The 144,179-nt window shown below is 39.7% G+C and overlaps 3 protein-coding genes across 3 annotated transcripts; 2 read left to right on the top strand and 1 right to left on the bottom strand.

Moving 5' to 3' along the window:
- Positions 1 to 26,907: 26,907 nt before the first annotated feature.
- On the top strand, positions 26,908 to 62,411 carry LRRC31 (leucine rich repeat containing 31; the record flags this gene model as incomplete). Its single annotated transcript, XM_084232630.1, has 9 exons — positions 26,908 to 27,055; positions 33,506 to 33,650; positions 35,270 to 35,437; positions 40,339 to 40,506; positions 40,739 to 40,906; positions 41,645 to 41,812; positions 43,271 to 43,438; positions 47,634 to 47,801; positions 62,095 to 62,411. The coding sequence occupies exons 1-9, from the start codon at positions 26,930 to 26,932 to the stop codon at positions 62,409 to 62,411; spliced, it is 1,596 nt and encodes a 531-aa protein (XP_084088756.1). The 5' UTR covers positions 26,908 to 26,929.
- A 2,686-nt stretch (positions 62,412 to 65,097) lies between these two features.
- LRRIQ4 (leucine rich repeats and IQ motif containing 4) lies at positions 65,098 to 95,921 on the bottom strand (the record flags this gene model as incomplete). The annotated part of the gene is made up of 5 exons (XM_084232629.1): positions 65,098 to 65,244; positions 76,678 to 76,874; positions 78,818 to 78,956; positions 81,472 to 81,645; positions 94,902 to 95,921. 5 exons carry the CDS (start codon positions 95,919 to 95,921, stop codon positions 65,098 to 65,100), a joined length of 1,677 nt encoding a protein of 558 aa, XP_084088755.1.
- A 15,973-nt stretch (positions 95,922 to 111,894) lies between these two features.
- On the top strand, positions 111,895 to 143,068 carry LRRC34 (leucine rich repeat containing 34; the record flags this gene model as incomplete). The annotated part of the gene is made up of 13 exons (XM_084232628.1): positions 111,895 to 112,176; positions 112,231 to 112,326; positions 113,032 to 113,110; positions 118,593 to 118,716; positions 119,215 to 119,330; positions 119,433 to 119,497; positions 121,291 to 121,374; positions 123,438 to 123,566; positions 128,290 to 128,385; positions 139,351 to 139,505; positions 139,855 to 140,010; positions 140,584 to 140,710; positions 142,815 to 143,068. 13 exons carry the CDS (start codon positions 111,895 to 111,897, stop codon positions 143,019 to 143,021), a joined length of 1,716 nt encoding a protein of 571 aa, XP_084088754.1. The 3' UTR covers positions 143,022 to 143,068.
- Positions 143,069 to 144,179: the final 1,111 nt, after the last annotated feature.

The following is a 144,179-nucleotide window of genomic DNA, read 5'->3' as shown; positions in this document are numbered from 1 at the left end:
CAGCTTCACAGTGCGGCACTCCACCACCTGCGCCACCAAGGAGGCCCTTATCGTAACCATTTTTAAGTATAAGGCTCAATAGCAAGTTCATTCACATGGTTGTGCAACCAATGTTAGAACTCCGCATTCACTAAACAACTCCTCCTTCCTCTTCCCTCCACCCCCAGCTCCTGGCAACTACTATTCTACTTCCTATTTCAGTGACTTTGACTTCATACAATGAAATCTTAAAGTATTTGTTCTTTTGTGACTGGCTTACTTTACTTGGCATAATGTCCTCAAGGTTCTCCCATGTTGTAACATGTGTCAGATTTTCTTCCTTTTTAAGGCTGAATAAAATTCCATTCCATGCAAGCACCACATTTTGTTTACTCCTTCATCCACTGATGGCCATTTGGGTTGCTTCTATCCCTTGTCTATTGTGAACAATGCTGCTGTGAAAATGGGTGTGCAAATATTCTTCAAGACCTTACTTTCAATTAGTTTGGGTCTATACCCAGAAATGGAATTTCTGAATGATATGATATTTCCACTTTTAATTTTTTTGAAAAATTGCCACAGCAACTGCACCACTTTAGATTTCCATAAGCTATGTATAAGCCTTCCAGCTTTTCATATTCTTGTCAACACTTCCTATTTTTTCTTTTCTAGCAAATCTTATTCAGTGTGATATAGTATCTCACTGTGGTTTTGATTTGCATTGCTGTAATGATTAGTCATTTTGAACATCTTTTTAGGTACTTGCTGCCATTTGTTTATTGTCTTTAGACAAATGTCTATTCAAATAATTTGCCCATTTAAAAAATCAGGTATCTTCCCTTTTTGTCATTATGTTGTAGGGGTTCTTTATATATTCTGATTATTAATCCCATATTAGATAGTTTGCAAACATTTTTTCCTATACTGCATTGCATCACTGATATGTGGAATCTAAAAAAAAAGGCAACTCACAGAAACAGAGAGTAGAAAAGTATGAGAGGCCAGAGGGGTGGGGAAGAGGGAGAGTTTGGTAAAAAGGTATTAACTTTCAGATATACGATGAGTAAGAGCTGATTGTCTAATACATAACATAATGGCTATAGTTATAAAACACTGAGTAGTATAATCAAAATTTGCCAAGAAAGTAGACTTAAATGTTCTCACAATCATACACAATACATAAATATGTGAGATCATGGATAGAGTAATTAACTTGATGGGGGCAGTACTTCTACCTACATCAAATTATCATATTGTATAATTTAAATACCTTGTAATTTTGTCAGTTATACTTCAGTGAGTCTGAGAAAACTTATATAAATATATTAGAAGAACATTTCCTTAATTTTTATGCTATTCTTTAAGTAATGGTTTAGAGACAGAACACACTTTTACTGACATTTTTTCCATTACTTTAAGTCTGTAGTCAACAATATGCCAAGCTCCAATTTGTAACATTTTCTGATTTCCACAGCATCCATGGTTGATTTCAAGCTATCGCATGTCTAAAGACAAACACAGCTGCTACCATTTTTGCATAATTTTTGTCATTTTTGTAAGTAGATGTAAGTAACCTTAAAAACAGAAAACAGTAATACACGGTAAAATAATTGGGACATGATGTGTTTGAGTATGCACTACCTTTATTTTCCTATATATTGGAAAATATATATTCAGTTGTCTTTGTAACTTGATTTTTAATGATTGTGTTTAACAACCAACTTGCAAATTTTCTAAAAATTTCACTATCAGCTCTTGTGAGTTGGTACAAGTTGGCTCCGGCTCACTTACTGTTGAGACCAATTCTTTTGACCTCAGCCACCCATACTCTTTCTATCTCCAACAATGTAAGCATTTTGTTTGATTTTCTAAAATAACGTGATCTTTCCTTAAAATCTTTCCAATATATCTCAACTAACTAGTATTCAATACCCTCCTAAATCTAGCCCCTATGCACCTTATCACACTGCTTCCACACTTCCTTAATGTGACCTTTGCGGCACTTTCTAGCCCTGCCAACTGCCTCATTGCCCTGCTCTTCACATAGATCTTGCACATTCTTGACTCTGGGCCTGCTTCTGCTCAGGTTCTCTGGAAAGTCTTTCCCTTTTCTGATCCAGAGTCAACCCTTCCTTCAGGGTCTAGTTCCAGTTCCATTGACTTTGCAAAACCTTCTCTGGATACCTCAGTAATTTCTCCTTTGCTTTATTGCCTTTTCAGCTTCTACCATATAATAAACCTCTGATGAAATATTATTTTGCACTAATCCTGTTATTGCCTTATGTTGTTGTCAATTAGAATGTAAGGGAACGCATCATATGTTATACTGCTTGAGTATCCTTCCTATGGCTATTCATATATTTGAAAATATTTATTGAGTACCTACTATGTGTCAGGAGCTGTGGTTCAGCACTAAGGATACATTTGTAAAAGTCTTTTTATTTATTTATTTTTAAAGATTTATTTATTTATGCATACAAGAGCTGGGGTACAGGCCAGAGATGTCGGGGGGAGGGGTGAGAGGATTCACCAGAGAGAGCGGGGAACAGAACAGGCAGACTGACTGAAACATACTGCTGAGGGGAGCAGTGGGCTAGTCAGGAGAGGTCTGCTGCACCATGTGGGTTGCTCCCAGGCCAGCCAGGGATCGAACTCATGCTGCAGAGGCTGCGGACTGCTTCATAGTGCAGTGCCTAACCCCTTGTGCTACCAGGGAGGCCCTGTGAACGCCTTTTTAAAGAAACAAGGTACAAGTTTATCTTTGCCTTTGTCAATGACAAGGTACTCTGGGCATTAAAAACAATTAGGCTTAAGAAGAAGTTTTCGAAATAGAACCATCAGATTTCAGAATTAGCCGGAATCTCACAGGACCTTTTTGAAACCCCGTGGAGGATTTCTGTTTAGTTGTTTACAGAATGTTATGGGATTTATACATGATTGTAGGGTTGGAGGACATCCTGTATTGTGTGGAGAGTCCTGTTCAACTAAGAATTATATTGCCTCACACACAATTTTAATGTCTTACTGGGAATTCATGTAGATGAATTATAATTAGCAGGGCTTAGATGAACTCCACTTTAAATGAAGAACACAGCTCTCTCGTGTGGTTTTGGCATACACTAAATTTTCCAGGTATTCAATTACAGTATAAGTTGAGGGAAAATTTCTGTTCCAAAGTTTATCAAGAATTCGTCAGGAGTCCAGCAAACTGGCAACAGAGTGACTTCCTTCATATAGTTACCACTAGATTGCAGCAGAACAAAGTAAAAACATGAAAAACTACAGCACAAACTAAGAGCAACAGTTTGGTGGAAAGGGGTAGGAAAAGCTTTAAGTGGACCATATTTATAGTTATACCAGAGTGGTATAACCCATGAGAAGAAGGGGAAACTGCTATGTGGAACCTCCCATAGTTGCTAACTCAGGGCACACACCAACATTGGGAGCTCTTGAAACCTGGCACTGCATTGGTTAAGGGCGCACACAGTCAGTACCTAAAACAGAGGCTGTACTGATGGAGAATACAGGAGCAGGGATGCAGAGCAAGGGGGACTGACTCAAGCTTGAGGCTCTCATTATAGACAGCAGGAGCCTGAACCTGTGGGAGAAATAGGATCATCTGTTTCTCCTCATAAATGAGATTACTACTCGAAGCTAGTCTGGGATAGCTCCCCTCACACCTCACTCCTTGCCAAGACAAGAAATGAACAATTGTATAAGCCAGAGTTTAAGGACCTATTGGCAACAGGAACAAACACCCCAGGAAAAGGCCTTGAGCTAGAAAAGAAAGAGAACAACTCCCAGCTTCTGACCCCACATCCAGTGCTGCATCTGGTGTTCAAAAATAAGCTAGAGGGGGAAGTTGACACACATTTATATGAAATACTTAGACCAAGTTGCTGGCTTAGAGACGGGATCACTGCGGATCTCCTCCATACAACCGTGGTCCCCACAGCACAGTAGGAAATTTGAATCTCTGAAGTTCACTGGAGGTGATCCTTCGGTGCCCCACTGCCCCATTACTTCATGGGTACAAGTTCTCCAATTACATCAACAGGTGGAAATGCAACAGTCTGTAAGTCTATCCCTATTACAACCCATAAAAACTGAAAATGAAATGCTGGAGCAAAAAAAATTCCTGAGTCACAGTCTAGCAGAACTGCAGAATATGACTGAAGGGTTCAACATAAGTTATAGCAATGTTTATGCATCTAAAAACAACAAAACAAAAACAATGGTGCTATGAAAAGGAACAAGCTATAGGTAAGAAAATATGATGCAGTTACAATTAGAAGTAATATACAAAGGAATACTATAACTGAATTAAAAATATACGTGAGGGTCTCAAAAGCAGACACATACAAGCAATAGAGAGAATTAATGTATTTGAAAGCACAATGTCAGACAATACACAAATAGATCAAAATACATACACACCAAATAGTGGAGAACTGAGGTACATAAAGCAATTAATAACAGAACTAGTGAGATATATTGACAATAACACAATAATACTGGGAGATTTTAGTATCCCCCTCAAAGCTATGGACAGATAAACAAGAGAAAGAATAAATAAGGGAATAAATAACTTAAATGAGGAGATAGACCAAATAGGTTTAACAGACATCCTCCCCAAAAACACAGTACGCACATTTTTTTCAACTGCACATGCAATATTTTTAAGAATAGATCTTAGTACTTACTGGATAAAATAAATTAAAATGGAAATCAAAAAGTACTTTGGAATGAGCAAAAAAAACGAGGATATAAGTTACCAAAATCTTTGTAATGCAGTAAAAGTGGTCTTAAGAAGGAAGATAATTGCAATACAGTGCCACTTTAAGAAGCAAAAAAAAATTCCAAACGAATCTAATATTACACTTAAAACAACTTGAAAAAGAAGAACAAACAATATGCCAAATTAGTAGAAGGAAGGAAATAGTAATAAATAAGAGCAGAAATAAATGAAATAAAGAACAAAAGACTATACAAATTAATGAAACTAAGATTTGTTTCTTTGAGGATATAAACCAAATAGACAAATATCTAGATAGGCTAGGGATAAATAAAAGAGAAAACAGTACTAAACATTATCACAAGTGAAAAAGGAGAAATTGCCACATGTAGCACAGAAATGCAAAGGATCATAAGAGAATACTACAAACAAGTACATGCCAATAATTTGATGGCCTTGAAAATGGACACATTTCTACATCATTGCATGGATGGTTTCATATTCTTTGCAAGGATGCGCAACAGTAGGATCACTGAGTCCTACAATATCTCTATATTTAACTCTTAAAGGTAAATCTAGAGTGCTTTTCATAACAGCATAATAGGGTTTCTCTTTCTCCATGATCTCTCCAGCACATGTTGCTAGCGGTCTTCTGGATATGGATTGTTCTCTAATTCCACACATAACTGAAAAAAAACAACAACCCTTCAAATAGATCAAAGATATAGATATAAGATTTTTTTTAAGATTTATTTATTTTTATACAAGAATTGGGGTACAGGCCAGAGATATGGGGGGGTGAGAGGATTCACTAGAGACAGACAGGGAATAGAACAGGCAGACAGACCAAAGTACACTGCTGAGGGGAGCAGCGGGCGAGACAGGAGAGGTCTGTCCCATCATGTGGGTTTCTCCCTGGCCTGCTGGGAATTGAACTCATGCTGCAGTGGCTGCAGATTGCTTCATAGGTTGCGTCTTAACCCCTGTGCCACCAGGGAGGCCCTAGACATAAGATCTTACAATATCAAAATATGTAGCAGAAAACATTGGCAATACATTTCATGTTTTCAATGAGAAACTTGTCTTTAGAGATTCCACCCCTATGGCAAGTGAAATAAAACCAAAAATGAGCAATTAGAATTACCTCCAGAGAGGAGCGAGAGGGCAGGGTTAGAACAAAGTGGGGAGAGAGCACAATGGACTGTGGCCGTGGACTATGGATACTTTGGTAGTAGGTATTCTACAGCAACTACACCTAAAGGGGGAGAGCCTATACTTCCAAAATGCTAACAATTATGTAAATATATGGTAGGTACTTCAATTAAAAAAATCAAGTTAAAAAAAAAGAAAATCAATAAAACAAGAAAATAAAAAACAACTCCAAAGCCAAAATACGTCATGAACAGCATTGCCATTCATGTTATTTGAGTCACCAAACCAACAGATGGTATCATACTGCATCTTAGTCATTATATATATATCTATTTATCATTATATATTTGTTTTATTTTAAAGATTTATTTTATTTTTACAAGAGCTGGGGTACAGGCCAGATGTGTAGAAGGGTGAGAGGATTCATCAGAGACAGAGCGGGGAACAGAACAGGAAGACTGACGAAATACACTGCTGAGGGGAGCAGCGGGCGAGACAGGAGAGGTCTGCCACAACATGTGGGTATCTCCCTGGACAGCAGGAATTGAACCCCTGCTGCAGAGGCTGCAGACAGCTTCACAGCACTGTGCTCAACCCTCTGTGCCACCGGGGATGCCCATCATTATATATTTGTATCTATTTATTTAACTATATAAAATCTCATGATATGTATGATATACTAATTTAGTTCTGATTTCAAAATGTCAAATATTTTAAAAGTAAAAACTATTTCATGAATATAAATAAAAATACACTATATTAAATAAAATATAAATGTCTGGATATAAAATAAATGAAAATATTTGTGAGCAGAGCTCAGTGGCTAGGCAGGTTCGGTGGGAGGGAGGTTGTAATGGAGCTTACTGGACCACCTCTCAGGCAGAGCAGGCAAGCCCCTCCTACCCCCTCCCCTGTGTTACTGTTTGAAAGCCCTTGAGGCTGTGTGCCCCAGGAGTTCTAATAGGGGAGCAAAGAATAAATAAAAAGTAAAATACTACTCTTTTAATATAAATACACATAAATATTACTCATTTATGTGTATTTATACTACACATCAAGACTACCTTCCCTATGGCAGAAACAAGCGTCTCGGAATCTTTGGAGTTAAGAATCAACAAAGAGTAGCCTCAATAAAAATGGGTACAAACAGGTGACTTTTCATGTGTTCTTTAGTAAGACTGTGCTGGAATATTTGCACATTAAAATACAGATGACTTTTTTTATTCCTGTCTTTGTATTTCTCCTTTCTGTCGTGGTCAGAGCATTTGCAATGATTTTTTTGGAAATGTGTAGGCAGGCCATTGTAGCTATGCATTCCACTTCAAGAGGTATTGTGTACTGTCTTGCTGTGATTTCAAATTTATTCTTTGAAATCTTGTTTGGTACAAGTTTTTTGTAGTTGGAATTTGTTTATAGCTAGTTTTGATGGCATTGTTTTGAAGTCAGATATTAGAACTTTCCTATCAAAGTGGAGTGGACCATTATGACATTGATGCCATAGTAAGGGCAGTGGTGTCCATCACATGATGGACTTTTAAACTTGAAAATCCAAGAGGTCTGACCATCAACCTAAGTGGTCTGGGCAAGGCTACTCTTTGTTGATTCTTAACTCCAAAGATTCCGAGACGCTTGTTTCTGCCATAGGGAAGGTAGTCTTGGTGGGTAGTGGTGTTATATGGTGCAGCAGTCTTGGGAAGAGAAGGACATCTGTTCCTACCTTGGTGAGGCCATGCCACATAGGCAATGATGCGAGCCATATAAGGATCCTTGGAATAATAATCTTTGGAGAAGCCCACCCTATCTGCCAATACCTATGCTATTGCCCACTAGCTACATGCCCTGAGCTGGCAGCTGCTGCCTAGTTTTTAGTTGGACTCTACAGAGAGCCAGCTCATAGAGAAGTATGTGTCAATTAAACTTGAACTTTATGTCTTTCATCTGCCCATTGCCTGAAACAACAGTGCAATTAATCATCATTAGTTTGGAGTATATTAATTCTTTATTGACTTAAGAGACATCATGTTGTATGTGACTAGTTTGTGTTATTATTATAAATTATAATTCCTGGAGTGACCTGCAAATAAATTATTGGAAAAGACAATCTCAGTCTCTGAGTATAATTTACCAGAAATAGCACAGGACATTAAGAAAGTATTGCAAAATATTTGTTAGGACAAGTAGGTTTGGCACTGATGACAGTGAGAACTACAACTGCAGGACCAAAGCTACCTGAAATCACAAATGGTTTCTTTTTTAAATCTCTGTTGCAATCCTTGCTTCATTGCTGTAGGTTTTTGCTTACCTGTATCCCCTCCTGGAGAGTGTTCAAGGATCTGTGTTCTCTTGAATCTCAAGTTGAAGTCAGGTTGTACTGTGATGCTGAAATAATGGTGATTCAAAGGACAGTAAGAAAGAGTTGGCAAATGAGTCACTACAATGTAATATTAAAGATACTGATAAGGATGCTATCTGGAAAGCACAATAATGCCAAAAGGAAATCATGTCTTTGATGTTGTGTGTAGTTCTAAGAATTGGAGTGCAGTCCCCAGGGGAATCAAGATAAATTTTAGTGCTTCTTGTCCTTTCCCTGTTATGGCAGAATTATATTTCATACAATGGAATGGAGTTTTGAAAACTCTTCACCTAAAGGAAGATTCTAAATATCTTGTAGTTTTGAGTCATGGTTAAGAAAACAATCAGACATGAACTGTTTTGAAAATATTTCTAGTAAATGTTGAAGGGAAAAACTGCCTAGCACATATTCAGCAAACACACAGGCCACCACAGCCTCCCATGTCCCCTACATGTTAGGCATCATTTTGTAGTGTTTTATTTTCATTTCTTTGGCATGTCCCCAATGTAGGTGTCTGGTAAAATATGCAGTACACATTCACAAAAGAAGAATAATAAGATGTCTCCAATTTTTAGCTAAACAGTATCTCCCTTGACCAGCCAGGGGTAAACCTTGATCAAAGATCTGTGCTTCACACCAAGCCACACACCCAGGTTCTCTGGACTGGAATAAGAAACAGGCTTCAGAGGGAAAACAAGTTGCAGCTGGTCACCATGCTGATTAACCAAGGAGGTGATTTCCTTCAGCTTGCCCACAGGGGGAGGGCCAGGGGAGACTCTGAGGCCTCCAGGGACCTGTAACGTGAGCCAAAACCAGTCAGTCAAGAAGAAAAGTCAGTTGCAAATACAAGCAACTGCCGGTATGTCAGATGATTCTCTGGGATGAATCCTGAATTCCTCAGGTATACGAGAAAAACAATTTTTCTTCCTTGTCCCTAGGTTTACTGCAGCTATTTTTCTTATTACTAGTTTTTCCTACTTTCTATTTACTTTCTATTGCCCTTCTAAAAACACATTGAGAGAAACAAGAGCGAGAACTTTTCTCTATCCATTAGTGCAAAAATGGTGTTTCTGCCAAGCTCCTCCTGCCTCAAGACCATAGCAACAGCCTTTTGACCTGGGCAGCTACAGCTGGAGTGTCACCCTCCTCACTGATGAGGAAAAGGCCATCTGCGGGCTGCACTCAATTAGAGAAAGTGCCTTTGGATTCCAGTCCTTCTCCTCAGGTCTTTTGGGACACAATTACAATTTTGTAGATGTTTTGTTTTATTTGTGAGATTGACAAGCTAGCCCTACTCAACTGAATTGTTGAAGGTCAGGAGGGAAGGTAATTAGGAAATGGGCATTGGAAAATGCTCCTCCATCTTAGAAAAACACCAAGGAAATTCAGCATTTCTGCCCTGGCCTTTGAGAGAAACATACTAGAAAGTTTTTCATAGGATAACACTGGCTGGAAGGTGCTAATTTGCATTGAGAGACACACTTTGTCTGTAACTGCAGGTGGCAAGGCCAAAGGAGTTATCTTTGTGCTTCAGCAGATGGAGCCTTGGGATGCGAGGGTACCTCAGACTTAGAACGACAATTCTGGTGGTAGCTGCATGTACCGAGAGCTTGCTCTGTATCAAGCCCTCTGCTATGGGCTTCTCATGTATTCATCACAACAGACCTGGTGGGATGGTAGTTTTATGCTTTCATCTTATAGATGAGGATGTTCAAGCAGAGGTATGGTTAGGCTCACTTGCTAGTAAGAGACAGACTTGGATTTGAAACTGAGTGAGCTCACAAGCTTCTCATCCTCATACACAGTCTTAGTTGGGAATTGAATGGACTGGATCAGAACTCGCCCCCTTAGCACCCAGACCTGTGCCATTGAAATTTATGGGCCTTTGCTTGGTTCTCTAGATCCTGGTCCTATCTCCCAGGTTACTCGCTTTTTCTTGCAATTGAGATTTGAGCATGTAACTACTATTGTTTGCTGAATAACTGTCTACTCTTAGCAAACAAAGGTGAGTGTAAGTTTCTTCAAGTTCTATGTTTGTGATGCTTGACACTCTTTAGCTAAGAGAACATGAACCCATAGCTGTTGTCTTTCTAGCCTTAATTTTGAAAGCACTGTGCTTAAGAATGCGGCCAGTCCAGCTGGGAGCCCCCTTTACATGTCCTTTTTACATTTCTTTGGTTTGCTTGCTCTGGGCACAGCTCCAAACAGCAGAGAGGATGATTATGTGCAGATTTTCTGATACGGTGAGAGCTGGATGGACACCTGGTTTGCATACTTTCATGGTAAATTACTATTTGCTGGGAGTCCCTCAGTGTCTTGGGAAAATAGGGTGGTGGATTGTGGGACTTTCCAAACTCCTAGAGCATCAAGATGAAGATTCTCAACAATGTGATAAAGCCTATGCTCAATATAGGGGCAGTGAGATACCCTCAAAAGAACATACCATGTCTTGAAAGAGGGGAAGGAAATCAATCTCTGGAGAAGAATTCAAGGGCAACAAAGGAGAAACACCCTATTACCTGCCCATGTTTCTCTAGAACTAGGCAACATCCCAAGTTCCTCAAAGGAGCAAACTATCTTCTGAAGGGGACTCAAAGAATCTGTAGCTAGTATGCAGTCAGGTCGCTGGAAGTTTGACCCAAAACACTATAGTTGCTAGCAGAGGATTAACTCTTCTTTACCTTTAAGGATTATTTCAGTGGGGCCTCCCTAGTGGTGCAAGGTGTTAAGCATAAGAACTAAGAAGCTATCCACAGTGGCAGAGTTCCATCCCAGGCCAGGGAGGTGACCCACATGGCACAGCAGACCTCTCCTGCCTTGCCTTCAGCTCTCCTCAGCAGTGTTTTTCAGTAGATCTGCCTGTTTTGTCCCCCCATTCTGTCTCTGGTGAGTCCTCTCACCCCCAGCACCTCTGGCCTACACCCCAGCTTTTGTATGCATGAATACAGATTTTTTAAAAAGGATTATTTCAGTGAAAGAAAAGAGAGCTGAGAATCATGCTCAGTAATATGGAGAAAACCACACAACAAGTTCACCAAGAGCCTGAATAGCCAACAATATCCATAGCTGTATAGAATCTTCTGGAACAGGACCAGGAGGGTTGTTTTGGAGAGCTTGGGGCTTGTGACTTCTTTGGAACACTCAGAGTGCCAAGTAGTATATTTGCTCCCAGGGGCAGGACACCCAGAGAAATATGGATTCTGCAGTGTTGTGCATTATATTGTGTTCCTCCCAAATTTGTATGTCGAAGTATCAACCCTGGCACCTCAGAATGTGACTTTATTTGGAGATGGTGTTGAAAGAGGTAATAAAGTTAAAATAGGCCATTAAGATCATCCCCAATCCAATAACTGGTGTTCTTATAAAAAGGAGATTGTGGATATGGACATGCACACAGGGAGACTGCCAAATGAATGTGAAGGCAAAAATTGGAGTGATGCTCCTACAAGCCAAACTGTGATAAAGATTTCCAGTGAACCCCACCAATTGGAGGAGAAGCATGGAACTCATTCTTCCTCTCAGTCCTCAGAAGAAACCGACCTTGCCAGCACCTAGATCTTATACTTTCAGCCTTCAGAACTGTGAGGTGACCAATTTCTATTGTTTAAATCACTCCACTTATAATACTTTGTCACAGTAGCCCTGTGAACTAATCACCCAGAAAAGCCCTCAGAACACTAGGTATTGGAACCCTAGTTATAAAGTCAGGGAACCAAAGGGCTGTCACTCCCAGCATCACAGTGACGTTATGCCCCAAAATTGTTTTCTCGGTTCAGGCAGTGTTCTGGTGAGTAACTGGAAAGTTCTGGTCCCTGATGTACAAGTATAAATCCTATAAAACACTGTATACCCAAATATTTGCTCAATGAATGTTTACCACTACTAGTTGCCCAATGACTTTTAAGATTTGAAAAATTAACTAAACTAGGTCATCCCCCTTTCAAAATATCTTATTCAACAGAGTCATTGAGGCCCATCTCCAGCACTGCTGCCCTGACAGCTCTGCAGTGGTAAGAAGGGAGTACAGAGAGCAATCCTAGCAGTTCTGGGCATTTAACAAGGTGTCATTTCTTCCAACAACATTTTGTTGTTCCTGTGTGGAATATTTGAGAGTTCCAAATGCTATAGTATTTCTCATTCTAGAGAGGAAATCCTATATAAAACAATGACTAAGATAATCCTGGTCTCTTACTTTTTTCTTGGCTTTTCCTTAGTTGTGTGATTGAAGCAGTGATTCATTGGTCCATTTTAATCTAGTTTTGTTCGTTTCCACCAGAGCCTTGGATATTCTTTTTAGTGAGGAATATTTTCTTTGTATGTGGTTTCAGAATAAAAGGAGAATGGTGGGATAAATAAGTCTTTTCAAAAAACTATTACGGGTAATTTTATGCAAACATAAAAGAAAACAAAGTAAAGCAATAAACCGGAATGTACCAATTATGTAGCCTCAAAAAAATTACAAACTCATGCCTACTCTTGTTTCTTTTTGCCTTCTGCTTCTCCTGTCCTCTCTGGATTATATTGAAGCAAATACCAGCTATGATATCAGCCCATTCACAGGTCTTCACTTTCTCTTCGAAAGAGAAATACTTTTGAAAAAGTACTATGAAACCATGACCACACCTAAAACATTAATGATTATGCATATCATGTACTGTCTAGTCAGTGTTCAAATTCCCCTGATTGTGTCATAATTTTTCAAAAGTTGCTTTGTTTGGATGAGAATCCCAGAAAGGTCCACAGGTTGCATTTGCTTTATGTACCTTGAGTGTATTTGAAGCCATAAATTCTCCCTCTTCTTTTTCCTTGAAATCTGTTTTGAGAAACCAGATTATTTTTCCTATCATGTCTCTCATAGCCTACTTGTGCTTATTGCTCATTGCCACGGTATTGTTAACATGTGCCACAAGCCACCATAGTTCCCAAAACCCACTTCTGAGACTTTGATTGTGATCTAACTCAGGTTTGATATTTGGCAGGATTGCTTTATGTAAAGGTGGTGCTGGATCTTCCATCAGGAGGCATATCATGTTCAGTTTTCTCTCTTGTGATCTCAGTGGCTATTGCTAGTCATGGCATAAGTGTTATTTCATTTGAAATTTGCCAGTATTCTAATTGTATTATTCCTTGAGTGAGTATGTGTATGTGTGTTACAACATTTTGTAGGGGTGTGTGTGGTGTGGGGTGTGTGTGTGTGTGTGTGTGTGAAAGAAAGAGAGAGAGAGAGAGAGAGAAGAGAGAGAGAGAGAGAGAGAGAGAGAGAGAGAGATTTCCTTCATCAAGTATTTGGAGCCCAAGGTACAGCTCACACAGGAAAAGCAGGTTTCATTCTTGATTTTTTAAAATATCATTAAAAAATCATGACTGTTTTATTTAGTATGCTAAATACACTGTTTGAATAGATGTTCATCTTATCCCATTATTGGTACTTTGGAGCAATTTCAAGTTGGTATTGAGTGTTGGGTTAAAGTTTTCCACTGCTTTTAGGAAAAGGGCGCAGACTACCTTCCTAGGACTTTCATCCCTAGTGCTGTGGTGTCCAAACTTTTTTGGTTATGAATTCCCATTTGAATATATTTTTAAGTCTGGATCCCCTCTGCATGTTTATTTATAAATTATACACATGTGCTATTACTTGACATTCCTTGTACATAATAAAATATTCTCAAATAAAAATCTTAAATGATGGGATGAGGTTGAAAAAAGCAACATTTTTTAAATGATTTCTATTAGGAGTCGCTGGTTATACTCTCTTAGCCAACACAGCAGAACTGGGGAAGAATCTTGGCATTGACAGAGAGCTTCACTTTTGCTTGATGAGAACCAAGAGTCATGAAAGAGACCAAGTTGCTGGCCTCCAGCACTAGGCCTGGAGAGCTCAGCCTCTTTTCCTGCCAAGATTTCAGCTCTGAGCACAGCCAAGATTCCTAAAGTGTCCTGGCTTCACACTCTTTCGGCATCCAGCAATCTGGTGGGCAGGCTTGAGTTGGGTAAATGTTCGGGAGAGGAGACACACAGGCTGGCTTGACAGATGTGCAAACAGAATCATATCCGTCCTCTCTGAGAAGGAAAATTCTGAAGTTATGAAAGTGTGACTTCCTTTATGAAGGGAATCAGCTTTAATTAAAAAGAATTTGTAAAGCAAATTACTGTAAAAATACTTTTTCATCATCTTTCTATACTGATAAATGAAACCAAAGGATAACTATTTTTTGTTGTTGCTACATTCTCTTTTTAATGATATATCAATTTATATTTTTAACAATGTAGACTTTCTCCTATTTTAATACAGATTACTTCTTGCTCTTATATCTAACTTCGCCATGGTATTTCATTGTATAGAATAGCTTCTTGTCCTAATATCTAACTTTTCCATGTTTTTTCATTGTAAATCCATTGTATGGACTTAGCACACTGTTACTGCCTTTTGATTAACATCCAGTTACATTATTTCCATGATTTTTTTATTTCTATTTTATTTTTATTTATTTATTTTATATATTTCAAGGTTTTAATTTTTTTTTAATATAGCACTTTTTTCCACATCATTGTAAATTTTTAGACAATCTATGATTTCTCCCCCCAGGTGTGGTCACCATAATTCTCCTACCGCCAAAGCATTCATAGTTCATCACCATATTCCCCTGCCCTTCCCACTCCTTACCCCCACGCTCCCACACACATCCCTTCTGGATGCCTCACGCCTATTGTCAGTTTCAAGATTTGTCTTTGACCCTTTGTTTGGTATTTCTATATTCCACATATAAGTGAAACCATATAATATTTATCTTTTCCCTTCTGACTTAGTTTGCTTTGCATCAAACTTCATACTGAGGCTTGAAAACTTGCCACAAGTCAAAGGCACCCTTTGCAAAGAATCCTAAGAAAGGGTTAATCAGGTCCCAGAGTGCTGGGACAGAAGGAGACACTCAAAATTCAAAATGTACTAGAGGGCCTTCCCGGTAGAGCAGTGGGTTGAGTGCCACGCTGTAAAGCCGTCCACACGCAGCCTCTGCAACACGGGTTTGATTCCCAGCCAGTCAGGGAGATACCCACATGGCGCAGCAGACCTCTCCTGCCTCGCCCGCTGCTCCCCTCAACAGTGTCTTTGGTCCATTTTCTTGTATATATAAATAAATCTTTAAAAAAAAGGTACTACATAATCCACCCTACAGTGAAGATAATGTCTGCCATTGTCTCTGCCAAGTCCCAGCAGCAGCCTCCCTAGGTATCTCTTACCCACATGTCTCTTCCAAATATCTCTTCTGAGTGTTTCTACATGTGTCTCCTCCTTGTGTCTCCACCCTTCCCCCTTCTTTCCACCTCCACTCTACCTTGTTCCTGGCCTCCTGCCCTTCTCCCATTCAGGAAGTCGGGCTCACAACATACTGGAAGTTGTAATCCAAGGCAGCTATACCTAAGGGGAAAATGGTGCCCATTCGCTGAACTGAGGTGCTTCTCCCCCTCTCACGATGCTGCTTCCCCTTTAAGAGAGATGCATCTGTAATAGTGCTCAGAGTCTTAAGGAATGTATCTAATACTGGACTTAAAACACCTTTCTTAGGGTCACACTACTCTGAAAATTGACCCACTCCATAAAACACCTGGAATTGCTTGAGTAACAAAGGGAAAATTCCCTTGACTACATTTTTCTTGAATGGCAACAGAGTTTCCTAAACAACAACAGTTAGTCATTAAGGGGCTTTTTTTTGTTTGTTTGTTTTTAGGGCAGAACATTGTTTTTTTGTCATGTCCAAACCAGTGTATTTAATGTAACTTCATAGCAGAAGCCCAACATTGCATGCAAATGATACTGCTGCTAGAACAGAATCTGGGAATTGGTGATGGTTATGTCTCCAAAAATGGTCTGACTTCACTTAATAGATCAATTATAGAAAGCCTATATAGGGAACAAAAGCATAAGTAGATTTTGATTGTGTGTAGTTTCTTGAGGTTAACTACCTACTTTGTCAGTCGGAAAAATTAAAATACATGAAAAATGTTGATGGCAAAATCCCTCCTTTCCCACACTCCAGGAGTTCTTTCAGATCGTTTCTACTTCCATTCAATTAAGATTAATTTCATTCTATTAGGATAGTGCAGAAGATAAATGATTAGTAGGTATAAGTAGCCGTACAGTGCTGGAACAAAAGTGTGGGGTTAAAGGGAGGGTTTTTTTGTTTTTGTTTTTTTTTTTGCCCCAGTTAGAACAAAGCAACTTAATATTAGTGGGGATCAAATAAATAAACATAAACGAAAGGAACTTACAAAATAAATTGTTCCATCATCAACAAATGTTTATGGAACCCCTACTATATGCTGTGCTGGGTAGTGGGCAGAATATACCAAAGTATGAGGTGCCCTCCTACTCTGGAGTTATAGACTCATGTTACAGAGACAGGCACACAGAGCAATATTAGGTCAGAACAGAGGGATGACAGAATAGAAGGATGACAGAGCATCCAAAAGGCTGAGAGGTCCTGTCTGCTGTATATTGACCACCCCCCCCCATTCATATTGTGACATCTAATCTTCAATGTGATGGTTTTTGGAGGTGGGGAGTCTTTGGGAGGTGACTAAGTCATGAAGGTGCATCCCTTGTTGAATGGGATTAGTGAACTTTGAGAGAGACCCCAGAAAGCTCCCTTACCCGTCCATCATGTGAAGACAGAGTAAGCAGACTGCTGTCTATAAACCAGGAGGTAGGAAACTGCCAGACACTGAATTTGCTAGTGCCATGATCTTGAACTTATAAGCCTCCAGGAATGTAGAGATTTTTTTTCTGTGTTTATAAATGGGGAATCTGTTTTGAATTAAACATCCCATCAATATCTAACTGCCATGTTGAGACCTCTTGGTGAAAATTAAACAGGCTGACTGAGTAATTTGGTGACTACAAAAAATCAAGACATAATCTGCTGATTGTGACAACAGTCTGCCCACCAATCATGGACAGATTTTTGGATTAAGAACAAATCCAAAAAATTTCACAGCAAGTGACTTCAACTCAGACTACTTCCTTGTCTGACTCTATAAAACTCTCCTGAACCCTGATCCTGATGGTATACTTGGGAATGCCCCTTGATTGTGGATCCAGATAATGATTCCTGTTTTTGAACAAATGCCCTTTTGATTAAATTGCCTCCAATTATTTCTCTCAGGTTGACATATGCCACCCATTCCATGGTGTTCTATCAGAGCAGCCCAAAATGACTAAGACAACGTGTATCCATGATTGCCGCAGAAAACTTTGCGGCTCTGGTGTTATTTGAGTACTCAGAGTCTGGAAGAATATGGCCCATGTGGTATTAACACTGGAATTATTATTAATGATTTCCTGGACTGAAACTAGGTTTCTGGTTATGTTAAATGTTTTAAATAACTTGTATAAACTTATTGACTCCTCCACCACTGCCTGCCTGCAGATTTCAAAAGGAGAAAACCAAAAGTGTTAGGGGGAAGTGATGTCCTGAGTTAATCCCATACAGGCTTTGTGGACTCCACCCCCACTCCAGACTAAAGCCATCAAGACATTGGGAAAGACAAATCCCATCACCACCAAAGGGAGGGTGGCTGGGACCTGAGGGTGGAGTTGGGAAGCCAGGTTGGATATAAAAACCAAACACGTGGGCCTTGAGCTCTCTCTCTGGCTCGCGATCGCTGGCCTCCTGGCTTCACCGCTCCTGGCTGGCGGCCAACTCTGAGAGCGCCATTTTGGGATTCCTGATCGGCAGATTGGGTAGGACTCATTTAAAACTTTGTCTCCCACTTTTCTCCCAGAGCTGTACATTTCCTCATTTCCCCTTCCCTTGTAAATAAACCTTTTATTAACCTTTCACGTGTGCCTGCAGTAGAGCATTGATAAGTCCTTTTAAGCGCGCGGGTGAGGACCCACAGTCAGGCACCCCGTTTTGTATCTGGGTTGCTCTACAACAAAAGGAGAAAACCAGTGTCCTTGGTGAAAAAATTTAATGAGTTAAATATAAATGATTCAGACACATAAGGCTTTTATTTCCCTTAAAGTTAACAGAGATTCCAGAACAAGGGGGGGTGAATGCGTTCTGATGAAGCTTGCTGTTTACCACAGGAGGCATGTTTAGGCAAAGAATGAGCTTGAGAAGAATCAATCTGTTATAGGACAGGGAGAGGAGCAGCCCAAACCCCGCAAACCTGCCTATTCTAAGTGGGTTCTGCCATCCGTTGCATCAACACAAAACATATGAGACTTTAATGGGAAGGAACTTTAATACAACTAGGAAACAATACAGGAAAGGCAAATAATCTAGTTTCTAAATCAAGCACCCAAAGTTACCCGTGGGTAAAAGTCCATCCAAATGAGATCGGCCCAGAGCAAGGCCCCAAGGCCTGCCACAAGTCTAAAGCATCTTCCAGTGGGGACCCACAGCAAAGGGTCAGAAACAAGCAGACAAGCCCGGAAGGAAAAGAGCAAAATCAACATTAAGATAAAAGCTGCCATGGTCACCTCCCCACGGGTCTCACCCACATCTGTGTCACCCAGTCCACGACCAAAAGACAAGCGCAGTTTCTTCACATGTCTCTAGGCTCCATGCGCCTCCTCCAGGGCTCCTTCTGGCTCCATCCTGCTTCCTTCCTCAGTCTCTTCTGCTGCTTCTCCTCTTCCTGCTCAGCTCCCCCCTCCCTTGGGTGGGGCAGGGAACCTGGAACTTCCCCCTTTCCTGGGGACCACCCTGTTACAATTTGACCAAGATCCTGGCAAATGTTGAGCCAATTCCTATCACAGACACTTTGCTATTGAAAAAATTGACAATTTTGTTTCCATTTTGTTTGATTAAATAACTTTCTCAGGAAAGAAATTGGACATTATTAATTAGATGCCTCCTTTTGAAAAATCTAATGGAACTGTCTGTATTTTGGTATTGTGTAGTAAAGAATCTAATCTATACCACAAAAACAAACAAACAAACAAACAAAAAAAGAGTTAGAGGGCCTCCCCGGTGGCGCAGCGGTTGAGCGCTGGGTTGCGAGGCTGCCCACAGCCTCTGCGGCACCATGTTCCATCCCCGGCTGCTCCCCGGTCACCGGAGGAGGGTCCCACGTGGCGCGCAGACCTCTCCTGCCGCCCGCTGCTCCCCTCAGCAGTGTACTTCGGTCCTTCTGCCTGCTCTGCTCCCCGCTCTGGCTCTGGTGAATTCTCTCACCCTCCCTCGCTTCTGACTGTACCCAGTGCTTGTATAAATAAATAAATAAATCTTAAAAAAAAAAAAAAAGAATATTAGAAAAAATTGACTGGAAGCCTTTAAAAAAAAAAAAAAAAAGTTAGATCTTTGCCCTCAGATTCCTGATAAGGGTATCTCTGCCTGGAGGTCTTAAACCAGTTAGTCAACAATGAAGAGTAGGGTGGAGGCTTTGCATTGTGTGTTATCAGTTGGTCTCCTGAGGTGTATAATCAGATCAGCAGTGCATGGGGCCCTTGGATATCTAGACCCAGGTAAGCTTCCTTGTTGGTGATGTTCAATGCATAATGTTATACCTCAATGTCAAGAAACTGACAGTCATGACTCAGGGAGACAGTAGAAGCTCAACATTGGATACTTCTTCCCTTGCTTGATTCTAATTCGTAGAATTCGTAGAATTCGAATTCCCCTGCTTGATTCTATCCTTTAGCTGCATTAAAGCATAACTACAACATGACAGTTTTCAGTGAGTTTTGTGAGTTCTCAAGTAAATTATCAAACTTTTGTGTGATCTTAGAACCCCAGAACTTGCAACTGGTATCAAAAGTGAGGGTGGTCTCTGTGTGGACTATTTTTCTAATTTCTCAGTTGGCTAAACACTCACAGGTACAAACACCTGTCTGTATGTCCTGCAAAAATCCCCCAATTCAGTTTTACTACTAAAATTCTACCAAAGCTGTTCTGCTCTAATAAAATGCAGGCTAGGATATTTCTTCCCACATTTTGGTTGGGAGAATTAGGATAAAAATAAAGTAAGGGCAGTCTGAATGGAAAAAGAGGACACAAACACACAAAACGATGTTCATTTGTTGTATTTAACATGAGAGTAAGTAAGGAACTGATTATGTACATTATGATATTCCACAGAGGGCTTATTATTTATAAATCAAGTAGACATGTATGTGCCAATATGAAAAGACCATCATAAGAGCTTGGAACAAATAATTAGCCTTTTCTTCTCAATAATTAACCCTAGGGCAAAGATTTAAGTGCTTTAATGAAGAAATAAATGAAGTTCAAACTTTTTTCTTTCGGGGAACATATCCTGACTAATGGGCATGAGGGTTGGCTTACTTGAAGATGGGAAGAGTGAAGCAGGGGTGGGGGACAGCCAGTCTAGAGGGTATTAGAAAGGGTTACTCCTCTGGACAAGGATGGTTCATTCCCTCTGGGGACCCCTTGAGACTATGTGTAAAGTGCCCTTACAATTGTCAGCCCATGGGACAGAATTGGGGAGCACATATCTGCTGCATGTCCCCAAAGACACCCCCTGGACTGTGATTTGTCCCGGGAGGTACAACAATAATTCCCTGTTACTTCCAGGCTTGGATCCACAGTAGACAGTCTGGGTACCTCCCACTGTAACAGGGTGGTCCCCAGGGAAAGGGGAGGTTCCAGGTTCCCTATCCCACCAAAAAAGGGTGAAGCTGAGCAGGGAGGAGAAGAAGCTGGAGAGGAGACTGGGGAAGGAACAGGAAGAAAGGAGATGTGGAGGAGGCACATGGAGCAGAGAAACATGGGACGAAGCTGCACTTTCTTCTCAGCCTTGGACTTGTTCCAGGGACTTGGGGAACGTGGAAGGTGACACTTGAAACAAAGATGAGTGTGAGAGATCCTTGGGAGGTTAACAATGGCAGCCTTTATCTTGACTTTGATTTTGCTCTTTTCCTTTCAGACTTGCCTGGTCCCTTCTGCCCCTTTCTTATGGGTCCCCACCAGGAGGTGCCTTAGACTTGTGGCAGGCTTTTGGGTCTCAGATGCCCTGCTTTGAATCAACCCTGTTTGTCTGGGCATTTACCCACAAGGGAGGGGTAACTTTGGGTGTGTCATGTGAAAACTATTTTATCTATTCTTTCCTTTCTTTTGTCTTTATTGCACACTAATTGTATTAATGTTCCTTGCCATTAAAGGTCTTATGCACTAGAGTATGTTTTGTCTTGATATGGCAGATGGCAGAACCTATTCAGAGTGGGCAGGTTTGTGGGTTCCTGGCATGCCCTCACCCTGCCCTGTAACACCACCAATACCCCTGAAGTGGTGGCAGAGGCAAGCTCCTGGAGTCAGAAGGGCAGTGCTGTCAGGTTGGGGCTGCACACAGCTCCTTATTGCAGCAATGGCCAGAGCCAGCTATGAGCTGGGAGGATGTGCAACAAGATATGTCTGATATGGATATTCTGATATTAACACAGATGCTGGAATTCCCAGGCACAGTTATGACCTGGGGAAGACGTGAAATCAAAACGGAGATGACCAGACCAAGTGGAGCGCATGACTAACCTAGTGCCTTATTTTCATCTCTTCTCCACGCCTCAGCAGTGTCCTGCTTATAGCTGTGCATGATAGGTGCTCCCTCCCCTCTACTGCTGTGCTGATCTGGTTTCCCTGCTATCCTCTCTCATACTTGCTCCCAAGAAGCCCAGGCTGAAGAGGGAGCCCCATACTCTACTCCCTAAGTACCTCCTACCACCAAATCCAACACATCTTCTACATTCCTCATAGACCCTGACTTCATGACCACTTAGGTGGAACTTTCTTGCTTCTGAGATATTTTTTGTTGCCTGACCAGGTATTCTGTATTCAAACATATATGGCCATGAATTTAGGGAATATTTGAGATCTATATCTTGACTCCTCACATTGATGTTTAGTCCTTGAGGATGAGCCATGAATTGTATTTCTTTGCACCTATCAATACCTGGTAAAGGAATGATAATAACATGTTCATCAAGTGGGTGATTGACTCTTGGTGCAAGCCCATTCTGCAAAGTTCCAAGAGCAGATAATTTCATGGCCAATGAATGAGAGGAACAGCATACCCAGGGCTATTATGTAACAAACGGACTTAGTCTGTTCACCCTCAGTAAACAGTAAATAGAGCTGTGGGTAAGCAAATCTTGCTATTGACCTATAGTTCATTTTCATAGATCCATTATTGATAAAGTGCTGAGTGTTAGAATACCGAAAGAAAAAATGCATATTAGCTAGTAAAGAACATGGCAATAAAAGTGAAATGAGAAGAATATGCCTTGAACCAAAGAATACAATATGCTTGCTTTAGGAAGTAAAACTCAAGTAACTATTGGGTTGTTGGAAAAGTCATGACTTATTTTTTTCTATATTTTTCAAGCAAAAATGTATCATGACTTTTCTGACAACTCCAATAGTTGTAAAATCAGCAGTACTTCTCTCATCCCAACAGATCTCCAGATCTTTTCATCCTGTGAAACTAAAACTGTATCTCCATCAAACAACAGCACTCACTTCCTCCTCCCCCAGCTCCTGACACCCTATTCCACTTTCTGTTTCTATGAGTCTGACTACATTAAACACCTCATGTGAGTGGAATTATTGCTAGTTCCAAGAGGTCTTTTTCTGGCTTTTATCAAATAACTCCCCAACGAATTTTGAAATAACCAGTAAGTTTCAAGAGAGAAGCATTTATGGTGGATTATACTAGAGGAGAGGGGAGACAAGTGCCGTGCGCCACACTTTAGCTGGTGAAGGATCTGGTTTATGGGGTTGGTTACCAGGGCAGAACACTGGGGAGCAGCGTCCTTGTGCAGTTTAGTCTGGGTTGCGCGGGGTGGGGGTGGGGATAGGGGTGGGGGGCGCGCACAGACAGGTTACAGTCTTCATACTTGGCAGATCCTCATTAGCATCCTAAGTCCCCACCCAGGGGTGTGCTAAGTTTTAGCTAATGAGTCCCTGTCACTTCTAGGTCGTGTCTTCTGCTGTCTCCATCTGTGTGGCCAGCAGGGCTGAGCCATTGCTCAAAAGCTGGATGTCTCCTCAGAGTACAGGGTCTGTTTCTCACTGGTGACTGCCCAGCTCGGGGTTGTGATGAATTCCTATTATGCCAGGGGCTCACAAACAGGAAGGTTAGGCAAACAACGCCTAGGTGAAAGGATTCTGTAACAGCACCATTCAGTATTTGCCTTTTGGTGACAGTTTACTTCACTTAGTGTAATGTCCTCAAGTTTTACTTGTGTTGCAGCAGGTGACAGGGCTTCTTTTATGGAGAAAGAAAATGCATCTCCCTTTAATAAGCAACATTGAAAATATGACTTACTCTGACACTGTTTCAAAAAGTTTAGGCATTCCTCAAACATTTTAAATAGGTTAAGCCTGAACCTAAGTGTTCCTCATTGTTGTAAGAATAAATAATTAAATATCACTTAAGCACAAGGGAAACAGCACATCTAATGGAAATAGCGTGTCTAATATGTATTATCCTTGGGGTTTCATGGCATATAATTTTTCTGCTGATAATATAGTAAATTCCAGAATGTTACCATTCAATTAATGTTAATTTGAATTGAAACGCCAGCCGTTAGATACTTTGAAGTGAATGCCTCTGATCTCAGGAAAAGAGAAAAAACCTCAGTTTTTATCTGCTATGGGCTGACTGTTATGTTGTGTTCTACAAATTTCCCCAAATTCAGTTTCCAGGATTTGTCTTCACAGAGTAAAATCCAGTCCAGAGATAAGAGGAACTGGAAGGTTTATGCAAGCCAGTCTTAAAGACTGAGCTGCTGTGAGCAGCCTAGGTGCTTATTAAAGTTGGTATATAAAGTGTAATACCACAAATTTTGAATTTTTTTTTCTACTTCCCTGTTATTCCCTCAATTGTTTCTCTACCTTTCTTTTGTTTCCTCAAGTCCCTGCTGTTTCTAACCTCCCTGCCTCCCCGCCCTTCCTATCTGCTGCATAGTATGCTTACCCAAGCAAGGAGCCAGCAGGGCCTCACATGGTGGGTGGGGTTCACTTGGATAAATTACCACATCCTGGAGCACCATCCAACAGTGTTTTCTTAGACTTGGGAGTTGATTTAAGAAAAAAAAATAGTTTGAAACCATTGACTGGGATCATCCTCCAGAGAATGGCTCTCCATAAATCTTCAAAAGATGAAAATGAGTGAAAATGACCATGGAGGTAAGTCTCGGGTGGGGGCTAGAGAACCAGCAAAAGGAAGAGGGCCCGTGAGGTAAAGGTGAGCTGGACAGGGCAACCAGGGCTGTGTCAAGACTCAAGAGATTAAAGGTCTGTCTTTCCCATCTCACCGGCTGAGTCTCTCTGGTCAGCGGTGAGTCGATGGCCTGAGAAACTGATTCACTGCTATTTCCTGGTAAGCCCATTCTAGGTCTTGCTTTAATTTGAAAAGAAAATTTAAAAAAGAAAGGCATGCCCAAATTGTGACTCTCAAAACAGTACTTTAGGTATATGGAACATTCCATCCCCCAAGTGCAGAGGCAGGTTCTTCAAGGTCATTTTTAGGACGTCCTGTGCAAAATGCAAAATGTTTCCTAAAGCAAATGAACATGTATTACAGAAGGAGCTATTTGATAGAGAGGAAACCATAAGAACATTGTAATTTCAAGAATACCTATTAGACTTTACCTCAAGAAAAGGATCTAAATTCTATTTACAAAATCAGAAATTCCATTTACAGTTTTATCCCTTTAGTTTAAATCTTTAACCTTCCCTTAAAAGGAAAGCAAATCCCAGGAAGGATAACAGATTGCCCCTTCTGAATCTTTAGCCTCAAATCACACCAGACCCATTCCTAACCCCCAACTACCACATCTCTTGTTCTAGTTAACCCCGAATTCACTCCTGGAGGCAATCCTGGGAGACTCTTTTAGGTCTTTATGCCTGGAAGCTCTTGAATCTTTTTTGTCTACCCAGGACACTTTCTCTCTCTTTTCTTTTCAGCTAACTCCCAATTCTTCACAACCTAGGCAATGTCACCCAGTGCATAAAGCCTGTTGTCCAAGGCAAGCTTGACCCAAATGTAGGTTCCCTGGGTATGTGGGTCTCTCTTCCCTAACAACCCTTATCCCAGTGTACTCATGGGGTAAAAATTTCATCTTCTCACCAGGTTAAGATTCTAACAAAGATATGAGCTGTCTGGTTCATCATAAGGTCTCTTATAGCTAGAAGAATAGCTGGCCTGCCCACAGTAGGTTCTGTTCACGGAGTGAAAGAATACTGCTAGTGTGTTTTTGATGGCATGGTGGTACAGGACCGATGTAGAGAAAGAAAAATGTCAAGAGAAAGAAAGCAGTATGCAAAGAGGGGAGCTGGTCACTGACGGCAAACTCCTCTGGGTGACAGCTTTACAGGCATGCTAAAGCCTCTTTAATAGGTCTCTTACAACGTAACTTTAAATTTGCTCTAAGTTTGTATCTACTACCATCTGTTGGTTCCCGGATCATGGGTTATGTCAGTCTTATTTTTATGTTAAACATTACCGGTAATAAAAAACAAAAGGAAAAGGGGAAACAAAAACGTATGTAGTTTTTAGTTCTGATTTCATCCCATCTTGACAGTCTTCTCAGAAGTTCTAGAAAACAAAAAAAAGTGGATGATGTCTTATTGAGGGAGACAATGACCAACAGCCAAACAAGGTGTTACTGGGAGTAAGCCTGGGTTCTGCTGTCTGTCACTACCAAAAAAGCCAATAAGCAGAGGCTGGAATTGAATCTATAAGCATGTTTACTTTTCAGATTGCTGGCCATTGATCTGAGAGAATGGCGGGCATAGCATCCTGAAGAGATGGCTCTCTCTTGGCCATTCATCCAAGAGAACAGAGAGACCATTCTGCCATCTCTTCTCAAGCTGGCCTTTTTTATAATGAGTTAAAATAAAACTGTTAGTCATAAACAAGCAGCCCATCAGAAAAGCCTGTCATAGTGGATGTTCTTGGTATTTGTCATGTTCAGCCCCCGGAGTTTGTTATCAGCTTCTCGGTTAGCTTGACCTTGGTACACCCTGACCTGCTTGGTTACTTTCTCATGGCATCAATTCATTTGGTCCACATTCATTCGGTCATCATAAGGGCAGGACTCTCAGGTCGAGGCAAGAGTTTTAATTTAAAGAAAACAGATCATGAGTCATATAGGGTGTGCGTGCACCTGTGCCAGGTGTGTATGCTCAGGTTACTATACTGGGTGCTGTGCTCTTCCCTTCCTCCCTAGCTCCCTACTAAAGGGAGAGAGTTTCCTCAGATGGAGATGTTACAGGGCAACCCCAATATAAAATGGGTTGCCTGACTGTGCGTCCCCACCTGAGCGCTTAAAGGGGACTTAAACTGCAGGCACACACAAAAGGTTAATCAAGGGCTTATTTACAAGGAAAGGGGAAATGAGGAAATGAATAACTCAGGGAGAAAAAGAGAGAGACAAGTTTGTAAATGTGTCCTACTCATTCTACCGACCTGGAATCCCAAATGAACTGCCCAGACCAAGCACTGCCTGACCAAGACAGCGAGCGAGCCTAGAGAGAGAGACCCCACTCACATGGCTTGTTATATTCACAAACAGAGAAAATGGCTGCTTAACTCCACCCTCAGGTCCTTGCAACCCTCTCTTTGGGGATCATGGGATGTGTAGTGTCTTGATGGAGTGGGGGTGGCATCCACAAAGCCTGTATGGAGTTTGCTCAGGACATCCTCTCCCCCTAACAGAGAGACTAAACCCCGGACCTCATTTGTCAATGAATTCTTCAGGGGCTCAAAACTCAGATACTCCAAAGTTGAAAGCAAAAAAGGAAATTAGTGATCTTGAAACAATTGATTTCCAACTCAGAGATGAAGACACAGAAGACGGCTACCTGACACTAGTGAACTTCTACCGGTTTTTATTTAATTTTTTTAAATAGTTTCCCCATAAAGAGATAACATGGGCTAAATTAAACCTATCAAAAAAAAACCTCAAAAATTTAGAGATAATTGGCATTATCGAAGAATTCCGTCTTGATAATGCAAGGGATTACACAGATGGAGGATATTTGGAAACAGAAGGTGGAACAAGATATTTAGCAAAAGAAAGACTATTTTAGGGAAAGCCATATTCCCTTGGGGGAGGGGAGAAGGGACTGTCTCATCCTGCAGATGATCTCACTGGTGGTGACAAGAAACTAGAAATTGGTTGGTTTAGGATGACACTTTTGTATGAAATCGAAACTGCAAGGAGGGGAACAGAGAACGAAAAGCTTCATTTGGGTTGTGTTTCTTCTATTTTTAAGTCTCTGTTCTAAATGTCTGTGTTTCTTAGACACTTTAGTTTGCTAATTTTGCTTTGAAATAATCAAAAGTAATATAACACTGAGGTAAGATTTAGAGAAAATACCTATTTCCTGCATTTGAAATATATTATTATTCTGCTCAATTCTAACATGAATGATTATTTCCTTAAGTTTCTTTTCAGCCTTTTGTTCATATGCATGCACAGATGACCAGTCAGCCCATCAACACACATTGATTGAGCACCTCCTGTTTGCCAGCCACTGTTATGTTAGAAATGCAGACATGAAAAACAAAACCTTACCTACACAAAGACCCAAATCAGAAACAAATTTCTGATTATGTTAATAAGTGATCTGAAGAAAAATAAAGCAGGTAAAGGAGATGCAAAATGATGGGCAGGAAGGGTTACTATTTAAAAGGTGGTGGATGGAAGCACTCTCTGATTTGGTGGCACTTAAGCAGAAAACTAAATAAAGTCAGCTATGTAGAATGGATGAGTCAAGTGAGTCACATAGGTATTTGTGGGAATAGTTTTCCAGGCTGAGGGAACTGTAAGTTCAAAGCCCCCAAATGGGACTGAGCCCAGAGTGTCTGATGTGAGCAGGGAGCTTGGCGGACTAAAAGCAAGATGAGAGATGGGGCAGGAGTAGAGTTTTAGGGCATAAGTCAGAGAGGTATTGTGGTCTAGAAAGGGCATCTTTTGCACACTTAGAATAGCTTACACATGAAATCTTTTTTTTTGAGTCTTTTTTTTTAAGATTTATTTATTTATTTTTAAAAATTTTTATTTATTTATTTAATACAAGAACTGGGGTATAGGTCAGAAGCGCAGGAGGGTGAGAGAATTCACCAGAGCCAGAGCAAGGAGCAGAACAGGCAGACGGAGTGAAGACATTGCTGAGGGGAACAGCAGGCGAGGCAGGAGAGGTCTGCTGTGCCATGTGGGGCTCTCCCTGGCTGGTGGGGAATCGAACCAGCTCTGCAGAGGCTGCGGACAGCTTCACAGCGCGGCGCTCAACCCACTGCACCACTGGGGAGGCCCCAAGATTTATTTATTTATACAAGAACGAGGGTACAGGCCAGATTCGTGGGAGGGTGAGAGGATTCACCAGAGACAGAGTAGGGAATAGAGCAGGCAGACTGATGAAATACACTGCTGAGGGGAGCAGTGGGCCAGACAGGAGAGGTCTGCCGCACCGTGTGGGACCCTTGCCAGCCCAGCTGGGATCAAACTGGCTCTGTTGAGGCTTCGGATATCTTCACAGTGCTTTTTTTTTTTTAAGATTTTATTTATTTGTGCAAGAGCTGGGATACAGGCCAGAGGTGCAAGAGGGTGAGAGGATTCATCAGAGAAAGAGCAGGGAGCAGAAAAGGCAGAGGGACTGAAAGCACTGCTGAGGGGAGCAGCGTGTGAGTTAGGAGAGGTCTGCCTTGCCATGTGGGTATCTCCCTGGCCAGCTGGGAATTGAACCCACGCTGCAGAGGCTGTGGACAGCTTCACAACACTGAGCTCAACCTGCTGAGCCACTGGGGAGCCCCCTCTTGAATCTTTATGGAGCTATGATCCTGCTTTTGGAACATATTACTATATTGCTTAATTCTTACATTTTTACATAATGTTCATGTGCATACTTTTAACATGATATTGAGCATGATATTCCATTACAACCATATGTCATAATTAATTAGTAAATTCCATCACCCCCCCTTAGTAAATATCATCCACTTTCTCTCTTCCGTATTCTCTGCTTTACTGCATTTCAGCAATTTTTTTTTTTTTTTGTATATATTCTCAGAATAGAGATTACAAGTTCAAATGTTATGAACATAAATATTACAAATCTCTCTTCAGGGTTTTGTGCCATATACATGCCATCAATATATTATCTATTAGATTAAAAGCACTTTTTAAATATTCTAAACTTTTTATGCAAACCTATACAAAAGGAGAAATAACAGTGAAATGAGTCTGCATATCACCTCCCTTCTCAACTTTTAACATATGGCCAATCTTGTTTCATTTAAACCTGTCCTCATTTCCATTAGACCGTTTGTGCCAAATACCAAAGATAGTATCATTTTGCCTGTAAGATGAATGTATTCTAAACATATTTTTGTAAGTAAGTTACATATCTACCTTTGAAAGAAGTCAATCTCTTTCAGAAAATTGCTGATTTTTGTTCTAAGGTATGATTTGGAGCTTCAGGAATTTGGTAAATGAAGACGATTTTAATTAAAATCTTGATTAAATTACATGATTGTGTACATGATTAAATTAATGATGTAAGACCAAGCAGCTGGGCTGGGCACCACTGGCCACTCAAGTGGTGCGTGGCTTCTCCATTTCTACTCCTCCCTGAGTCAGAGGCTCCTGTTAATTCTTCCAAATGGCTCTCAGGCCTGGTTCCTTCTCTTCATTGCTGTTCCAACCTACTCTGTCTCTTGCCTGTCCACTGGGATTGCTTTTAACTGGCTTTTCTGTTTCTAGTTTTGCTAGCTTGACAACCTGTCCTCCCCATGACCACTGGGTGCTCTTTCTAAACCACAGATATGACAGTTTCTCTGACCTGCTTAAAATCCTTCACTGAGTCTTTCTTACCTTGAAGAGAAAATCCACACCACTGAGCACAGTCCTCAAGGTGCTCATGGTCAGTCGGGTATCTTGATGACCTCTTCCTGCCCCCAACTGCCACCCTCCTTCCATAGTCTTGTTCTCATCCTTTACCCGTGACATCCTATTTATTTGCAATTTTCTGAACTGACCATGTTCCTCTAAGTGATTCCCTGTTCCTAGAAAGGCCTTCTCTTTTGTTACCACCTCCCTCTGCACCCCTCATGTCCATCCCTCATGTCCACATATGGCTGATTCCTACTCATCTTTTTTGTCATCAATGGAAATAACCTTAATTACATCAAGTAATAAATACCGACAAAGATGCAAACAGTTTTGGTCATTTTTTTTTCCCTAGGTGTTTGGATCCATTTACAGGAAAGCAGAACTGAAATGTACATACAGTCTTACTAGGAAAAATTTCCACGGTCCTTGATAGGTTTGGTAAGTTGCACTTTCTTTTATATTTATAATTTGTTCATTTTAAAAACTAATTTCAATGCATGAATAGATGTAGAGGTGCTTAAGCAAAAAAAGTTATATTAGGCAGAGTCTATACTGAATGGCAAACCAATGGCAAACATGACAAGCTGTCAGTTTCCCACTCATCCTGTAAGATCCCCTTCATGTGCCACTCTGTTGGAAGCTTGCTACGACCCTCCCCTTGGATCTGGGGGGCTCACTGTCCCTACCATGTGCCTCCGTGCACATCTGCACTGCTTCTCATCTGTCTTGTGATGAGACTTTCTTGTCTTTCTCCTCCATTAGACAAGTAAGTCTTGTAACAGCTTGTTATCTTGGTTCCCTATGCAGCGCCTACTCTGCTTCAAACATGTAATCATGTTTATGGGATGCTTGTTTGAAAACAACAGAAACCAGTACTGTCAGAAATTAGCGAGAAGATACTGCTAGTTCATAGAATCACCTGGAGAAGCAAGAGATAGGTTCAGACATAAAGCAGTAGGAAAAGGCCCTGCATCACCTCACAGAACTGGTGCTGTGTGATCATTTTGCATCTCCAGTGAATGCCAGCCCTCCGCCTCAGTCAGTCTGGGGCAGCTCTGACTCATCTGTTTTATAAGTTGAGCTGTGACATAAGATTTCCCGAGCTGTGATATAAGATATCCTTTGAAGAAAGGGATTCATAGATTAAAAAGAAAGAAGAACTGTAAGGATATATCCAGGGGTTTCATGAGTAGTACTCATATTTATACTTGGGTGTTTTCATAAAGATTTATCCTGTTGATTTGTTTTGGTAATTGAGGAGCTGTAAAGCTAATGTTCCTTCATCCATTCACTCATTCATTCAATTATTCATTCATTTAACACATATTTACTAAATACCTTCCATCTCCCAGGGAGATGCTAGTAAACTGAAATCACTATGTTTCTGAGAAATGAACTAGAACGGAAGTATAGCCTCTGCTATAGATGAGTAAACCAAGGCACAGAGAAGTTAAGTGACTTGCTCAACCAACAGCCTCACTATTTGACTGGGTCTTTCAACTGTGCTGCTTTGCAATTTTCAATCCAATTAAGAGTACCCAAGTAGCACATGGACTAAGAAGAGATTTCTGAATTTGTGAATTGGTAGGCCACTGTTGGTGATCTTTGAGAAAAAATTACTTGGATAGGTGCGAGTGGCAACCAGAACATAGAGGGTTAATTGGTAAATGATGAAGAAGTGGGACCAGCAAGTATAAACGACTCTTTGCAAACCTCTGGCCGTAAAGGACATGATTACAGAGGAAACAGAGAAGGTTTGATGGGGGCTGAAACTTGAGCAATTATAGGCTGAATCTATGGAGATAAAAAGGTTACAAATGAAAGAGAGAAAGCATGAAGATACACAGAGAAAAAACTGCAGAAACATACATACACATAAAGAGCTTTTCTGGGTTCAAATTCTACTACTTACTAACGGTCTTTCTGAATCTCAGCTTCCAAATCTATCAAGTAGTGTAATTGTGACTCCTTGTAATAAGTTTACACAAAATGCCCTATACTGACTGACATGTAAGAGGTAGTCCCTCCCCATCACACATCTGCAATTCTACTATGAGCCCCCAAACCTATGGTTGCCAGATGAAACACATGCAATATTTACAAAGTACTTTTACGAAACAACTGGCCCTTATTTACCTGAAGTTTAAATTTAATTGGATCTGCTGTTTTTGTTTTCCCTATTTCTGGCAACCCTATTCAAAAATAAAATACCTCATATCCAAAGAGCCATGATAAATTGAAGGCTAGACGAGAAGATAAAATGGTGGATGCTGCTGCCTCCTACTGGTGGAATGTGGCAACACCAACCATCCCTGTAAAGACCCGCGCCCTACAGGGGGATTTCTAAAAATAGCCAGTCCCAAAAAAAGGTCTCTGTGGATGACAGGTGGCGTATTTATTATTCTGCCGATATTCTAGTCCAGATTTATTCCTAGTATCTTTTAGTTTTCACCAGGACCAACGCATTTATTTTTAGCTATGTGGCTTGATACTTTGGTCAGGGTTAACAATATATCAGAATATATCAATATATCAAATATATATCAATATATCAGAATATTACTGCACGTTCAGAGCTTATGCTTTCTTATTAGATACCAGAATACACTGTGTATGTTTAAGTTGTACATTTTCACTTATAAAATCACCTCAAAGTCAGCCAGTACATGCATGTTCACTTTTCTTTATGGAAGTATGATGTGTTTTACATGTGTCTCAAACATTGGCACAGGCCGTAGGTGAAGCACTGGTATGTAATCAGTGGTCAGTAAAATTACAGGGTTTTTGTTGTTATTTTAGTAATACCATGAAAGTATATTGTTACAGCCGAGGAACTTGGTGGAGGTGCCAGGTAAGTAGCCGGGAACAGCAGAAGAACAAGGGAGACTTTCTCAACGTATACCCTGGCAGGAGTCGAGAAAATACAGACTCTCTCCCAAGCACCGCTCTCTCTGGATTTATCAGCTGAGTGGTCTGGGAAGAGCATCCCTCGCCCTACACAGCCACCTGAAGCTCCTTAGCGGCCATTCAGTGCTTTCCCGATACAGTTGCCCTCCCAAAGCTTACTGCGCATCCTTGAAGCAATGCTGCTCTTAAATGCTGTGCTGACAAACTTAGCTCTTCACCCAGCAGCACAATTCCTTCTGCACACTGAGTAGCCAGGGTCAGGCTTTTAAAGAAATGCCACTGAGTTCCTCAAGCTTCTTTGTGAGAAAAGGTCACTGCAGGTATTAGTGTTGAGCGCCTGGCCCGGGGATAGGGGTTTAGTTTTGTTCGTGGTAAATTATCGATACTTCCATTTTTAAGCAGAGGTTTCACAAGAGACCTGTTCAGAATTGCCGTTATTTTTCTGCTTGTCGTATTGTGCTCATGCAGCTTTCATACTATCTGCCATTAATAGCAAATTCTTCTTTATTCTTATAGTATATCTAAGCCTCTCACTTCAGAAATGGAATCCGGATCCAGGACGGAAAAAATTAATCAGTTCCTGCAGAAGCTGGGCTTAGAGGCTGATAACACCTGTCTGGATCTGAATAACTGCGGGTTAACCACAGCGCATGTGCAGGAAATAGGTCTGTACGCCGCAGACTGGGCGCAGAGGAACCGAGGGCCTCGGGTTAAGATGAGCGGGCGAAATTCCCTTGGTTAACCAAGGTCTGATGGGTGGCCCACGCATCTCAGGAAAGGAGTTGCACTACTATTAAAAAAAAAAAAACAACAAATTAATTGATCCTCCACCTTTGAAGACTTAACTAAGTTTAAGAGGAAGCTTTGTTTTCCTGAGAAATTTCACCTTATCAACCGATTGTTCCCTGAAAAACATCTCTTCTCACCTATGATATAAACCGATGAAACTGATCCATAAAACGGATCTGTGATGGGTATAGTGTGGTTTGGTTTTCTGTAGAATGTAAAGTATAACTACCAGCAATTACAGCTTATTCCTTTTGTGCACCGAAATTTAAATACCATTTGTTACACCTCAACAGGAGGTGTAAATTGAGCCTTACATTGAGCCTTGAATCAAATTGCGTGTGTCTACTAATGCAGAGGAATCAAAACAACTGCATTTTGAGTAATGAGCACTTGGCTGTTTTCATGAAAATCCATGCCATAATATTTGGGACCCACCTCTTAAAAGGGGAACCCGAGTCATGCCCTTGTGTGTCAGCATCACCAGAGGAAATACAGGCACCTGAGTCCAACACAAATCCACTGAATCCAGTGGGTCTAGGAATCTTGATTCCCCCCCCCTTCGTAATGTGCTAAATAGACTTTTATATTTTATAAAGGTGGATCGTCGTGAATAAGAAATGACTAATATGCACTGCATGCTAGTTAAAAAGAAAACCATTTCTTGCTCCTAAACATGGTTTCCAAATTTTGGTCTGGAGTTGTTGTGTCTATAACTACAGATGCTTAGCTCCCTGCTTCTGACCACTGCCTGAATTTTAACATTCAAGACAGTTATAAATACACACACACACACACACACACACACACACACACACACACACACGCTCCATCGATGATGCTTCACTCCCTTCACTTTGGCATTTCCGCTGTTGAGTCTTGATGCTTCTGGAGATAATGGCTCTTGAGAATCATTTTCTCAGAAAGTAACTTCCCTCTTAATGAATAATGGCAGAGAATCAGAGAAGGTTCTAATCAGGGGTTGTACCGATCTACATCTCCACATGTTGGTTTGCTGAACGGTAATGAACACTTTTTAAGGTGGTAACACTCAGGTGATCAAGATAAAAAAGAAAAGGTAACAGGCACCCTCAATCCACCTTGCCAGGGGAGCATTCCCTTGGCCTTCAGCCTGAAGACTGAATAGGATAACTGGTTGACAGACGTCAGAGAGTTTTGCAAAATAAAAATACTGGTATATATTTTACAGTAACAGTGGTAGTAACAGCAGAATTATCACTTCTGCTATAATGAAGGAGGTCTATAAAATATTTTGGCAACAACACTGCATTTTGAGTGAGGTTATTTGGCAGTCCCAAGAAACAGGAAATGTAAATGTCACAATCTCTCCAGTTGCACTGAGAGATGTCTCAGGAAATCAACATACCTAGAGAATACTCCCTTTATTTTCTTCAGTGCAAAGTCTTATTGTCTGCAATGAGCCCTGTTTACTACAAATCACATATGAAAATCTGTATTCTCTTTTGTTCACATCCAGCTGCTTTGCTGCCTTTTCTCCCAGACTTGGAAAAACTGGATATTTCCTGGAATGATTCCGTAGGTGGAAACCTCCATTCAATCACTCAGCAAATGCATCTTGTCAGCAAGTTAAAAATCCTGAGGCTGGGTGGTTGCAGTCTTACCACTGATGATATTCGAGCACTGGGTATGATAAATGCTTCCCTGAGAAATGATAAATCCTTTCAAAAGAAGCAGCTCTGTAACCCAACCCTCAAGGGCAATATATTAGGGTTGCCACCCCATGGGTGCATAAAGTACATAGTAGGTGCTCAATAATTAAGGTGCTCAATAATTAATAGTTCCTTCTTGCTCTAGTCCCTGATCCAAAGTTACCTTTATGTACTTTTTATGATCAATTTAACCCCTTTGGTTAGAAGCTGGGGTTGTGTAGCAGAGTTGCAGATTTAATAACAGTAATCCAGGCCTGAAAATAAAAAGTAGTTTATTTTATATTAATTTTTTTCATGATCCTTGATCCTTAGAAAGCCAGGAAATGGAATATCTTTCTTGGGACTCACTCCAGGTTTATGATTATAGCCATTCCTGCTTTTTTGTCAACTCCATTTACATGGAATTTTTTTTTTTCCATCTGTGCACTTTTGGTTTTTCAGTGTCTTTATACCTGAAGTGAGTCTTTTGTAGGTTGCCTTTTGTTGATTTCTGGTTGTATCTGTTGTTCTCTCTTCCTTTCTTCTTTCCTTTTTTAATTTCTTTTTTTTTAAGATTTTATTTATTTATTTTTGCATAGAAAAACTGGGGTGTAGGCCAGAGGTCCTAGGGGTGAGAGGATTCACTAGAGATAGAATGGGAAGCAGATCAGGCAGATCTACTGAGATATACTGCTGAGGGGAGCAGCAGGCGAGACAGGAGAGGTCTGCTGCGCCATATGTGGGTCAGCCCCTGGCCAGGGATCGAACTCAGGCCATAGTGGTGGTAGCCTGAGACTTAACCCCTAGGCCACTAGGGAGGTCCCTTTTCTTCTTCTTCTTTTTCTTTTCCCTTGGCGTTTGATTTTTTTTTTTTTTTTTAGTGGTGTTTTTAGGTTCCTTTTACATCCTTTGTGTTTTTTACTGTAGGGTTTTTCTTTGTGGTTACCATGAAGTGTAAGATCTTCCGTATGCTTTGATCTGTATTTAGCTGATAGCTACTTATATTTGACACATGCTCAAACCCTGCCTTTTTACTACCCACTATGTTTTATATTTTGATGTCTCATCTTACCTTTTTATGTTATATAATTCTCTTGACTAATTGCTTTAGCTTTAGTTAATTTTACCACTTTTGTCTCCTATCACTCTGCTTTGTTAGGTTGTTGGTCCAAACTTTTACTGTGAATATATCTTTTAAAGTGAGATTGCCATTTTGATGATAAGATGTCTTGGTGTGGATCTCCATGGCTTCCTCTTATTTGGAGTGTTCTTGAACTTAGATATCTGCTCCCTTCCCCAGATTAAGGAAGTTTTTGATAATTATTTAGTCTTTTTTTTTTTTTTCTGGTCCTTTCTCTTTTCTTCTTTTGGGGCCTCTGTAAGGTGAATATTATTCCTCTTGACGTTGTCCCAGAGGCCTCTAGGGTACCTTCATTTTTTAAAAATTCTCTTTTCATTTTATTTCTCTGTGTGGGTGAATTTTATCACATTGTCTTCCTATTCAATTATTTGAGCCTCTGTTTTATCCACTCTGCTCTGGGACCCCTCTATTGTAATTTTTAGTTCTATTATATGCGTCAGTGCTCTGATTTCTTGTCGGATCGTCCTTAAATTTTCTAGTTCATCCATTTTTTTTTTTTCCTGAGCTCAGTAAACATTTTTATAATCATTCTTTAAATTTTTCCTCAGGTAATTTGCTTATTTCCATTTTCTTAGTGTCTTTTTATTCTAGAGTTTTATTTTGCTTTTTCATTTGGGGGCATATTCAAATTTATTCTATGTTTTAGGAGTCACTATTGCCTGTTCCAGTCCTGAGCGTTTGATCTTATGAAGGTGATGTCATGTGTTATCCTAGAGCACCTTCTCCTCCTGGTTTCCCAAGTCAGTAAATCAAGGTTTCACCACATGGCTGCAGTATCGATGCAGCACTATGGATAGGGCTGTCAATGCTGCCAGGAAGTGGCACTTTGTTTGGGTTTGGCCTCAGCTCTGGACTAAGGTGTGCTCAGCAGGTAGTGTTGTGGTTCCAATCTCAGCATACAGCTGCTGGGAGTTGCTGTAGGATGTGTCCTATTGCATCCAGGCTGCCGGCTATGTTGGTGCTCATTGGATTAACAGTGGTACATAGTGTTAGCGGCAGCCTGCAGTGTTATGATGGTGGTTAGCTGCTGGAGACATGGTTCTCTGCTGGCTAGCAAGGCTCCAGGAGGGGGTAGCTGGATGACTGGTAGTGGTAGCTCCAGTATGAGCCAGTGTGGTCCAGCAGCTGGGGTCTTGAAGGCACAGTGGGTCTTATGTGCCCAGTAGTGGGTGGTATCTGACAGTTGTGGGCTGGTGGAAGAGCCCTGCAGGTGGCAGAATCCACTTGCTAGCTGAGTATCCTTTGGAAGGTCTGAGGCTGCTTGTTGACTGTAGGGGCCCAACTTGCTTTCTTGCAGGAAAGAGTTGGTTAGCAGGTGCCAGGGGTGGACACTTTTAACTGGCTCTTAGCTAGTTTGCTATTTCCCAGGGGTGGGTGGAGCTATCATCAGGGATTCACCTGCAGGGTCTGGTAGTACAAGGAATGGGTTCCAAGATAATGTCCACACAATGTGTTCTCAGTAAGATTGTGAGAGGTTGTCAAGATGGCACCGGCCAGGGACTCCAACCCTGTGTTAATTCCTAGTGTTCCTTGCCTTCTAAGCCAGTGCTTTAAGTATGGTCTCTGGCATTTCTTCACTTGTGGGTTGGGTGTTATTCAAACAGGTCTTATTTTTTTGGGCCCCAAAACTAGTGAATCTGCTTATTGACCTATTAAAGGTTGATGCTTAGTCTCTATTTTTTTCTCAAGTTTCTTGCACTCACTTCCATCTGGTCCTCAATGCAGGGTTTCTAGGGGCTCATCCCTGCTATGCTGGACTGTAGGGTTGGGGTGCTGGGCTTCAGGCACCCCTCCCCCCACTCCCCAGGGAAAAGTTCCACACCTTTGAGATGTCTTCCCAATTGCACTTTATTGCCACCTGGTGGGTTGTCTTCCTTGGTGAGTGTCTGTCTGTCCTACTCATCTGGGTGTTGTGTTTTTGTCATTGTGTGGAAGCTTTATTCATCTGAGTTTTAGGTTTGCTTCTGTGTAGATTAGCCCACATTTAGTTTGTATATTGTAATACTCGTGGGATGAGAGAACTACAAGTTCTCCCTTATTTTTTTTTTTTTTTTACAAGTTCTCCCTTATTCAGCCACTTTGGATGCCTTCTAGAAGGTCTTCTGTATCCTCTCCCATCGGGAGGGGTTTTCTATCATTCATACTCTGTCCTTCTAGCTTAGTCTTATGGCATATGGGCTATAGGAAGAATAAATGGTTTACTGATAAGAGATCATATATTAAGTGGCATTTCAGCATTATGCATTACAACTGCTTAATGATGGATGCCAATGTTTGGCACTCCAATACCATGTGCACTGCAAACATAGCTAATCAACCTTGCATGCTTTCTCCCTGATCCCAGGGGACATCAACTGCAGTTGGCTGGCAATGACACTTGTTCATCCCTGGCTTACAATGGCATAGCTCCTGGTTTACCATTGTATACGTAATGGTATAACTCCTAAAGCATTTTAACCTGGTCCTCCAAATTCCTAAAACTTTAATTCATAGAGTTAAAAACTAATGGTAGAATTCAAAGCCCAGTAGCAGACAGTGGAAGAGTGTCTTCTGGATATAGTGGACTTTCCAACACACTTAGTTGTTTGCTGCAACAATTGATCCTGCACAATGAGGAAGTATTAGAGGAAGAGTAAGAAACAAACTCTGAACCTATGAATGATGTCCTGAATGAACTTCACCCTCTGGCATTTTAATGTATCCCCACCCCCATCTCCACACTGAGGAGAGCTGAGGCACTGAGAATTACAATTCCCAGCATGCTGTGAATCTAACTTCCTGAAGGAGGGGGCTGGTGTCACTGGGAACTAGGGGTAGAGTTAAACAGCCATGTTTGGCTTATTACTGAACATGTGGGCTTGGGCGCTCATGTTTTTCTGGCTTCAACTTGTACCCTGTACGGCTTAGGAGATTTGGAGGAGAGCTATATAGAGATACTTGTAGAGGAAACTTGGAAAAAGGAGAAACACCTGGGGAAGCTGCTGATGGTCCTTGGCAGAGACAACCGCAGCCATTATCTTGATCTCATTGTGGATTATGTGGTTTATTTTGCATCCTCCCTCTCTCTTTTTGTCCCAGTTTTCTGGGACCTGCCAAACCCCTTTCTTGTGGTTCTTTGCCACAAGGTACCTTAGACTTTTGGCAAGCTTTCAGGTTGAGTCTGTTTGGGCATTTGCCCATGAGGGAATGGATACTTTTTTTAAGCTTGCTATTATTTGAAGTCCCTTCTTCTCTCTCTCTCTCTCTCTCTCTCTCTCTCTCTCTCTCTCTACCCCTCCCTTTTCTTCTCCCTCTCCCTATCCACACAAATTCTATTAAAAATCTTTCACACTAAGAGTATGCTTTCTTTACCTTTGTGCACATGAATGACCAGATCCCTTTTAGAGTGTGGGATCACGTGCTGACCGAAGCACATTTCCCATGTGTGTGTCTCTCCATTCTGTTCTACCCCCAAGATAGTAAAAATCTCTCTTAAGACTGATCTCCCCATCTCTTCCTCTGTCCTCTCACAGCCTCTACTGCCTCAAATGTTTTCCTGTGTGAAAGGGTTTCAGAAATGTCCGGTTTCACTTCTCTGCATCCTCTTCTACCCACAGAGGCAGGACAGGTGCCATGTATTCCTCTCTGTTCCTCAGATCCTTGTATAGTACCTACCCAGCTTCCATCTCCCATAAGTAATGGTTGTTCTAATTTTCAAATACATTCCCTGCTTTATGGAATTATGATCAACTTGGTCTTCTGGAAATTTTGTAATAGGAGAAGCACTTAAAATGATACCCGAACTTGAAGAGTTAAATTTGTCCTGGAATAGTGAAGTGGGAGGAAACTTGCCTATGATTTTTCAGAAGTTCCAAGAAGGGAGTAAAATACAAAAACTTGAGCTTGTGGATTGTGCCCTCACATTAGAAGATGGAGTGTTTGTGGGTGAGTAGAATTTGGAAGAGTCCTCCCATCCAAAAATGTGAAGACACCTATGACTAGATTGCTTGAAGGTCAATGTGGGGGTAAAAGGTGACTGTGTTTACCCTGAAATGAAAGAGCGGCTCACTTCATCTCCAGCTTACATGAAATTGCACTCCCCCTCCTACCTGCCCCAAATTTCAAGCCCTGAATTTTCACTGAGTTGTTCTTCTTGTCTGAATTCCTTTCCTTCCAGGTCAGTTAATACCTATGCTGCCAGATCTTGAAGTCCTTGATCTTTCCATTAACAGAAACATTGGTGGCATTCTAAACATTATTGCTCAGGGATTGAAAAGTGCCTCAAATCTGAAAGTACTGAATTTACATTCATGTGGATTATCACAAAAGAGTGTCCAAATATTGGGTGAGTTGGCAATGGCTAAAGTTTATAAATATTGTATATATTTATACATAAATTTTGTATTTAATTTTAAGCTATTTGGAAATAATAAAAAATATAAATAGTGGTTATGCTGGGAAATAAGAAATTTTAGGTAATTTAAATTTTCTTTAGGTCTTTTCTTTCTTTAGGTCTGTTAAAATGGCCATATATTTTCATGATTATCTGAATATGAAAAGGTCAGGATATTTTGGTTATAAGTAAAAGCTTCTGTTCCACCAAAGCTCTCCAATTTCTCTTACTTTTACTAATTTTGGCATTATTATGATGGCAGTAGACAGGTATTGGCAGTGATAAAAAGAATGACTTCATTGGCATTTGTAGTTAAGACTTACTCCCTTATAGAGTGTCCACATTAAGGGAGGATAGGAAATAAAATTGTTTTTCTTTCAGCTCACAGAGTCTGCAATATCCTTCCCACTAGCAGTTTAAGGAAGTCTAGAATTCTGTGAAAATGTCAATGCTCACGTAGAATAGGAAATTAGTTGCAGGATACAGTTCAAACCCCTTGGACTGTGTGTTTAAAGCCAATTGTCAGGTTCATTGAGGGCTGATGGTAGGAAGGTTGAAGTTATTCTTCCATCATGGCTTTTTTCAGTGTGTTTTCTCAGTTTCCCTGTGCACACCCGCCCCCTCTCCTGTCCCACTCCTTCCTATCACCTTCCATAATATGTCACAATGGGATTTTGACTTTCTTCACAGACGCTGCTTTTAGATACATGTGTGAGCTGAGGAAACTAGACCTGTCCTCCAATAAAGAGTTGGGTGGAGGTTTTGAAGACTCACCAGCTCAGTTGGCCACATTGGAGCATCTGGAAGTCCTGGATCTTCACCAGTGCTCACTGACGGTGGAAGACGTGGTGTCACTGAGTAAGTATTGCAGGAATGCAGGGCCAGGGAAGAAGTTTCAGGCTTTGGCCTCTGTTTGAAAACTTGGAAAATTTGAGATGTACACTTAAATTTGCTTTTTATGAAGTGACTGGGAAGATCAAATCACAAATGTTCTGTGAATGCTCCCATATAGCATGTGGCATGTATTAGGTGCATCATAAATGTTAGTGAATCTAAATCCCCCCTCTACACATCTGAAATAATAGGTGTGGCACTCAAAGGAGTAAAAATGAACTGTTCTATTGATTTTTGAAAAGATGGAAATGAAAATATATCCCATTTAGATCTTATATCACATAAATTATATCTTATAATCAAATAAATTATCCTTTCCTCTGGCCATTTTTGGATAGCTAAAAAAATGGAATTATAGATTATTTAGCCAGTAACTATTGATTAATCAACTAATTGTGTAGGTGCCATGCTGTGGACTAAGGGAAACTCGCCATCAAGGAACTTCCATCTGGTAGCAATAAGCTGATAAAAATCTAAGTTATGTGGTGACATGCAAAGGGCTGTGGGGTCAGTAGAGGGAGAACTAGATCTATTGGAGCTACACCTGTCTGCTTTGCTTTCCTTCCTTCATCTCCTCTCTTTCTTGTCTCCTCTTTTTACAAACATTTCTGCCTCTAGTATTGCAGGTATTGATGTGCACTGGGGATAAAGCAGCTTCTAAACACAGATCTCACCTTCAGTGAGTGGGGACAGAAAACACACCACAAACAAATGCCACGTAGACTAAGGGTGATGGGGCAGTGACTAAGGGTGCTTAGCTTAGGTGGCCCTGGAGAGTTCCAAGGCGGTGAGCCCAGGACATTGCATTTCCCACTGTGGAAAGAACTAGAGTAAGAGCCTGGAGGCAAGAAAAGTGACAGAAAGATAATGAAGCAGAAGGAACTCCTGGCACAGCAGGTGTCCTTAGAACCCACTCCAGTGCCTCACCAACATGCATCTGTCCTGATATCTTGGTTTCCTTGACTTCCTGGTATTTCTACATTCTGAGAAAAAAAATCATGCTATCAGACATTCATCATGCAGTCAATATGTACCAGGCCCTATAGCAAGCACTTTACATAAACCAAGTCACTTTATCTTCCAACAGTTAATGTTATTATTTTTGAGAAAACTGAGGATTAGAGAAGCTAAGTAACTTGTCAAAACCCACAGTTCTTTAGTAGCATAATCAGAATCAGAACCCCATTCCCTCTGTCCCCAAAATCTTGGCTCTGCACATCTAACCTGGAGAGAGGCCTGGAAGCAGAAAAGCCCAGGCCATAGCCTGGGAAGAGCGGCTGGTTGTGTGTGATATATGAGGGAGGGTCACAGTCTGATGGGGAAAACTGGGATTGCTGATCAAGAAGATTGTGGGCACCAAACACCCAGAAGAATCTTTGTGAGGTGGTGCCAGTAATGTGTCACTTTTTGTTATTTTAACAGCCCAGGTTATCCCTTTACTCTCCAATCTTCAAGAACTAGATTTATCTGCCAACAAAAAGATGGGCAGCTCTTCTGAAAACCTCCTCAGTAGGCTCCGGTTTTTACCAGCATTGAAGATACTACTAATCAACAATTGTGCTTTGGAAAGTGAGGCTTTTAATGCTCTGGGTAAGAGAATTCCCCAAAATGCTGTATAATGACATGATAACATGCCCAGAAACACTTGAGAGGGGAGGTGTGTCTTCTGTTCATTACATGTCAATTCATTCCATAGATCAGCCACAGGCAAAGTTCTGAAGGACTAATTTGTCTTCTTTTCAGGAAATAAACTTTCTTAAAAGTGACCTTTAGAATGTTTCTGGCATTAGCAAATTTAACATTAAAATTCAATGTGTATATAGCCAAATCTGCTGGTTTATGTCCATGGTAACTTGTAATTTCAAGTTACCCTGTAATTTCAAGTTTCCCTCTGCTTCATTATCTTTCTGCCACTTTTCTTGCCTCCAGGCTCTTGCTCTAGTTCTTTCCACTGTGGGGAATGCAATGTCTTGGGCTCACTGCCTTGAATTTATGTGGTGCCAACATAAATTCAGGTTGCTGTGAGCCTGAAGGGACGTAGTTACTGGTGTGTGAGCCTAGCTGATCAGCAGCATCAACTTTCCAACAAGACTTATTTTCCTCTCAGGAATCTGAGCCTGCCCCCAGGTCGTGGGTAGGTCATGGGTACATTCCAGTCCAGATCAAATGATTGAATCTGAAATTTCTGCAAATTCAGGGGCAAAGTGTTGTCAGCCGTAGAGGGAGCTATTTTGAAACAAAGAGACTTTGCAGCATTTTCCAAAACTCACCACCCAGGCAGCCAGCACTTGGGCACATGGTGTCAAGATGGAGTACCCGATGTCACCTCCCAGGTTCAGTGATTGGCTGGGACTCTGTCTCAGTCCATAGGTGTATTCACAATGAGATTTATTACAGTGAAAGGATACAAGGCAAAATGAGCAAAAGGAAAGAGCCATGAAGCAAAGTCTTCTAAGTATCCTTCCAAAGACAAGGACAAGAAGACCAAACTGTCCTCTCTAAGAACAGTGCCCAGAACACACTTCATTCCTCCAGCAAGTTGTTGTGACGTGTGTGAAATATTATCTAGAGGTGGGCTGACCTGAACCTTAAACTTCAGGGTTTTTTTGGGGGTTGGTCACGTAGGCACCTTCTACTTGCACTTACCAAAACTCTTGGTTTCCAGAGGAAACCTGCTTCAGTATAAATTGTATTTTTTGTTCACAGTTTAGGCGGAGTCAGGGAATGGCAGGAAAGCTTCCTGATTCCAGCCTGGTGAGCAGGTCTTTCCAAGGATGGCAGTTCAGGCCTAGGAGGTTGCCTTTTTATCTACACAGGCACAAGCCTGGTGTGGTGGGATCCTGGGACTTCCTTGAGAGCGATGAAAACAGAGGCCTTTCCTCTGGACTTCTCCTAAGTGTCCTGCCAGTTGACATTTTTTTAAAAAATGAGTGTCACTACAGACCAGACAGGGCTATTATTAATAAAATTAATGTCTTTTATTAGTAAAAATAATATGCAGTCATTTATTGCTACCTATTAATAAAATAAATGCATTCCACGTATCCTAAATTCAAGGGACTCTACATTTAGGGTACTCTTACCCTCCTTTTCAGTGCAAATTTGTTGTTCAACCCACATGGACTTGGTCCTTGCCATGAACTGCTTTAGTCTTTCCCCAGATTTGCTCATTTCTGGATGGGATAAGTATTGGGATACGTGCCTTTCAGGACTGGAGTTCTTAATCTAGGGTCCATGCCCCGCCCCCACCCAGACCAGAGGGTCAGTCTATAGTGATACTTAGGGGAATGGGCTGTGAGCTCCCTAAATTTTTTTGTGGGAGAAGTATACAGTATATTTTCCGGTTTCTGGAGTCAGTCTGCCTGAAATCCAATCCTGGCTCTGGTTCTGGCTCCTGTGACCTGAGGTATTTCCCATCTCTGCTTCAGTTTCCTCATCAGCTAATGGTACAAGCATCATACCTCATAGAGTTGTAAGAAGGTGATGGGCTGCTGTCTGTAATGTTCCTGGACAGGTGCCTGACACCCAGCAAATGCTCAATAAATACTACTTGTTGATATTATTATAGGGAGAGTATGTACATTTCAATTGAAAGGTAAATCAGATCATATCACTGCTAAGTTTAAGAAAAGTCAGTGGTTGCCTGTGTTACCTCAGGTGAAAATCTAACTTCCTCCACATGATCTATCAGGCTCAGATGATCTGGTCCCTCTTCCACTTGCTCCCTGAACCTCACCTCAGTTGACTTCCTTCCTTCTTTACACCTTTCTTTCTAGCCTCTTAGTATTTCTGGTCTCTGTGATGCCCCATCCCATTCTTAACCGGGAAGTTCTGACTTCAGGCCTTGGTGTAAACATCTTTTAACAGCAACTTCTCTATTTGCGCTTTTTCCTTATAGCCTTTATTAGGATTTAAAATGACATATATATTTGTGTGCTTTTTTTTAATGTCTGAATTTCCCCCATAGTATAATCTCTTTGAGGGTATGGATTATGTTTATTATTCACTGCATACCCGGTGCATTTTTATACACATTAGTTAAGTAAATAATAAACTTCTTAAAGGGGTCTGTAATCCAAGTGGTTAGATACACACACACACACACACACACACACTCACAAACAATACAGATCAGACTAATATTCACATAGGAAAGTTCCACAAAAATTAAATTTGGGGACAATATGATGCTTCATAAATATACTTTCTAGTTGGAAAATTTTTCTTAGAAAATTTTGTTTTTAGTTTTGGGTCTTCTGCCATCAGAAGATATAGTTCTTTCCAATTATAGCTGTATAATGAATTATAGTCAAGTAGGCATTACACTAAATTACACCACTTGAAAATATATCACTCAATTTGAATTAAGAAGTAAAACAAGGGGCCTCTCTGGTGGTGCAAGGGCTAAAGTCCTAGTGCTATCAAGTTATCACTAGCCACTGCAGTCTGAGTTAGATCCCTGACCAGGGAGCTAACCCACATGGCGCAGCAGACCTCTCCTGTCTTGCCCGCTCCTCCCTTCAACAGTGTATTTCAGTAGATCTGCCTGTTCTGCTCTTCACTCTGCCTCTCTGATGCATTCTCTCACTCCCCCGCACCTCTGACTTACACCCAGTTCTTATATGCCTAAACAAATAAAAATAAATCTTGCCCCAAAAAAGAAGTAAAACAAGTAAATATGTGTTTCTCTACATCACTTTTATTTTCTTTTTTTAAATTTATTTTTTTACATCATTGTTCATTTTGAAACAATATTTGCTTCCCCCTTCCCCTTCCTGGGTACAGTCCCCATAGAATTTCCTTCACCAATGCACCCGTGCACCATCACCACAGTCCCCTGTTCTCCTCCCTCTCTCTCCCTCCTCCTCCTGGGATTAAATCAAACTGAAAAGCTTCTGTACAACAAAGAGACGTTCACCAAAACAAAGAGACACCCCACTTATTGGGAAAAAGTTTTCATACTCCATACAAGTGATAAGGGACTGATCACAAAGATATGCAAAGAACTCACAGGACTCAACAAAAACAAAGTAAATAATCCAGTCAAGAAATGGGTAGAACTTAAAAGATATTTCTCAAAGAGGAAATGTAAATAGCTACATCACTTTTAGAAAAAGACTATGTTCTATTTTTTATTATCTAGTCTCTACCACACAAGGGTAGGGTTTTCTTTTTAGATATTATAAGAGAAAATATATATTTGCTCTTGATAGCAAATTATTCTGTAGAAAGGAAACAGAACAAAATGTAATTAACTACTGTACCTAGGGAATATGTTGTTCTGGTTAACTGTTATGTGAAAGGGAACTGAGAAACAGAAAATCCTTTAATATCCCCACAAAATCTAAATACATGATTTCCCTTGCTTTTCTCTGTAACTGCAGTTAAGAGACACAGAAAATTTTTGTGTCTCAGAGTCCTGGAGAGACTTGGTCTATCTCTGAATTTCAGCAGTGACTATACAGTGGGATATGTGCGGAGCAGGGCACACTCTGGAAATCTCGGCTAGTTGTCCAAACGCCTTGTCTTTCTTCTTCCTAAATGTGAAGTAAAGGAAAGCAATACCAGTTGATAGTGAATTCCATTTAATCCAGTTTTGCTTTTCTAAAGTTTCCAACATTTCTCCCAAATAAAAATAGACAATATAAATTGAGGTCATGAGTTTCAGGCAGGGGAAAATGGTCTCACAACTTTTAATAGGTTACCTAGCCTGGGCTATTCAAATTCAAGGCTATCTTCTCCAAGAAAGACTAAATGAGTACTATTTTCACCCTTACAATTTTAGCTGAAGCCTCCATTCACCTCCATGCTCTGCAAATATTCAACCTTTCTTGGAATAAGTGTGTTGGTGGCAACCTGAAGCTGCTTCTAGAAACACTGAAGCTGTCAACGTCCCTTCAAGTTCTGAGGCTGAGCAGCTGTTCCCTGGTGACAGAAGACATAATTCTTCTGGGTTTGTATCTCCTGATTACAGAGCAGTCCTGCCACCCAGGCCTGATGTGTGGCCCTGGTGGTGAAGGAGCAAGCACTGGGCCTCTCATCCACAGTCTATAGGAAAGATCACATTAAAACACAGTGGAGACAGTGGAGAATGTTTCCTAAAAGGAGATGGAAATATTTGTGGTAGTGGGAGGTTCCCGCCAGGCAACTGGTGTCTGCTCCACACCCCTCATCCATGAGTGTTTGGTGTTTTCTAGCTAGCTCGGTGTGAACCAGCTTCAGTCATCACATCCCCATCACTAGTCATTCATCAGTTGCCAGATCTCTGAAGCAATGAACACCCCTCCAAAAAAAATTTGGGTCCAGAACAGTCCCTCCAGGTAGTTATATTTGTGTTCTTGTGTAAATAGAGTGATCTTGTTATAGCATGATATGTGTGCCCTCAAAGTCATGTGCTATCTAAAAATCACACTATAATTGTCATGGTCCTTATGGTTAGAAGCACAACAATCAAAAACATCATCAATGACACTTTTAAAAGCAAAGGAAACGAATGAAAATGATGTTGAGGCTTATTGATGTTAAAGGTTACAAATAAATAAGCACCGCAGTAAGGATAACCCTTACTCTTGAAAATGAACTAAAGTTAGCTTGCGGGAGTGGCCAGCACAGTCCCACTGGCCCACCCCTGCCTCCCAGGCTCTCCCTTCTTGTTCAAGAGGAAAGGAACAAAGAGAGATGGGAAAAGAGTGAAAGAAAAAGAACAGAATGGAGAGAAACAGCACAACACTGAGAGGAAAGGAGGAACTGAAGATTCAAGGCTGCACAGCCCTGATTGTAGTTTGTCAGCTTTTCTAAGTGTGGAAGGGGGATTATCTGACTTCAAAAAAGTACAAACCCCAGATGTGGAGTGGGAGCCTCTGCTCTGTGCTGTGGTATGTGTGGGTTTTGATTTTGCCTGTACCGTGCTTGGCTCAGCTAGTGGTTTTCTGTGTTGACTTAATGTTTCCTGTGGATGAGTTACATGCAAGCAAATAAGAAATTTGCATTATGCTTAAATTATCCTCTGATATGTCAATCTAGTTGGAACAAATTTGCATCTTCAAAGCAAGCTTTATGGCAAAATCAAGTGTAACTAGAAGAGGAGGACAAAACATTGTGATTTTAATTTGCATTTCCCTAATGACTAATGATGCTGAGGTTATTTTTCTGTGCTTATTTGTCAACTCCTTATCTTCTTTAGTGAAGTGTCTGTTCTTACCTTTGCCTAATTGTAAAAATTGGGTTGTTTTCTTATGTATGATAGTTCTCTAGTTTTCTAGATACAAGAATGTGATTGCAAATATAGTCTCTGTAGCTGCAGCTTGTCTTCTTAGCCTCTCTATTTTTATTAAATTATTTTTATTGTGGTAACATTGGTTTACACCACTGTACATGATTAGCGGTTTAGATTCACACTCTTCAAATGTAAGTTAGCATACCAGGCAGACCCCCAAAGTACCACTTCTTTTAATAGCATCTTTTGAAGAGCAAAACTATGTTTTGATGAGATCTATTTATATATTTGCTAATTAGATGGCTGGAGATTTCTGTGTTGCACCTTAGAATATTTTGCAAAACCCCAGTTCTCAAGGCTTTATTTTCTTTATAAAAGTTTTTTATTTGACTTATCCATTTTGAGTTAATTTGTATAGGGGTGAGGTATGGGTTGAGGTTATGTTTTGCATATGACCGCTAAACTACTCAAGCACTATCAGTTGAAAAAGACTATCCTTTCTCCAGTGAATTGTCTATATTTGTGTCAAAAAGTCATCGGTCATATTTTTGACTGTCTATTTCTATTCTCTCTATTTTGTTCCATTGATCTGTTGTGTTTTGGTTTTTTTTTTTGTTACTGTTGTTGTCTATTTTTTCACCAATACCACATAGTCTTGACTACTGAAGCATTAGAGTAAGCCTTGAAATCAGGTAGTGTGTCTATTCTGACTTTGTTCTTTTTCCAAATCATTTTGCTTATTATAGTTCCTTGGCATATAAATTATAACATCATCTTGCCATTATCTACAAAAACTCCTAGAATTTTGACTGAGATTACATTGAATATATAAAGTCAGGAAGAAATGACAACTATATTGGGAGCGCTATACATAAATACAGGATAACTATTTAGCTTCTCTTTGACTTTTTTCATTGGTGTTTTAACATTAGTTTCATTAGTTTTTATCATACAGATTCTGAAAATATTTTGTTAAATGTATATGTAAACAATTCATTTTTTAAAGATTTCTTTATTTATGCATACTAGAGCTGGAGTACAGATCAGAGGTGTGGGGGGTGAGAGGATTCACCAGAGACAGAGGGGGGAACAGAATAGGCAGACTGACTGAAACACACTGCTGAGGGGAGCAGCAGCGGGCACGACAGGAGAGGTCTGCTGTGCCATGTGGGTTACTCCCTGGCCTGCCCCGGGGGATCTAACTCCTGCTGCAGAGTCTGTGGATTGCTCCATGGTGCTGTGCTTAACCCCTTGTGTCACCAGGGAGGCCCAACAATTAATTTTTTGTTGCTCTTATAAAAGATACTGTTTTTAAATTTTTTATTCCCAGTTGGTCACTGATGGTATCTAGAAATACAACTGACTTTTGGATATTAATATTTTATACTGTGACCTTACTAAACTCATCCATTTGTGGTAGCATATTTTTGGTAGATGTTACAGGATTTTCTACTTACTTGTATCATCTGTAGTTAGAAACAGCTTTATTTCTTATTTTCTAGCCTGTGTATTTTTTTTTTATCTTTTCCTTGGTTATTTAATTGGCATGGACTACCTGTCAATCTTGAATGCATTGAGAACAAATATTCTTGCCTTGTTCCCATTCTCAGAAGGAAAGCAGTCATTTACCAATAAATATAATTTCAGCTATAGGTTTTTTGTAAACATGCCCATTGTTATTATACAAAGGAATCTTAATTTGGAAAGAGTTTTTAAAGGATAAACTCCAGTCACAGGATAAACTCCACTTAGTTGTCATGTATTATTATTTTTTATTTTTTTATATTCCCCATATAATTGCAACCCTAGGTAAATACCTAGGAGTGGAATTGCTGGATCATATGGAAGTTCTATGTTTAGTAGGTTGAGGAATCTCCACACAGCTCTCCATAGTGGTTGGACCAGTTTGCACTCCCACCAACAGTGCAGGAGAGTTCCTTTTTCTCTACATCCTGGCCAACATTTGTTGTAGTTTTTTTAATATGTGCCATTCTCACTGGTGTGAGATGGTATCTCATTGTAGTTTTGATTTGCATTTCCCTGATTACAAGTGATGTTGAACATTTTTTCATATGCCTGTTGGCCATTTGTATTTCCTCTTTGGAGAAGTTTCTTTTTAGCTCTTCTGCCCATTTTTTGACTGGATTATTTTCTTTGTTTTTGTTGAGTCTCATCAGCTCTTTGTAGATTTTTGTGATCAGTCCTTTATCATTAGTGTTGTATGCAAAAATTTTTCTCCCAGTCAGTGGGGGTTCTCTTTGTTTTGTTATCCTCTCTTTTGCTGTGCAGAAGCTCTTTAATTTGATGTAGTCCCAGCTGTTTATCTTTGCCTTCATTATCACTGCTTTGGGTGATGTGTCTGTAAATATGTCTTTGAGGTGCATGTCATGTAGTGTTTCGCCTATATTTCCTTCTATATATTTTATGGTTTTAGGCCTTATGTCTAATTCTTTAATCCATTTTGAGTTGTTTTTTGTGCATGGGGTGAGGCAGTAGTCAAGTTTCATTCTTTTGCATGTAGCGACCCAGTTTTCCCAGCACCATTTATTGAACAAACTTTCTTTGCTCCATTGCATATTCTTTGCTCTTTCATCAAAGATTAGTTGACCATAAATCTATGGGTTTATTTCTGGGTTTTCTATTCAGTTCATTGGTCCATGTGTCTGTTCTTGTTCCAATACCATACAGTTTTGATGATTATGGTTTTGTAGTATAGTTTGAAGTCTGGGAGTGTAATGCCTCCATTCCCTTCTTTTTTTTCAGGAGGGTTTTGGCTATTCGGGGTTTTTGGCGGCTCCATATGAATTTCATCAATATTTGTTCTATTTCTTTGAAGAATATCATTGAAATTTTAATTGGAATAGCATTGAATCTGTAGATTGCTTTTGGTAGGATGGCCATTTTGATAATGTTAATTCTTCTGATCCATGAGCAGGGGATGTCTTTCTATTTCTTTATGTCTACTTTTATTTCTTTTAACAATGTTTTATAGTTTTCTTTGTATAAGTCCTTTACTTCTTTTGTTAGTTTATTCCCAGGTATTTGGTGGGTTTTTTTGTTTCAATAATAAAAAGAATGTTTTTTTTTTATTTCTTCTTCTTCTTCAGATTTATTGTTTGTGTATAGGAAGGCTATTGATTTTTGTGCTTTGATTTTGTATCCTGTTATTTTTTTATATATTGTTGGATACTTGTTTGTGGCTTCATTCATGAGAAATAATCCAATAATTTTCTTGTAATGCACAGATAGGAAATTTTCCTTCCTCTTCTATTTCTTGGAAAGATTGTATAGATTGGTGTTATTTTTTTCCTTATTTGTTTCACAAAATTCACCATTGAGGCCATCCTACACATGGATTTTTATTTGTGAGAAATTTGAAATCACAAATTCAATTTTAAAAATAGATACAGTGCCATTAGGTTATCTCTTCTTTCATGAGTGACTTTTGTTACCTCATATTGTCCTGAAATTGACCTATTTTATCTAGATGTTAACATTTATGGAAATAAATTTTCCAATATTATTCTTTTAATGTCCATTGTTCTCTTTTTATTCATTTAATGTCAGTGGTGATAACGTCTCTCTTATTCCTGACATTTGTTGATTTGTGTTTCTATTTTTTCTTGGCTAGTCTGATTAAAGGTGTGCTAGTTTTCTATTGCTGTGTAACAAATTCATTTATGACATAAAGCATTTATTTGTTCCCAGTTCTGTCAGTCAGATCTGGCACAGCTTATCTGGGTTTTTGCATTCAGGATATTAGAAGGCAGAAATCAAGATATCAGCTTGTCTGAATTCTTATCTAAAGGTCTCAGAATCCACTTTCAAGCTCATTCTTTTTCATTTCTTTCTTTTCAAACTGCCTAGGGAGACATAGGAGAAGATAGGTAACATCAATCACTGTAATTTGGGACATATATCACATGGGCTGTGCTATTTTTTTAATTGAATATCAATATAATTGACATAAAACATATTTTAGTGTCAGATCAACAACATAATGATTTGACATTTATATATACTGCAAAATGGTCATGGCAATAATTCTATTACCATCTTTTCCTTAGCAAATTTCAAATCTGCAATGCCACATTATTAACTATAGTTCCCATGCTGTCCCTCACATGTCCTTGACTTATTTATTTTGTAACTGGAAGTTTGTACCTCTTGATCCCCTTCTTCCCTTTCACTCATCCCTCTCTATCCCTCCACCCCTCTGGTAAATGCCAATCTGTTTTTGTCTTTATAATTTTTATTTTTTTAGAATCTATATATAAATAAAATCCTTGATACATGACCCCCTCATCTTAAAATAGCAATGGGGTGTCAGTACTCTCACACTTTAAATCTCTCTGATTACTTTTCCTGTGACCTCCTTCCTCTTCTGCCACTAGCTGGAGGAAATTCTCTGCTTTTAAAGTGCATGTGCATTAGATTAACCCCATTTGCATAAACTGCCTTTCTTAGTCAACTTCACCATATAACACAACCATCATATTCACAGTTCTGGGGATTAGGGTGGAAATCTTGGGATCATCTTAGAATTTTGACTACCGTATGAGGTTTGCAATGTTATCAATCTTCATAAAAAATCAATACTTCATTACATTCCCCCCTCCAATTGGGCATCATTAAACATGTTTTTATGTTTAACGATGACTTTGTTTCATATAAAGTCTGCAATTAAAATTAGCGTTTTAATTTTTTTTTGTCTGCGTCAAGTTTTATTAATCTTAGATTCAGCAGTTATTTATTTTTCCCTATTTTTTTTACTACCATTATTTTCTCAGGTCAAATTTATATTTACACTTTTTGTCAAATGTGTGCTTTCTCATTCTTTCAATTTCCAGTTAGTAACAAGTATTACCACATGTGGTTTTAACCATCGCCACTTATGTATTGCTTTAATTATTTCTAACAGAAGTATTCTTAAAGAATTTATTAATCACTGGTAGTTCATGTCTTGAGTTTTATAAATAACTATTATTTTTTGATATGGTAAACTACAACAAAAGTATTTTCATGGCCTATGATCTTGTAACCCAGATTTAAAAATGTATAGTGAATATAAAACGGTAAACATACTAAATGCAAAAATATACTAAATAGGTTACTCATAGGATGGGGAAATTAAAACAGTGTAGGAAAGGTAAAATGATGTCTGGGATTTGCTTTAAATGCTGAAAAACAAAATGAAGTAACAGGCCAGGGACTAGATGAGCTAAAATTCATGTAATAAAGACATGAAGCTGAGTAAGAGGGACTTGGGTGGAGCTCACTCTCCTAGTCTCTCTACTTTGAAAAATTCCATGTAAAGAGAAAAAGCATGTACATTGTCTTAAACACTTAGGTCTTGACAGTAGAATGAGTAATTCTGTGAGACAGAAAGACAGAGAGGAGGAGTCGTATTAACACAAGGGACCAAGTGCAGCTGTCGAGTCTATGGACAGCTCCGTTCTCAAATGCACTGTGGAATCAAACTGTCACACATGAAAGTGATGGGCCGGAGCATCCTGCTTGGTTTGGAATCTAAAATGTGTGTGGAATAAACGAAAGACCAGGACACATTTAATCCTGAAGGGGGAAAATTGGAGGAAACTGCCTCTGGTCAACAATGCTGGGCTGGCCCCAAGAATGGAGGTCAACAGCAGGCTGAGCCTGGCAACGGATGAGAGTCAGCGGAGGCAGCTCTGCCCCCATTAGACGCACTTGCCTAAGTGGCTCCATTGAGGTAACCTGAAAATGTGCTGTAGGTGGAATCAGAGCGGTCATCAGTAGGGAACCTGAGAAAGGGATTCCTCTCTCGTCATGTATCTGAGGACTGAATGAGGAGGTCTCAAGGTGCTTTCCAACTCTGAGGTTCTACACTACTCACCTGATTTCTGTCGTCTATTCCTGCTTTTGACTGACAAGGGAAGCATGTGCTGCTTGCTTTAGGTGTCTCTCCCAGTGCCTCCCTCCTATCAACAGAAACCATTATTATTTTCTTAGTTTCATCATTAACTATTGTATATTAAGTGCCATTTCAGGTAGTGCTGTGATGTATGTCAGTCTAAGGAAAAATTGTGGCATGTATTGGAGCTCTCCGGTTGAATTAGAAATTATCCAGGTAGGGCCTCCCCGGTGGCGCAGCGCTTCAGCGCTGCATGGTGAAGCTGCCGGCAGCCTCTGCAGCACCGGTTGGATCCCCGGCTGGCTGGCAGGTGAGGGTCCCACAAGGCGCGCGGACCTCTCGTGCCACCTGCTGCTCCCCTCAGCAGTGTACTTGGTCAGCCTGCCTGTTCTGCTCTCCGCTCTGGCTCTGGTGAATTCTCTCACCCTCCCGCGTTTCTGACTGTACCCAGCGTTTGTATAAATAAATAAACAAACAAACAAACAAATAAATCTTTAAAAAAAAATTACCCAGGTATATTATGCACATGGAATGTGGTCAATTAAATAATTGTTGAATAAAAAATGACAATGAATCAGCAATGAAATATTAAACAATATTAGGGCCTCCCCTGGTGGCGCAGTGGTTGAGCGCTGGGCTGCGAGGCTGCCCGCAGCCTCTGCAGCGCCGGTTCGTTCCCCGGCCACCAGTGAGGGTCCCACAAAAAAAAAAAAAAAAATTAAACAATATTAAACAGAAAACTATTTACAAGTGGTGCTTTGTTAAGCCAGTGAATCATCATTCCTCATTTTTACATTTTATAATTTTTTATTAAGGTAACTTTGGTTTACAACACTGCATATGATTCAGAGCTGTAGGATACCAGCTTTTCAGGTGTGTGTTAGCACACCGCATCCCTAACCAAGGCACTCACAGTCCCTCCCCCACCATAGTCCATTGTGCCTGCCCCCTTTTTTCTTTCTTCTCTATCTTCCCTTTGCACTCTAGTAACTTCAGTTTTACAGTCAGGTTCTAAGGTCAGTTTTTGGTTTGGTGTTGACTGACATTTTGTTTTGAACCTTCATACTGCACATATAAGTTAGACCATTTGATACTTCTCTTTCTCCTCCTGATTTATTTCACTTAGCATAATACATTTGTCAGAAATGTCAAGAGCTTATATATATTTTTATTTCTGAGTAGTGTTCCATCGTGTAAATATACCACATCTTCTTAATCCACTCATCTGTCCTTGGGTACTGAGTTTGTTTCTGTAACTTGGCTATTGTAAAGAGTGCTGCAGTGAACTTACGAATACATATATCCCTTCAAAGTGGTATTTTTGCATTCTTCCAGTGGGTACCTAGGAGTGGAATTTCTAGGTCATATAGTAGATCTATTTTTAATATTTTGAGAAGCTTTCACACTGTTTTCCATAAGGGATATACTAAACTGCATTCCCAATAACAGTATACAAGAGTTTCTTTTTCTCCACATCCTTATAAATGCTTGTTTCTGGTCTTTTTGATAAGGGCCATTTTCATAGGTCTGAGGTGTTATCTCACTGTGATTTTGATTTGCATTTCCCTGATGATAAGTGATGTTGAACATTTTTTCATGGGTCTGTTGGCTAGCTATAAGTCTTCTTTAGAGAGGTGCTTATTAAGCTATTCTATCTATTTTTTGGTTGGGTTATTTGTTTTCTTGTTATCGAGTTGAATGAGTTCTTTACAGATCTTGGATATCAGCCTCTTGTTAGATGTACAATGCAGAAATATTTTCTCCCATTCAGTAGGCTGTCTTTTTGTTTAATCTTAGTTTTTTTCTCTGTGCTGAAACTTTAAGTTTGATGTAGCCCAATTGTTTACATACTCTCTTTTCCCCCCTTATCATTGGAGGCAAATCTACAAAGAAATCACTGAAGTCAATGTTTTAGGGTGTTTTGCCTATGTTGTCTTCAATGTGCTTTGTGGTTTCAGATTTTACATTCAAGTCATTAATCCATTATGAGTTAATTTTTGCTTAAGGTATAAAATAGTGATTGAGTTTCATTCTTTTGTATGTGACTATCCAGTTTCTTAACACTATTTGTTAAAAAGATTTTTTTCTCCAATGATATACATGATTCATTTGTCATAGATTAATTGTCCATACATGTGTGGATTTATTTTTGTTTGTGTGTTGGATTTTATTATAGTACCATACTATTTTGATTACAGTATCTTTGTGTTATAGTTTGAAGTCTGGGAGTGTGACACCACCAAATCTTCTTTTTGGCTATGTGTAGTCTTTTGTGTTTCACATGAATATCATTAATATTTGTTTTATTTCTTTGAAGAATACCATTGAAGCCTTGATACAGATTATATTAAATCTTTATATAGCTTTGGATAAGATGGCCATTTTAACAATGTTAATTCTTCCAATGTATGAGTAGGGAATATCTCCATTTTTGTGTCTTCCATTTCTTTTAAAATGTCTTAAAGTTTTTATTGTGTAACCCCTTACCTCCTTTATTAAGTTTACTCCTAGGTATTTTATTCTTTTCCATATGATTGTAAATGGGATTATTTTCTTGTTTTTTTCCTAGCTTATTATTTGCATATAGGAATGCAACTGATTTTTGTTAACTGATTTTGTAACTTGCCACTTTACTGTGCTGATTTATTGTTTCAATTAATTTTTTTAGTGGAGTCTTTGGGATTTTCTATGCAGATTATAAAGGCATCTGCAAATAGTGATAGTTTACTTTTTCTTTCCCAGTTTGGATTCCTTTCATATCTTTCCCTTGCCTAATTGCTCCAGCTAGGATTTTCAATATCATGTTAAAAAGTGATAGTGATGTTGAAAGTGGATATCCAGTCTTGTATCAGATCTCAAAGGAAAAGTTTTCAGTCTTTCACCACTGAGTATGGTGCTTGCTGAAGGTTTGTCAAAAATAACCTCTATTATATTGAGGTATGTTCCATCTATCCCCAGTTTTTTCAGGCTTTTTATCATAAATGGATGTTGAATCTTATAAAATGCTTTCTCTGCATCTATTGATATGATCATGATTTTTTATCTTTGCTTTAGTTGATGTGGTGAATTGCACTGATCAATTGTCTGATGTTGAACTGCCCTCATGGCCCTGGAATAAATTCCAATTGGCCATGATACATGACCCTTTTATTGCATCATTGAATTCAGGTGTTTAAGATTTTGTTGAGGATCTGTGTTCTTCAGTGGTATTGGTTTGCAATTTCCTTCCTTCCTTCCTTCCTTCCTTCCTTCCTTCCTTCCTTCCTTCCTTCCTTCCTTCCTTCCTTCCTTCCTTCCTTCCTTCCTTCCTTCCTTCCTTCCTTCCTTCCTTCCTTCCTTCCTTCCTTCCTTCCTTCCTTCCTTCCTTCCTTCCTTCTTGTCTGCTTTTGGCATCAGAGTAATATTAGCTTCAAAAAATTTGTTTGTAAACTTTCCTTCTTCCTCAATTTTTGGAAGACTTTGAGAAGGATAGGTATTAATGTTCTTTTTTGAAGGTTGTACAGAATTTACTAGTGAACCCAACTTGTTCTGTTTTTTTATTTTTGGGAGACTTTTCTATTTCAACTTCCTTGCTTGTAATTGGTCTATTCAGGTTTTCTATTTCTTCCTGATTCAGTCTTGGAAGATTGTATATGTCTAATAATTGTCCATTTCTCAAGGTTCATCAATTAATTGGCATACAGATGTTTGACATATGGGTTTTTTTTCCTTCTTTCCCTGTGAGCCTAGCTCTGAGTTTGTCTATTTTGATTATTTTCCTTAAGAACCAGCTTTTGGTTTTACTGATCTTTTGAACTGTCTTTTTGGTTTTTGTTTATTTATGCTCTAATTTTTATTATGTCTTTCCTTCTACTTACTTTTGGTTTTGTTTGTTCTTCCTTTTCTAGTTCCTTAAGGTTTAAAGTTGGATTATTTATTTGAGCTCTTCCTTGTTTCTTTTTTTATTTTATTATTTAAATTGTGTGTGTGTGTGTGTATGTTTGTAGAGGAACTAGGGTGTAGGCCTGAGGTGTTGGGCATGAGAAGATTCACCAGAGACAGAGTGGGGAGCAGAAAAGGTGGATCTACTGAAATACACTGCTGAGGGGAGCAGCAGGCAAAATAGGAGATGTCTGTTGTGTCATGTGGGTTAGATCCTTGGTCAGTGATCAAACTCAGGCTGTAGCAGTAATAGTGCGGACTTAACGCCTAGGCCACCAGGGAGGCCCCCTTTTTCTTATTTCTTTATGTGGGCCCATGTTGTTATATACTGCCTTCTTAGCACTGCTTTTGACAGGTCACATAAATCCTGGTAGTATGTGTATTCATTTTCACCTGTCTCCAGATATTTTTTAAATTTATTTTTATATTTTATTTTAAATTTATTTATGCATACAAGAACTGGGGTGTAGGCCTCAGGTGTTGGGTATGAGAGGATTCACCAGAGACAGAGTGGGGAGCAGAACAGGTTGATCGACTGAAATATACTGCTGAGGGGAGCAGTGGGCAAGACAGAAGAGATCTGCTGTGCCATATGTGGGTTGGCTCCCTGGCCAGGGATCCAACTCATGTTGCAGTGGCTAGTGATAACTTGATAGCGCTAGGACTTTAACCCTTGCACCACCAGGGAGACCCTATTTTCTTAATTTCTTCTTTGATTTCCCCATTAAGTTAGTAATCATTAATAGTGTGTTGGCAGTCTCCACATATTAGAGGGTTTTCTTGCTTTCTTTTTTGGTGGCTGCTTTCCAGTTTGATACCATTGTGATAAGAGAAGAGACTTGACATGATTTCTGTCTTCATGAATTTATTTGACACTTATTTTGTGACCCACTGTGTGATCTATCCTGGAGAATGTTCCATGTGCACTTGAGAAGAATGTGTACTCAGCTTTTTGGGATTATAGTACCCAATTAATGTCCAGTAGGCCATCTGAATTAATTCCTCATTTAAAGCTATTGTTTCCGGGCCTCCCTGGTGGCACAAGGGGTTAAGACACAACCTATTAAGCCGTCCACAACCTCTGCAGCATGAGTTCGATCCCCGACCAGGGAGCAACACACATGGTGCAGCAGACCTCTCCTGACTTGCCCATTGCTCCCCTCAGCAGTGTACTTCGGCCCCTCTGCCTGTTCTGTTCCCCACTCTGTCTCTGATGAACCCTCTTACGCCCCCCCCCACACACACCTCTGGCCTGTACCCCAGCTCTTGTATGCATAAATAAATAAATCTTTTAAAAAATAAAGCTATTGTTTCCTTTTCGATATTTTGTCTGGTTGATTTGTCCATTGAGGAGACAGGGGTGTTGAAGTCTCCATACAACTACTATGTGCCTGCCAATAACTCTTTTGAGGTTTGTTAATAGTTGCCATATATTTTTATATTCCTTCATTTGGGATATGTGGGTGAGTATTGTGTCCTCCTTAGGTGTTATTCCCTTGATCATTATATAATGAATATTTCTATCTCTTCTTCCTTTTTTTTTTTTTTTTCACGTGGTGAATTCGGTTTATTCAGAAATAAAAGTGAAACACCCAGGAATCTTGTTCCCTTTTTTAAGTTGGGAGTCTGTTTTGTCTGATATAGGTGTGGTGGTTCCTGCCTTTTTTGCGGGGGTCGCATTTGCTTGTAGGATTGTTTTCTAACCATTTACTTGGAGCCTATGTTTATCTTTGGAGCACAGATGGGTGTCCTGGAGACAGCAGGCAGTTGGGATTTGTTCTCTAATCCAGCCAGTCACCCTGTGCCTTTTGTTGGTTGAATCCAGTTTGTTTACATTTGGAGTAATTATTGATATATGAGGACTTGTTGCTGCCATTTTGTCTTTACTTTTCTACTTCTATCTATATCCTTATTCATTAGCTTTTCCCAGTTTTAAATGATTTTGGTGTTTGTTCTTTCTGTTCATCTGTAGATCTAGAGACCTGATTTTGTATCTGCTGAGTCACCTAAGGGAGTCAGGGTAGGGGAGGGACAAGAGGGGTCCAGATTCTGGTAGTAGCTTTGGAATGGGGATGGCTCATGCCTGTGTCACTGCCAATATACCCCCTCTGTGGGTTCCAGATTCCATATTGGAGTCTGTGTAGACTGTGCACTCTCTGGTGAACTCAACAAGGTCAGCACCAGTCCTGAGGATGGGGAGGGGGAATGCAGCCCGATGCACTGCTTCTTTCACTGGCCACCCAGCCCACTGGGAGTATCCCAGATCCCCCAAACATGACTCCCTTCAGTCATTAGTGTATGTGTCCACACCGCTGAACTTTCCTGTTCACAGGCCCGCCGGCCAGGCAGCATAGCCATGGCTTGCAAGGTGACCTTCTGCCCAGACCAAAACCTCTTGGCCCTTCTCTCCACCTGTGTCTTACTTAATGAAGCATGAAGTTCTTGAGTGTCCCTTCAGGTGTGGTTCTGTCTGGTCTCCTACGTGCAAGAGTTGTTCCACTTTGTCCCCATCACATAGTCCTCTGGGTGTAGGACCAGTATGGGTTATCTTTCAGACTATTTTCCCTAAAGTAAAGCAACATACCTCCTCTGATGCCGTCTTTTTTTTTTTTTTAAAGATTTACTTATTTATTTATACAAGCACTGGGTACAGTCAGAAGTGCAGGAGGGTGAGAGAATTCACCAGAGCTAGAGCCAGGAACAGAACAGGCAGACTGACGAAATACACTGCTGAGGGGAGCAGCGGGCGGCAGGAGAGGTCTGTTGCGCCATGTGGGACACTCACCGTCGGCCGGGGATCGAACCAGCACTGCAGAGGCTGTGGGCAGCTTCGCAGCCCAGCGCTCAACCACTGTGCCACCAGGGGAAGCTCCTCTGATGCCATCTTTGACCCAACCCCCTCTCCTCACATGTAATTAGAGAAAGTCTGTAGGAAGAACTGGAACTTAATGGAGCAGAGAGAAGGAACTTGTCAGAAAGAAATTTTTTGGATTGGGATTTAGAAAAAGAATCTATTTCAAGTTATACATGGGAGACAGAGCAAAAATGTGTTACAAGAGTAGCTTCAGGAACCCTAAATAAAACTGCTAATAATCAATCAGAACTCATTACAAATCTTTCCATTACTAATCTTAGATAGACAGTGCTACTGGAAGTGGGAAAAAGTCATGGTAGAAAGTATTGTATTTTAGCAGTTAGTGTACTTTTCTTTTTCAGCATCAATAATACAACAAGGTCACCTGGCCAGTCTGCAGAAGTTGGACCTGAGCTATAACGACAGCATCTGTGAAAAAGGATGGGCTGTGTTCTGCCAAAGCGTGTGGCTCCTCAAAGAATTAACGGAACTGGATATTAGTCTTCGACCATCAGCTCTACAGGCTTGTGGAAGATGGTTTAGAGACTTGCTATGCGCTGTGACCAAACTTCCCAAGATCACTGAGATTGGAATGAGAAGATGGATTCTCCCAGTGTCACAGCAGGAGGAACTGAATCACCAAAGAGGCATTCACTTTGACCATGGCGGGTTTCAGTAGGCAGACGTCCTAGGGCTTAGTAAACCACAAAGCCTCTCTAAGGGAGGAAGAGAACCTATATGAATGTCAGGGCAATCAAAGGAGGATCAACTTCTGGGCTGTTTCATGGGATTTATTACAAAAATCATGTAAATATTTGTGTATCTTTATAGTTAAATACTAGCATGTCTTTTATTCTCTATCTTATGAAACAAGGATGACATTTTTTGATGGATTTTCATTTGCTTTGGATATATAATTTTTTCACTTACTGTATAGAAGGCCTGCCCCAAATGATTAGATTCTGGTAATGCATTCCTTTTTTCTTGCCCTGGAGATCCCTGCTGCTCCTTTTCCAAGATGTTAAATATAGGAAATTTCCTATGTGTTCTAAATATGTGGGTGTAGGGTAAATGATTTTCAGGCTTTTCTGCCCTCTGCCATTAGGATTGTATGCCTGATGGGGGCTCCTGCATTTTGTTACATTGTTATTTCCAGTTGTGTTGTTTACTCTTGTGGGCCATGGCTGCGGTATTGATATATTCATCAAGAGAAGCGGAGGTAAGAGAGAGAAAGAAGAGGAGAGAGAAGGCCAGAGAGCCCAGAGTGAAGACTTGCCTGGGGCTTGGAGACCTGGCGGCCTTCTGGCCCTCCCCACACCCCTTCCTGCTGTGTACCTGGTTTCTGCACTACATGTAAAAGCTCAATAAAAGCCTGCAAAAGCCACCAAGGGCTCCAGGACTCCTCCTTTACCCGTCTGCTCTAATCATAGAAAACCAGCTCAGGGCCCTTCTTGGCACAACAATGGGTATATGTCTATGTATGAAATTCTAATGCTGGCCTCCCTGGTGGCAAAGGGGTTAAGCACAGCACTGTGAAGCTATCCACAGCCTCTGCAGCATGAGTTCGATCCCCGGCTGGCCAGAGAGCTATCCACATAACGCAGCAGACCTCTCCTATCACGTCCACTGCTCCCCTCAGCAGTGTATTTTAGTCAGTCTGCCTGTTCAGTTCCCTGCTGAATCCTCTCACTCCCCCCCCCACCTCTGGCCTGTACCCCAGTTCTTATAAGCATAAATAAATCTTAAAAAAAAGAAAAGAAATTCTAATGTGAAAGGCACTAATGGTGTCATAATTTTTTATTATTCTTACCATTATTATATGTATCTTAATGTGGTCCACTCACACTTTTTTTTCAGAAAGTGTTTATTCAGTGTTTTATTATTTTATATTCTGGAGCCCTTTATTTCAGAAATAAACAACTAATAATAGTAGCTGACATATAAAGTTTAGTACAAAGTGGTCAAAAATTCTAAACCCACTATCAAAATACATCTTGTTAAAATACAGTAAAATCTCTTCTTGTTAAAATAAATGAACATGTTACCTCTGGGCATTTCATTGGCAGGGAATTTACAACATAAAAACTAATTCATTGGTTAAACTTATTGTGTTATAAGTGATTTTTGAATTTTTTGGTTTTCTTTTATTGGGGACTGGAGTTCATTGAATGGCAGAGGTATCTCCTCACACATTTCTGTTATGATATGCTCTAATCAAATTATGATTTGCTTTCTTCCTATTGCACTAATAATTAATAATGCAATCTTTTTTTGAAAGATATGTAGAATTTGAATCAATACTACTTCAAAAGAAATAGTCATTGAGGTGAGGAAATTTTGAACGGTATAAAAGGGAATGTTTTGGTTAATATAGAATAATTCATTTGTCTGTGTATCCCCATGAATTCCATGAACATCTATGCTCAACAAAAACCCTATCAACAAATGTTCATTTGTTTTTAATAGCCCCAAACTGGAAATAACACAGTATCCTCCAATGTATAAATGGTTAAACTATGGCACAATGCAACAGTATTCAGCAATAGCTTTCTGTTGTTGAACTATGATTATGTACAATCATTTGAATGATTTTCAAGTGAACTAGGCTGAATAAAAAAGCCAATCCCAAAAGATTACATTCTATGTGATTTTGAATCATTCTTGAAATAACAAATGGTAGAGATCAAGAACAAGTAAGACATTGGGAGAGGGTTAGGTAGTAGGGATGTCTAAAAGTCATAGCCTAAGATTTGTGGTAATGAAACAATTATAAGTCTTGAATATGATGGTGCCTACATAAAGCTACATCTGACAAAATTGCACTGAAACACACACACACACACACACACACACACACACACACACACACACACACACAAATGAATGTATAGCTGCTGAAATCTGAATAAGCTCCGTGGACCATACCAACCAATTTTCTGGTTTTGTTATTGTATTATAGCTATGTAAGATATCAACACTGAAAGAGGATGAAGGATGCATGGATATCCCTGTACATTTCTTTGAAATTTCCTGTCAATCTATCATTATTTCAGAAGAAAAGATTTTAAAAGTAGACCAAATGGTATCAACTTTTCTGAACCTATCAGGGCTTCTACAATTATCAATCTGTGGCTAATCTTGTTTCATTTTCCCATACTTCTCCTTGACATTATTTTCAAGCAATTCTCAGACACATCATTTTATCCATATATATTCCAGTAAAAGAATCTTTATTTTTATATGTAACATAATTCTACAAATTCCACATAATTCTATGAATAAATTTAGTTTAGTAGACATCTAACTCCTAGACATTTTGCCTTTTTAATCTATCAGAGTTCATTACCTCAGTTCATTAACCTATATTATTTTTTCTTCTTTACAGGTGCTGCTTTTCCAGTCTTCTTTCCTTTCTTATCTTTTGGAGAATTCTTTCCTTTCTTTCGTGATTTTAGTTCTTCATATTGTCCAAGCCCTTTCCGTACCATTATTCCACGCCACCATGCCTGAATCTGAAAGCAAGAGAAACCAAAACAGCATCAGCTATAGATGGAAAGATTCTATTTCATTCTTCTGGCATGTGGTCTTAAAGATGTGGAGAATGCTATGGATTGGAAATCCAAACCTTATTTCCTCTCTTTCTCATTTGGCCAGTCATCCAGGCGAATTAAAAAAAAAAAAAGTATTTAGTGCTTTTATGTGCCAGGCACTATTCAAGACATTTGGGAAACAGCAGTTAGATACCAGAGTACTGAGTGGAATTCACGTTCCACTGAGGGGAAGTGCCAATAAGCACATGCATGTATAATTTGACAGATGGTGACAAGTGTCACAGAGATGACAGTACCTAGTTAGGAGAATAGGCAGCATCTGCCTCTGCCTTCCTTCTCTTTTACTGAACTATCTGTGCTCTTAGCCATAGCCTGCCCTCCTTTGTCTTTGAGATTCTATTCCTTCCTATCATAGGAACATCCCTCCTCTAATAGACTATTCAAACCTTCCAATGACTCCCTCTCTGTTTCTCTTAGAGTAAAAGCCAAAGTCCTTACAATGGTCTGCAAGGCCCTGTCTGATCTTCCCTTTCTTACCTTATCGCTCTGACCCATAATTACACTCCCTCTTGCTCACTCCACGTTAGTCACGCAGGCTCCTCAAGGCTCAGTCATACTTCCTCTGGAACACTCTCCCCAATATTCAGATGGTTCATCCATCCCTTTCTTTCTTCAAGTATTTGCTCAACTGTCTTTGCTATAGAATAAACTATGGCCTTCCTCTGCCGCATTCATATGTTGAAGCCCTAACATCCTGTGTGGCATTTGGAGACGGGACTTTGGGAGTTAATTGGGGGGGAGAGGGGGAAGGGATGTTTGCTGTTTCTTTGTCATGGAAGGTCACAGCAAAAAGGTGTCCATCTACAAGCCAGGAAGAGAGCTCTCACCTGCAACCTCCCATGCTGACTCCTTGATCTCAGACTTCCAGACTCCAGAACTGTGTGAAAAGAAATTTCTATTGCTTAAGTAGCTTAGTCTATGGTATGTTGTTATGGTAGCCTGAATTTTGGACTGACTAAAATAGTCATCTTTTCAGTGAAGTGTGACCTGACCATCTCATTTAATTTGAAGTAACTTCCCCTATGTGCGCGTGCACGCTCACAAGAATACACACACACACACACACACACACACACACACACACCACTTCTGGCAACCTCAGTCTTCCTTATTTTCCAATATCAGTTATCACTTTCCAAAACAGTATAAAATTTTTGTTTTATATGTCATGTTTTTGTCCCCTCCCCCTAAACTTTAAGCAATATGAGAACAGAAATATTTCTATGTTTTTTTTCCCTGATGCATTTCTAGTGCCTATGACAATGCCTGGCACATGATAGAAGTTCTATAAATGAATGAATGAATGAATGAGATGAGCAGTGAGGTAGGGTGGAGGGTGCTCTTTTAAATAAGGTGGATAAAGGGTAGACTTTCTGAAAAGAAGATAATTGAATGGAGATGGAACTAAGTGAGGTAAGAGTTTTGTCTCTATCTGGGGGGAAGCATCTCTGGGCAGAAAGAAGAGTTAGTGCCTTAACACTGAGGTAGGGACATGCTTGGTGTTTGGAAAAACACCAAGGATCCCATTTACGGATGAAAATGCTAAAATGGGAAAGATGAGATGGGAGTGAAAGCAACAGCACAGTTAGGGTGATGAGATTCCAGAGGATCAGAATTGCCCTCTAGAGGCATTTTGGAAATTTAAGGGGTTTCCTGTCTCAAGGATTAGCAATCTTCAGTTATGTGACATAGACCCTAGTCCAGAAAGACTTTCCAGTGGTGTACAGGCTTACATAGTTTGAAGGCAAAGCTTCAACTTCCATATGGGTTAAATGTACTGGCATGTGAACTCACCTCCCTCATCCCCCTGCATCAGACAAGAGTGTGCTGCCCTAGACTCTAAAAATCTCTGGGAGAAGTGTAATTTGTATTTACGTCTATAATCTAAATTTAAAGGTCTAAATTTAAGAAAATGGTTATTGGTTTCAAAAATTAAAAAAAGAAAAAGAAGGGCCTCCCCGGTGGGTGGTGCAGCAGTTGAGCGCTGGGTTGCGAAGCTGCCCGCAGCCTCTGCAGCACTGGTTCAATCCCTGGCAGCCGGGTGAGGGTCCCACATGGCGCGCAGACCTCTCCTGCTGCCCGCTGCTCCCCTCAGCAGTGTACTTCGGTCCTTCTGCCTGTTCTGCTCTCCCCTCTGGCTCTGGTGAATTCTCTCACCCTCCCTCGCTTCTGACTGTACCCAGTGCTTGTATAAACAAATAAATAAATCTTTAAAAAAAAAAAGAAAAAGAAAAAGAAAAGGAAACTCTGGGACACCAAAAGAAAAGGGGGAGAGGGTGTAGTTCAAAGTAACAGTATTAATGTTAGCCCTAAGGATCAAGTCACCAATATTTTTGCAAGATAAATGATTTCCAATTAAATCTCACACATTCAGAGATATATGAGGCATTGCCATTCAAAACGAAATACAAAATACACGGGGGACCTCCCTGGCAGCCTAGGGGTTAAGTCTCAGTGCTACCACCGCTACTTGCAAAGTTTGATGCCCCACCAGGGAGCCAACCCAACCCAACCCACAATACTGCAGCAGACCTCTCCAGTCCTGCCTGCTGCTCCCCTCAGCAGTGTTATTTCAGTAGATCCACCTGTTCTACTCCACGCTTTTTCTCCGGTGAATCCTCTTACCCCTTCCCTCTCACCCCTCTACCCTGCGTCTCTGGCCTACACCCCAGTTTTTCTATGCATAAATAAATAAATCAATCTTAAAAAAACAAAAACAAAATATGGGGGGGAGCCATTTTGATTTTTGTCAACTTAACTATATGAACAAGGCTTCTCAGTGCTTCATTTGTAAAATGAAATATAGGAGTAGAACTGATGCTAAACCCATATTTATGCAAGGATATAAAAATGACATGAAAAAAACTCTCATTTGTTATATATTTCCCCCAAATTCTGCATGTTAAGTAATTAGATATCAATTTTATAATAAATTTTATGTTGTTTTGGTCAACTTTATATAACTGGTAATTGTAATATGATTTAATATAGAACATTAAGACCCTATAATGACAAAAAATACTTTAATTTTAAATTTTAATTTATGGAAATGTTTTTGTTGCCTAAATATATGAAAGGATGACCTATAAATGACTTGAAAATTAAGTATATCTAATGTATACACATACACAGTATATATAATATATTCAGAATAAACAACATTAAATCAATTCTGAGAGAAAAGAATTGGAATGGAGATGCATGTTCAAGAAGAAAAGAAAACTATAACATTTCTGTCTGTTAAAAAAAGTTTGTTGGAGGGGCGGAGCAACATGGCGGCGAGGAGACGCTGCGAGTAAGATCTCCCATTAAAAAAAGTTAATAGGGAGGAAAAGCAGCAGGTCCCAGTGAGAACTGGGACACGGAAGATAAACGGACGACTCCAGCAAACTGCCCAAAGAAGAAAGTTGCCATAAAAGAGGACGAGAAGGGAGGGAAGCGCAGAACCCTGCTCCCCTCCCCCGCCCACAGAGGCGGCACTCTCTGACCGGCAGAGACGAGGGAAACAACAAACCAAAACGCCCAACAAGAAAAACGGATGCAGCAAGCGGGACTGTGAGTGGAAAGGAACTATTTCAGCCACCACACCCCGTGAACGGGAGCTGAGGCGAACCCTGCAGGATCCACCGCGGAGGTGAGCTCCAGGCGCCATTAAAGACAGCCCCGCCCACCAGGAGGAGACCAGCACCAGCACACAGCCCCTGCCGCCCGGTAAGCTTGCGCGAAAGCGGCGCTCAGATTGCAGCTGCCCAGGCCCCTGCGCCTGCGACCTAGGCTTGCGGGGAGACGGCGGAGGCCCTCCCTGAGTGAGCAGGAACAAGGCGCCCAGGCAGGGGAGCGGGATTCAAAAGGCGCCATTCCCGCGCCACTGATCTGGGCTACAGCCCGCGTCCTGGAACTGAGGGCTTTGGAACTGAGACCCGGGGCACGAAATTAGGGGCGTGGGTTCCCCACGACGGTGGGGCACAAGGCAGACACAGCACCCCAAAGCCGTTGAGGTGTACCCTACCATCCCCGCTCTGCTCCCTGTCCCACGGGGTGGAAAATCAGCTCCCCAAGGGCTCTAGGAGAGATCTCTGGTGCCACCTAGCGACTTGACCCCAGCACAGGCTACTGAAGGAGCTAGTGGCCAGCTGGGGAGTTATCCCACACCGGGCCCCTTCTGAACAAGTAGTCTGAGCCCACAGGGAGAGCGAGCACCCACAGCCGGGGCAGACCAGGCGCGCAGAAGAGTGTGCCTGAGACCAGAAGCGCAGGGAGTGTGTCCCACATCACCATTTTAGAACAGGGACATTTCTTCAGTAAAGACTACCTGCAGAAGGCTTCCTCAGGAGCCAGAGGTGAGCGGGGGAAGTTCGCCCACGCCAGACCCCCTCTGGCCTGCAGTCCAAGCCCAGAGGGGAGCAGGAACCCACCGCCGGGGCAGACCAGGCGCACAGGGGAGTGTGTCCCCACATCGGCATTTTAGAACAGGGACCTTTCTCCAGTAAAGGCTGCTTGAAACTGACAGATGACTCCTGGAAGAACCAGAGGGGAACAGAGAAGCCCACCCAAGATGCCGGCCAGTCCCAACAACACAGTGTCCCAACGCATACGGCAAATTAGAAAACAGACAGTAGGGAGGAGAAGAACCACACGCAACCTAGCAACTCTCCAGAGAAAAAGCACACCACAAAAAGAAAGCCAGCCCCCAGATTGCAACGACAATAACTTGGAAGAATTTCTGAGCCTTCCAGAAAGAGAATTTAAAATTGCCGTGATTAAAAAACTGACAGAAGTCATAAAGGAAAACAATGATAAGGGAAAAATAATCAACGATCAGAAGAATGCAATTGAGTCCCTAGAGAGGGAAAACAATGGTCAGAAGAAAGAAATTGAGTCCCTAAAGAGGGAAGTAAAAGAAATGCAGGAGATCAAAGAATTAATGGAAGAACTAAAGAATTCTGGGAAAAGCAATGAAAGCAGAATAGATGAAATGGAAGAACGAATAAGTAATCTTGAAGACACAGAAATAAAAAGAACCAAAACAGAAAAGGAAAGAGCAGTACGAAGGAAAAAGAACGAAGAAAGACTTCGGGAACTATCTGACTCCATGAGGAAAGGAAATATAAGAGTTATAGGAATACCAGAAGGAGAGGAGAGAGATGTAGGAACAGAGAAAATATTCAAAGAGATAATTGAAGAGAACTTCCCAAATGTGAAGAAGGAGCTGAAAATTGATATACAAGAAGCAAGAAGAACACCAAACTTCCACGACGAAAGGAAAAATACAGCAAGACACATAATAGTAAAGCTCCCAAGAATCCAGGACAAGGAAAAAATAATGAAGCTGGCAAGAGGGAAGAAACAGATAACATTCAAAGGAAAACCAATCAGGCTGACATCAGACTTCTCCGAAGAAACACTACGGGCAAGGAGAGAGTGGAGGGACATAGTCAACAGACTCCAAGAAAACAGATGCCAACCAAGAATACTCTATCCCGCAAAGCTCTCCTTCCTCTTTGAAGAAAGAATATGGACCTTCCCAGACAAACAGAAACTCCGGAATTTCATTGCAACTAAACCCCCACTCCAAAAAATACTACAAGGAGTCCTAAAGCCAGAACCTCAGAGCGACGAATAACAATGAAAGAAGGCCAAAAAAAAAAAAAAAGTTATTAAAAGAATAAATAAATAAAATCAAAGGAAAGACAAACACAATGGCAAATACAGATGTTAACATATCAATATTAACTCTAAATGTAAATGGACTAAACTCTTCAATAAAAAGACACAGAGTTGCAGCCTGGATTAAGAAACAAAACCCAACCTTTTGCTGTCTCCAGGAAACACATTTAGCTACAAAAGATAAAAATAGGCTCAAAGTTAAAGGATGGAAAACAATCCTACAAGCAAATGGACCAAAAAAGAAAGCAGGAACAGCTATACTTATATCAGATAAAACAGATTTCAAACTCAAAAAGATAAAAAGAGACCCCAATGGTCACTACATTATGATCAAGGGGACAATACTTCAAGAAGAAATAACACTCATTAACATATACTCACCAAACGAAGGAGCACCAAAATATATCAGACAACTGTTGTCCTCTCTGAAAACAGACATCAGAGAAAACACATACGTAGTGGGAGACTTCAACACACCACTATCAACAATGGATAGATCAACAAGACAAAAAATAAGTAAAGAAACCAAAGCTCTAAATAAAGACCTAGAGCAATTGGGCTTAACAGACATCTATAGAACACTAAACCCCAAAAAAACGGAGTACACATTTTTCTCAAGCGCACACGGATCATTCTCCAGGATCGATCACATACTGGGGCACAAGACAAACATCAACAGATACACCAAGATTGAAATCATATCAACCATCTTTTCTGACCATGAAGGCATCAAACTAGAAATAAACCATAAAAAGAAGGCAAGGAACTTTCCTACCTCATGGAGATTAAAAACCACACTACTGGAAGACCATTGGACTAATGAGGAGATCAAAGAAGAAATTAAAAAATTTTTTGAATTGAACGACAAGGAGGACACCAATATCCTAAATGTATGGGATGCAGCAAAAGCAGTAATAAGAGGAAAATATATAGCAATAGAAGCTCACATCAAGAAACAAGAAAGAACGCAAAGAAACAACCTAATCTCGAAGCTCAAAGAGCTAGAAAAAGAACAACAAAAAAACCCCAAAACCAGTAGAAGAAAAGAAATAATAAAAACCAAAGCAGAAATAAATGAAATTGAAACTAAAAAAACAATCCAAAAGATCAATGAAACCAAGAGCTGGTTCTTTGAAAAAATCAATAAAATAGACAAACCCCTAGCCAGGCTCACAAAGGAAAAAAGGGAGAAAGCACAAATAAACAGGATCATCAATGAAAGAGGAGAAATCACAACGGACACAGCAGAAATCAAAAGAATAATCAGTAACTACTATGAACAGTTATATGGAAACAAGTTTAACAATCTAGAGGAGATGGACAAATTCCTACAACTCTACAATCACCCAAAGCTAGATAAAGAAGAAATAGAACACCTAAACAGACCAATTACAATTAGCGAAATTGAAATGGTAATCAAAAACCTCCCCAAAAACAAAAGCCCAGGACCTGATGGATTTACAAATGAATTCTACCAAACATTCAGAGACGAATTAGTGCCTATCCTTCACAAACTCTTCCAAAAAATTGAGAAGGAAGGGACAATACCAAACACGTTCTATGAAGCCAACATTACACTAATACCAAAACCGAACAAGGACAACACAAAAAAGGAAAACTACAGGCCAATCTCCCTAATGAACACTGATGCAAAAATCCTCAATAAAATTTTAGCTATCAGAATCCAACAATGTATCCATAAGATAATTCACCACGACCAAGTTGGATTCATTCCAGGGGCACAAGGATGGTTTAACATCCGAAAATCAATCAACGTTATCCAACACATCAACAAAAAGAAATATAAAAACCATATGATAATATCAATAGATGCTGAGAAAGCTTTCGACAAAGTGCAACACCCATTCATGATAAAAGCCCTTGAAATTCTTGGGATACAAGGAACATACCTCAACATCATAAAGGCCATCTATGACAAGCCAACAGCCAGTATCATTCTCAATGGTGAAAAGCTGAAAGCAATTCCATTAAGATCTGGAACAAGACAAGGATGTCCACTCTCACCATTGCTTTTCAATATAATACTGGAAGTCCTAGCCAGGGCAATAAGACAAGAGAAAGACATCCAAGGAATCCAAATAGGAAAAGAAGAAGTCAAACTATCACTATTTGCAGACGATATGATATTATACATAGAGAACCCCAAAAACTCCACAGAAAAGCTAATTCAACTCATCAATCAGTTCAGTAAAGTGGCAAGATACAAAATCAACACGCAAAAGTCAGTAGCCTTCCTATACACAAACAATAAATCTGAAGAAGAAGAAATCAAAAAGACCATCCCTTTTGTTATTGAAACAAAAAAAATCAAATATTTGGGAATAAATCTAACAAAAGAGGTAAAGGACCTATACAAAGAAAACTATAAAACACTGTTAAAAGAAATAGAAGAAGACACAAAGAAATGGAGAGACATCCCCTGCTCATGGATTGGAAGAATAAACATTATTAAAATGGCCATCCTTCCAAAAGCAATATACAGATTCAATGCTATTCCAATCAAAATTTCAATGTCATTCTTCAAAGAAATAGAACAATTATTGATGAAATTCATATGGAATCACAAAAAACCCCGAATAGTCAAAGCTCTCCTGAAAAAAAAAGAAGGGAATGGAGGCATCAGACTCCCAGACTTCAAACTATACTACAAAGCCATAATCATCAAAACTGCATGGTATTGGAACAAGAACAGACATACAGACCAATGGAATCGAATAGAAAATCCAGAAATAAACCCACAGATTTATGGTCAACTAATCTTTGACAAAGGAGCAAAGACTATGCATTGGAGCAAAGAAAGTTTGTTCAATAAATGGTGCTGGGAAAACTGGGTCGCTACATGCAAAAGAATGAAGCTTGACCACCACCTCACACCATACACAAAAATCAACTCAAAATGGATTAAAGAACTAGACATAAGACCTGAAACCATAAAATATATAGAAGGAAATATAGGCGAAACACTACGTGATTTGCACATCAAAGACATCTTTACAGACACATCACCCAAAGCAGTGATAGTGAAGGCAAAGATAAACAGCTGGGACTATATCAAATTAAAGAGCTTTTGCACAGCAAAAGAGACAATAACAAAAACAAAGAGAAACCCCACCAACTGGGAGAACATTTTTGCACCCAACACTAATGATAAAGGACTGATCACAAAAATCTGCAAAGAGCTGATGAGACTCAACAACAACAAAGAAAATAATCCAGTCAAAAAATGGGCAGAAGAGCTTAAAAGAAACTTCTCTGAAGAGGAAATGCAAATGGCCAACAGGCCTATGAAAAAATGTTCAACATCACTTGTCATCAGGGAAATGCAAATCAAAACTACCATGAGATACCATCTTACACCAGTGAGAATGGCACATATTAAAAAAACTAGCAACAACAAATGTTGGCGAGGGTGTGGAGAAAAAGGAACTCTTCTGCACTGTTGGTGGGAGTGCAAACTGGTCCAACCACTGTGGAAAGCTGTGTGGAGATTTCTGGACCTACTAAACATAGAGCTTCCATATGACCCAGCAATTCCACTCCTAGGTATTTACCCAAAGGACACAGAAACATCAATTCCAAAGAACACCTGCACCCCTATGTTTATAGCAGCACTGTTTACAATAGCTAAGCTTTGGAAACAACCCAAATGCCCAAAAATAGATGACTGGATCAAGAAGATGTGGTACATATATACCATGGAATATTACTCAGCATTCAAAAAAGATAAACACATGCAATTTGCTGCAACATGGATGGCGCTGGAAGGGATCATGCTCAGCGAAATAAGCCAAAAAGAAAAAGAAAAATACCGGATGGTCTCACTCATAGCAGGAATCTAGAAAACTTAAATAAGGGACCAGGAAAATGAATAACTATAAGAAAGTGAAAATCAAAATCAACAAAAAACTATGAACCAGAGACACTTTTAGGGGGACGGGGGCGGGAGGGGAGGGATTGGGGTCAGAATGGGGGGCTGCAATTGTATGGGGAATATAACAATAAAATTTATAAAAAAAAAAAAAAAAAAGTTTGTTGGGGTCTCCCTGGTGGCGCAAGGGGTGGGACACAGCTTGGGAAGCTGTCTGCAGCCTCTGCAGCTCGAGTTTGATCCCCGGCCAACCAAGGAGCTACTCACATGGCGCAGCAGACCTCTCCTGACTCGCCCACTTCTCCCCTCAGCAGTGTATTTCAGTACATCTGCCTGTTCTGCTCCCCACTCTGCCTCTGGTGAATCCTCTCACCCACCCCCGCACCTCTAGCCAGCACCCAGCTCTTGTATGCATAATAAATAAATCTTTAAAAAAAAAGTTTGTTCAAGTATTCTGTAAATTCATATTAACTAATTTATATCAAGTCAGAAAGGCATTTAGGTTCCATAGGATACATTTAACAGTTCTGTTTCAAGATGGCAATATTTTTTAGGAAGCAAATTCTTTGCAATGATTTAAACTTAGTGGCAAAAAATTGAAAATATCAATTTAAAAATGTGCAAGAGAGCACATGGTTTTTCAAAATGCTTTTAAAAACTATGCAAAAAGTTACATTTTTCATTCTTCCAGTGCAGTTGTTCCTGAATATATATATATATATACTGATATTTTAATATAAATTACTTTTTTCCCTTTTATGATGCAGCTCAGGCATTATTTTCATTTATTAAAATTATGGATTTTGGTAAGTTATATTATCTATAAATGTCATTTCAAAAGATTAAAGGAAGTATCACATAATATTTATCACAATAGGGATATTGTTAAATCTGATGTGACTGAGGGCCATTGATAGACAGTAGTGCAGCCCAAAGTCTGACTCTTATTCCAGTACAACAAAAAATCATCAATTTCAGCAGAGAGGTGACAAGATATCATTTAAGTTTTATCAGCATTAGCCTGACTGTAGAGTAGAAGGTACACTGTAAGGGTAGTAGGTGTGGGAATAGGGACACTAGTTATCCTTATCTGTCTGGGATATTCACATCACCATGGACTTGGTGGACAAAGAGAATTACAAAACTTTTATCCTGTTGATCCTAGTCAGTGGCAAAGCAGAACTCTGGTCTCCAGAACTCTGATCCATAAATGTTTTCATTTCTTAATCTTCAGCCTTATCTTATGACTTTGTTAATACAATTGACCAGTGAACAAAGCCAGGCTTAGGGGCACCAACCGCCAGCAAAGGAAAATCCATGTCTCTGCAGTTTCACATCTGAGGATTCAACCCACATGCTGGGTTGGGTGAATCCTTGAATGTGGAACTTGGGGACAGAAAAAAAATCCTCGTATAAGCAGAATCCTGCAGTTCAAACCTGTGTTGTTTCAAGGTCAACTATACAAACTTTTCACTCCAGTGAATAGTTCAAGAACTTTAGATCCTTTTGGGATTTAAAGTTTTGGGGGATTTTGCCCATCAGTTATCTTGTTACCTGATAAAGAGATAAAGAACACAAACGACAAAAATGCTAGGATGATATTCAAATATCTCTTGCTTAGTCCCAGGGATATAAAAGTAAAAACCTACTTTCAAGTAGGACAAGGTATAAGTGTGCAAGGGGCAGCCCCACAGGGTAATCTGTAATGTGTTTGACACTAACCAAAGTGTCTCCAAAGCTACTATGAATGTGTGCTCAAGAGTTTTTGTCACTTTTACCTTTGTTGCCATCTTGTTCTTCTCTCTTTTTTCCCTAAGATATGCCCATATGGCCTCGATGCCTTTGCTGCACACTTCTATTGGGGGTTCTTCCAAGGGATTGTCAATCAGTGTCAGAATTTTCAGATTCACTAGAGAATCCAAATTCTCTGGAAGATCCGTGATCTTGTTGTCATCAAGAAGTAATTCTTTCAAAGCTGAAATGATTTTTTAAAAATATGGACTTAGGGCCTCCCTAGTGGCACAAGGGGTTAAGCACCGCACTATGAAGCAATCCGCAGCCTCTGCAGCATGAGTTCGATCCCGGGCCTGCCAGGGAGAAACCCACATGGTGCAGCAGACCTCTCCTGTCTCTTCCGCTGCTCCTCTCAGCAGTGTATTTCAGTCAGTCTGCCTGTTCTGTTCCCCACTCTGTCTCTGGTGAATCCTCTCACCCCCCATATCTCTGGCCTGTACCCCAGCTCTTGTATGCATAAATAAATAAATCTTTAAAAATATATTGATTTACTGTAAGAACAAACAAAATTAAAATGTGCATTTTTTATATTTTATTTTATATATTTCTTACATCATGTTTTCATTTTTGCACAATGCATGCATTTTCATTTTTTAGTCACACTTTGCAATATTTGTTTCCTGCTGTGCCATGTAACAAAAGACATCAGATTAATGAAGCAAATTAAGCTCTCTTTTTCATATCTTCTTTAGAGAAATTCAGACTTGCTGGAGCCAGTGCAAATATGCATCAGAGACAGGAAAACTTTAAATACTAAAAATATTTTGAGAATGCTACATTCCTCTAGTGACCAAGGATTGGATAGAAATCTAAGGTCAGGAGAACTACTAAGTACTGCATACCTACCCACTGCTTGCGATCACTGAATGTCTTGTGGGTAGGCAACAGCTTTCACTCATATTCCTTCATCCTTCTTTCATTAAAAAAGAATAGTCAAAGTTTAAAAACATATCTATAAACCCAAAGATTGAGCACACTAAGGTAAAAAAATAATTTTTATCTGGACTTCTGGCCTCAGCAAGAGCTCAACAAAAACTTGTTAAGTGGATGGATGGATTGAAATACAAAATGGGTTTAGATTAGTGAAAAATGTTTGGGTATTTAAATATGATATATGATTTTTAATGTCAATCTTGTAGATCCAAGAGCCACCCCCCCACCACCACCAGTCTTTGCTGATTTCACTACTCTGGATAATACTTTTCCTTTTATTCTAGTGACTTAGTGATCTAATACAAAGTTACTACAAGAAATCCTAACTCCAAACTCTAGCATACAGCAGGTAGTCAGTTAATCATTGTCAGTAGTGTAATGACTATATGGATGAATGCTAATTTTCTTAACAGTTACTCTTTTCTTTTCTATTCTCAATATGGATTTACTGAGTTTGTGAGATTCTTAGCTCTATTAATCAGGGACATGGTCTTCCCTACATTACTAGTGAGCCCTTGAAAGAGGTGATGGGGTAATGGTAAGCTCTCTAAATACAGAGATTGGTATTTAGTAAAGCAGGAAAGCCTTCATGGTAGGAAATACTGGTCTCAAACTCTACGAAGGCCGCAGATCTACAACAGGTCCTTGAATAATGTCATTTCCCTCAACATCATTTCATTGTAATATCGATAAGAAAAAAAAAACACCCGATTCCCCTCTGGGGCCATTGTGTGGCATTTGCACGTTCTCCCATGCCTGCAAGGCTTTTCTCCGGGTACTCCAGGTTCTTTGCACAGCTCCAAGATGTACACAGTGGATCTTCGACATGTCTACATAATCTGGGTGCTGTGAGCGTGGGTGTGAGCACACCCTGGGAAAAGGGGCATCTTGTCTAGGGTTGGTCCCTTCCTTGTGCCCTGAGCAGCCAGGATCAGCTCTAGCCACCCATGACCAGAATAAGTGGTCTGGAACACCAAATAATACAAGTTATAACTTAATATTAGAAGTCTTTATTTAATATGAGTCTTTATTTAGAAGACTCAGTTTTGACCAGAGACATGCTGTAGGAACTTAACTCTTGTTAGCCTATGATAAAATTGGTTTCATTATAAACTATTTATCTTAAAGTTGTAATTTCCAAGAACCTATCCATGGTACTAAGCATGGACTTACTGTGCTAAGACACCTTACCTTGTGCATGACAAATGGCATCTGGAAGTTTCCTAAGCAAATTGTGGTGGCAATCAAGGATTGTCAGGTTGGGCATTGATCCCAAGGATGCAGGAAGGTACTCCAGATCATTGTTCTCTATATGCAGTTCTTTAAGATTCTGAAAGAACATGAGAGTATGCTACAATGATCCTTACCTACATAAAATAAGTTAATCACCAGAATCACCAATGAATTCCCATGCTCTTTCTGTGGGGATATTATGCATTGGGATAAAAGCAAACTCGTATTTAAAGGACCGGCATCTGGTCAGAATGTACACTGGTCCAACCACTATGGAAATCTGTGTGGAGGTTCCTCAAACTGCTAAAAACGAATCTTCCCTATGATCCAGCAATTCCACTCTTAGGTATCTACCCAAAGGACACAAAACATTAATTCAAAAGGGCTCCTACACCCTATGTTTGTTGCAGCACTATTTACAATAGCTAAGCTATGGAAACAACCCAAGTGCCCCAAAATAGATGACTGGATCAAGAAGATGTGGTACATATACACAATGGAATATTACTCAGCGATCAAAAAAGATAAACTCATGCCATTTGCAGCAACATGGATGGAGCTGGAAGGGATCATACTCAGTGAAATAAGCCAGAAAGAAAAAGAAAAATACTTGATGGTCTCACTTATAGGAAAAATGTAGAGGATCCAAATAAGGGGTGGGGGAGGGAAGAAATTATAATAAAGTGAAAATCAAAATCAACAAACAACTATAAACCAGAGACATTCTACAGGAAGGGAGAAGGGAGTAGGATCAAAACAGGGGTGGGAAAAGCACAAGGGACTACGGTGATGGTACATGGGTGAATTGGTGGTGGGAATTTCGGAGGGATTATAACCGAGATGAGAAAACATACATTGTACAAAAATGAAGACCCATGTAAAAAATACATAAAATAAAAAAAATATATAAAAAATAAAGGACCAGCATCAAAAAAAAAAATCAAATGTTGAGTAAAGTCATTAGATGTGGTTCCTGATTCACGCAGGGGAAAGGAAAACTGGGAGTCTACTATTTATTTGCTTCATAAGAATTTTATGGGGCCTCCCCAGTGGCGCAGGCAGTTGAGCTCAGCGCTGTGAAGCTGTCCGCAGCCTCTGCAGTGCCGGTTCTATCCCTGCTGGTCAGGGAGATACCCATATGTTGCAACAGACCTCTCCTGTCTCACCTGCTGCTCCCCTCAACAGTGTATTTCAGTCAGTTTTCCTGTTCTGTTCCCTGCTCTGTCTCTGGTGAATCCCCTCACCGTCCCCCACATCTGGCCTGTAACCCAGTTTTTGTATAAATAAATAAAACTTTCAAAAAAAGAATTTATGGGCAAGACATTTGGATTGTTCAACTACATGCCATTTGTTCCCTTGCAAAAACTAGTTCTCTGTGGTAGTTGCTATAGAATTTTTCCTCAAATATCAATTCCACTTCAGCCATGTGGGTGTAGCCAAAATGTACAGATAATGGATTAACTATTTTTAAACTCTCTGGGCAAAAACTTAATGTTTGCATTTTACCCTATGATTTTGAAAGAGTGTCATGGCATGTCAAGGAGCACAGTGATGAAAGGAGTTCTGTGAAGCCAGGACAAAAGATGGGAGAATTAGGATAAGACCCTTATGTCTCAGGGGAGAGGTACCTCTGCTACACATGCTCAGTGCCATGACCAGGGGTTGTGAAATGGCCCACATCTACCGTACCGTTATTAATAGTGCAGTACCAAGAATGTGCAAAAATAACAATTAGTTGAAGTATGCTTGCACTAAAATGCCAGAGTATGGCTAATTTGGATGAAGTTATGTTGTTGCTTTACTAAGACTTAAGCACAGTACAGTAGGCCGGTCCTCAGCATGAACCTAGTGCAAGCGCTAAATCAATCATGACTTGCCTGCCACCATGCAGGGGGGCATGTCACATTGCCCCATCCAAAATGCAGAATCCGGGCCTCCCCGGTGGCGCAGCGGTTGAGCGCTGGGTTGTGAAGCTGCCCGCAGCCTCTGCAGCGCCGGTTCGATCCCCGGCTGCTCCCCGGCCACCGGAGGAGGGTCCCACATGGTGCGCAGACCTCTCCTGCCACCCGCTGCTCCCCTCAGCAGTGTGCTTCGGTCCTTCTGCCTGCTCTGCTCCCTGCTCTGGCTCTGGTGAATTCTCTCACCCTCCCGCGCTTCTGACTGTACCCAGTGCTTGTATAAATAAATAAAAATAAATCTTAAAAAAAAAAAATGCAGAATCCTACCCACGTCACCTGTACGATTCTTTAACTTTAATATAGCAGAGTTTCCAGGGGCTATTCTTTACAAGTAGAAATCAAGTGGAAAGAAGTATGGATGAATCAATCTCTGCAAATAAAACACGCAAGCCACATAGTAGAAAGGAGAATGGCACGCCATATCCAATAGGAACCACAATAAAATTTTACTAAGGTATGGTTTTGGGGGTTCTGTGGTTTTTGGTTCTGTAAGACAGTGGAAGCCTAAAAGTATCATAATGACTGCTTGTTTGGGAATCTAGTATGGAAGATTCCACTTGCAACCTGCAGGGACACACCATCTTCTCACTATCAGTCAACTTCAGGAAATCAGTGGGCATGCATTTCTTTGCCTGCTCATTTGGGGAGGCTTACCTGTAGTTTTCCAATGTGCTCTGATATACAGGTGAGTTTGACTCCATGATCTTGCCCAAGGTACAATTTCTCTAAAGACTGTAAGGAAAAGATTTCTTCTGGAAATGAAAAGAACTGATTTCCAGTTAGTCCAAGAATCTTCAGTTTTGAAAGTGAGCCAAAGTCTGAAGGTAACTAGAAGTATTCCAAAGAGATGTTTTAAGTCAAGATTATTTTTCACAGTAGAATTTTTTTTTTAATGAGGCAGGCCCTTAAGCACAAAGGAGGGTAATTTAGCAATTCCTACTAATGAAATGTTTACACAAATATTTCCACATAAAGTGCCTTCAATTGTAGTTCTAAAATCTGCACTTTCACTTTTCTCCTGAGCCTTTTCACTTTTCACATTTATCCACTGCTTTAAATTGGACTTTTTCACCTACATTTTGTAAATTTTTCAACTGTATTTCAGTAAATGCTGGATACTACTGAAAGAAAAAGTAAAAAAGTTACTGTAATATTGCCATGATCACATTATAATTAATTTAATTACTGGAAGTGATCAATTTAGGCTTTAATTCTGCAATTTTGATATTTCAGTTGTAATCTCAGTTGGAAGCAAACAATGCAGAATATTATGACTACACCTTGTCAGGTTCTGCCTGCTTGTGAAATGTCAGGGCTTATACGCCCTCTTCAGGAATTAGGGAGAAACTTCAGTCTCCCAGACTTAGGGCTGGAAGGCCTTAAAGAGACCTTCTGTGTGTGAATATGTGGTAGCACCTGGGCCATATTAAACACCACTTCCTGGAGTGAAAAATTCATAACCTTGAACTGATACTTCTAATCATCCGACTTCCTTCCTTTGTCAATGCAACAATAACAACAACGACAAAATGTTGCACCACTATTATTTCCACCCATGATGTGTTTCTGTCTCTCTGGATCCGCATGAAAAAAAAAAAAAAAAAAAAACTCTCACTCTTAAATATGTGACACACTTTATTGATTAAATCACAGAGACATCTATTTTCTTGTAGGAAAAAAGGCCAGCTATATATCTCAATAACTTCTTAACTTACTTGGAGCCATGATCTAGCTTTATTCCTTACTGAGAAATCCTTCCTTGCAGTTCCCTGCAGTGGCCCTCAGCTTTCCTCCCACCCTTTTCTAATCAGCCATCCTGCTTTGTATGAGAATGATTAGACTCAGCTCAGGGACCTCTCCATAGATGGGTGGGATAGATTATAGATAAATAAGTCAACCAGAAGGACGACTTGGAGAAAATTTTCAAAACTTGGTATCTTCCATAAGATACTTTTTTTCTCTTTATTGTAAGAGCTCACTTTCCTATACCTACTATAAAATGTTTATAATTTTATTTACCGACTTGAAAAAAACAAGACAAGTCAATCTCCAGTGAAACTGATCTCTATGTTTTCTTTCTAGCTTATTTCAGAACTCTTCATCAGACAATTAGATCCTTCCAACACGTTCAGTGCAGTCCAAAATCATAGAAATGATTTTTCAATCTACCATGTCATTCAAAATTAGTACTTCACTTTCATTGCTCTTTATATTACTCATAGGTTAGCTTTTCTTTTTTTTCAAAGCACATTGACTGTTTCAAGATTTTTTTTCAGTATTATTATCTAATTAATAATTACCCAATAATTAAATCCATCATAGTTGTATTAAAGAGCACAAATGAATATGATTATTGTTGACACTATAACTAGCTATAGTCACTGGAGTTTGAATTTTCTCCCTTAGTAGAAATGTTCCACACAAATACAACCTATCTAGAAGCACATTGAAAGTCAGCTATTTTTTGCACCTAGCTAGGCAAGAAAAGACTACTGGCTTCAAGAGTCAGGAACCTATCAGATAAATCTTTGAGGTGGAAGAGAGAAGGAGCTGGTTTAAAGGCCATATGGTGTATAGAGAGAAATACTGTGGGAGGTTACTGCAGTGGTTACCATAAAAAGGCATTTAAAAGGGATGACAAAGGACGTCCCCTGGTGGCGTTGGAGGTTGAGCGCAGCGCTGTGAAGCTGTCAGCAGCCTCTGCAGCGCCGGTTCAATCCCTGATGGCCGGAGAAGGTCTCACATGGTGCGGCAGACCTCTCCTGTCGCGCCAACTACTCCCCTCAGCAGTGTATTTCGTCAGTCAGCCTGTTCTGTTCCCCACTCTATCCCTGGTGACTCCTCTCACTCTCCCATGCATCTGGCCTGTACCCCAGTTCTTTTTTTTTAACGATTTTTTTAAATCTTTTTAAATTTTTTTTTTAAGATTTATTTATACAAGCACTGGGTACAGTCAGATGCGCGGGAGGGTGAGAGAATTCACCAGAGCCAGAGCGGGGAGCAGAACAGGTAGAAGGACCGAAGTACACTGCTGAGGGGAGCAGCGGGCGGCAGGAGAGGTCTGCGCACCATGTGGGACCCTCCTCTGGTGGCCGGGGAGCAGCCGGGGATCGAACCAGCACTGCAGAGGCTGCGGGCAGCTTCGCAACCCAGCGCTCAACCGCTGCGCCACCAGGGAGGCCTGTACCCCAGTTCTTGTATAAATAAATAAATCTTTAAAAAAAATAAAAAGGGGTGACAAAAACACATGCTATCTTAAGAACTGAAAATAATAAGTATGGTACATAGGGGTTTTCCTGTGCGGCTTTCGGTGTGATTTGTCTTGAGGTAAGATTCAGTATGGTACTCCTTCTAACCTGCAGTTTCACTTGCTATGGTGACATTTATCTACAGTCAACCACAGCCTAAAAATTATAAACAATAAGATATTTAGAGAGAGAGAGAGAGAGATGCCACACTTATATAATTTTTGTAGAGTATATTGTTACAGTAATTCCATTTTGTTATTCCTTACTGTAGTTAACTCTTACTGTCTAATTCATAAATTAAATTTTATCACAGTAGAAAAAGTCAGGCTGACCTATTAATTAGCTTAAGTTATGTTAAGACAAAACCTCAATGCAGACTGAAAGTTTCAGGGAAACCGATAAACATTCTCAAGGCCACAGAGGCCACACACCTGACTTATGCACCCTAGATAACCACTTAGAAATCTCCTGCTTCTGTACTCCGTTTGCTTTCAGATTGCAAGTGTACCCCTGCTGAGACAATAAATACAGTCCTTGACTAATTTCTGGGGGCTCAGACTTTGGAGAAAGATTTCCTTTGGGCCCACCTGCGTCAATAGCTTCCCTTCTCCTCTTTGAGCACTGCCTAGGTACCTGACTGAATCCTTCCGTAACAAAAGGAGAAAACACCATATGTTTCCTGTGAAGCTTGGAACCTATCCCTGAGGGATGGGGGTGACTACTGCATTGGGGTAGGCTTGTCTCTGGTAACAAGCAGTCTGTGAGTTACCCTCTCCCTACCCAGATTTCTCAAAATATCTCACAGGCAAGGATTAGGTGTAATTTATGATTCGGTAAGAATGAAGTCAATGTGTTTTCCTAACCAAGGGCATATTATATTTTGAGACTTTTCATTCCAACTGTGGAATGATAGACTCTGGCCACTCTTTTTTTTTTAAAAAAGATTTATTAATTTATTTATACAAGCACTGGGTACAGTCAGAAGCGCAGGAGGGTGAGAGAATTCACCAGAAACTCTGGCCACTCTTAAAGGAGTTTCTTGCAGCAGGAAAAGTTGGGGGGATGGATAGAAGACCTCTTATGGAACCTCTAATATACTGCAAAATAGGGGACTCCCCTAGTGGCGCAGGTGGTTGAGCACAGTGCTGTGAAGCTGTCCACAATCTCTGCAGTGCAGGTTCGATTCCGGTTGGCCAGGGAGATACACACATGGCGCAGCAGACCTCTCCTGTCTCGCCCGCTGTTCCCCTCAGCAGTGTATTTCAGTCGTCTGCCTGTTCTCTTCCCCACTCTGTCTCTGATGAATCCTCTCACCCTCCCGTGCATCTTGCCTGCACCCCGGTTTTTGTATGCATGAATAAATAAGTCTTTAAAAAAAATACTACAAGATAGGTTGCTGCCTCAGTAGAGTAAGTCCTGGATTCTTTTTTAAATCTTAAAGTTACCATAAAAGCATTTACCTTCCTCATAGGCAGTTCTAAAACCCTGTAACAATTAGCAAAAACAAACAAAAACAAACAAACAAAAAAAAAAACACAAAAAAAAATCCCCCAAGCTTCTAGTAGTTGAAAACTGAGTAAAAGGGAAAAAGCATGCACCTTTAAGGTTGAGGACCTTTATAATGTAGGGTGAACACATGAGACTGAAGTCTATGGCAGGAAATACTCAAATCTCCCTTTCCATCCCTCTATACCTGTCCTTTGCTTTTTACAGAACATTGTTCTTTTCAATTTTCAAATATTAAAAAATAACAAATAAGTACCCACCACAGAAATCTCTTGTTAATAAACAAAATGAAATCCTGCCATTAAAGTTGGGTTCTGCTATGATCTTTTCCTCATTTCCTTGACTCCACCCTCTTCCCTAGGCAGCCACTATCGAGAATATAGCAATTATTTCCTGTTCATATTTTTATATTTTATTACATATATAAATATCTATGCCTTATGTGTATATATATGTAATTTGGTGTGACTGAAAATTAACAAATGGTATCTTAAAGTTTTATTTGGTTTCTTACTTCTTAATAAGCATCACGACTTTCTATTTATTTATTTCCTTACATTGTAGTTCATTTTTGGACAATATTTGATTTCTCCCCTCAAGTGTAGTCCCCATAGTTCTTCCTGTACCACATCACCACAGTCCCTTGTACTCTCCCCTCCCTTTTATTTTATTTTTTATTTTATTTTATAAATTTTTTACATCATTTTTCATTTTTGCACAATGTATGCATTTTCATCTTGGTTATAGTCCCTGTACAATTCCCACCCCCCTTATTTTGAGCATAATTCCTCCCCCTGCCCGTAGTGTACTCTGGCTTATAGTTGCTTGTTGATTTTGATTTTTACTTTATTATAGTTAGTCTTTCTCCTGGTTCCTTATTTAAGTTTTCTAAATTCCTGCTATGAGTGAGACCATCCGGTATTTTTCTTTTTCTTTCTGGCTTATTTCGCTGAGTATGATCCCTTCTAGCTCCATCCATGCTGCTGCAAATTGCATGAGTTTATCTTTTTTGATTGCTGAGTAATATTCCATGGTGTATATGTACCACATCTTCTTGATCCAGTCATCTATTTTTGGGCATTTGGGTTGTTTCAATAGTTTGCCTATTATAAATAGTACTGCTATAAACATAGAGTTGCAGGTGCCCTTTTGAATTAATGATTCTGTGTCCTTTCGATAAATACCTAGGAGTGGAATTGCTGGATCATATGGAAGCTCCATCTTTAGCAGGTTAAGGAATCTCCACACAGCTTTCCGTAGTGGATGGACCAGCTGGCACTCCCACCAGCAATGCAGGGGAGTTCCTTTTTCTCTACATCCTTGCCAATATTTGTTGTTGCTAGTTGTTTTTTTTTTTTTTAATATGTACCATTCTCACTGGTGTAAGATGGTATCACATTGTAGTTTTGATTTGCATTCCTCTGATTATAAGTGATGCTGAACATTTTTTTCATATGCCTGTTGGCCATTTGCATTTCCTCTTCGGAGAAGTTCCTTTTTAGCTCTTCTGCCCATTTTTTGACTGGATTACTTACTTTGCTTTTGTTGAGTCTCATCAACTCTTTGTAGATTTTTGTGATCAGTCCTTTATTGTTAGTGTTGTGTGCAAAAAATTTCTCTCAGTCGTGGGGTATCTCTTTGTTTTGGTTACTGCCTTTTGCTGTGCAGAAGCTCTTTAATTTGATGAAGTCCCAGCTGCTTATCTTTGCCTTCACTGTCATTGCCTTGGGTGATGAGTCTTTAAAGATGTTACTGAGGTGTATGTCATGTAGTGTTTCGCCTATATTTCCTTGTATATATTTTATGGTTTCAGGTCTTATGTCTAATTCTTTAATCCATTTTGAGTTGGTTTTTGTGCATGATGTGAGGTAGTCGCCAAACTTCATTCTTTTGCATGTAGTGATCCAGGTTTCCAGCACCATTTATTGAACAATAAATGCTTTCTTTGCTCCATTGCATATTCTTTTCTCCTTTGTCAAAGATTAGTTGACTGTAAATCTGTGGGTTTATTTCTGGATTTTCTATTGGGTTCCATTGGTCTGTGTGTCTGTTCTTGTTCCAATACCATGCAGTTTTGATGATTATGGCTTCGTAGTATAGTTTGAAGTCTGGACGTGTGATGCCTCCATTCCCTTCTTTCTTTTTTTCAGGAGAGCTTTGTCTATTCGGGGCTTTTGGTGGCTCCATATGAATTTCATCAATATTTGTTCTATTTCTTTGAAGAATGTCATTGAAATTTTTATTGGAATAGCATTGAATCTGTAAATTGCTTTTGGTAGGATGGCCATTTTGATAAACTTAATTCTTCCAATCCATGAGCAGGGGCTATCTTTCCATTTCTTTGTGTCTTCTTCTATTTCTTTTAACAATGTCTTATAGTTTGTATAGGCCCTTTACCTCTTTTGTTAGATTTATTCCCAAGTATTTGATATTTTTTTGTTTCAATTATAAAAGGGATGGTTTTCTTGATTTTTTCTTCTTCAGATTGATTGTGTATAGGAGGCTACTGATTTTTGTGTGTTGATTTTTGTATCCTGCCACTTTACTAAACTGATTGATTAGTTTGATTAGTTTTTCTGTGAAGCTTTTGGGGTTCTCTATGTACATTATCATATCATCTGCGAATAGTGATAGTTTGACTGTTTCCTTCCCTATTTGGATTACTTGTATGTCTTTCTCTTGTCTTATTGCCCTGGCTAGGACTTCCAGTATTATATTGAAAAGCAGTGGTGAGAGTGGACATCCTTGTCTTGTTCCAGACCTTCATGGAAATGCTTTCAACTTTTCACCATTGAGAATGATATTGGCTATGGGCTTGTCATATATGGCCTTTATGATGTTGAGGTATGTTCGTTGTATCCTGAGAATTTCAAGGGCCTTTATAATAAATGGTTGTTGTACTTTGTTGAAAGCTTTCTCATCATCTATCGATATTATCATATGGTTTTTTAATTTCTTTTTGTTTTTGTGTTGGATTACATTGATTGATTTTCAGATGTTGAAACATCCTTGTGTCCCTGGAATAAATCCTACTTGGTTGTGGTGAATTATCTTATGGATACATTGTTGGATTCTGATAGCTAAAATTTTATTGAGGATTTTTGCATCAGTGTTCATTAGAGTGATTGGCCTGCAGTTTTCTTTTTGTGTGTTGTCCTTGTTCGGTTTTGGTATTAGTGTAATGTTGGCTTCATAGAACATGTTTGGTATTATCCCTTCCTTCTCAATTTTTTGGAAGAGTTTGTGAAGGACAGGCACTAGTTTGTTTCTGAATGTTTGGCAGAATTCATTTGTAAATCCATCTGGTCCTGGGCTTTTGTTTTGGGGGAGGGTTTTGATTACCATTTCAATTTCACTGCTTATAATTGGTCTGTTCAGGTGTTCTATTTCTTCTTTATCTAGCTTTGGGTGACTGTAAAGTTGTAGGAATTTGTCCATCTCTTCTAGATTATTTAACTTGTTTGCCTATAACTGTTCATAGTAGCTTCTGATTATTGTTTGATTACTGCTGTGTCTGTTGTGATTTCTCCTCTTTCATTTGTGATCCTATTTATTTGTGCTTTCTCCCGTTTTTTTCCTTTGTGTGCCTGGCTAAGGGTTTGTCTATTTTGTTTATTTTTTCGAAGAACCACCTTTTGGTTTCATTGATCTTTTGGGTTTTTTTTTAGTTTCGATTTCATTTATTTCTGATTTGATTTTTATTATTTTCTTTCTTCTACTGGTTTTAGGGTTTTTTGGTGCTCTTTTTCTAGTTCTTCGAGCTGTGAGATTATGTTGTTTCTTTGAGTTCTTTCTTGTTTTTTGATGTGAGCCTCTATTGCTGTATATTTTCCTCGTGTTACTGCTTTTGTTTCATCCCATACATTTAGGAAATTGATGTCCTCCTTGTCGTTGAATTCAAAGTATTTTTTAATTTCTTCTTTGATGTTCTAGTTAGTCCTGTGGTGTTCCGGTAGTGTGGGTTTCAGTCTCCAGGAGGTAGAAGGGTTCCTTCCCTTCTTTTAATGGTTTATTTCTAGTTTGATGCCTTCATGATCAGAGAAGATAGTTGGTATGATTTCAATCTTGGTGTGTCTGCTGATGTTTGTCTTGTGTCCCAGTTTGTTATTGATCCTGGAGAATGATCTGTGTGTGCTTGAGAAAAATGTGTACTCAGATTTTTTTGGGTTTAGTGTGCTATAGATGATTGTTTAAGTCCATGAGCTCTAGATCCTTATTTAGAGCTTTAATATCCTTACTTATTTTTTGTCTCATTGATCTATCCATTGTTGATAGTGGTGTGCTGAAGTCTCCTACTACATACGTGTTTTCTCTGATATCTGTTTTCAGGATGATAATAGTTGTCTGATGTATTTTGGTGTGCCTTCATTTGGTGAGTATATGTTAATGAGTGTTATTTCTTCTTGAAGTATTGTCCCCTGAATCATAATGTAGTGACTATCTGGGTTTCTTTTTACCTTTTTGAGTTTGAAATCTGTTTTATCTGATATTAGTATAGCTGTTCCTGCCTTCTTTTTTGGTCCATTTGCTTGTAGGATTGTTCCATCCTTTTACTTTCAGTCTATTTTTATCTTTTGTAATTAAGTCATTTTCCTGGCGACAGCCAAAGGTGGGGTTTTGTTTCTTAATCCAGCCTGTGACTCTGTGTCTTTTTATTGAAGAGTTTAGTCTGTTTACATTTAGAGTTAATATTGATATGTTAGCATCTGTATTTGTCATTTTGTTTGTCTTTTCTCTGGTTTTATTTATTTTTTTCAATTAAAAAATTTTTTTTTGTCTTGTTTCATTCTTATTCATCCCTCTGTTGGTTCTGGTTTTCAGACTCCTTGTAGTATTTTTTGGAGTGGGGGTTCAGTCGTAATGAAATTCTGGAGTTTCTGTTTGTCTGGGAAGGTCCTTATTCTTTCTTCATAGAGGAAGGTAAGCTTTGTGGGATAGAGGATTTTTGGTTGGCATTTGTTGTCTTGGAGTTTGTTGACTATGTCCCTCCACTTTCTCCTTGCCCGTAGTGTTTCTTCAGAGAAGTCTGATGTCAGCCTGATTAGTTTTCCTTTGTATGTTATCTGTTTCTCCCCTCTTGTCAGCTTCATTATTTTTTCCTTGTTTTGGATTGTTTGGAGCTTTACTATTAGTGTCTTGCTGTATTTTTCCTTTCATCATGGAAGTTTGGTGTTCTTCTTGCTTCTTATATGTCTATTTTCAACTCCTTCTTCATGTTTGGGAAGTTGTCTTTAATTATTTCCTTGAATATTTTCTCTGTTCCTATGTCTCTCTCCTTTCCTTCCTTTCCTCATGGAGTCAGATAGTTCCCAAAGTCTTCATTCTTTTTCATTTGTACTTCTCTTTCCTTTTCTGTTTGGTTCTTTTTATTTCTGTCTTCGAGAGTACTTATTTGTTCTTCTGTTTCATCTATTCTGCTATCACTGCTTTTCCCAGAGTTCTTTAGGTCCTCCATTAATGCTTTGATCTACTGCATTTCTTTCATTTTTCTCTTTAAGGACTCAATTTCATTCTTCTGATTGTTGATTTTTTCCCCCTTATGATTGTTTTCCTTTATGACTTCTGCCAGTTTTTTAATCATAGCAATTTTAAATTCTCTTTCTGGAAGACTCAGAAGTTCTTCCAAGTCACTGTTGTTGCAATCTAGTAGGTGATTTTCTTTTTGTGATGTGTCTTTTCCCGAGGATTTGCTTCGTTGCTTGTAGTTTTTCTTCTCCCTGCTGCTTGTTTTCTAATTTGTCCAATGCATTGGAACACTGTGTCACTGGTACTGGCTGGCATCTTTTTGGTGTGCTTTTTCTGGGATGTTTGAAACTGGTGGTCCAATTGAGTCAAATACTATTATGCCAGAAGTCCAGTAGAGCAGTGGTACTATGACTATGTTAATGGTTGCTGTCACAGAATATCTCCTCCTTCTGTATTAGTTTAATTCCAAAGGTGTGTCATGAGGTCCCACAGACTACCCTGGAGGTGGGGTGGCTGGATATCCCAGCGTCTCCAAATCGCTGGATCCCCCTCTGGGCTCCGACTCCCTTCCTGACAGGTCCTGGCTTGCAGGGGTCTTCAGCTCACCTCTGGCTGTGGGGGCGGCCCTTTCCCAATTCCACACAATCTCCATGGGTTCTGGAGGCAAAGATCCCTATTCTAAAATGGCGAGTCAGAAGAGCACTTCCCTGTGCCCGTGGTCTGTCCTGGCAGTGGCTGGATTCCCCTCTGGTTCCATCTGGGGGCCAGACAGGGCCCGGCATGTGGGGGCTTTTCAACTCACCTCTGACTGTGGGGCAGCCCTTTTCCAGTTCCAAGAAGTCTTAGTGGTGACAGATGCAAAGGTAAAGATCCCCGTTCTAAAATGGCAAGTCATCCCCCCCCCAAGTTTTGACCCCTCTAAACACCACAAATTTGAGGTCTGTCTACTTTAGCACATATTGCTCCAGTTCACTTAAATTATTATATAGTTTTCTAGTTCATGAACATAGCACAATTTACTCATTCCTCTACTGACTGACATTTAGATGGTCTCCCATAGACCTGATTATCAACAACCCTATCATGAACGTTTTTGAATATCCTACTCTGCACACATGTGACAGTGTCCCCAGAGAAAAATCTGGCTTTTGTAGTTTCCCAGGAACAGAACATTAAGTTGTACGTAGCAGAAAAAAAAAGCTGTTGTTTAAGAAAACTTGTTAGGGGATCTTTGTTAAGAATAAAGACCCTGACTTATTTCACTGAACATAATTCCTTCTAGCTCCATCCATGTTGCTGCAAATGGCATGAGTTTATCTTTTTTGATCACTGAATAATATTCCATTGTGTATATATATCACATCTTCTTGATCCAGTCACCTGTTTTTGGGCATTTGGGTTGTTTCCAGGTTTTACCTGTTGTAAATAGTGCTGCAATAGACATAGGGATACAGGTGGTATTTTCAATCAATGTTTTTTTGTCCTTTGGGTAGATCCCCAGGAGTGGAATTGCCGGGTCATATGGTAGCTCCATTTTTAGTAGACTGAGGAAACTCCAGCAGTTTTCCATAGTGGTTGGATCAGTTTGCATTCCCACCAGCAATGTAGGAGAGTTAGAAGGAATTATGCTCAGTGAAATAAGCCAGAAGAAAAAGAAAAATATCAGATGGTTTCACTTATAGCAGGAATATAGGGGAACCAAATAAGACATCAGTGTAAAAAAATAATAACAGTACAAAACACAACAAAGCAAAAACAGACAATTACAAATCAGAGACATACTACAGGGGAGGAGGCAGGAGAGGGATCAGAGGGAGAGAGGGAGGAGCACAGGGGACTGAGGTGATGGTGCACAGGTGCATTGGTGAAGGAAACTCTACGGGGACTACACCTGAGGGGGTGGAGGGAAGCAAATATTGTTTAAAAATGAATGATGCAAAAAATTTTAAAAAGTAATTATTAAAAAAAATAATAAAGACCCTGAATCCCAGCAGCTCTAAGAAGGAACTGGGCTCTATAATTTACAGGCTTGTGGTTATGACAAGTTAGTTAAGCTCCCTGGGTTCCATTTTCCTCATATATCATTGAAGACAATATTAACCACGTTGGAAAGGTGTGAGTGAGGTGTTCAGAATGTTACCCAAAATTATGCCACTTTGGCATACTGAGTGTTTTGAATTAAAGTCAGTGCAAGAAGCACACCAACTCTGCTTTGTTCTCCTGAAAGCAGGAGGGACATCTCCCTTGTGAGGACATGCTCCCTTGTGTCAGCAGGGTAGAAGACAGTTTTTTGACCAGATGCAGGGAATTTGGGCCAACAAGGCTTTACAAAGAAACCCTGTTCAATGAATTCACAGATTCCTAGTTACCTCTCTCTCCATCATGTATTAATCCTAGCCCAAAGCCCTTTGTCTTGTCGATTCTTCACAAATATATTGTTTCTTTGTCTAAAAGGTACAAAAGCCTTTTTAATATGTGCCATTCTCACTGGTGTAAGATGGTATCTCATGGTAGTTTTGATTTGCATTTCCCTGATTACAAGTGATGTTGAACATTTTTTCATATGCCTGTTGGCCATTTGCATTTCCTCTTCAGAGAAGTTTCTTTTTAGCTCTTCTGACCATTTTTTGACGGGATTATTTTCTTTGCTGTTGTTGAGTCTCATCAGCTCTTTGCAGATTTTTGTGATCAGTCCTTTATCATTAGTGTTGTGTGCAAAAATGTTCTCCCAGTTGGTGGGGTTTCTCTTTGTTTTTGTTATTGTCTCTTTTGCTGTACAGAAGTGTTGGCGAGGGTGTGGAGAAAAAGGAAGTCTTCTGCACTGTTGGTGGGAGTGCAAACTGGTCCAACCACTATGGAGAGCTGTGTGGAGATTTCTGGACCTACTAAACATAGAGCTTCCATATGATCCAGCAATTCCACTCCTAGGTATTTACCCAAAGGACACAGAAACATCAATTCCAAAGAACACCTGCACCCCTATGTTTATAGCAGCACTGTTTACAATAGCTAAGCTTTGGAAACAGCCCAAATGCCCAAAAATAGATGACTGGATCAAGAAGATGTGGTACATATACACCATGGAATATTACTCAGCATTCAAAAAAGATAAACACATGCAATTTGCAGCAACATGGATGGCGCTGGAAGGGATCATGCTCAGCGAAATAAGCCAAAAAGAAAAAGAAAAATACCGGATGGTCTCACTCATAGCAGGAATCTAGAAAACTTAAATAAGGGACCAGAAAAATGAATAACTATAAGAAAGCGAAAATCAAAATCAACAAAAACTATGAACCAGAGACACTTTTTGGGGGGTGAGGGGCTAGAGGGGAGGGATTGGGGTCAGAATGGGGGGGGGTTGCAATTGTATGGGGAATATAAAAATAAAATTTATTATTTAAAAAAAATAAAAGGTACAAAAGCTTCCTGCTCTGGTGACTTCTTCAGCTCTCCATTTTTTACCCAAGGTGCCCATGTATATGTAAAAATTCATTAAAATTCATATGATTTCTCCTGATTGTCTGATGTCAGTTGAATTCTTAGGTCCAGCCAGAGACCCAAAGAGGCCGAAGGGGAATTTTTCCTCCTCTACATGAGGTTTCAATGAGACAGTCCATGTAAAACAGCCCTGTGGCTGACACATAATCTAAATAAACATTAGCTACTATTTATGATCATTATTGGTATTTTAGTGGGGGAAGTAATATAAATTATCACCTTGTTGGATATATTTGCTAACCCTGCATCTTAGCCTGTAAAGCCAGTTCAAATTTACTGATGTTTAGACACAGAATTACACCCACTTAGGGCGGGAAGGGCCCTGCAGGGGAGCGCAGTGACAACCAAGGAGGGAAGCAGTACCTGGCACAGTTTGTTATCATCCAGAGCCAAGACCTCCAGGTTCTTCAGAGTACAGATCAGGTCTGGACAGCGCTCCAGCAGGTTCTGACTGAGATCCAGGAAGCGCAGGTTGCACAGCCGCCGGAAGGAGCGCGGCAGTTTCTGCAGACTGTTGTCATGCAGGTAGAGCAGGCGCAGCGAGGTCCACCTGCCCATGAAGCGCGGCAGCTTCTGCAGGCGGTTCCCACTCAGGGAGATCTCCGTCATCTCCGTGAGCTCGAGGAAGCTCTGCGGAATGGAGTGGAGGAGGTTGTAGGAGAAATCCAGCACCGACAGGCACTTACATCTGCACAGAGAGTCGGGTAGAAAAGGAAGGTTGTTCCGAGCCACAAAGAACTTCTGCAGCCCTCTGAGCTCCCCCATCTCTTCTGGGATGACAGTCAGCTTGTTCTCATCCAAGTCAATGGTCTCCAGGTTGGAGAGGAGACAGAGCTCCAGAGGGAAAACTTCAAATTGGTTTTGCTTCAGGTAGATCTCCCTGAGCTTGGTCTGGTTTACTATTTCCTGGGGCAGAGCTTTCAGGTAGTTTCCACTTAGTCCTAACAGCTCGAGATGGTGAAGGGATTTGCAGAGGACACTGGGGAGCTCCTTCAGGTCAATGTGGTAGAGCCGGAGCTCCCTCAAGGTACGAATGTTGCTGAGGACCTGCAGGGAGGCAGGCTGGAGGGGATTGTGGCTCAGGTCCAAGCCCTCCAGGCATCTCAGCTTCCCCAGCTCCGGACACAGCTTCCTCAGCTTGTTCCTGTTGAGATACAGGATTCTAATATTCTTTAAATGCTGAATACCCTGGGGAATTTCTTCAATCTGGTTATTTTCCAGATGCACTTCTTCCAATTCTTTTAATATTAAGATCTCCAAGGGAATGGTAGTAAAATTCAGATTAGAAGCATCAATGAAAAATATTCTATCAGAGACCTGTTGTGGATTCCACTGATGAAATTCAGAAGACCATTCCACTGGTATTGTTGCATCATATGACATACTTTCGTGCAAAGTTGGTATATTCAAAATCTGAAATATTGTGAAAAGAAAGAAAAGTCAGAATCTACCTGCCACCAGACTTGGTATTCTTAAGAGAGAATTTAAATTTAGTTGATTAAATTTGGTGCTTGAAATTATGTCACAACATAAAATGTAGGCTTTTGTGCTTTATTCTGGGAGAATTAAAGTGTAGTTTCCTCTTTCTCCTACAACCATTCAAACAGGTTGATTCACATGGGAAAAAAAAGATAGCTTAACTTGTTTTTTTAAAAAATGACTATTTCAGAGAGAGGAGATCAAATTGTGGTGAAGAGATGTTGGATAAAGTTCTCCCATAAAAACAATTGATATGGAGAAATAACGGCGAGTTCCTGGGAGGACCCAGATGAGTTAGAGAAACTGGGTGATGCTGGTGATTCACCCAAACATAGAGGAAAATTGGAACCACAGGGGAAGGGAAGAGATAGAAAACCATCGGAATTCTTCTCCCTTCCCCCACCCACAAAGCTGGCCCACATCATCAAGCAGAAAATGTGAAATGGAGATCAGATACTGGAGAATCCTGAGACATCTGAGAGCTCCTGACAAAGACAGGTGGGCAAACGGGGCCTTGGAGCAGACACACGGCAGCACTGAGTGCGGGCCCCTTTGTTGAGGTGCGTCCCTCCTCCCCCCTCCTGGAGACTGGCGGGACCATTTAACTGGTCACACTTACCAAAGGGAAAGACATCCAAGGGATCCTCATAGGACTGGTCCCTACATTGAGGGCCTCTTGGTACCCCAAGCCCTCAGGTGGAAGGAGGCCTCAGGAGCCTCATCACCCACCAATAAACTCATGGGCCCAGAAAGAGTGCTGATCCTTCCACACCCAGAGTGGCAGTTAATCCACACCCTTTTGTGTTTCTTGTTTTTAATCCTCCCTTAACATGCTACAAGGGAAGTAGAGGGCCCTAGGAAGACTATCCTACCCAGCCCTGTGGTGCTCCCCAGCAGACCAGACTAAAACAGCAACGACTAGCTCACTGGGAGCCATCAGAGTCCTGAGAAGCAATTCTCCCCCTATCTGTGTTTATGTTTTATTGGTCAGTTGGTTGTCTGTTGTTCCTTTCCATCTTTCCTATTTCTGTTTCCTGATTCTTCTATTTTTTTCCTCCCCTTGAACATTACCATCACTACTTTCTCTTTTCTTTCTGTTCACTGTTCTTCCTCTTCCTCTTTCCTCTTCCCCCATCTTGCCCTTTCTTCTCTCATCTTCATCTCTTTTACATTTCCATGTTATCCTCCTCTTTCCTCTTATCCCTTCTGTCACTGTTTATTGTTTTTGATCCCAGTATTATTCTGAGACATGCCCTGAAGGACCTAGCAGTTGAACAGAAAATACATCTCGACCAGCCTGCAGGCACTTCCCAGTGTACTTGGCTGCAGCGTGTATCTGGAGGTGCAGTGCTCCACACAAGACTTTTGACTATTGCAGGCTGAGATATTGGATCCTATCCTACATAGTGGGGGCCTAAATGCAGGGGCTCCTGAAGAAAATCACAGCTCAGTACAACACCTACCATAATAGAAGAGCTTCCGAATATGTACCGAGCCACAGTGGCTCAGACGCTAGGCAGACACACTCATGCCTCAACAAGAAAAATCAAAAGTCATGCCCACAGCACCAGTGGTACAGGGACACTACAAACAGAGCAAAGTCGAAGGCTGACAATGGGAAGGAAGAAAAATACAAATGATCAAGTAGGCCCTTCAGGAAACAATGCACCACAAAAAAGAAAGTCAACCTACAGAATCCAATAATGTGGACATGGAAGAATATCTCCACCTAATAAAAGAATTTAAAAAAAAACATAATGAAAATAATTAAAGAGCTAAGAGAAAATGCAGAAAGAGATAAAAGTATAACAAATGAACTGAGGAAGAAAGTGAGGAGTTGTAAAATACCTAGAGATTAGTGGAGGAGCTAAAGAATTTTGGGAAAAGCCATGAAAATAGAAAAGAAGAAAAGGAAGAACAAAGATACAGACATAAAAAGAAACTGAAAAAAAGGGAAAGAGAAGTACAAAGGAAAAAAAATGAAGAAAGACTTTGAAAATTATCTGAAACCATGAGGAAAGAAAATGTAAGTCATAGGAATCCCGGAAGGTAAGGAGAGAGACAAGAGAGAAAGAATTCAAGGAAATAATTAAAGAGAACTTCCCAAGCATAAAGGAGAAAGTGAAAATAGATATACAGGAAGATAGAAGAACACCAAGTTACCACAATGAAAGGAAAACTACAGCAAGACACATAATGTAAAGTTTCCAAAGGTCCAAGACAAGGAAATAAATGAAACTGATAAGGGCGAAGAAGCAAATAACCTATAAAGGAAAACCAATCAGGCTGACATCAGACTTTTCTAAAGAAACACCATGGGCAAAAAGTGAATGGAGTGACATATTTAACAAACTCCAACTCAACAAATGTCAACCAAGAATACTCTACCCTGCAAAGCTCTCCTTCCTCTATGAAGGAAAAACAAAAACCTTCTCAAACAAACAAAATCTCCAGAAATTCATTACTACTAAACCTCCTCTCCAAAAAATTGCTGCACCTCCCCCTGCAGTGACCCTTAGGGCTAATGGCTTGCGCCATGGTCCCTAGGTCCGGCTGGGCAACCAGCGCACAGGGGGAGAACAGCAAAACCCCCTGAAGGTATACCTGCTGCACCTCCTCCTGCAGTGACCTCTAGGAATCCCTAGGTCCGGCTGGGCAACCAGCGCGCAGGAGGAGAACAGCAAAAACCGCCTGAAGACATAGATAAGACGGAAGCCTGTTGAAAGATAACGACCACCAGGAGCCACTACAGGAATGCTGTCCGCACGGAAACTTATCTCACCTTCTCTAGACCCACAAACTTTATTCTAATACAACTGTCTCTCTAAAATCTTTTCTCTTTCTCTGTTTAAAAGGTCATTGGTTTGCCGATTAAAAAAGAACATACGAAATCTAATAACTAGGCTGATTCAAATGAAACGTTACTAAACTCTGTGTATTAATTGAACTGCTAGCTTAATAATTTCTCCGTTGTATACTTAGCCTTGTTTGTATTAATCTAAATGATAAAAATATTACATTGTGAAAAGTAAAATTCACCCGTGTTAATTAATAGTAATAGTGAGTAGTTAAAACAAAAAGTAATCATATAAAACAAAAAGAAAAATTAATAGCCTTCCTACTTAGGAATGCGCCTGGGTCCAGATGTAAATCACTGCCCTGTCAATGATAAGCTAAACCTATAAGCAAGCTGATTTCTTCACTGATGTTCGCCATTCCTATGCTTTTAGAAAACATATATATACTGGTCACCAACTCAAATAAAATTACACTCAGATTTTCACTCTTGAAGTGTGTCTGTTTGTCATTTCTTTAACCGAATCCCTGACCACCCTGCACAGTCTCTCAACCCTGAGACGGCCTCATCGTTCACTGCTGTGCTGGTCCGCGGCAAAAAATATTGCAAGAAACCCTAAAGCCAAAACCAACAGAGGAATGAATAGGAGGAACAGAATAAGGTAAGGAATAGAATCAGAAAAAAGCAATCAAATGGCAAATATGGATGTCAGTGTATCAACATTGACTCTAAATGTAAACCAATTAAAAAAAACACAGGGTAGCAGGCTGGATTAAAAAACAGAACCCAACCTTTTGCAGTCTTTAGGAAACACAGTTAACTACAAAAGATAAACATAGATAGACTGAAAGTAAAAGAATGGAAAACAATCCTACAAGCAAATAGACCTAAAAAGAAGGTAGGAACAGCTATACTTATATCAGATAAAATAGACTTCAAACTAAAAAAAGGTGAAGAGACACAGATGGTCACTATATTATGATTAAGAGGACAATACATCAAGAAGACATGGGCCTCCCCTGGCAGTGCAGCGGTTGAACGCTGGGCTGCGAAGCTGCCTGCAGCCTTTGTAGCACCGGTTAATCAGAGATTACTATGAACAGTTATATGCAAACAAGTTCAACAATCTAGAAGAGAGAGACAAATTCCTAGAACTATACAATCATCCAAAGCTAGATAAAGGAGAAATAGAACACCTAAACACACCTTTAAGAACAGTGAAATTGAAATAGTATCAAAACCCTCCCCCAAAACAAAAGCCCAGCATCAGACTGCTTCATAAATGAATTCTACCAAATGCTCAGAAACAAATTAGTGCCTATCCTACAGAAACTCTTTCAAAAAATTGAGAAGGAAGGAATACTACCAAATACATTTTATGAAGCCAACATCACACTAATACCAAAACCGAACAAAGACAACACAAAAAAAGAAAACAACAGTCCAATCTTTCTAATGAACACTGAGGCAAAAATCCCCAATAAAATCCTAGCCAACAGAATCCAACAACTCATCAAGAAGATAATTCAGTGGGATTTATTCCAGGGGCACAAAGATGGTTCAACATCTGAAAATCAAGTAATGTAATTCAACACATCAACAAAAAGAAACATAAAATATGTTGATCATATCAACATCTGTTATGATGAAGCCCCTTGAAATTCTCAGGAGAGAGGGAACATACATTAACATAATAAAGGCCATATATGACAAGCCCATAGCCAATCTCAATGGGAAAAGCTAAAAGCCTTTCCCTTAAGATCTGGAACAAGGGCCTTCCCTGGTGGCTCAGCAGTTGAGCGCTGGGCTGCGAAGCTGCCTGCAGCCTCTGCAGCACCGGTTCGATCCCCGACCACTGGCCAGGGTCCCACATGGCGAGACAGACCTCTCCTGCCACGCCCGCTACTCCTCTCAGCAGTGTATTTCGTCCATCTGTCTGTTCTGTTCCCCGCTCTGGCTCTGGTGAATTCTCTCACCCTTCCGCGCTTCTGACTGTACCCAGTACTTGTATAAATAAGTAAATAAATCTTTAAAAAAAAAAAATCTGAAGCAAGATAGGGATGGATGTCCACTATCACCACTGCTTTTCAATATAATATGGGAAGTCCTAGCCAGAACAATATTACAAAAGAAAGACATACAAGGAATCCAAATAGGGAAAGAAGAAGTCAAATTATCAATATTTGCAGATGATATGATAAAATACATAGAGGACCCTAAAAACTCCACAGAAAATCTAATCAAAATAATCAACCAGTCCAGTAAAGTAGCAGGATACAAAATCAACACACAAAAATCAGTAACCTTCTTATCTGCAAACAATGAAACTGAAGAAGAAGAAATCAAGAAAACCATCCCTTTTATAATTGAAACAAAAAAAAAATCAAATACTTGGAAATAAACCTAACAAAAGAGGTAAAGGACCTATACAAAGAAAACTATAAAATACTGTTAAAAGAATTAGAAGAAGACACAAAGAAATGGAAAGACACCCCCTGCTCATGGATTGGAAGAATTAACATTATCAAAATGGCCATTCCACCAAAAGCTATTTGCAGATTTATTTTTTTTAGATAATTTTTCATTTTTGCACAATGTATGCATTTCATCTTGGTTATAGTCCCCATATAATTCCTATCTCCCTTGGTTTGATACTCCTTCTCCCCCCCACCCCTGCCCTGCCCATAGTATGTCTCTTTGGAGAATTTTCTTTTTAGCTCTTCTGCCCATTTTTTGACTGGGTTATTTACTTTGTTTTTGTTGAGTCTTGTCAGTTCTTTGTAGATTTTTGTGATCAGTCTTTGTCATTAGTGTTGTATGCAAAAATTTTCTCCCAGTCGGAGGGATGTCTCTTTGTTTTGGTTACTGTCTCTTTTGCTGTATAGAAGCTCTTTAATTTGATGAAGTCCCAGCTGTTTATCTTTGCCTTCGCTATCATTGCCTTGGGTGATGAGTCTTTAAAGATGTTACTGAGGTGTATGTCATGTAATGTTTTGCCTATATTTCCTTGTATATATTTTATGGTTTCAGGTCTTATGTCTAGTTCTTTAATCCATTTTGAGTTGGTTTTTGGGCATGGTGTGAGGTAGTAGTCAAGTTTCATTCTTTTGCATGTAGTGACCCAGTTTTCCCAGCACCATTTATTGAACAAACTTTCTTTGCTCCATGGCATATTCTTTGCTCCTTCATCAAAGATTAGTTAACTGTAAATCTGTGGGTTTATTTCTGGGTTTTCTATTCGGTTTCATTGGTCCATGTGTCTGTTCTTGTTCCAGTACCATGCAGTTTTTTTTTTTTAAGATTTATTTTTATTTATTTATACAAGCACTGGGTACAGTCAGATGCGCGGGAGGGTGAGAGAATTCACCAGAGCCAGCGCAGGGAGCAGAGCAGGCAGACTGAAGTACACTGCTGAGGGGAGCAGTGGGCGGCAGGAGAGGTCTGCGCACCATGTGGGACCCTCCTCTGGTGGCGGGGGAGTGGCCAGGGATCGAACCAGCACTGCAGAGGCTGCGGGCAGCTGCGCAACCCAGCGCTCAACTGCTGCGCCACCAGGGATGCCCCAATACCATGCAGTTTTGATGATTATGGCTTTGTAGTATAGTTTGAAGTCTGGGAGTGTGATGCCTCCATTCCCTTCTTTTTTTTTATTATAAATTTTATTTTTATATTACCCATGCAATTGTGACACCCATCCCTCCCCTCCCCGCCCCTCACCCCCCATAGAGTGTCTTTGGTTCATAGTTGTTTGTTGATTTTGATTTTTACTTTCTTATAGTTATTCTTGTTTCTTGATGTGAGCATATATTGCTATATATTTTCCTCATGTTACTGCTTTTGCTTCATCCCATACATTTAGGAAATTGATGTCCTCCTTGTCGTTGAACTCAAAGTATTTTTTAATTTCTTCTTTGATGTTCTAGTTAGTCCAGTGGTGTTCCAGTAGTGTGGGTTTCAGTCTCCAGGAGGTAGGAGGGTTCCTTTAATGGTTTATTTCTAGTCTGATGCCTTCATGGTCAGAGAAGATGGTTGGTATGATTTCAATCTTGGTGTATCTGTTCATGTTTGTCTTGTGTCCCAGTTTGTAGTCAATACTGGAGAATGATCTGTGTGCACTTAAGAAATATGTGTACTCAGATTTTTTTGAGTATAGTCTTCTATAGATGTCTGTTAAGCTAAAGCGGTCTAGATCCTTGTTTAAAGCTTTAGTGTCTCACTTATTTTTTGTCTCGTTGATCTATCCATTGTTGATAATGATGTGTTGAAGTCTCCTACTACATACATATTTTCTCTGACATCTGTTTTCAGAGATGATAATAGCTGTCTGATGTATTTTGGTGCTCCTTCATTTGGTGAGTATATGTTGATGAGTGTTATGTCTTCTTGAAGTATTGTCCCCTGAATCATAATGTAGTGACCATATGGGTTTCTTTTTACCTTTTTGAGTTTGAAATCTGTTTTATCTGATATAAGTATAGCTGTTCTTCCTTTCTTTTTTGGTCCATTTGCTTGTTAGATAAGTTTCCTGGAGACAACAAAAAGGTTGGGTTTTGTTTCTTAATTCAGCCTGCGACTCTGTGCCTTTTTACTGAGGAGTTTAGTCCATTTACATTTAGAGTTAATACTGACATGTTAGCATCTGTATTTGCCATTTTGTCTTTTCTGTGGTTTTATTTTTTTGTCTTGTTTCATTCTTATTCATCCCTCTGTTGGATCCAGTTATAGGGCTTCTTGTAGTATTTTTTGGAGTGGGGGTTTAGTCGTAATGAAATTCTGGAGTTTCTGTTTGTCTGGGAAGGTCCTTATTCTTTCTTCATAGAGGAAGGAAAGCTTTGCGGGATAGAGGATTTTTGGTTGGCATTTGTTGTCTTGGAGTTTGTTGACTATGTCCCTCCACTCTCTCCTTGCCCGTAGTGTTTCTTCAAAGAAGTCTGATGTCAGCCTGATTGGTTTTCCTTTGCATGTTATCTGTTTCTTCCCTCTTGTCAGCTTCATTATTTTTTCCTTGTCTTAGATTCTTTGGAGCTTTACTACTATATGTCTTGCTGTATTTTTCCTTTCATCATGGAAGTTCGGTGTTTTTCTTGTTTCTTGTATGTCTATTTTCAGCTCCTTCTTCATGTTTGGGGAGTTGTCTTCAATTATTTCCTTGAATATTTTCTCTGTTTCTTCCTGTAACTCTTATATTTCCTTTTCTTAGGGAGTCTGATAGTTCATGAAGTCTATCTTCATTCTTTTTCATTTGTACTTCTCTTTCCTTTTGTATTTTGGTTCTTTTTATTTCTGTGCCTTTGAGAACTTATTTGTTCTTCCATTTCATCTATTGTGCTTTCATAGCTTTTCCCAGACTTCTTTAGCTCCTCCATTAATGCTTTGATCTCCTGCATTTCTTTCACTTTCTTCTTTAAGGACTCAATTTCATTCTTCTGATCATTGATTATTTTTCCCATATCATTTTCGACTTTTTTCAGTTTTTTAATCATGGCAATTTTAAATTATTGGGAAGGCTCAGAAGTTCTTCCAAGTCACTGTTGCAATCTGGTAGGCGATTTTCTTTTTGTGGTATGTCCTTTCTCTGAGGGCTTGCTTGGTTGCTTGTAGTTTTTCTTCTCCCTGCTGCTTGTTTTCTGATTTGTCCTATGTGTTGGGACACTGTGTCATTGATCATCTCTTTGGTGAGCTCCTTCTGGGATGTGAGAAGCTCTGACAGTTTTGGTGAGGTCCAGATATGAACCTTACTGTCTTAAGATGGCATGTCTGGGGGATACACCCCTGTGCACACGGTCTGCTCTAGTAGTGGCTGGATCCCCCTCTGGGCTCCATCTTGTGATGGTGAGGGTTCTGGCTCCTGCAGGGCTTCAGCTCACCTCAGACTATGGGGACAGCCCTCTCTCACTTATACACAGTTTTGGTGAGTTCCAGACAGGACCCTCCCTGTCTCAAAATGGTGAGTCTAGGGGTAACTCCCCTGTGCATGTGGTGTGCCCTGGAGGTGGCTGAATCCCGCTCTGGGCTCCATCTCATGGCAGTCACTGGGGCCCAGCTCCTGCAGGGTTCAGCTCACCTCTGACTGTGGGGATAGCCCTTTCTCACTTCCACACAGTTTTTTCTATTTACAGATTTAATGTTACTCCAATAAAAATCTTAATGGCATTATTCAAAGAAATAGAACAAATACTGATGAAATTCATATGGAACCACAAAAAGCCTCGAATAGCCAAAGCTCTCCTGACTAAAAAAGAAGGAGAATGGAGGTATCATACTCTCAGACTTCCAATTATACTACAAAGCCATAATAATTAAAACTGTATGGGACTGGAACAAAAAAATAGACACACAGACCAATGGAATCAAATAGAAAACCCAGAAAATAAACCTACATATCTGTGGACAACAAATCTTTGACAAAGGAGCAAAAAATATGCAATGGAATAAGGACAGTTTATTCAATAAATGGTGCTGGGAAAATTGTACTGCAATAAGCAAAAGAATGAAGCTAGACTACTACCTCAGACCATGAACAAAAACCAACTCAAAAATGGATTAAAGAATTAGACATAAGACCTGAAACCATAAAATATATAGTAGAAAATATAGGCAAAACACTACATGACATACAACTCATTTTTAAAGACACATTCCCCAAAACAAGAAAGCGATAGAAAAGATGAATAGCTGGGACTACATCAAACTAAAAAAAGCTTCTGTATGGCAAAAGAGACATTAACCAAAACAGAGAGACAACTTACTGATTGGGAGAAAATTTTTGCACACAGTACTACGTATAAAGGACTGATCACAACGATATACAAAGAGCTGATGTGACTCAACAAAAATAAAGTAAACAATCAGTCAAAAAATGGACAAAAGAGCTAAAAAGTCACTTCTCCAGAGAGGAAATGCAAATAACCAACAGATACATGAAAAGATGTACAACATCAGTTGTAATCAGGGAAATGCAAATCAAAACCACAATGAGAGAGTATCTTATACCAGTGAAAATGGTACATATTAAAAAAAACAGGCAACAACAAATGTTAGTGAGGATGTGGAGAAAAAGTAACTCTGTTACACTGCTGGTGGGAGTGCAAACTGGTCCAACTACTATGGAAGGATGTGTGGAGGTTCCTCAAACCACTAAAAATGGAGCTTCCATATGACCCAGCAATTCTACTCTTAGAAATCTACCCAAAGGACACAAAACTTTAATTCAAAAGGACACCTGCACCCCTATGTTTATTGCAGCACTTCTTACAATAGGAAAGCTATGGAAACAACCCAAATGCCCCAAAATAGATGACTGGATAAAGAATACACACACACACACACACACACACACATGATGGAATATTATTCAGCAATCAAAAAGATAAACTCATGCCATCTGCAGTAACATGGATGGAGCTAGACGGGATTATGCTCAGTGAAATAAGCCAGAAAAAAAATATTGGATGGTTTCACTTATAGGAAGAATATAGAGGAAACAAATAAGGGATCAGGAATAAATTAATTACAATAAATTAAAAAAAATGTCAGGCAACTATAAGTCAGAGACATTTTGCAGGGAAGGGGAAGGAACAGGGATCAAAATAGTGGAGGGAAGAGCACAGGGACTATGGTGATGGTTCACAGGTGAATTGGTGGGAATTCTACAGGGACTATACCAGAGGGGAGAAAGCATACATTGTACAAAAAGGAAGAATAATGTAAAATATGAATATATATTTTAAAAACCTTATTTTTGCACAGTTCTCTTGTCCATCTGTGACTATAGACACAAGTGTTTCTTTTTGTGTTTCTTTCTCCTTTCCTAATAAACTTGTCCTTTAAAATGCTTTTTTTAAAAAGGTGACTATTTCCATTTATTCTATTTCCAGGAAGGACACAGAGGTTGCAAAAGATCATTGCCTTCACCCTGATACTGAGAAAGCACTGGTCTAAAATATCACATTTTCCCTTAAAGTCACCAAAGAGTGGTGGACATAAGAAGCCCAAAATAATTAAATTCTAGAGATGGACTAAACATTCTTAAATAAATTAGAGACTAGAGGACACTTTCATGCTTGGTGGTATTTGCAAGTTTGGGGTCTGGCAGATAGAGAAGCAAACCTCCCAAGGGCATAGGTAAAGAGACTTCTGGGACAAAGAAAAAGCAGTCCAATTTTCGCAGCTTTGAGTGAGCTAGCATGGTGGTTTGGAGTATAGAGGAACCTCAAAGTCTATACTCCGACCAGCTGGTTCTCTCCCATGAGACTTGGGCTTGGACCTCCCGGTGTAGCTAAGGGCAAAAGCTGAAATTCCTAAGTAAGATATTTGAAATTGTAGTGAATTGAGAGGAATTAAATCTGCAATCAGAAAGAAGTTCTGTCCATGAATGAAATCAATAGTGTTAAGCTGTCACTACTCTCCAAATTGATCTATTGTTCCAATGCAGTCTGAGTCAAAATCTCAGTAAGCTTTTTTTTTCCCCCTTTTTCTGATATATTGACAAGCGAGTTCTAAAACATGCAAAGGACAATTGCAAAAGATGATTTGAATAATAACAAAATTGCAGACTTACACCACTAGATTAATAAATATTATAAACTTAAGATGTTAATATTGTACTATGCGGGGCTTGGTAATGCCAACACCAGGCACAGATGCCCGAAGCCCAAGGGGTTAGGCAGAGAAAACTATGATATGACAGTGGTCAGCTCGATTGTAGCATCTTTAACCTGCCTTCTGGAATGGGGGCTTTTCAGCTGGAGTACAGGGCCTCTCATTCACCTCAGAAGTCCAGTCCTACAGAGGGGGTGTGTTTCCAGCCCCACACTTAATATTACTCTTCTGTGCAGCACAACAGTATTGCCACCACAACAGTACTTTTTGTTTCTCCTGACCACCTGTGGAGCCTCAGACAGAGCTTTCAGACATCATTGTGTTCTGTTACTTAAAGAACAAGATTTACTGTGGATTAAATTATGTCCAGAACTAGCATTTCCAATTCTTTTGTCATTTAGTAATCAGACATTAAACTAATATAATAGTCCCATAGGATGAAATCCCCAGTTTCCTAATACAAACTACCAACAATGCCACTGCTGAAGGCTCCTAGGCAATCCACCGTGTCCAGACTGAGGAGATAATATAAAAATTGAGATTACCGAGGGCACTCAGTATTGTATAATAGCTTCTTCTGTTGTAGAGTTAGATTGTTGATATTTTTCTTGCTTTTTAAATATGAGCCTGTATTGCTATAAACTTCCTTCAAAGCATTGTTTTAGAACATCTCAGGATATGATAGCTTGTTTTTCTGAAACAGGGTGGCAAGGGGCACTAAAACTGGCCAAGGACACTGCCTAAATTGTTTAGTGGCCTCTCCTGAGTTCTTCAACTGCGCGCACAATTGCAAGACTACCCAGGTTCAGAGAACAATAATAGAATTTATTTAACAAACCAGGGAAAAACAAAGTTATTGAGACTAAAAATGGCCATTTACCTCACCAGAACCAGTGTCCAGTGTTTTAAAGTCCTAACCACAAAGGCTCCCAAGATGGCATCTTCCTGCCACTGAGGACAAAGAGCATGTGGCCGCTAGACTATAACTCAGGATCCAACTCACAAAGACAGCAGAAGACACATCAGGAGACACTCACTAGAGCTGCTGAGATGCCCCAGCACAGCACCAGACAAGTGAGACTTGAAAGAGCAGCTGCAGTGGTCCAACTACCTGACAAATGGCCACACTCACGCTGCTCAGTGAAGTGCCCGCCTCCAGGTCTTTGCCTTCTCTGCCAGGCTGTAACAGCAGCAAAACCAGGATCAGTTTCAGTTGCTCCGCTACTTGCAAAGCCTCCAAACATTTCCTCTCTGAGGGTGGCTGCTGGAAGCCTCTCCATCTCCTTTGGAGGCCTGTAACAGTCTTCTGAAGGATCTGCATAGTGGGGGCAGAAATCGCTGACCCCAGAATTGCTGAAAATCCAAAAACGCTGAAATCCCAAATGCTGATTCCTGAACACTGAGTTCTAGTGCTGCTTCTGCAGTCCCTTATATTTCTTATCAGAGTCTCCACCCCAAATGCGATACTTTGTTCATATTTTCCCAGGGGCTATCCACCCTCACCAGCACACCCTTTAGGGGGCACCATCTATAACAGTCTTTGGCTTTAGGCACTGGTTACATTTCTATTTTCATTAGTCTCCAGATGCTTTTTGATATCTTCCTTAATTTCTTTACTGACCCAGCAGTAGTTCAGAAGTATTTTGTTTAGTCTCCAAACGTTTATTCTGGGATTTTCTTTGTGGTTAATTTCTAGCTTGGTGCCATTGTTATCTGAGAAGATACTTGAAATAATGTCTATTTTCATATAAAATATATGTGTCCCAGCGTATGTTCTATTCTTCAGAATGTTCCATGTGCACTTGAAAAGAACTTTTATTCCTTTCTTTTGGGATGAAAAGCTCTGTAAATGTCTATTAAGTCCATCGGGTCCAACACTTCATTTAAAGGCTTTATTTTCTTGTTAATTTTCTGTCTGGATAATTTGTCCCTTTGTGTCATCAGTGTGGTGAGGTCTCTGATAATAACTGTGTTTTTGTCAATATGTTGTTTTGGGTTTGTTAATGTTGCATTATATAAAATGGGTGCCCCTATGTTAAGTGCATAAATATTAATGAGTTATATTGTCTTCAAAAATTATTCCCTTGATCATTATTACAGTGTCTTTGTCCCTAATCACCTTTTCTGACTGAAAGTCTACTTTTATCTGACATGAGAATAACAGATCCTGCTTTTATTTCTGCGTTCTTGACTTATAAGAACTTGCTCATAACTTTCTCTTTGTTTTTCTCTTTCAGTTTTAAATGAGTCTCTTGCAAGCACAGGACCAGCCATGGAGAAGGGAATTTGTGTGGGTGCTCTAGGTGTCCTGAAGGGCTCCACTTGGTCTAATCTTAGACCTCTACGGTTGGGTCAACAAGGGCTGTTCTCTCAGTCCCATTGTTGGCTTGCTTTCCATCCATACAGCACATCCCCCCTCTATTTGCAGACTCACAGCTCTGGCCTAGCAGTTGTGAGAGAAGAGTAAATCCTGGGAATCTGACACTTCTGAACTGGAATTCTGGCTTCATCCCCTGCTAGGTCTCACTACCATTTGCAAAATAAGATGGAGTGTAGCTTTTTATTTTTTAAGAGAAATGAAGCACATTTGTCAGAATAATCAGCACATCGTAAAACTTGTGCTGGGAAAACTTAGAGCAATCATTTTACATTTTGTTTTTTGTTTTTTTTTCTCCTCTCACACCCTTTCCCTCCAGTCCCAAGAGGGTGACTAGGCATTTTGGGATTCCCTGCCTCAATGGACACAGAAGAATAGAAGCTTCATAGCAACAGCTGCTCTTTAGGCCTGTGGTGGAAAATATAAGCCATTTGATTAGTTGACATGCCAGGGGTTTTAGAGGCAGACAGTGGGTTGGAGGCAGGATGATGGGTTTTGAGGGTAGGAAAAGAGGAGGCTTTCCCCAAGACTGGAAATAAAACTTCTTTTTGGCCTGGGAGACAGATTCCATGCCAAAATAAAAACTGGGCTTACAGCCTTCAAGTACCCTAAGCATCTCAGTCGTAGTCAGAATCGGGCGGTGACCTTGCTCGATACACTGCACAGCTTTGATGGGATGAATCTGGTTGCAGCATGTAGGAAGGAAGTCCTAATCAAGGTGGAACTTCTTTTTTTAAAGATTTATTTATTTATACAGGAACTGGGGTACAGGCCGGATGTGCGAGAGGGTGAGAGGATTCACCAGAGCCAAAGCAGGGAACAAAACAGGCAGACCGACCGAAATACACTGCTGAGGGGAGCAGCAGGCGTGACAGGAGAGGTCTGCTGTGCCATGTGGGATTCTCACCAGCCGGCTGGGATCGAACCAGCACTGCAGAGGCTGCGAACAGCTTCACAGCGCGGCGCTCAGGGGACTCCCAGATGGATGAAAATTTTTAACCCAACCTATCATTCTGTGCCTTTTGGCGAATTTCGGCCATTCACATTTAGGGTGATTATTAATACATAGGGGTCACTTACTGTGTTCTGTTTTATTATTATTATTTTTGATGGTTTTATCTTTCTCTTTCAATTTTTTCTATTCTTTGATTTGGATGACTTCCCTAGTGTTGCTATCTAATTCTTCATTTGTGTTTGCTTAGTGGTTACCACAGGAGTTATGCCTAACCTACCGTCTAAAAAATTCTTTATGACCAGGTGTCAACTTTCTATTATTTGATTATATATGCTTTCCAATATTTGCTTATATATGCTTCCTCCTCTTTAGTATTTTGTTGACTCATAATATTCTTGTTCATGCTTCTGATTTTCTTTATTCCTATTGACTATGCCACCTACCTGGCGCTGTTCCCAGCGCCCTGTCCCCCAACAGTTGTGGTTCTTAGAGGATGCGCAGGTTCCACTTGGCTCTGGCACTACTTGTCCCCCAATCATCTAGGCAGCCCCAAGTACCTGCGCTTCTCCAGGGTGCACCGCAAAGTCCTGTTCTCTGGCAGGCTCACTCGGACCAGTCAGGGTGTATCTCCTCCAAGAAGTATTCCCTGATTTCCCGCCCCTCCACAAGGCTGAGCTACACGCCTCCCTATCGCCGCCTTAGCTCCGCGTCCCGTCCGTGCAGGTATTCTCCGGCCCTCGGCTTGGGCCCAGCAGGGCTGGGCACACTTTGGGGGTAGGGGCTGTGTCACAATCGTCTTTGTAGACGGAGCCCCTAGCCAATCAGCAGCGCCTCCGAAGCCGCGCTAACTTCTCCCCGCGAAGGAGCAGGCGCCCTCCCTTTGCGTGCCTTTCATCCCGGGCGGGGTGACCGGGATCCACATGGGGCGACCAAGGATTCCGCACCGCACGGGGCAGGGGGTGGGGTTTGCTGCCGGCCGGGCCTTCACGCCCCAGCACTCGCGCCGCCCCCGGGAAGCCGGGCCCGAAGTGACGCAGTCCGTCCGCGCCCCCGCGCTGCGCGGTGCCTACGTCAGCAGCCGGGGCGGGGTTTGGGGGTGCGCGCGGTCGTCATAACAACGCCGCCGCCCAGGCTAGGGGTAAAGAGCATGCGGAGCACCCCTGAGGAAGCCGCCCGGCCCGAGTCCGGGGCCCCTTGTCCCGTCCCCTCTCCCGCCCCTGCTCTCTCCTCGACTGCGACCGGTGGTTGCGGTAAGAAACCGGGTGTCCTTCGGGGACGCCTGGTTCGGAGCAAACGCGCGAGCGGCGCCGGGGTCCCAGCTGTCGGGTCGCGCCCGCCGTCCTCGGAACAGCCGCCGGCCAGAGGCGGCGCGGCGGGGGGCGGCCCTGGGAACCGCGGCTGCAGCCTCAGCTTAGGGACGCCCCCAAAGGTGGGCTGGAGGGGACACCCAAGTTCCCCTGAAGGCCCGTCCTTCACGGGATAGAAAATCCTCGACCCTTTGCTCGGAGGGTCTCGGAGAAGGAGCCCGGGAGCGCTTCTGGACCTGCTCTTTGTGGCAGCTCCAGAGAGCGGGGTCCTGGTGAGCAAGTCTGGGGCTCCTGCTGACTTGCCGCCTCTGCGTGACTGACTTCTGCGCGCATGAATTCTCTCTAGCAAATGAAATACAGCCTGCCTGTCCCTGCTCTTTAATCTCGCCCCCCCCCCGAACCCCTGTTTTCCATTTGGGATGCTTGCTTTAAAGTATGTGCTTCTAGATAAGGAGCTGCACCAGAAGCGGGTCGTGTGTATTCCTCCCTGCACGCGCGACAGAGGCGGTTAGGGCTCCCGCCAGCCCGAGGGGGAGTTTAAGTGTCTTGTTCAGTCATACAAATGATTCTGGAGACGCACCCAAGTCTGACAATCCACCCTGGGATATTTTGTTCTCGAATAGGAGGGTATAGGGAACAGCCTCCAAAAGAGCCCTTTCTCTAAATATTTTTAAATGTTACTAGGTGGAAATTATTTGGAATCCAGGGGTTAGGTGTGGATGAAAATGAAATTTGGGTGAGGTTCTAAACACATTGTCCCGCATAGCTAGCGTTTACAATTTGAAGACTGATTTGTTATTTTTCTCTTATGTGACTACAGTAGGGAAATAAATATTTGCACCATAAAATCTTGGCTTACAGTAGTATTTAAGTGAATTTTAAATTCAGCAGAAAAACAAATAATTTTAAAATGATCAGTCCGTGGTAGTTACGGGACTATTCATGTAACTATTCTTATGTTTAACCTATACTCTAAGACTCCTTCATGTCTTCACAAAAACAGGAGCTGTAAGTCTGACATTTCTGCATTCCCAGATGTGATGCTGTCAGCTGAAGGTAGGCAGTGACTCAGATTCTCAGGGCAATCCTCACCTCTTTTTTTTTAAAGATTTATTTATTTATTTATACAAGAACCGGGGTGCAGGCCAGATGCGCGGGAGAGTGAGAGGATTCACCAGTGACAGAGCAGGGAGCAGAACAGGCAGACTGGCAAAATACACTGCTGGGGGGAGCAGCGGACGCGCCAGGAGAGGTCTGCCAGGCCATGTGGGACCCTGGATGGCCAGCCTGGGTAGAACCGGCGCTGTAGACGCTGCGGACAGCTTCACAGCCCGGCGCTCAACTGCCTGCGCCACCAGCAGAAGCCCCCTCACCTCTTTTCAACACAGAAAATGGTAGTAGCCAGAAAGAAGCCCAGAGCAGCCAACTTTCAACTTCTGTTTGAGATCTTGTCTTTGAGATCTACTTTCTGCTGTGTGTATTTCCCTGGATGCTAAATTGCATCTGGGGAATAGATTGCATTCCTATGGTCACAGCAATCTGGGAAATGGCTAATCTTACCCTCCATCCCCTCCAGAATCAATAATTTGAAGTCTGTGCACCTCTGCATTTTGTCTTCAGTATATAGATAGGGCTCTGTCTAACTTGATTTCATTCAATATTACTCAAACTTACTTGACAATAAATCCCATTCTGTTTAGAACATCTTTAATCATCTTGTAGATTAGCATTCTACAGAACACATGTGGCCTTTGTTATATTGAGGTATGTTGCAGCTATCCCCAGTTTTTTAAGCGTCTTTATGTTAAATCGATGTTGAATGTTAAACCCTTTCTCTACATCTACTGATATGATCGTATGATTTTTTCATCTTTTGTTGATGTGGTGAATTGCATTGATTCATTTTTGGGTATTCAGATAAGTAGTATCTTTATTTTTGATTGTCTCCAGGTATTTTTTAGTTTCTTTTTTGATTTTTTTCAAATCGAAATTTTTAGTTCTCAGTTTCCACATATTAGAGATTTCACCTGCTTTCTTTTTGTTGTTGATTTCTAGCTCGATACCACTGTGACCAGGGAAGATACTTGATACAATTTCAATCTTAATGAATTTCTTGTCAATGTGACTCAGTATGTGGTCTATCCTGGAGATGTTCCTTCCATGTGCCCTTAAGTGTACTCAGTTTTCTTGTGGTGCAGTGTACTATAAATGTTAAGCCTATGTGGTCTGATTCCTCATAAGACTATTGTTTTCTTGTTTATTTTTTGTGTAGCTGATCTGTTTGTAAAAATTGAATCCCCCTACTACTGTTATGTTGCCACCAATATCAGTTTTGATGTTGATAATAGTTGTCTTGGGTCTCCCTGGTGGTGTAGGCAGTTGGGCGCCTCACTGTGAAGCTGTCTGTAGCCTCTGCAGTGCAGGTTTGATCCTGACGGGCCAGCGAGGGTCCCACATGGCGCGGCAGACTTCTCCTGTCACGCCCGCTGCTCCCCTCAGCAGTGCATTTTGTCAGTCTGCCTGTTCTGTTCCCCACTCTCTCTCTGGTGAATCCTCTCACCCTCCCACGCATGTGGCCTGTACCCAGTTCTTGTATAAAAATAAATAAATCTTGGGCCTCCCCGGTGGCGTAGCGGTTAAGCACTGGGTTGCGAAGCTGCCCGCAGCCTCTGCAGCACCGGTTCGATCCCCAGCTGCTCCCCGGCCACTGGAGGAGGGTCCCACATGGCACGCAGACCTCTCCTGCCGCCCGCTGCTCCCCTCAGCAGTGTACTTCGGTCCTTCTGCCTGTTCTGTTCCCCGCTCTGGCTCTGGTGAACCCTCCCGCGCTTCTGACTGTACCCAGTGCTTGTATAAATAAATAAATAAATCTTTAAAAAAAATAAAAATAAATCTTTAAAAAAAATTTAAAAAATTAAAAAAAAGATAATAGTTGTCATATATTTTGCTGTTCTTTCACTTGGTGCATATATATGTCCATAATGTTATGTCTTAGTAATGTATTGATCCCATAATCATTATATAAAGTCCAACTCTGTCCCTTGTAGCTTTTGTTTAGCTAGAAGCCTGTTTTATGGCTGTCCCTGCCTTTTCTGGGGAAGAGGTGGGAGTTCTCTTTGCTTGTAGGATTGTTTTTCAGCCATTTACTTTGAGCCTGTGTTAATCTTTTGAGCTCAGATAAGTCTTCTGGAGACAGCAGACATTTGGGTTTGTTTGTTTGTTTGTTTGTTTGTTTGTTTGTTTTTTTCCTGATCTTACCAGATACTCTGCCTCTGGGTTGTTGAATTCAATCCAGTTACATTTAGGGTGAAAATTGATATATGAGGCTTTGCTACTACCATTTTGTCTCTAGATTTCTGGTTCTATCTATTTCCTGTTTCAGTTTTTGTGGTTGTTGATTTTCTCTTTAAATTAAATAGAAGAGTACTTTTCAACATTTCTTATGGGGAGGCCTTGTGTTGACAAACTACTTCAACTTCTCTTTGTCTGGTAAGCCTTTATTTCTCCCTCATATCTGAAGGTGATTATTTTTTAAAGATTTATTTATTTATACAAGAACTGGGGTATAGGCTAGAGGTGTGGGAGGGTGAGAGAATTCACCAGAGACAGAGTGGGGAGCAGAACAGGCAGACAACTGAAAACGCTGCTGAGGGGAGCAGTGAGCAAGACAGGAGAGGTCTGTCACCGCATGTGGGAATCTCCCTGGCAGCCAGGAATGGAACTCGCACAGCGGAGGCTGTGGACAGCTCCACAGCGCTGTCCTCAACCCGCTGCACCAATGGGGAGGCCCCTGAAGGTGATTCTTATAGACTATAGTATTCTTGGCTAACAGACAATTTTTGCCTTTAATTTTTTCAGGATGTTATTCCATTCTGCCCTTGCCCATAGAGTTTTCTCATAGGTGTCTGACATAAACCTATTAGGAATACCTTTATTGGTAACCTATTTTTTTCCATATCCGTTTTCAATATTCTTTCTTGGTCTCAAACTCTTGGAAGTTTCATGACTATGTATCTTGGTGTGGGTCTCATTACCCTAAGCTAACCATCTGTTCTTTCTTTTTGCTTTATGGACTTGTATATTTAGTTCCTTCCCCAGGTTAGGAAAGTTTATCTTTATTATTTCTTTGAATAGGTTCTCTGTTTACTTCTTGCTTTCTTCCCCATTCTGGAATACCCATTATCCTTATGTTCCCTTTCCAATGGAGTCTGATAATTCTCAAGATATTTCTTCTTTTTTTAAACTTGATAGTTCTCTTTCTTCTTGATTCATTTGTGCATTATTATTTTCACATAGCAGCTGTAAGATTTGATCCTCAATTTGGTATAATCTGCTTTTATAGTTTTTGCAGAATTTATCTCCTCTACTAGTCTTTTTACATCTTTTATTTTCTTTAAATCCTCAATTTGTATTTTTTTTGGTTAGTTGTATTTCTAAGGACTTTCATTTGTTTTTCTGAGTTTTGTTGTATCTCTCTGCTTAGCTTTTTAGAGTTCTTTTTTTATTGCTTTGACTTGTTTTTCTTCACTTTCACCCATTTCTTTGAATTTCTTTATCATGGTGATTTTTCACTCACTCTATTTAGGAAGATAAAATCTTACAAATTATGTGGTTGAATTATGGGAGTTGTCCTCTACATGTGGTGTCATATTCCCTTCAGGTCTAAAGTTGCCATGTGGTGTGATTTTTGGTTGGCTCATCTTGCTGTTTTAGATCTCAGCGACTTGAACTACTATCACTTTCCAAAAGTTGGCATTCTGATTTTTATGTAATTTTAGGTATGACACCTAATCTTGCAGCTACTGAGTTGGTGTGAGGGAGGAGTTTGGAGGGGCCAAACCACTGGTCTGAATGGGTAGAGGCAGGCTCTTGTTTGTGGCACTGATGATAGCCCTCCCCTCTGGGATTCCAGACCCAAGATACTACTGTCTTTATGTGTTCTTAGTATCAGTTCCAAAGGTTGGGGGTGGGAGAGTCCAGCACACTGTCATTGTTCCTTTCACTGGGGACCTAGTCTGCTGGGCACATCCTAGCTCCTTTGTATGCATTTCCCCTCAGTCTTCACTATATGCTTCCATGTGTTAGGTTCTCACATCACTGGGGCCACTAGCTGAGTGGTGCCATAGTTTGTACGGCAGCCTCCTACCCTGGACTACAGCCTCCAAGTGTCTCTTTCCAACCATTTCTTGTTTACTGAAGCATGAGTGTATTCTGTGTCCTTTCTGGTGCAGTCTGCCTGGTCTCTACTGTCCAAGAGGTATTCCAGTTTTTTTCCCAAGCCAGTGGGTGCAGTACTGCACGGGTTAATCTAGATAACCCTCTGAGGAGCTACGCAAGGGACTTCCTCTGAAGCCATCTTGCATCCTCTCTACCACACAGATCTTTTTGAGTTAGTTTTTTTATTTCCTCCAGGAAATAACACAAGTGGAATTGCTGTATCATATTTTTTTTTTGATATTGAAGTTTCCAAATGGTTTAAAATTAAGTCTTAAATTTATGTCTTAAATTTAACTTAAAGCTTATTTTAAAAGACTGTAAAGGAAGTTCATTTTCATTTTTAGTATAATTTTCCTCATCTTAAATCTTGCTTTGCAAATTCATTTTGCAATCTGTTTATTTTATATGTTATGGAAATCACTCAGCAAAGTGCATATCTGAAATGGAGAGAATTAGAGAAGCTGACTCTTAAGACGCCAGACTAGTTGAGTAAATCTCCCAGTACAGAAAACAAACACAGACAGTGGTGTGTGATAGTAAGAAAAGTAACAGCTTAGCTTTCATTCCCACCTTCCCCAAAGGACTGGGCCTCACAAAGATGTTTTGAAGTCATGTTAAAAACAGTAAGACCATTAAGGAAAGCTGCTAGTATAGTAGAGGAAGATCTCAACTCCTGCTTTGTTTCTGTCCTCTCCATTAAGGACTGACAACAAAAAAGTCTAGTTTAGAAAGAGGAAATGGAAGACCAGACGAGGTGAAGAGATTCTGTGAGACAGATCTCAGTTTGGCATTAGGAAGGACCAACAGAGCTATAGTCACAGTTGCTAAGAACTTGGGTGGTACAGAGGGCTCCCAAGAAGCCTATGGGACTTGGTGGTCTTTCACATTCCTTTTGAGATTGTCACTCTAACCCAGAGTGGTATTGTAGAAAGAGGTTTTAGTGTCAATTTGATTCTGTACTCTTAACATTGTTAGATGCATGGACAAAATATTAATTTTCTGTGGACATCATTTTCATCAGTCACCAGGCCTGTGACATATTAGAGGTTAGTTCTTCTTTTATGTCACAAGTGAGTGTCTATACACTCTCACTGGGATCTTCTGTGGCCTTAGTTTCCAAACAGGAGTTTTATTCTCTTGTATTCCTCACTTCTATTTTTCTTCTTTCTCTAGCCTTGATTGTTTTGTTTTCTTCACCGCACTGACTGTATGTGTGTACACACTTACTCATATCTTTGAAAGAAGTGTAACTTTCTTTTGAAAAAGGAAATCTCCTGGAATAATTGGTACATGATTAAGGGTATTGCTTTTATTTTTTCAGAAGATCCCACACCTATGGGCAGTCTCCAAGGATTTTATTCTAATAAATGTATAGAATTGTCTCAGAAAACCAACCCTTACATATTGCGTATACTCCAAGAAGTGGATGAAGAAATTGAAAAAGGGTAAGGAAGACAAAAATTTGATTGCATCAGTAATATTCACCAATACTTGTTTGTGTGAAAATCCTGGAATGCTGAGTGATTTTAATTTGAAAATGCCTGTTTAAATGAACATATCTGGATCAGAGAAGTAGATAAGTAACACTGTTAGCAGATATTACTTTTGGAAAAAGCATAGTAACACTTCTTTTGCTCTCCAGATTTATCCTTAATTCCTATGAGATGGGTTTATTTGTGCAAATCATTGAAATCATTGTCATTATCTTTTAAGTGAGGATACTTTATTTTTTGTGTGTGAGAAATAGTATATATTATGCACTTTGCAAAATCTATGAAATATTCAGTAGTTTTAATTTATCTGCTATAAATATATTGGGGTACATCCTTGCTTTCAGTGAATGCAATCCATGATGTTACTATTTACACTTGAATAAATAAAACATTTTTGTTTTACTGCATTTCTTTGTATTTCAGGATTTTTTTTTTTTTTTATCTTAACAGACTGGAAGGAATCACATTAAACATTGCTGGTAATAATCGCTTAATACCAGTAGAAAGAGTAACAGGTGAAGATTTTTGGGTTCTTTCTAGAATTTTAAAGAACCCACGTATTACTGGTATGGCTCCTTTAGAATGATTATCTCCTGCCTTTTTTCTTCCTGATTTTAAGTATTCAGTATAAGCAAAAATATCAGTTTCTATTCCTCTGTGTTCTTCAGGTTTGGATGCTAGATATAATGTGATAAGTGATGTTGGCGCTTACTATGCTGCAAAACTGCTTCAGGTATTTTACTGCAAAATGTTCTCAAGTTTTTTCTTTCCCTTTCCAGGAGCTTGTTAAGAAACAGTCCTTTCTTTGGATTATGCAGGGTTTGAGCATCCAAGTCCTGCTAAGCTAACCCTTTATTGCAGACTACTTTGGAGACACCCAATCTAAACATGATGCATTGTGGTTGTATTTTATAACCTGGTAGTGTGTTCTATCAGTTAGAGTAGGTATAATCAAAGAAAAACTCTTTATTTTTTAATCTCAAGAGATTGACAAATACGTGTTTATTTTCAATTAAAATATTTAGAGCAGTATATAATTTTTATTTCTCCCTTAAGCTGTTTTTTAAATGTTCTAACTATTGATACATGTCCCAAATCTGCTAAAAGTACTTCTGATGAGTTAAAATGCTCTTAAAATCGCTATATCCATGAAATAGCATCAGGACAACATCTGGACAACATCAGGACAAAGTGAAAATTTAAAAAATATGAAGTAACCAAGTTATTCTTAGCTATCACAAATAGATGTGCTGCAAAAATCATCATCATTGAATTATTCTTAGTTCTGTGTACAATGAAACTACTTAATCTAATGGCAAGCAGGCAAAATACTCCTTACTCTGGGCTATATTTATAACACTTGAAATACACAGAAACCCATTTGTGTAGATGATCTCAGTAGAGCTGGTACCTAGATTTCCTAAGTTATCTTTTTGCAATGATTTTTTGTACCTTTTGTTTTACACTGGTTAGATAAAGCACATCCATACTTTGAATTATCGGTCAAAACTAAATGTAGTATTTTTCTCTCATTTGTATTAAAATTATTTATGTTTAATGAAAGTGGCAATTTCCTCCCCCCCCTTAATTGTAGTGTCTTTTGCTTACATCAAATTATAAAAACTAAATGCTGGCCTCTGCCCTCAGTCCTTGACTCCTGCAACCTTTGTCATTCTTATGTGGTAAGAACATTAAGGGCATATTTTGTACTCTTGAGGTGGCTTTGATTGGGCTCCTGAATGTGAGGTGATCACCAGAAAGGCCAAGTCATAATTAGAAGCTTGGAATTTTCATCCATCCCATCCCCTCTGCCTTGCCCCAAAGAGGGTGAAAGGACTGGAAACTGCTGTTAATAACTGACAATGCCTAAGTAAGCAAATCTCCATGAAAATCCTAAAAGAACAGAGTTCAGAGAACTTCCAGACTGAATATATCAACATCTGGAGACAGAGCTCTTAACACCTGGGACCCTCCCAGATCTTGCCCTATGTGTCTTCATTTGGCTCTTCATCTGTGTCCTTTATCAATATCATTTAATAAATTTGTAAACATAAATGTTCCCCTGAGTTCTTTGAGCCACTCTAACAATTTAATCAAACCTGGGGAGAAGGTTGTGGGGACCTCTGTTTTATAGCCTTTTGGTCAGAAGCACAGGTGATAGGCTGAGCCTACAACTAGCATCTAAGTAGGGTGGGAATACCTTGTGGGGCTGAGCCTGTAATCTATGTGATCTGACACAGTCTCCAGGTACATAGTGTTGGATTTGAGTTAAATTAGGGCACCCAACTGGTGTAGCAGAGAATTGCTTGGTGGTACTAGAAGTGTGAGAGTGGAAGTAGTGTAAGTGTAAAGAAGAAACATAGGAGTAGGATTTTTTTCCCCACAACAGCTGAACTTTAAGGTTTTCCAGGTTGTAAAGATTTTTTTTTCTGAAGGCGAACACTTTTGCTTAACTAAAGCAACTCAAATATATATACTTTTGATTGATTTCTAATAATACATGTTTAATAACTTCTCTTCCTATAGAAACAAGTTAATCTCACTTATTTAAACCTTATGTTTAATGATATTGGACCTGAAGGTGGAGAATTGATTGCTAAAGCACTACATGTAAGCATTTATATACCTCAAACTAACAATGGGAATTTTGACTTCTGAGAGAGCAAACGGAATCAAATGTTAATGTGAACTTATGTTACTTTCAGTAAATGGGAATGCATATTTTACTGCACCTTAATTTATTAAAATGTAGACATGAGCACTTTTGAGCTTTTATTTTTTTATAATGTAAATAATTTATCTATTTTTTATTAATTTTTTATTTTTTTACATTATTTTTCATTTTTAAACAATATTTGCTTCCCACCACCCCCTCAGGTGTAGTCCCCATAGAGTTTCCTTTACCAATGCACCCGTGCACCATCACCTCAGTCCCCTGTGCTCCTCCTTCTGTTCCTCTGACCCCTCTCCCTCTTCCTCCCCTGCAGTATGTCTCTGATTATAATTGTCTGGTTTTGCTTTGTTGTGTTTTGTACTGCTATTATTTTTTTACACTAATTCTTATTGGATTCCCCTATATTCCTCTGCTATAAGTGAAACAATCCAATATTTTTCTTTTTCTTTCTGACTTATTTCACTGAGCATAATTCTTTCACATTGCTGTGAATGGCATGAGTTTATTTTTTTTTTTGATTGCTGAATAATATTCAATTGTGTGTATATACCGCATCTTCTTGATCCAGTCATCTATTTTTGGGCATTTGGGTTGTTTCCAGGTTTTACCTATTGTAAATAGCGCAATAAACATTGGAGTATAGGTATTTTTGAATCAATGTTTTTGTGTCCTTTGGGTAGATCTCCAGGAGTGGTGGTAGCTCCATTTTTAGTAGACTGAGGAACCTTCAGACAGCTTTCCATAGTGGTTGGACCAGTTTGCACTCCCACCAGCAATGTAGGAGAGTTCCTTTTTCACCACATCTTCGCCAACATTTGTTGTTGCTTGTTTTTTTGATATGTGCCATTCTTACTGGTGTGAGGTGGTATCTCAATGTGGTTTTGATTTGCATTTCCATGATTATAAAGGATGTTGAACATTTTTTCATATACCTGTTGGCCACTTGCATTTCCTCTTTGGAGAAATGTCTGTTAAGTTCTTCTGCCCGTTTCTTGACTGGATTGTTAATTTTGTTTTTGTTGAGTCGTGTGAGTTCTTTGTATGTTTTTGTGATCAGTCCCTTATTAGTTGAATGGAGTGCAAAGATTTTTTTCCCAATCCATGGAGTGTCTCTCTGTTTTGGTTAATGTCTCTTTTGCTGTACAGAAGCTTTTCAGTTGAATGTAATCCCAGGTATTTATCTTTGCCTTGACTGTCTTTGCTCTGGGTGATGAGTCTTTACAGATGTTATTGCGATGTATGTCTTGTAGTGTTTTACCTATATTTTCTTCTATATATTTTATGGTTTCAGGTTTTATGTCCTGTTCTCTTATCCATTTTGAGTTGATTTTTGTGCACAGTGATAGGTAGTGTTCTAGTTTCATTTTTTTGCATGTGGTGGTCCAGTTTTCCCAGCACCATTTATTGAACAAACTGTCCATGTTCCATTGCATGCTCCTTGCTCCTTTGTCAAAGATCAGTTGTCCATATAAGTGTGGCTTTATTTCTGGGCTCTCTATTCGGTTCCATTGGTCTGTGTGTCTGTTTTTGTTCCAATATCAAACTTTTAATTATTATGGCTTTGTAGTATAGCTTGGAAGTATGATACCAACTTTCTCCTATATTTTCATCAGTAGGGCTTTGGCTATTCATGGTTTTTTGTGGTTTCATACAAATTTCGTCAGTATTTGTTCTATTACTTTCAAGAATGTCATTGAAATTTTTAGTGCTCTCCACTTCTCCCGCTCTGTCTTAATTTCTCTGATTTTCTCAGAATATAATTTTCTTTGCAATGAAAGGGAACTTTATTGAGTTGTGCTTCATTTACTGATCATTGACTGGACATCTGTTTTCTGACCATCTTATATTAAACCTTTAAAGATTTTTACCTATTACGGAAAATTGAATGTTACCTTTAAGGAATATATCCTATCTTGGTTAAACATGGTAATATGCTCTCTTAACTCAGATGATCTAAAGAGGATTCTGTGGATTAATAACTTATTTCCTGACTTTTCAGAAGAATAAAACTCTGAAATATCTAAGAATGACTGGAAACAAGATTGAAAATAATGGTGGAATGTTTTTTGCTTCTATGCTACAAATTAATTCATCTTTAGAGAAATTGGATCTGGGTGACTGTGATCTGGTGAGTATATTAGTTATTAGACAATCACCCACATATGGGATCTTCCTCCCTGGAAACCATCATAGAGAATTATGTAAGAGAATAGCTAATGGCAGTCTTAGAATGACCAAGATTGTTACTAATGCCTAATTAATATCAGAGATAAAGATTTTTTCCCTCTAAACACAATGCTATTAATAAAATCTAACTGAATAATACTATACAATACCTTCTGTTTATAAACACACTCCCAACTTTCATCCATAACACTTTTTAACCTGAATGGGATTTTTAAAGAAAAAGATGGTGTTCATTTTAAACAACACTTCATTATGTAATGAAATATTTTATTTTTGAAAAAAAATTCACATTGAATAGTTACGCTGTAACAAAAAACTAAAGTTGATGCTGAAAGCTGCTCTGAGTTCAAGAAAAGAAAAAATAATGAAACTGGGAGGGGGAAGAAATCTATAAAGGAAAACTGATTAAGCTAACATCAGACTTCTCTGAAGAAACACTATGGGCAAAAAGAGAATATTAAAGAGAGAGAGAGAGAGAGAATATTAGAAAATTAAAACCAAAAACAAGTCCAAGACAAAAAATGCCAGCCAAGAATACTTTATCCTGCAAAGCTTTTCTTCTCTTATGAGGAAAAAATAAGAACCTTCTCAGACAAGCAAAATCTTTAAAAACTCACTACTACTAAACCCCCACTCCAAGAAATATTACAAAAGGCCTTAGGTTCTAAACCAATAGAGAAATGAACACAAAGCACTGAACAAGAAATAAATTGACTAGAACCACAAAACAGTGAACAAAATGGCAGTAGTAGACTTCCATGAATTAATAACCACCCTAAAAATTAATGGACTAAACTCATCAATAAAAAAGACACCAAGTAGCAGGTTGGATTAGAAAACAGAACCTTATCTTCTGCTGCCTCCAGGAGGAATATCTAAATTCCAAAGATAATCATAGATCGAAAGTAAAGGGTTGGAAAACAATTCTACAAGCAAATGGCACCCAAAAGAAGGCCAGGACAGTCATACTTAGATAGAATAGACTTCCAACTTAAAAAAGTGACAAGAGCCATAGATGGACACTCTATAATGATGAAGGGAACAATACACCAGAAAGACATCAAAATGTACTCACCAAATGAGGAAGCACCCTTTATCTAATATGTAATTACTATCATCTCTGAAAACAGACATTGGAGAAAATACACTTGTGGTAGGAAAGTTCAACACCCCACTCAATGGACAGATCAATCTAATATCCTCTAATCCAGCCTGCTACTCGGTGCATATCAAAGAAGAAATCAACCACAAATAGAGAGCAAGGAGATCCACTATTTTGTGGAGACTGAACAAAATGCAAATGGAAAGACTACTGGGTTAATGAGGAAATCAAAGAAGAAATAAAAATACCTTGAGTCAAATGATAATGAGGACACAACATGTGAGGACATATGGACACAGCAAAAGAAGTTTTAAGAGGAAAGTATAAAGTAATACAGGCCCTCATCAAAAACAAAGAACCCAAAGAAAAAAACCTAGTCTTCCACCTTGAGAAACTAGAAAAAAACAAAAACAAAAACAAAAACAAACACCAGTAGAAGAAAAGAAAAAGTAAAAGTTAAAACCAAAATAAATGAAATAGAAATAAGAAACAACAGCCCAAAAGATCAAGGAAACCAAAAGCTGGTTCTTTGAAAAAAATAAACAAAATAGACAAACCTCCAGTGAGGCTCACAAAGAAAAAGAGGGAGAAAACTCAAATAAATAGGACCGTATATGAAAGAGAAATTACAAAAGACACAGGAGAAATATAGAGGATAATTAGAACATATTATGAACATTTATATGCAAACAAGTTCAACAATCTAAATGACATGACTGTGACAAATTCTTAGAATTATACATCACCCAAGGCTGAATAAAGAAGAAATAGAAAACTTAACAAATCAGTTTCATGCAGTGAAATTGAAACCGTAACCAAAAAACTCCCAAAAAATAAAAGCCTAGGACCAGATGGTTTCAAAGATGATCTAATGCCTATCCTGCAAAAACTTTGAAAATGGGGGAAAAGGGAACACTACCCAATACATTTTTTTTTAATTTATTTTATTTATACAAGAGCTGGGATACATGCCAGATGCACAGGAGGATGAGAGGATTCACCAGAGACAGAGGGGGGAACAGAACAGACAGACTGACTGAAATACACTGCTGAGGGGAGCAGCAGGCGAAATAGGAGAGGTCTGCTCATCATTTGGGTTGCTCCGAGGCCGGTGGGGATCAAACTGGCACTGTAGAGGCTGCGGACAGCTTCACAGCGCTGCGCTCAACCACCTGCGCCACCGGGGAGGCCCCCCAAATACATTTTATAAGGCCAACATCACACTAATAGCAAAATCAAACAATAATAACAACACACAAAAAGAAAACTACAGATCACCTTCCCTAATAAACATGGATGCTAAAATCCTCAGTACAGTCTTAGCAAACTGAATTCAACAATGCATCAAAAGGATTATATGCCAAGACCAAGTGGGATTTATTCTAGGGAAACATGGATGGTTCAACATCCACAAATCAATTAACATAATTCACCACAATGATGAAAACTAAAAACCATATGATCATATCAATAGATGCTGAGAAAGCATTTGATAAAGTTCAACATCCATTTATGATGAAAACTCTTGAAAAACTTGGGATAAAAGGAACATACATTAACATAACAAAGGCCCTCTTTGACCAACCCACAGCTGATATTCTCAATGGTGAAAAATTGAAAGCTTTTCCAATAAACTCTGGAACAAGACAAGGATGTCCACTTTCACCACAGCTTTTTAATTTAATACTGGAAGTCCTAGCTAAAGCAATTAGGCAAGAGAAAAATATAAAAGAAATCCAGATTGGGAAAGAAGTAAAACTATCTTTATTTGCAGATGATATGATAATATACATAGAAAACCCTAAAAAAAAATCACAACAAAACAACCCAATCAAAAAAATGGGCAAAAGAGCTAAAAAGACACTTCACCAAAAAAGAAATGCAAATGGCCTACAGGCATATGAAACAAATAATGTTCAGCATCACATTATTAGAGAAAAGTAAGTCAAAACCACAATGAGATACCACCTCACACCAGGGAAAAGGACCCATAAAAAAAAAAAAATAGAATAAATGCTGGCGAGGATGTGGCAAAAAAGGAACACTTTATACTGCTGATGGGAGAACTATGGGGACTACACCTGAGGGGAGAAATCAAATCTGTCCAAAAATGAGCAATGATATAATAAATTTAAAAAAAAAATTTTAAAAAGTCACTTGAAATCATCTACCAAAAATAAAAAAAATAAATAGAAGCTCTCTGCGACTGCATCTGTGAGATAGTGAGAAGTGTATGCTTTATGCATTTCTCAAATTCCAGGCTTCCTTTTCTCAAGCATGCATTCAAACCTTGAGGGCTATTGTTCAGAACCTGTTGTACAGTTTCAGAATTATGGAAAGTCACTGGGATATGCAAACAATGGATGAACCAGGAGGCTATTGGGGGCAATAGGTTCTGAAGCTTAAAAAGACAGTAGATGCAGCCAGTATGGTTCTGGGTAAACATTTATTGTCATATTCATTTTTATAGATTGCTTTTTATTAATTTCAAGAGATTATGCTTTTCCATCTATGGAAGTTTTAAATAAATACATTGTATTTTAAAATAAAGAAGTGAAAAGTGAGTTGATTTAATGTAGAAAGTATTAACAGTAACACTTACTGTTAGTGCAGTAAAGCAAAAATCCTGAGGAAGGTACACGAGTAATAAAATAATGAGTCTGGCAGGTTTAAGAACTCAAAAGTGAAAGTGAAAATGGAGAAATTCACAGCAATGTGGTGTGGATTATGGGTGTGGATCTTGGACCAGTGGAAGGGGGACTGTGTTGTAAATGAAGTAGCAGAAAGCATGGAAAGGTTTTAACTTGAGGAGTGACATGATGTGATGGGTACTTTTAAAAGGTTACAGGTTTCTCTGTAGGGAATTGGCGGGTGGCAGAGGAAACCACTACAATAGCCAGGTGGACAATGAAGATTGGGGGTGTGGTGGTGGCCATAGAGAGGAACTAATTTGAGGCAAAAATCTATGACTTACTGGTCAACTTGATGAAGACAGGTAAGAAGAATGACAGAGGAGAGACCCACAAATAGCTGACTATGTGTGGTGGTGTCCATCACAGAGATGCAGAAGGTTAGGCCCTTCCAAGGTGAAGATGGAGGCCTGTAAAATATCTGAAAATTGCATTATTTACCTTTCCCACCACACACATACTTAAAGTACTAGTATGAATATGAAAGAATGTTTACATAAATACACGTGTTCAAATAGCGTAGAGCCTTAGCTGGGATCCACATGTGTATCTCTATATCTGAAGTCTGCGTGATACAGAGAACTAGAAGGCTGGAAACCCTGGAGGCAGATATCCTAGGAAATGGATACTGATGAATTTAAGAAATTCCCCAGGTGTGTTGTATACAGATTTTAGGACAGGGAGAAAAGAAGACAATAACAATTCATTTCTGAATTTAATCAACTTATAATTCAGAGAGTAGGAAATGCTTACATTTTAAAAACACCATTTTATCAGAATCCAGATTACTGACTTTGAAATATTTTTTAGGGAGAGTAATAAATGTACATAGTTTATTAATGAAGTTTATTAATGAAGTTACCTGTTTTTAGGGAATGCAAAGTGTGATAGCATTTGCTACTGTACTAACCCAAAACCAAGCTATTATGGGAATAAACCTAAACCGGCCTATACTGTACGGTGAGCAGGTATGTATCCAAAGCGGTAGCAGTTAATATTACATGTGAATAAAATGAAGGTACTACGAAGCTTACGTCAAGGTTCATGAATGCTTTTTATTTTTTAGAATTGTACTAATATTTACAAAGAAAAGCTTTTGTAAGGAAAATTATTCTTGACAGGACTTCCATAACTAAATAAATTAGATATTGCTTATTTAAACTGTAAGCATGCCATCTGTTTTTCTCGGGAACTCAAATTCTCAGTGAATAAATGTGTGAGGAACAAGTAAAGATGAAAGCATAAATGATTGAGGTTGTAAAAGGTGGTTTATAAAAACCCCGTGTGAAATGTTTTCTTTTGGGGTTTTTTTTCATTTCTTATATTGATATGACTGAACCTTTACATCTTGAAATTATGAGTAATAATGTTCATTACCATGAAGAAAGAGGATTAACAAAATAAAAAGCTGTTAAATGTTGGAGTTCAGGGCCTCCCCTAGTGGCGCAGGTGGTTGAGGGCAGCGCTGTGAAGCTGTCCACAGCCTCTGCAGCGCCGGTTCGATCCCGGCTGGCCAGTGAGGGTCCCACATGGTGCGGCAGACCTCTCCTGTCGCGTCTGCTGCTCCCCTCAGCAGTGTATTTCGTCACTGCCTGTTCTGTTCCCCGCTCTGTCTCTGGTGAGTCCTCTCACCCTCCTGCGCATCTGGACTGTACTCTGGTTCTTGTATAAATAAATAAATCTTTAAAAAAAAAATTCTTTAAAAAAAAATGTTGGCGTTCACCTTTGATTGCTCATTAGCATTATCCGTAGAGTTTGGAAAGTTACCAGTGCCAGGTGCCACTCTTAGAAAATTAAATCACAAACTCAGTGAATGCAACTAAACCTTTACTGTTTCTTTACTAGTTCTTCCTCTTAATAAGGATGGTCCTTTCAAACTCCTTGATCTAAAATGCAATCAAGGCATGAAACTCAAATATGTATTGCATATGCCCAGGCATGTAGAACAATACTGAGCCTAAGCAATCAGTTTGCATTTGAGATCCTGGACTATATCTTGCCTTAGTGTGTATCTTTTCAGTGTCAAAGCAGTAATTTAAACAAATCAGAGGATTATAGAATATTGATCAATAAATAAAACTTGCAGTCTTTCATAGAACAGTTTATTTTGTGCCAGTTGCTTTTGATGACTAAATTCTGTGAGGGAAGTATAATTCCACAGAAAAGGAAAATGAGCTCAGCTAGATGAAATGATGTACCTAAAGATTCACCACTAGCAAAGTTTAAGCTAGCATTTGGACAGTCTTTGATTATTATAAAGTTCATTATAAAGCTCAAATATGCAACTGCTTTGGTTTCATTTCATTTTCAAAGTTTGTCTCAAAGTACTCTTACACAAGATCATGTATAATTCATGTTCATGATCGGAATTTAGCCTTAACACAGCAATCAGGTGAGAGTACTTCTCTACCATAAAATATTGTGGTCCGTTCAGAACATGCTCTGATTTCATTTAACATTTGAAGTTCTGCTTGGTACTTAGAACATTATTAAGGCTGTGAAGCAGCCAGACTTTGGAATTAAAGTCTTTTTTTGGCCAAAAAATGAAAGTAAAGCATATTTCAAACTTTAGAATATTATAAAAGAAAGGAATCAGATACGTTACCGGATTAATGAGTATATTTTTAAAATAAAATCACGTTTGGGAAGTGTCTTTGTATTTTATCTAAAAAGTATTAAGATTTGCGATCAAGAGCATAGTTTAGGAACGTAGACGGTGCAAGAAAGGCTTAGAGACTCTTGAGAGAATGGCGTGGAGCTTATACACTGAATACATAATGGAACCGGTTTTTTTTTAATTTAAATATTTTATTTTATATAATTCTTACATCTTTTTTCATCTTTGCACAATGTATGCATTTTCATTTTGGTTATATTCACCATAATTGCACCCCCACCCCTTATTTTGACCCTAGGCTTTCCTCTCCCCGCCCCTCCCCCACCGTAGTGAGTCTCTGGTTTATAGTTGCTTGTTGATTTTGATTTTTACTTTGTATTGATTAGTCTTTTTCCTGATCTCTTATTTAGGTTTTCTAAATTCCTGCTATGAGTAAGACCATCCGATATTTTTCTTTTTCTTTCTGACTTATTTCGCTGAGCATGATCCCTTCTAGCTCCATCCATGTTGCTGCAAACTGCATGTGTTTATCTTTTTTAATTGCTGAGTAATATTCCACTGTGTATATGTACCACATCTTCTTGATCCAGTCATCTATTTTTGGGCATTTGGGTTGCTTCTATACCTTAGCTATTGTAAATAGTGCTGCTATAAACAGGGGTGCAGGTGCCCTTTGGAATTACTGTTTCTGTGTAATCTGGGTAAATACCTAGGAGTGGAATTGCTGGATCATATGGAAGCTCTATATTTAGTAGGTCAAGAAATCTCCACACAGCTCTCCATAGTGGTTGGACCACTTTGCACTCCCACCAGCAGTGCAGGAGAGTTCCTTTTTCTCCACAACCTCGCCAACATTTGTTGTTGCTAGTTTTTTTAATATGTGCCATTCTCACTGGTGTGAGATGGTATCTCATTGTAGTTTTGATTTGCATTTCCCTGGTTACAAGTGATGTTGAACATTTCTTCATATGCCTCTTGGCCATTTGCATTTCTTCTTCAGAGAAGTTTCTTTTTAGCTCTTCTGCCCATTTTTTGACTGGATTATTTTCTTTGTTTTTGTTGAGTCTCATCAGCTCTTTGTAGATTTTTGTGATCAATCCTTTATCGTTAGTGTTGTGTGCAAAAATTTTCTCCCAGTCGGTGGGGTTTCTGTTTTTGTTATTGTCTCTTTTGCTGCGCAGAAGCTCTTTTTTTATTTTATTTTATTTTTTTTCATGTTTTTTTTTTAAATAATAAATTTTATTTTTATATTCCCCATACAATTGCAGCCCCCCCATTCTGACACCAATCCCTCCCCTCCTGCCCCCGCCCCCCTAAAAGTGTCTCTGATTCATAGTTTTTTGTTGATTTTGATTTTCACTTTCTTATAGTTATTCATTTTCCTGATCCCTTATTTAAGTTTTCTAGATTCCTGCTATGAGTGAGACCCTCCGGTATTTTTCTTTTTCTTTTTGGCTTATTTCTCTGAGCATGATCCCTTCCAGCGCCATCCATGTTGCTGCAAATTGCATGTGTTTATCTTTTTTGAATGCTGAGTAATATTCCATGGTATATATGTACCACATCTTCTTGATCCAGTCATCTATTTTTGGGCATTTGGGCTGTTTCCAAAGCTTAGCTATTGAAAACAGTGCTGCTATAAACATAGGGGTGCAGGTGTTCTTTGGAATTGATGTTTCTGTGTCCTTTGGGTAAATACCTAGGAGTGGAATTGCTGGATCATATGGAAGCTCTATGTTTAGTAGGTCCAGAAATCTCCACACAGCTCTCCATAGTGGTTGGACCAGTTTGCACTCCCACCAACAGTGCAGAAGAGTTCCTTTTTCTCCACACCCTCACCAACATTTGTTGTTGCTAGTGTTTTTAATATGTGCCATTCTCACTGGTGTAAGATGGTATCTCATGGTAGTTTTGATTTGCATTTCCCTAATTACAAGTGATGTTGAACATTTTTTCATATGCCTGTTGGCCATTTGCATTTCCTCTTCAGAGAAGTTTCTTTTTAGCTCTTCTGCCCATTTTTTGACCGGATTATTTTCTTTGTTGTTGTTGAGTCTCATCAGCTCTTTGCAGATTTTTGTGATCAGTCCTTTATCATTAGTGTTGTGTGCAAAAATGTTCTCCCAGTTGGTGGGGTTTCTCTTTGTTTTTGTTATTGTCTCTTTTGCTGTGCAGAAGCTCTTTAATTTGATGTAGTCCCAGCTGTTTATCTTTGCCTTCACTATCACTGCTTTGGGTGATGTGTCTGTAAAGATGTCTTTGATGTGCAAGTCACGTAGTGTTTTGCCTATATTTCCTTCTATATATTTTATGGTTTCAGGTCTTATGTCCAGTTCTTTAATCCATTTTGAGTTGATTTTTGTGTATGGTGTGAGGTAGTGGTCAAGCTTCATTCTTTTGCATATAGCGACCCAGTTTTCCCAGCACCATTTATTGAACAAACTTTCTTTGCTCCAATGCATAGTCTTTGCTCCTTTGTCAAAGATTAGTTGACCATAAATCAGTGGGTTTATTTCTGGATTTTCTATTTGATTCCATTGGTCTGTATGTCTGTTCTTGTTCCAATACCATGCCGTTTTGATGATTATGGCTTTGTAGTATAGTTTGAAGTCTGGGAGTGTGATGCCTCCATTTCCTTCTTTTTTTTTCAGTAGAGCTTTGGCTATTCGGGGTTTTTGGTGATTCCATATGAATTTCATCAATAATTGTTCTATTTCTTTGAAGAATGACATTGAAATTTTGATTGGAGTAGCATTGAATCTGTATATTGCTTTTGGAAGGATGGCCATTTTAATAATGTTTATTCTTCCAATCCATGAGCAGGGGATGTCTTTCCATTTCTTTGTGTCTTCTTCTATTTCTTTTAACAGTGTTTTATAATTTTCTTTGTATAGGTCCTTTACCTCTTTTGTTAGATTTATTCCCAAATATTTGATTTTTTTTTGTTTCAATAAAAAAAGGGATGTTTTTTTTGATTTCTTCTTCTTCAGATTTATTGTTTGTGTATAGGAAGGCTACTGACTTTTGCGTGTTGATTTTGTATCCTGCCACTTTTCTGAACTGATTGATGAGTGGAATTAGTTTTTCTGTGGAGTTTTTGGGGTTCTCTATGTATATTATCATATCATCTGCAAATAGTGATAGTTTGACTTCTTCTTTTCCTATTTGGATTCCTTGGATGTCTTTCTCTTGTCTTATTGCCCTGGCTAGGACTTCCAGTATTATATTGAAAAGCAGTGGTGAGAGTGGACATCCTTGTCTTGTTCCAGATCTTAATGGAATTGCTTTCAGCTTTTCACCATTGAGAATGATACTGGCTGTTGGCTTGTCATAGATGGCCTTTATGATGTTGAGGTATGTTCCTTGTATCCCAAGAATTTCAAGGGCTTTTATCATGAATGGGTGTTGCACTTTGTCGAAAGCTTTCTCAGCATCTATTGATATTATCATATGGTTTTTATATTTCTTTTTGTTGATGTGTTGGATAACGTTGATTGATTTTCGGATGTTAAACCATCTTGTGTCCCTGGAATGAATCCTACTTGGTCGTGGTGAATTATCTTATGGATACATTGTTGGATTCTGATAGCTAAAATTTTATTGAGGATTTTTGCATCAGTGTTCATTAGGGAGATTGGCCTGTAGTTTTCCTTTTTTGTGTTGTCCTTGTTCGGTTTTGGTATTAGTATAATGTTGGCTTCATAGAACATGTTTGGTATTGTCCCTTCCTTCTCAATTTTTTGGAAGAGTTTGTGAAGGATAGGCACTAATTCGTCTCTGAATGCTTGGTAGAATTCATTTGTAAATCCATCAGGTCCTGGGCTTTTGTTTTTGGGGAGGTTTTTGATTACTATTTCAATTTCGCTGCTTGTAATTGGTCTGTTTAGGTGTTCTGTTTCTTCTTTATTTAGCTTTGGGTGATTGTAGAGTTGTAGGAATTTGTCCATCTCCTCTAGATTGTTAAACTTGTTTCCATATAACTGTTCATAGTAGTTACTGATTATTCTTTTGATTTCTGCTGTGTCCATTGTGATTTCTCCTCTTTCATTGATGATCCTGTTTATTTGTGCTTTCTCCCTTTTTTCCTTTGTGAGCCTGGCTAGGGGTTTGTCTATTTTATTGATTTTTTCAAAGAACCAGCTCTTGGCTTCATTGATCTTTTGGATTGTTTTTTTAGTTTCAATTTCATTTATTTCTGCTTTGGTTTTTATTATTTCTTTTCTTCTACTGGTTTTGGGGTTTTTTTGTTGTTCTTTTTCTAGATCTTTGAGCTTCGAGATTAGGTTGTTTCTTTGAGTTCTTTCTTGTTTCTTGATGTGAGCTTCTATTGCTATATATTTTCCTCTTATTACTGCTTTTGCTGCATCCCATACATTTAGGATATTGGTGTCCTCCTTGTCGTTCAATTCAAAGAATTTTTTAATTTCTTCTTTGATCTCCTCATTAGTCCAGTGGTCTTCCAGTAGTGTGGTTTTTAATCTCCATGAGGTAGGAAAGTTCCTTGCCTTCTTTTTATGGTTTATTTCTAGTTTGATGCCTTCATGGTCAGAAAAGATGGTTGATATGATTTCAATCTTGGTGTATCTGTTGATGTTTGTCTTGTGCCCCAGTATGTGATCGATCCTGGAGAATGATCCGTGTGCGCTTGAGAAAAATGTGTACTCCGTTTTTTTGGGGTTTAGTGTTCTATAGATGTCTGTTAAGCCCAATTGCGCTAGGTCCTTATTTAGAGCTTTGGTTTCTTTACTTATTTTTTGTCTTGTTGATCTATCCATTGTTGATAGTGGTGTGTTGAAGTCTCCCACTACGTATGTGTTTTCTCTGATGTCTGTTTTCAGAGAGGACAACAGTTGTCTGATATATTTTGGTGCTCCTTCGTTTGGTGAGTATATGTTAATGAGTGTTATTTCTTCTTGAAGTATTGTCCCCTTGATCATAATGTAGTGACCATTGGGGTCTCTTTTTATCTTTTTGAGTTTGAAATCTGTTTTATCTGATATAAGTATAGCTGTTCCTGCTTTCTTTTTTGGTCCATTTGCTTGTAGGATTGTTTTCCATCCTTTAACTTTGAGCCTATTTTTATCTTTTGTAGCTAAATGTGTTTCCTGGAGACAGCAAAAGGTTGGGTTTTGTTTCTTAATCCAGGCTGCAACTCTGTGTCTTTTTATTGAAGAGTTTAGTCCATTTACAGTTAGAGTTAATATTGATATGTTAGCATCTGTATTTGCCATTGTGTTTGTCTTTCCTTTGATTTTATTTATTTATTCTTTTAATAACCTTTTTTTTTTTTGGCCTTCTTTCATTGTTATTCGTCCCTCTGAGGTGCTGGCTTTAGGACTCCTTGTAGTATTTTTTGGAGTGGGGGTTTAGTTGTAATGAAATTCCGAAGTTTCTGTTTGTCTGGGAAGGTCCATATTCTTTCTTCAAAGAGGAAGGAGAGCTTTGCGGGATAGAGTATTCTTGGTTGGCATCTGTTTTCTTGGAGTCTGTTGACTATGTCTCTCCACTTTCTCCTTGCCCGTAGTGTTTCTTCGGAGAAGTCTGATGTCAGCCTGATTGGCTTTCCTTTGAATGTTATCTGTTTCTTCCCTCTTGCCAGCTTCATTATTTTTTCCTTGTCCTGGATTCTTGGGAGCTTTACTATTATGTGTCTTGCTGTATTTTTCCTTTCGTCGTGGAAGTTTGGTGTTCTTCTTGCTTCTTGTATATCAATTTTCAGCTCCTTCTTCACATTTGGGAAGTTCTCTTCAATTATCTCTTTGAATATTTTCTCTGTTCCTACATCTCTCTCCTCTCCTTCTGGTATTCCTATAACTCTTATATTTCCTTTCCTCATGGAGTCAGATAGTTCCCGAAGTCTTTCTTTGTTCTTTTTCCTTTGTACTTCTCTTTCCTTTTCTGTTTTGGTTCTTTTTATTTCTGTGTCTTCAAGAGAACTTATTTGTTCTTCCATTTCATCTATTCTGCTTTCATTGCTTTTCCCAGAATTCTTTAGTTCTTCCATTAATTCTTTGATCTCCTGCATTTCTTTTACTTCCCTCTTTAGGGACTCAATTTCATTCTTCTGACCATTGTTTTCCCTCTTTAGGTACTCAATTTCATTCTTCTGATCGTTGATTATTTTTCCCTTGTAATTGTTTTCCTTTATGACTTCTGTCAGTTTTTTAATCACGGCAATTTTAAATTCTCTTTCTGGAAGGCTCAGAAGTTCTTCCAAGTTACTGTCGTTTCAATCTGGGGGCTGGTTTTCTTTTTGTGGTGTGCTTTTTCCCTGGGGAGTTGCTAGGTTGCGTGTGGTTCTTCTAGTCCCTACTGTCTGTTTTCTAATTTGCCGTATGCATTGGGACACTGTGTTGTTGGGACTGGCCGGCATCTTGGGTGAGCTTCTCTGCTCCCCTCTGGTTCCTCCAGGAGCCATCTGTCAGTTTCAAGCAGTCTTTACTGGAGAAAGGTCCCTAAAATGGTTCTAAAAAGGTTCTAAAATGCCGATATGGGGACACACTCCCCTGTGCGCCTGGTCTGCCCCGGCGGTGGGTTCCTGCTCCCCCTCTGGGCTTGGACTGCAGGCCAGAGGGGGTCTGGCGTGGGCGAACTTCCCCCGCTCACCTCTGGCTCCTGAGGAAGCCTCTGCAGGTAGTCTTTACTGAAGAAATGTCCCTGTTCTAAAATGGTGATGTGGGACACACTCCCTGCGCGTCCGGTCTCAGGCACACTCTTCTGCGTGCCTGGTCTGCCCCAGCTGTGGGTGCTCGCTCCCCCTGTGGGCTCAGACTACTGGTCGGAAGGGGCCCGGCGTGGGCTAACTCCCCAGCTGGCCACTGGCTCCTCCAGGAGCCTCTGCTGGTTTCAAGTCGCTAGGTGGCGCCAGAGATCTCTCCTAGAGCCCTTGGGGAGCTGATTTTCCACCCCGTGGGACAGGGAACAGAGCGGGAATGGTAGGGTAAACCTCAACGGCTTTGGGGTGCTGTGTCTGCCTTGTGCCCCACCGTTGTGGGGAACCCACGCCCCTAATTTCGTGCCCCGGGTCTCAGTTCCAAAGTTTCCGCGCAATCCCGATCCCGATCCGCGTTTGCTTTTCCAGCGCGCCGCTTTTCCGCGCAAGCTTACCGGGCGGCCCAGGGCTGTGTGCTGGTGCTGGTCTCCTCCTGGCGGGGGGGCTCTCTTTAATGGCGCCTGGAGCTCACCTCCGCGGCGAATCCTGCAGGGTTCTCCACAGCTCCCGTTCATGGGGTGTGGTGGCTGAAATAGTTCCTTTCCACTCACAGTCCCGCTTGTTGCGTAGTTTGTTCTTGTTGGTCGTTTTAGTTTGTTTTTTTTTTTCCTCCTCTCTGCTGGTCGGAGAGTGCCAACTCTGTGGGCGGGGGAGGGGAGCAGGGTTCTGCGCTTTCCTCCCTTCTAGTCCTTTTTTATGGCCACTTTCTTCTTGGGGTAGTTTGCTGGAGTCACCCGTTTATCTTCCGTGTCCCAGTTCTCACTGGGACCTGCCGCTTTTCCTCCCTATTAACTTTTTTTAATGGGAGATCTTACTCGCAGCGTCTCCTCGCCGCCATGTTGCTCCGCCCCCAACGCAGAAGCTCTTTAATTTGATGTAGTCCCAGCTGTTTATCTTTGCCTTCACTATCACTGCTTTGGGTGATGTATCTGTAAAGATGTCTTTGAGGTGCATGTCATGTAGTGTTTCGCCTATATTTTCTTCTATTTTATGGTTTCAGGTCTTATGTCTAATTCTTTAATCCATTTTGAGTTGGTTTTTGTGCATGGTGTGAGGTAGTGGTCAAGCTTCATTCTTTTGCATGTAGCAACCCAGTTTTCCCAGCACCATTTATTGAACAAACTTTCTTTGCTCCAATGCATGTTCTTTGCTCCTTAGTCAAATATTAGTTGAGCATAAATCTGTGGGTTTATTTCTGGATTTCTATTCAATTGCATTAATCTGTGTGTCTGTTCTTGTTCCGATACCATGAAGGTTTGATGATTATGGCTTTGTAGTATAGTTTGAAGTCTGGAGAGTGATGCCTCCGTTCCCTTCTTTTTTTTTTTCAGAAGAGCTTTGTCTATTCCGGGCTTTTGGTGGCTCCATATGAATTTCATCAATAATTGTTCTATTTCTTTGAAGAATGTCATTGAAATTTTTATTGGAATAGCATTGAATCTGTATATTGCTTTTGGTAGGATGGCCATTTTGATGTTAATTCTTCCAATCCATGAGCAGGGGATGTTTTTCCATTTCTTTGTGTCTTCTTCTATTTCTTTTAACAGTGTTTTATACTTTTCTTTGTATAGGTCCTTTACCTCTTTTGTTAGATTTATTCCCAAGTATTTGATTTTTTTGTTTTGATAATAAAAGAGATTTTTTTTTAATTTCTTCTTCTTCAGATTTATTGTTTGTGTATAGGAAGGTACTGATTTTTGTGTGTTGATTTCGTATCCTGCCACTTTACTAAACTGATGATTAGTTGAATTAGTTTTTCTGTGGAGTTTTTGGGGTTCTCTATGTATATTATCATATCACCTGCTAATAGTGATAGTTTAACTTCTTCTTTTCCTATTTGGATTCCTTGTGGTACTTTGAGTATGTTAATGGTCGCTGTCACAGAATATTTCCTCCTTCTGTGTTTAATTACAAAGGTGTATCTTGAAGTCCCACAAACTTCCCTAGATGTGGGGCAGCTGGATTGCACTCTGGGTTCCAAAAAAACTGGATCCCCTCTGGGGTCCATCTTCCTGTCAGGTGGGACCAGGCTTGTGGGGGCCTTCAGCTCACCTCTGACTAAGCAGGGAATCTTCCCCCTCTGACTCCGTGGGGAGCCTTCTGCCAGTTTCAAGCAGTCTTTATTGAAGAAAGGTCCCTGTTCTAAGATGGTGATGCAGGGGACGCACTCCCTTGCACGCCGGGTCTGCCCCAGCTGTGGGTGCCTGCTCCCCCTCTGGGCTCAGACTGCTTGCCAGAAGGGGCCTGGTATGGGTGAACTTCCCAGCTCACCTCTGGCTCTGCAAGGAGCCTTCTGCCAGGAACCAGTTGTTTTTATTTTACTTCTGGAATAATTGTTTCTCTAAAACTATTAGCAGCCCCGCCTACTTTCATTACTTAGTTACTACATCTTGTAAGTGCCTGCTGCTTCTCTGTAAGGTATTTAAGATATCATGTGTGACAAAGATGGTTTTTATTTTTAAAACCAGCCCAAACATATGCAGACTTGCTGACTAATTGTCTTAACGGATATGATCTTGAAAAGCTAATTTAAATAACAGCCTGTTTGCAATAAATGTATACTGCTTCAAAATTATATTTTAGAAAAATTTTATTTATTTTTAGGAAGAGTCTACATTTCATCTCAGCCACATGTTGAAAGAAAATCACTACCTTGTTGAACTACACGTGTGTAAGCATGGTATTAAAAATTGTGGTATGAAACAGTTATGTGATGCACTGTATCTGAACAGTAGTCTACGTTACCTTGATGTCAGCTGGTAAGTGGTTATTTACACATTTAGTAGTTCAAGTTACATCATGGGAATAATCCATGTATTCATATTACGTAGAATGCTCTGTTATATTGATTTCATTGTCAACTTTTCACCCTAAGTCTCAGTATTTATTTAATTTATACAACTATCTCCTAATAACTTGAGTTAGCAATTTAATTGCATAAATTGGAATGAAAGCAATATTTTATGGCAATTTTTTGCTAACTTTTTTGAGTGAGTAAAATCGTCACTAAAATAGAAATTACTGTATTACAGAATTTCAAACATATTTTCTATATGAATAAAAGAATAATACTTCATATTTTCAAATATAAATTTTTTCCTTTCCCAGCAATAAAATAACTCATGATGGCATGGTGTTTTTGGCTGATGTACTGAAAAGCAACACTACCCTGGAAGTAATAGATCTTTCTTTCAACAGAATAGAAAATACAGGAGCAAACTATCTCAGTGAATCACTCACAGCACACAACAGGAGTCTTAAAGCGTTAGTATGGTTTTATATTTATTCAAAATAATAGTTAAAAACTAATTTTTGGATTACTAATTTTAAACCTCCTAACTCATAATACTCATGATGAAATATGGAAACTCAGTACTAATGAGTTCAATTTCTTGTTTTTCAAAATTTAATATTTAAAAATTAGACTAACTCTATGATCACTTAAGGTTAATGAGAAAATTCTTATTGCTTTTATTATTTTTACTGAATTCTAACAGAAAAATCATAATCATTCAATATAATCAAAGACTTAAATAAAATCTATTTGGATGACTTTATCCTGAAAAATATCTGCAGTTCACCTCAAACAATGACTAAATAATACAAAACAACAGTCAGTTTCTAAAGTGTAGATAGTTCTACTAGGTACAGGAAGCATCCAGTTAGGAAATTAAGTTTTTTGAGTTTTAGCAATGACATGGCCAGTATTTGACCATTACATACTGAGGAAGAATGTTGACTTTTCACAATAAAGTATTTGTAATACTTGTTGCTGCTAGCTTATGCATTCTCTTTGCAGAACTGTTGATTTCCAGAGTTATTTTTGTTTTTCTGTAGGCTGTCAATTGTCAGCAACAGCATAGAAGGAGAAGGGCTTGTTGCACTTTCACAGTCAATGAAAACAAATCCCATATTCTCTCATATCTATATTTGGGGAAACAAATTTGATGAGGCTACATGTGTGGTAAGTGTTTTTTTTTTTTCATGAGGCTTTTTCTGGGAACTTCTTTATAACGCTGGATATTATTTACATTTAGGAATGTTTACAGAGTGATCAAAGCTGTAGCTTTGATAGTTTAAACATAAGTCCTAAAAATTAGCTACTGGAACATTTTGTGGATGAAATAGCCAAAGATAAAAGATTCCACATACTAGTATAAAGACCTGTGAGTTAAATAGCCCCAGTTCCTCCAAAATTAAAAATTCACGATCGTTGACTTATTATGAATTTGATGTGGCCAAATCTCCATTCTGTTCCCCAATATAAACCACAACACAGAATTTGGAGAGCTATAACACAAACTCTTAGAATATTTACTATGTTTATGTAAGTACAGAGAGCACTTCATACTACTTTCATAACAAAAACAATAAGTAGTTTCATTTGGAAAAAATGAAGAAAAAGATGTTAAAGTTCTCAAAATTTGCGAAATGACTAAAATCTCTACCACTAAGAAAGTAGTACACTACTGTTTAAAAAATAAATCCTATGGGGCCTCCCCGGTGGCGCAGTGGTTGAGCGCTGGGTTGCAAAGCTGCCCGCGGCCTCTGCAGCACCGGTTTGATCCCCAGCTGTTCCCCGGCCACCAGAGGAGGGTCCCACATGGCGCTCAGACCTCTCCTGCTGCCCGCTGCTCCCCTCAGCAGTGTACTTTGGTCCTTCTGCCTGCTCTGCTCCCTGCTCTGGCTCTGGTGAATTCTCTCACCCTCCCGCGCTTCTGACTATACCCAGTGCTTGTATAAATAAATAAATCTTTAAAAAAAAAAATGTTTAAAAAAATAAAATAAATAAAAAATAAATCCTAATTTTAGAAAAAACATCCATATCCTTTAGTAGTTCTACACACTAAAAGCTGAGTAAGTTGAGTTTGGAACAAATAACAAGCTAAAGCAGAAAGTAACTCTACTTTAAATCCTTGTCTAAATTTATGCCTTTCTTCATAGTCACAACCTTACTGACAAATCAGTTCAACATGTTTGTAATAATGCCCTTACATAGATAGCAATGACCCATAACACATACAAGGAAAATTCTACAATCTGGAAATTAGGCAACCAGCCAGGCCAGCATCTTATACTCTGGGAATTGTCTCTCTGAGTCTAACTCTAGATTAGCCTCCAGGGATTCATAAACTCCATACAGTTATATACTAAAATCTGAGGCTGTTTATTTTTCTGAGGAATGGGACCCTGCCTATCTTCAGAACTATGTTTTTTAAAGATTTACTTATTTATGCACACAAGAACTGGGGTTCAGGACAGAGGTGGGGGGAGGTGAGAGGATTCACCAGAGACAGAGTGGGGAACAGAAGAGGCAGATTGACTGAAATACACTGCTGAGGGCAGCAGCGGCGAGTCAGGTGTGCTGTGCCCTGTGAGTAGCTCCCTGGCCGAGGAGCGAACTCGTGCTGCAGTGGCTGAGGATAGCTTCATATGTTGAAGTCTTAACACCTTGTACCACGAGGGAGGCCCTATCATCAGAACTTTAAATGTATATATAGACCTCCCTTTTCAATTAAGAACCCCTATAGGACTGTAAAATTTTAACCATAGCCCTTCTGTCTAAAAATAGGTGATACAGGTCTCACTCATTGCAGGAATCTAGAAAACTTAAATAAGGGACCAGGAAAATGAATAACTATAAGAAAGTGAAAATCAAAATCAACAAAAAACTATGAACCACTTTTTGGGGGGTGGGGGGTGGGAGGGGAGGGATTGGGGTCAGAATGGGGGATTTGCAATTGTATGGGGGAATATAAAAATAAAATTTATTATTTAAAAAAATAAATAAAAAATAAAAATAGGTGATACAGAGCTATTAACTCTGGGAGTTATAAACTAACAAAACATGTCTAATAACTAAAACTTAGAAAATTTGCAAAGTAAAATTTCATTGTATGGAATTGAATGAATAAAAATCTGTCTACACCTGGAAAATAATAAATTCAGCAGTACTACTCAGAATATTTTAAACTGCAAATTAATTTGGATATCAAAATAATTTTCAGTACTATGAAATGAATATACTATTTTTTTAATGACATGGTTTCTTTTCTAAAAAATTCTAGGCATATTCAGACTTAATTGAAATGGGCCGTCTAAAACCAGACAATACAGATGTGGGGCCATATGTGGTAGAAGGACGTGTGTATCTTGCAGAAGTATCTAATGGCCTGAAAAAACACTACTACTGGACACCAACTTATGGAACATCCTGTAGCCACTCATCTACTAATGCAGGTTTCACTCTTGTACCTGTAGGTCAACATCTGTGAAAAACATCTTGAAGAGTTTTCATGTATTTATCTTACCACTTTCACAGAGATTAATACAATTTATAACCCATTAGATTTTTCTTTCATAAATTAGGACAAATTACTTTTGTCAAATGTGTAAAAAATATGACTGTATTAACCTTTATATAATTGTTCATTGTGAAAAGAGTAGTATAATTTTTTAAAAGAAATTTTATAAAATAGAGACTTAAAATTTTAAGCCTAGAGAAAGAAGTTAATTTTAAAAGAAATTTTATAAAATAGAGACTTAAAATTTTAAGCCTAGAGAAAGAAGTTAAACTGTTTTTTTTTTTTTTCAAAATGAAAAGAACCAAGTAGTGAAACAGGATATAAGGAAAGGAATTATATGTATCTTAACTGAAAATTGTCATGATTTTATGTATTTAGGTATGACAAATAGGAATTGATGCAATCTCACAAATACAAAGACATACATATATACACACATATACACAAATACATATAAACAAATGTATACTTTCCAAACAAATCAATGCTGCTGGGGAAAATTTTTTAAATAGTTCCCTTTCAAAGGAGCCAATAACAATTTAATGATTTTATGGCAAATTAATATTGTCATCATGGCCAATCTTATTTTCAAATTAATTTTCCTATGAAGGGGTAGTAGGCACAATGTCCTTTGATTACAGACCTATATTCACAAACTTTATTAATTTATATATATCAAGAATGATTTATTACTGCCCAAGTCAGGCAAAGTATGAAAAAAATATGCGGACAATTTAAAAATTTTATTTTAAATAAAGCTGAGTTTCTACAAGTCTAAAATACCATCTATCTAAATTTAGAAAGTGAAGACACAGAATAAAGGAGATGGTCAACTGTAGAGTTGTTGATGTATTAATCTTCACTAAAAATATTGTGAATTCCTTAGAACATAGCTGTAATTATTCTAAAAAATTAACATTACAAAAAATTACATCTGCCATTGTCCATTCTTTCAGTAAACTAAACAAGACAAATATCCCCCACTCACCATTTTAATGATTTTTAAAAGCTTAACAGATTTTTCCACAAAATAACTTTCCTTACACCCTGGGTTGGGGGTAAGAGAGTGTACAGATGGTGATAGTGGTGATGAAATGGGAAGAGCATCTGAATAAACTGTATGAGGCT

The sequence above is a fragment of the Talpa europaea genome, assembly GCF_964194135.1.
Source record: "Talpa europaea genome assembly, chromosome: 4".
Taxonomy (NCBI): Eukaryota; Metazoa; Chordata; class Mammalia; order Eulipotyphla; family Talpidae; genus Talpa; species Talpa europaea.
This window is presented reverse-complemented; position numbering and strand designations above follow the sequence as displayed.